At 40.2% G+C, this 114583-nt stretch overlaps 1 protein-coding gene and 1 long non-coding RNA gene across 2 annotated transcripts; one reads left to right on the top strand and one right to left on the bottom strand.

Annotated features, from left to right (window-relative positions):
- Nucleotides 1–10826: 10826 nt before the first annotated feature.
- On the top strand, nt 10827–101481 carry GXYLT2 (glucoside xylosyltransferase 2). The gene is given in 8 exon segments (XM_025456583.3): nt 10827–11060; nt 11063–11121; nt 32508–32700; nt 40380–40511; nt 80567–80818; nt 82189–82312; nt 91831–92003; nt 97237–101481. Coding segments are annotated over 8 exon segments (1350 nt in total). The 3' UTR covers nt 97420–101481.
- Nucleotides 85072–89894, bottom strand: LOC112666084 (uncharacterized). The gene is made up of 4 exons (XR_004807451.2): nt 89650–89894; nt 88941–89037; nt 88291–88842; nt 85072–88108 (listed from the first exon to the last, which is right to left on the bottom strand). It is a non-coding gene; the product is annotated as an uncharacterized LOC112666084 (long non-coding RNA).
- Nucleotides 101482–114583: the final 13102 nt, after the last annotated feature.

Below are 114583 nucleotides of genomic sequence, written 5' to 3'. Positions count from 1 at the left end.
AGATCCATTGAGGGGACTGGGTTTTATTCCAGTAACTCCATGCTAACCTCACACCTTGCTTAGGTTCTAAGCTTTATTTGCTATCCAAAGAAAAGTTTAACTGCGATCCTGAATAACCACTCTAGTCTCTTACTTTCTTATAGTTTCATGGCCTCCGAGATTGTCCTCACTTTCCCACCAGCTCAGCTCTGCATATCAAAAATTTGTGCATCATTGAAGGATACCAAGTAAGATGTGAGCGAATAAAAGATGTGTAATCATGTTAAACTAGAAAAACATCAGGAAGATGTTAATTCTTCAGAAGTTAACTCATAAATTTATTTCAAGACCAGTAAAGTGGTTTTTCTTTTTTTAATTTCGGAATGAGACAAACCAGTTCTGAGTTCATATGGAAAAATAAATAAAAATAGTTTGCAAAGCTCTAAAACAATAGGACCCCCTAGTAGATATTTAAACACATTATAATGCTAAGTAAATGAAAGTGCACTTTCACATGGAAGACAGACGGAATAGAAAGCCCAGAAATATTCCAAAATACACACAGAAATGTAGTACATGACAAAAGTGACATTTCCAATTGATATGGGAAAGATGGGCTGTGTAGTATTGATGTTAAGACAATTGAGTAACCATCTGAAAAAAATAAAGTTGGGCCTGTACTTTAATCAGAATAAACTCCAAGGGAATCAAAGATTTCAATTTTAAAATGAACCTATATATATTTGTAAGAGTTCTTTAAGCATATATTGGATAATCCTACAAATTGATAAAAGATAGGCAATTTGATTTTTAAAAAATGGGCAAAAGACCTGAGCAGATGCTTCATAAAATAAAATGCCTAACTGGCGTGATGCCTGAGTGGTTCAGCGGTTGAGTGCCTTCAGCTCAGGCCATAATCCTGGAGTTGAGGATTGAGTCCCATATGGGGCTCCCTGCGGAGAGCCTGCTTCTACCTCTGCTTGTGCCTCTGCCTCTCTCTGTGTGTCTTCCAAGAATAAATAAATACAATCTTTAAGAAAACCAAAACCAAAAAAAGATGCCTACCTGGCCAGTAAATACATGGAAAAATGCTGAACTTCATTAGTCCTCAGGGGAAGGAAAATTATATCCACAATGAAACACCACTATACATCCTCTAGAAAGGTTAAAATGAAAAAGGTTACTAATATGAAAAGCTGGAGGTGATGTGGGGGCACCTGGGTGGCTCAATGGCTGAGCATCTGCCTTTGGCTAAGATTATGATCCCGGAGTCCTAGGATCGAGTCCCATATCAGGCTCCCAGCAAGGAGCCTGCTTCCCCCTCTGCCTATGTCTCTGCCTCTCTCTCTGTGTGTCTCTCATGAATAAATAAATAAAATCTTAAAAAAAAAAAAAAATGGGCCAAAGACCTTAACAGACACCTCACCAAAGATGGCAAATAAGCATATGAGAAGGTACTTGTGAGAAGATACTTCCCAGGAATCATGCCCTGAGCCAAAGGCAGATGCTCAACCACTGAGCAAATCCCTGGCCTATTTTTAAATAGAATTTTTTAAATTGTTGAGTGTTAAGTGTTCTTTATATATTTCGGATAACAGTCCATGATCTAATTTATATATTGTGAGTATTTTCTTCCAGTCTATAGCTTGTCTTCTAATTCTCTTGAGGTTGTCTTTCACAGAGTGTAAATTTTTCATTATAATGAAGTCCAGTTTATCAATCATTTCTTTCATGAATTATGCCTTTGGTACTGTATCCAAAAAGTCATTTTCATATACAAGGTAATATCAGTTTTCTCCTATATTATCTTCTAGGAGTTTCATACTTTTTGCATTTTACATTTAAGTCTATGAACCATTTTGGGTTAACTTTTGTGAAGGTTGTAAGGTTTAGGTATGGATGAATTTTTTATTTAAATTTTTTTTTTTTTTTTTTTTTTTTTTTTTGCCTGCAGATGTCCTATGCCTGCAGATGCCTGCAGGTTCCAGCATTGTTTGTTAAAGAGACTATGTTTGCTCCATTGTATTGCCTTTGCTCCCTTTCCAAATATCAGTTGACTATACTTAACTGGGTCTATTTCTGGGCTCTCTATTCTGTTCCATTGATTTATTGTTTATTCTTTTACCAATTCCACAATGCATTGATTATTGTAACTTTAGAGTAAGTCTTAAAGCCAAGTAGCATCAGTCTTCCAATTCTATTCTTTTTCCTTCAATGTTATACTAGCTGTTCTGAATCTTTTGCCACTCCATATAAACTAGATAATCAGTTTGCCAATATCTACAAAATAACTTGCTGATATTCTGATTGGAATTGCTTTTAATCTATAGATCAAATTGGGAAGAATTGACATCTTGAGAATATTGAGTCTTCCTATATATGAACATGGAATCTCTCCTTTTTTTAGTTCTCTTTTTCATCAAATTCTGTAGTTTTCCTAATATAGATCTTGCACATGTTTTGTTAGATTTATACTTAAGTATTTTAGTTTGGGGGTCTTATTATAAATAGTATTGTGTTTATAGATTTAAAATTCCAGTTGTTCAATGCTGGCATATAGGAAAATGATTGCCTTTTTTATATTAACCTGGTATCTTGCAACCTTGCTATAATCACTTTTAGATCCAGGAATTTTTCATCTGTTCTTTTGAATTTTCTACATAGACAGTTTTGTTATCTTTAAACAAAGTACTTTCATTTCTTCCTTCCAAATCTGTATACCAGTATTTTCTCTTCTTATTTTATTGAAATAGTTAGGACTTCCAGTAAGATATTGAAAGAATGTTAAGAGGGAATATCTTACCTTGTTCCTGATCTTAGTAGGAAAATTTCTCATCATTAAATATGATGTTACCTGTAATTACTATTGATGTTCTCTATCAAGTTGAGGAAGTTAACTTTATTTCTAGTTTTCTGAGTTTTTCTCATGAATGGGTGTTGAATTTTGTCAAGTACTTTTTCCACATCTCTTGACACACTCGTGTGATTTTTCTTTTATATCCTGTTGATGTGATGGATTACATTAGCTGATTTTTTAATGTTGAACCAGCCATGGAATAAATCTCATTTGTTCATAATATATAAATCTTTCTATACATTGTTGGATTTGATTTGCTAATTTTTGGAGGATTTTTTAAATCTATGTTCATAAGAGATATTGGACTATAGTTTTCTTGTATGTGTTTGTCTGATTCTGGTATTAGGGTAATGCTAGCCTCATAGAATAAGGAAGCTTTTCCTTTGCTTCTGTTTTCTGAAAGAATTTATTGGCAAATGGTATAATTTCTTCCTTCAGTGTTGGTTAGAAATCATCCATGTACCCATTTGGGCCTGGTGGTTTCTATTTTAGAAGTTTATTAATTATTGATTCAATTTCTTTAATAGCTGTAGGCCTATTCAGACCATTTATTTCTTCTTGTGTGAGTTGTGACAGATTTGTGTATTCCAAGGAATTGGTTCATCAAATTGTGGACATAGAATTGTTCATAGTATTCTTTTATTATCTTTTAAATTATCTGTGGAAACTGTAGTGTTGCCCTCTCTTTTATTTTTGATATGAGTCATTTGTGTCTTCTCTTTGTCCTAGTGTTGCTAGCAGTCTGTTTTATTGGTCTTTCCAAAGTTCCAGCTTTTGGTTTTGTTGATTTTCTCTGTTGATTTTCTGTTTTCAATTTCATTGATTTCTGCTCTAATTTTTATTATTTCTTTTCTTTAGCTTACTTTGGATATAACTTGGTCTTCTTTTTCTAGTTTCCTAAGGTTGAAGCTTAGGTTTTTGGTTTTAAGACTTTCTCTTTTCTAATATATATACAAGCAGCATAAATTTGCCTCTAAGCAAGATTTCCCTGAATCCCACAAATTTTGATAAGTTGTATTTCCATTTTCATTTAGTTCAAAAAATTTAAAATTTTCTCTTGTGATTTCTTCTTTCACCTCACTGCTTTGTAAAAGTGTGTTGTTTAATTTCCAAGAATCTTGGAATTTTTCATCTATCTTTCGTTATTGATATTTAGTTTAATTCCATTGCGTCTGGAGACTATGTGTTAAACAATTTATATTCTTTTAATGTTGTTAAGACACATTTTACAGTTCAGACTGTGGTCTATCTTGGTGAATGTCCCATGTGAGCTTGAAAAGAACATGTATTCTATATTTGTTGGATGAAGTGGTCTATGGATGTCAGTTATATTCAGTGGGTCAAAAGTGCTATGTTTTTAATGATTTTTTGCCTGATGAATCTCTCCATTGCTGATAGACTGCTGATAAAGTCTCCAACTATAATAATGAATTCACTTATTTCTTGTGGCAGTGCTATCAGTTTTTGCCTCACATATTTTGATGCTCTTTGTGAGATGCATATACATTGAGGATTGTTACATCTTCTTGGAAAATTGTCCCCTTTATCAATATGTAATTCCCTCTTTCCTCCCTGAAAATTTTCTTCCCTTGAAGTCTGCTTTTTTTTTTTTTTAAATTAAAGTAGCTACTCCAGCTTTCTTTTGATTAGCCTTAGCATGGTATAACTTTCTCCACCACTTTGCTTTCTGATTCTTTACTTTTAATCTATAGATGTCTTTATACTTGAAGTGGATTTCTTACATAGGACATATAGTTAGGTCTTGTTTTTTGATTCACACTGAAAGTATCTCTTATTTGGTATATTTAGGCAATTGATATTTAAAGCACTTATTGATAGATTAAAGTTTATTCTGTTACTGATTTTGATTCACTGCCTTTCTTCTTTGTTCCTATTTTTTCTCTTCCACTCTTTCTGTTTCTTGTGGTTTTAATTAAGCATATTACATATGCTTTCTTGTATAGCAATTATACTTCTTTAAAAAATATTATTAGTGGTTGCCCTATAATTTGCAATATATATTTACCACTAATCCAAGTTCACTCTTAAATAACAGTACATGGCTTCACAGGTAAGTGCAAGTACCTTATAATAATAAAATATTCCTAATGTCCTCCTCTCATCCCTTCTATTATTGCTGTCATTCATTTCACTTATACATACCTCTAAGCATTTGATATATTATTGCTACTGTTATTTTAACCAAACTTTTTTAGATCAATTAAGAATAAGAAAAGTATTTCTTTTACATTATTCCTTCTCCAGTGGTTCTCTTTTCTTTATGTAGATATAATTTTTTTTCTTACCTATATCATTTTCCTTCTCCTTGAAGAAACTCTTTTAACATTTCTTGCAGGGCAGATCTACTGGCAACAAATTCTCCCAATTTTTGTTTTTCTGAGCAAGTCTATTTCTTCTTCACCTTTGAAAGATAATTTATGAGGTCATAGAATGCTAGGTTGATGTATTTGTTCTCTCAAACCTTTATGTATTACACTTACTCTTTTCTTGCCTGCATGGTTTTGGAGAGGTTGGATATAATTCTTATCTTTGTTCTTCTATAGTTAAAGTACTGGCCTCCCTCAAGATTTTTGCTTTATCTTTGATTTTATGCACCTTGAATATGATATTCCTAGGTGTAGTCTTTTGGAACCTTATCTTACTTGATGTTCTCTGAGCTTCCTCTTTCTGTGGTTTGCTTTCTGACATTAAGGAGAAAATTCTCAGTCAGTATTGCTTCAAAAATTTCTTCTGCTTCTTTCTTTTTTCTCCTTCTGGTATTCCCCCTATAGGCATGTTACACCTTTTGTAGATGTCCCACATGTTTTGGTTTTTCCGTTCCTTTTCTTCAATCTTTTTTTCTCTTTTTCAGTTTTAGAATGCTCCATTGACATGTTTGTAAACTCAGAGATTCTTTCCATAGCTGTGTCTAGTCTATAATGGACTTATCAAAGGTAGTCTTCATTTCTGTTACAGAATGGTCACCTGATTTATAACAACATCATTGGGAACTAACTGGGGAAAATATGGATTTTTAAACAAATGGGTCAACTAAATATCCATATAGAAAAATATAATCCTGATCTTTACTTTATATTTTATATACACACAAACACATAACATAATCCACAATAGGTTGTAAACCTGCATGTGGAAACTAAAACAATAAAGTGTCTAGAACTGTACTATTCAATATAGCAGCCACTAGCCTTATATGGCCATCTAAATAAAATTTTTAAAAATTCAGTTCCTCAATCATATTATCCACATTTTAAGTGCTTAATGGCCACATGGGCCTAATGGCTACTATATTGGGCAATGTAGACCTAAAACATTTCCATCATCACATAAAGTTGTATCACACAGCTATATTCTAGAAGAAAATAAAAAAACTTTGTGAGCAAAGATTTGTTAGACGAAACACCAAGTATACTAGCCATAAAAGATTGAAAAGTTGGACTTCATTAAACTGAGAACTTCTACATATCAAAAGATACCATTAAAAGAGTGAAAAGCCACACACTGAGTGAAGTTATTTGAAAATGTGTGTCTGATAATAGACTCATATTAATGATACATAAAGGACTCCCACAAATCAATAAGAAAAAGACAGATGCCCTACCCCTTAAATAGGCAGAAGAGGCACTTCACAAAAGAAGTTATCCAAATGGTCAATAAATATATCAAAGGTGCTCAAGGGAAATGAAAATTCTAACTGTAACATAATACTCTACACACTCACCAGCACAGCTAAAATTAAATTAACACACAAGATCAAGTATAGGTGGGGATATGGAGTAAGTTGGAGTGCTGTTGGGAGTACAAATTGGTACAACCATTTTCAGAAACCATTTGGCAGCATCTAAAATAAATATATGCCAATTGTATCACCCAGAAATTCCACTTTTGGATGTATACCCAAGAGATGTGTATTTATGTCCAGCAAAAGATTTGTGTAAGCATGTTAATAATAGCTGCAAATAATTTCATTACCTCAATAGTAAAATAGATAAATAATAATAAGCTATTATATATTCATACAATGGAATATTATCAAGCAAACAGATATACAAACAAATGTACTGATACCTGGAATGATAGGAATTGACTTCACAGACAATATGTTGAATGGGAGTACATATCACGTGGTTCTATTTACATAAACTTTCAAAAAGCAGACAAAAATTAATCTATGATTTAGAAATTAGAGGAGTTATTATCCTTGAGTATATCCACTGAAAGTATATATACTCTTTCAGTATATCACTGAAAGAGGGCATAAGGAGTCTTCTGAGATGTTAGAAATGTTGTACATGTTGGTTTTTGTGGTATATCTAGCTATACAATTAAGATTTATATAGCTACTCTTCATAAGTAATTCTAAACATATAGACATATATATGAATGTGTATATATATGTGTGTGTGTATGTGTGTATATACATATATGTGTATGTGTGTGTATACAATTTGTAGAGAGGGTTGTGCAGGAAACAAAATGGGCAAATAATAATGGGAAGGACAATATCTCCTTAAAGAGGCTGGCCAGAAAAGGTTCTAAGGAGGTGGCTTTAAGCAAGATGTAAATCTTGAAGTAGATTCCAGAGCTTAGAATCAGCAAAAGGAACCACAAGTGCAAGGACACTGAAGCAAGTAAGATCCAGAAATGGTAGAGGCCCTGATGGAAAGCCTGTGGGGCTAGAGCAAGCCCCAGGATGGATGCAGTCAGAGCTGCAATCAGAGGCCACATCATCCTAGGGTCAGATGCTAAGGTAAGGAGTTAAGATTTAATGAACCATGAAGAAAGGACACCTGAGTAGCTCAGTCAGTTAAGCCTCTGACTCTTGACCTCAGCTTGAGCTCAAGCCTTGTGTTGGGCTCCGTGCTGGATATGGAGCCCACTTAAAATAAAAAAAAAAAAATAAAGAAAAAGAACCATGAAAAATCACTGAAGAGTTTTAAGTAGGGGAGATATAAGATTCAATTTATGTTTGTTTGTTTGTTTGTTTGTTTGTTTAAATCATCCTGGCTTAAAAATTGCAAGAAGGCCTGGGAAGATGTAAGGAGATTAATTAGAAGGTAATTTCTATTGCCTGTAGGCCATAGAACAGCCACATCATATAACAGGGGCTGGGGGTGGGTGGTGAGGTTGGCACAATTTACATGGAATATGATAGGAATGAGGCTATTAAGAATTTGGCAAGGTTTGGACTTGTCAAGAAATCATGATTAGCAATTCAGAAGGAGAGAACTGGACAGATCCCAATCATGTTTTGGAAGTACTGTGACATAATTTGCTAATTTACTGGATATGGGAGGTGAGAAAGGTAGCCTTCCAAAGTGGATCTCAATAATCCTGGCCCCCTGGTATTCCAGCCCTTGCATAATCCTCTCCTCAAGTATGAATGAGATGTAATAACTTGCTTCTAACAAGAAGAACAAGATAAAGTGATACAATGTCACTTCTGAAATTAGGTTATAAAAGACTGTGACTTTTGTATTGCTGCATCCTCTCTCTGACTCTTCTTACAGGCTCATTCTGATAGAAAGGGCCACCTGGCAAGGAACTGGAGGCATCCTCTGGCCAACGGGCAGCGAGGAACAGAGACTCTCAGTCCAATGATCTGAAAGAAACTGCATTCTTCCAGCAGCCATGTAAGTGAGCTTGGAAGTGGATCCTTCCCCAGTTGAGCCTTCAGATGAGATCCCAGTTCTGAGCTGACAGTTTATTGCAGCCCTGTGAGAGCCTGAGAAGCAGAGGACCCAGCTAAGCTGTTCTGAATTCTTGCCCCACAGAAATGATGAGATTGTATGTGCATTTTCTTAGACCAAATTTTGGAGTAGTTTGTTATGCATAACAGATAATAATAACTAAGAATATATAATAGATCACTAATGCAGGAGGTGAGGGAAATAGAGAAATCCAGGATAATTCCCACCTAAATTCTGCCTTAAGCAACTGAGTGTCTAGAGATACCAAGACTCCAGGAGTCAGTTCAGGGGTGATGGGGACAAACAAACAAGCATTTTGTGTATTACACATCCAAGTGAGCAATTGGGTGAGCCATCATGGAACCCTTCAACAAGATGTCAGAAGTTCTACTTTTCCACCAAGCCGAACAGTGAAATCCAAAAAGTGGGTTTGGACTCAGGGGAAGGAGCTAAGTCAGTGGAGTTTAAGAAAATGCAGTCCTCTCTTTGGTCAAGCCTAATTGTCCCAAGTTCCATTTGGGTGTTTGAGGCTAAAACCCCAGGCACTAAATCAGTGTGACATTGCCTTATTTTACCCTTGTTGCACTGTCCTCCTTGAGGAAGAGGAGAGGCAGCAAGACAGAGTTTGGCATTTCTGTTTCACAGGGCCACAGAGCAACATGATGGTGGCCATTTCTGAACCTGAAAGGCCTAAGCACCAAGCCTTAGCTCAGTGTTTCTCAACAGGACCCCTCTGTTGGCACTCGGCCCAGGACAATTCTTGTCATGCTAGAATGTCCTGAGCATTCTAAGAGGGTCAGTGTATATCTATAGAATCTGCTGGTAATGGTGACTATCCAAAACATCCTTCTCACAATTCCAGATGCCTCCTACTGGGATGGCACCTTATCCTCCTTGAGAACCAATGGACTATTTGTGCTCACTCCACTGCAACATCTCAGCCCACGCTTTGACCTTGCAAGGGGTTCCAGGTTATTAAACATTCTCATTCCTAGAATTTTAAATACAATGGGTTCCCAAATAATCAAAATATAATGTTAATATAAGAATGATTTCTTATAATAATTGAATTTTAGGTGATTTATAAGTCAACATGGAATCTGGTAGAAACTCTGAGACGTTGTTATAACTGGTCTTGTGTGTGCTGTGGCCATGCTGAAAAGAGAGTTGATAGAACGCTGGCTGTCAGTTCCTAGTGAATAAAAACTGCATGTGTCCCAATGCTTTAGATTTGTGACTAGAGATGCCCTGAAAGAATAGTTTGAAAATTCAGAACCTTGATCTGGTGATTATAGCTGTTAGGGTCCCAGCGGACTCTATTCCTACACTGGGCCATAAAGTTGTTACTCTAGCTCAAATCTACATTAGAGAGAAAAAAAATTGCGTTTATGTATTTGTGATAAGCTACATTTTATTGTACTGATTACCACACAGCTTTTATTTGGACACCTATTGTGAGCCAGGCACCGCGCTAGTTTCTTTGAATGCATTTTTAAATTTAATGCCCACAAAATGCCTCTGTGGAGAGCAGTATTACCATTCCCATTTTGCACAAAAGGACACTCAGGCTCAAATTGTGCAACGTGCTCAGGATCACTAAGCCTGTAGGGGGGACAAAGTCAGATTTTAAGCCCAGACTGTGAAATTCATTCTATAACTTCTTTAGGCGACATGGATCTGGAGCGATTCTGTCTAACAGATAATCCACCAAGTGCCCAGGCCCGGCCCCGGAAAAACACAACAGAGATGCCCTCGCCTGGCTGGCTGGATGCACCGGTGCGTGGAAAGATGGGTACAAACAGGTGAGGGGGGACATGCATAGAACAAGGGGATGAAGAGTGGACGGAACGGGAAGGTAAGCGAATGAGCGCTCCGAATGAACAAGCAGCCGAGGAAACGGGGAACGGGATGGGAGGGAGTGAATGGATGAACAGGTGGACGGAAGGCTGAATGCCTGGATGAGCAAGAGGTGTTGAGGCTGCACTCCGCGAAGCCTAAGCGCCGGGCTCGGGGCGGCTGGCGGGTGGGCGGAAGGGCGGCTACTCCACACAGTACGGTAGGCGCGAGCCGCTCCTCCCGGAGCCCCGCTCGCGCCTCCTCCCCTCCTCCCTCCTCCCCCTCCTCCTCCTCCACCGTCGCCCGCCCGCTGGCCGCCCGGACCCCAGTCCCCGGCGGGCGGGCGGGCGGAGCAGGCGGCCGCCCGCGCAGTTGCGCTCGCCCCGCCGCCCGGCGCGCCGCGATGCGCAGAGGGGCCGCCGCCGCCGCCGCCGCGCCGCACCATGAAGCTCCGCAGCAAGGCGGCGGCGCTGCTCCTGCTGGCGCTGGCCGCCCTGCTCCTGGCGCTGCTGTCCCTGCGCGCCCGCCGCGCCCAGCCCCCCGCGCCGCCCGCGCGCCCCGCGCGCCCCGCGCCCGCCCCGCAGCGCCGCCCCGCGCCGGCCCCCGCGCGCCCCCCCGGCCCGGGCGCCCTCCCCGGGGCCGCCCCGCGCGCTCGGCGGCGCCGGCCCCCGCGCCCGCGCCCCGCCCCCGCCCCCGAGCCGGCCGCCGGGGCGCCGCGAGCCTGGAGAAGTTGGCGAGGTGAGTCGTGGCGGCCCCGACACCCTTCTGGGGCTCCCGCGCCCCGCCGCCTCCGCCCGCGCCAAGTCCAGGGGAGGCTCGGGGCTGCCCAGCCGCGGGCCCCCCCCGCTGTCGCTGCGCCCCGCCGGGGCCCCGGAGCCACCCTCGCGGAGTCCCGCTGACAGCGCAGCGCTGGGATCACGCACATTTTCGAAAGAGAAGTGCCTGGGAGGGTGGCTTATCTCTTACTTTTTTCTTTTTCTTTTATTTTAACAGTCAGGGCAAGACGTGTTTGCGTCCTTGCAGACACGCGCCCTTTGTTTGATCTTTCCAAAGCCATCACGATGCAAGAATGCTGTATCTAATTCTCATGTTTCGCAGGGTTTTTTTTTTTCTTTTCTTTCTTTTTTTTTTTTTTTTTAACCAAAACCTTAGATGTGATTGAGTCGGAAAAGTTAGCTGTTTACCAAAGACTAGCCCTCCTCTCATCGACTCTTGAAACGCCCTGCAGAGAACAGAAGGGGCACTCGACCTAGGTTTACCAAAAAGAAAGTTTTCCTTCCTGGAAGGAGCGATGCGTGGCACGCGGAAGAGTGACAGTGCCCCTGCGGTCTCGTCCCGTTGCAGGCTCGAGCGCGGTCCAAGTGTCTTACAAGGAAAGCATCTTAACCTTTGACATGGTGTCTGGTATCCTCCTGCTCCGCGCAGACCTTAGCCCGCCCTCCAGGCTTTTTTCCCTCGGAGCGTTTTATCTTTGTCCTTAGGGTTGCTGGACCGCCCCCAGGTTAGGGATTTGCGTTCATTTCCTTTGTTGTGGAGAGCTTTTTTAACAATCCCCTTGTCCCGTAGCGAGTGTGCTTCCTCTGCCCTTTGGAGGCTGGTGGTGTTTGTAAGTGCTGTTGCTCCGTCTGCGTGTGCTGGCTTCCTTCATTACTCGAAACGCGTTGAAGAATTCTTCTTTGGCCCTGCTGACTAAATCTGTTTTGGCGCTTTTACTGTAACTAAGAGAAAAGACACGAAACCTCAAGAAGTAGCTGTGTCAGCCTTTGTTTCTCTTCTGCCTCACAATAAATGTACAGATTTATTTACTGACAAGTTTTAGAGGGGGGGAAAAAAACCCCAATGATTTATAGAGTCACTTTTAAGTGTTTAGAAACGTTTACAAGCTCTTATGAATGTATACATACTTTAAGGATGTTTCTGTTAGGGGCTGGGGTTTCTCATAATGTGTTATACTGAGGCACAATTACAAGTTTACTGTGACTGGCAAGTGGAAGGGACAACTCGTAAGACAGTGACAACTGACACCATTTAACATCGTTCACCTTTTGCAAGGCACCATGCTAACAGCAGTACACAAATGTAGTCATTGTTAACACTTACTGGATATGTATTGACCATGTCATCTGCACCGCAGCCCTATGATAGTGGCTTTCAAAGTGTAGTCTTTTTATTTTTTTTTAAGATTTTATTTATTTATTTATTTATTCATGAGAGACACAGAGAGGCAGAGAGGCAGGCTCCCTGCAGGGAGCCTGACGTGGGACTCGATCCCAGGACCCCAGGATCACACCCTGAGCCAAAGGCAGAGGCTCAACTGCTGAGCCACTCAGGCATCCCTGAGGTGTAGCCTGAATGAGCAGCAACAGTGTCAACTGAGGCCTTGTCAGCAATGCAGATTCTCGGGCCTCACCCCAGCCCCATGAAATCAGAATCTGTGGGGCTGAGGTCAGTCATGTGTTCTAGCAAGCCCTCCCATCGTTTCTAACACACATCAGTGTTTGAGAGCCTGCTCCATGAAATAAGTGCTAATTACTATTATCCCCATTTTACAGTTAAGCAAAGTAATGCTCACGGTTTAGCCATTCGTCCAAGGTCCACAGATCGCTTGTGGTGGGTGAGCTTTAGGAGGACTGGGCCTGGTTAACTCTTACGTGCTATGTGATGTCCTACACTAATTAGCCTTGCCTACATTTCATAGTTTTTTGGAGATTTTTCTAAAGAAACGTCATAGATTTTTTACAACAGTCTCATTCTTCAAGGTGTTGGGAACATGGGGCGGCATCTTCTTGTCTCTATCTGAACAAATTGGCTCTGACTAGGAAGAGATCATGAGCGGAATCCAAATGGACGTTTTAGGGAAAGACTATTTCCATGAGCAACAGTACCTCCTGAAGCCATTTTTCTTTTGAACATATCTCTTATATTATCATGGAAGTCATGGCCAACACCATAGGAATATAGAACAAAATTTTAAAACTCAGGAAAGAGCGAACAACAAAAAAGCCACAGGAAGTCCTCAAGCTCAGCTGCATAAAGATGAAAGTCTAGTGTCCCCTGGAGAAGTTGACATTTTTCTGGGACTTAATAATTTTTTTTTTTAAACTACCTGGACAGAAATGGTGGCAGAAGATTCTGAGACAATAAGGGAGTGGAAGGAGAGATCTTTGCATGGACTCCTTTATTGCTCTTCTAATCCTGCTTGGGTTAAATTTTTGTGGTTTAGGAGGAATTTCATTTTAGGGAGGGAAAAGAAAGCCTCGTGTATTCAGAAATCGGGTGCTTTAATCTCGTTACGTGGCTAGAATCCAGAAGAAATGAAGGTTACATGATCTCATTTCTCGGGCCTGGGGAGTAGTCAGCAGCAAGCGTGGAGTTGATGGGCTCCAGGCCACCACCTGCTGACCATCCGTGGCCCAGGCTGCCTTGCCTCCCCCAGGGTACTGCTGTAAGTGAAGTCCTGCCACGTCAGCGCAGGAAACATAGCCCTCTCCTTCCACATCTTGTTTTCATTTCAGAGAAGTTTCCAGGGACTTGCCTAGTTAGCAGACAGACCCTACAATTTTATAACTAGTCATTTGTATGCAATCTGTCCTGTGGTGGCCTCTCCTCCCTATAAATATAAAGCCCAGAGGTAAGGTCTGAGCTTTTAGGTCAGGGGTGGGATCTGAAAACGGACACCACAATCTAAGTAGCAGTTCCAAGTGCACACGAGAAATGAAATCTTCCTTTTATTTTGGTTTATTGGTGATTTTTACCTGGCTGACTTCCAAAGAGAATTTGAGATGACTCTCAGTAAAAAACGTATATAATAAGGCCATTGAAATCGGCATAAAAAATGAAAAGTCATAAAGAGGAGTAGGAAATAAGCACTGTTTGTCAAAAACTGAGCCACTATTGTTATGAGGATTAAGTATTAAATTTAGCTCTAAGTTTCCTGGCAGCCATGTCAAAAAGGGAATCATGATAGGCTGCCTCATTTTCCCTGAATGATAAGAGGAAAAGTTGATCAAGAGGGATGATTCGGTTTTCATGGAAATGAATTCTAAAAAGAATTTTACTGGAGAGTAAACTCTCGAAGCCTGTCTCTCCAGCTTGCTTCTGGAAACTCCTCTTTGAGCCCATGTATGGAAAAGGCTGTTGAATATACCTGCGAATCAGTGCGACATAGAAAAGAACTTGGCATGTGGAGGCCAAAAAATTGGGTTCTAATCCCAAGCCATTTCACCTTAATTTCCTCATCTGTAAACTGAGCAAATCAATCCCAAAATTTTCCAAGATCTCTTCCAGCTCTGACATTTGATGATCCTGTGATGAGATCATCCAGTTTAGCTGTAAAATCCCAACAATGACTATTGCTTAGGCCTTTGTGCTGTCTCTTGCAAAATCAGTTTCTCATTTATTGGCTCTAGCCTAGAGTCTTACTGATTACTCAATCTCAACCCTCCCCTGAACTTTATTCTTTTTCTTCTTGCATTAGCCTGGATATTTCTGTTTTCTCTTAAAATATGGTTTCTGAGAGAGACTTAGGTTACCTCTGAGCTCTGTGGAAGTCCTCTGCCATTTTATTCCAGAGTCATCGAGCAGATGTTTATTGCACATATATTCTGGACCAGGCACTCATTGTACAGTGGTGAAAGGAATTGCTGGCCTACCAGAATTTGGGAGAGGTGGGGGCGGGGAGACAATAGAGAAACACGTTACACTTGGCAGCCTCCCCAGCTGTCCCAATGAGAGGAAGCGTGTTTACTTGCTCATCAAGAGACACCATTTCCTGCAGTTCCCTTTGGTATCTGAGATAAGTCTTCTCAGAGGGTTCAAGTCTGAATAAAGGTCTCACTTAAAAGGCACAATGTTATATAGCAAAATGCCAACTCTGTGGCAATCTTATAATTAGCTAGTGGCCCAGGACATATTAAAGGTCACCAGATCTTAGGTGCCATCTGTGATGTTATGCACTGGGAGTCTTGATTCTCTTCACATTCATTTTTCTTGGTTGGTCTGTAATTCCATCTTTTATTGATCAGCAAGCCATATTGTTTATTGCAAAATATATCCCTAGGGCATCTGGGTGGCACAGGTGGATAAGCATCTGACTCTTGGTTTCAGCTCAGGTCATGATCTCAGGGTCCTGGGATAGAGAGCCCTGTGTTGGGTTCTGCTCAGAATGGAGTCAGCTTGAGGTTTTCTCTCCCTCTCCCCCTTCTGCTCATGCTGTCTCTCTCTGTGTCTCTTTTTTTTTTCTCTCTCTCTCAAATAAATAAATAAATCTTTAAAAAATATATCTCCCCACTCCCATGCTTACCACTGACTCCTAAACACCATCTTGTACCTGTGGACCCTACAGTAGCAAGAGATCTGGTTTGCATGCTTCCACTCTAGCACCCTCTACAGTCCATTTCCCATACAGCTGCTGGAATCAAGTGAAATATGTGGACCACATTGGGTCTTTGCTGGTTAAAGCCTCCAGTGACAGACTTCCCACAATGAGAAGAAAATTCAGTTTCTTAGTCTGGCCTTCAAGCCTTGTTTGATCTCAGCCCCGTTTAGGTCTCTGACCTCATCTCCTACTACTGTGCTTCAGCTACACTATCCTTCAAGTGTGCTGAACTCCTTCCTACCTCAGCACTTTTTACTTGTTCCCTGTGTTAGTATGTTCTTTGCTCACATCCTTGCATAGCTAGTTCCCTTACTTCTTTCAGGACTCTGCTTTCAGATTTATTTACTTATTCATTCATTCATTCATTCATTCATTCATCTATTCATTCATCCATTCATTCACTCATTTATTTATTTATTTATAGCACCCAGTATTATATATGAACATTGTATTTTGTTTGCTCCTCTCCTCCAATGTATACTTCATGTCTTGTTCATCACTGTACAACTGGCACCTAGAACAGATATGATCTCATAGTAGGTTCTCAATACACATTTGTCAAATCACCTAATGAATGAACACAGCACCCATGTTGTACCAGCACTATGCTAAGATTTTACTTACATGATTAAATTACATATTACATATTATTACATATTATTAAATAATATGTAAATAATCTCATAGTGAAGAACAATGAGAAGAATAGAGAGGATCTTTAATTGTTAACATCCTCAAAAGAGAGGGTATATATTTTTTCTTTTTAATAGATGTTACTTTTAGAATAGTTTGGGATTTTTAGAAAAACTGAGAAAGTAGTACAGTTTCCCTATACCCTGCACCCGGTTTCCTCCATTATTAAAATCTTACATTATTTTGATACATTTGTTATAATTAATGAACTAATAGTATAATCACTAATGTGCAGTTTATTTACATTTCCTTAGTTTTTACAGAAAATCCCTTTTCTGTTCTAGGATCCTGGCCATGTGAGCACATACATTTAGATGTCACATCTTCTTAGGCTTCTTTTGATCGTGGCAGTTTCTAAACAAACTTTCCTTGCTTTTGATGACCTTGAGAGTTTTGAAGAGCACTGGTCAGATGTGTTGTAGGATGCCCTACCATTGGAATGTGTTTGATGCTTTACTCTTGATAGTACTAAGTTATGGGTTATTGAGAGGAAAGCTGGTGAGATAAAGTGCCATTTTCATCATATCATATCAAATATATATGCTATTGACATGATTTACGACTACTTTGGTCACCTGGATAAGGTAGTGTGTGTTTGGATTTTTCTATTGGCAACTTGCTCTTTCTCTCCCCTTCCTTTCCATGTTTTATGCTTTTTTAAAAAAGACTTATTTTTATTTATTTTAGAGGGGAGGGAGGGGCAAAGGGAGAAGAAGAGAGAGTCTCAAGCAGACTCCACGCTAAGCACAGAGCCTGATACAGGGCTCAGTCTCACGACCCTGAGATCACGACCTGAGCAGAAACCAAGGGTCAGATGCTTAATCAACTGTGCCACCCAGATGCCTCCATACTGTAAACTTTAAAAGGAAGTCATTGCACAGCCCACACCTGAGGAGTGAGCAGTGATACTCTCCCTCCTTGACAGTGGAGTATCTATATAAATTATTTGAAATATTTGAAAATATTTGAAAATATCCCTGCATGGGAGATTTGATTCTTCCCCTCCATTTATTAATGCATTTAGTCATTATATCAGTATGGACCTATGGGCATATGTTTAGTTTATACTTTGAGTTACAATTTAATATGACTACTGTGTTGCTGGAATTGGTTCTTTATTGGTCATTAGGAGCTCTTACAGTTGGCTTTTATTCTTCTTTGACATACTCCAATCAATGCATTTTTATTTTTTGTTTTCTCATTTTTTGAGCACTTCCTTACCCTCTGGCCCTACAGGATGCTCCAGGCTCAACTTGTATATTTTCTGCTTCAAGGAGCCCTGATTCCCCTTACTGGAGAATGGTATTAGAAACCAAGATTTGGGCATGAGGCATGCTTGTAGGGATGTCATTTTTCTTAGATCCTCACAGCTGACAGAGCAAAACATGTATGTATTTGTACTACTTGCATATTTACGCATATAAATATTTCCATATGTAACTGTCTCTATGTTAAGCTAAATATTACTACATCGACCATTACCTTCCCTTACTTATTGGGGAGAGAGAATGTTTTTGCTTTCCCAAACCCCAGTTTTCTCCCATTTCATTGGCTTTCATTGGTTGAAATGCCTGTGGTATGGGGGAGGAGCTGGGAAAAGAGTGGGGAGGTAGGAGAGAATGGACTAATTGTGTTAAACCAAGCAAGGTTTAGTTAGAGATGAGGCCTGGACCACTCAAACCACGGGAGGGGGGGGGAATGGGTGAGAGATGTTGTGATTGGCTCCCTTGGCTCCTCACCTTTGTTCCTCCCACCCCCCTGCCATTTGTGGGTGGACCGCACCTCCAGGAGGTGGTGTCAGCCAGGCATGGTAATCCCACCCCTCCACGGGGTGAGCTGTTTGCATACAGTACTAAAACATTCAATACATTCATTTCTCTGTAAATGGTCAGGTAACACCTGACCCAACTTACTGAATCAGCCAGAAAGGGAGACATATTTTATGTTTGGAGCAAAAGACTCCCTATGCTATATATGGACAAGAAAATAAATAGTCCCAGTTACTACCATGATTCTTAGAGGACCGGTTTTAGGATGAAGCCATCCCTGTGAGCAGTAGAACAGAGAAAAAGGAGAATATGGATCCTTGAGGACATTCCTGAGCCCAAGAATCAACAAATCCTGACACCTGTCCTATATTGGGCCCTCTAGTTACATGCATTGGAGTTGAGGTTTCTGGTATTTTTCTCCAAAATTGTCTTACCCAAACTAGATGGTTCTTTAAGTCAGAATATCACTGGGGTGCCTGGGTGGCTCAGTGGTTGAGTGTCTGCCTTTTGGCTCAGGTCGTGATCCCAGGGTTCTGGGATCAAGTCCCGCATCAGGCTTCCTGCAGGGAGCCTCCTTCTCCCTCTGCCTCTGTGTCTGCCTCTCTCTAGGTCTCTCATGAATAAATAAATAAAATCTTTACCAGAAAAAAAAAAAAATATCACTGCTGTCATTGGAGAGAAAGGGGCATGATTACAGGGGCACATAGGAAATGCACATCCCACACCCTGGAGCACTCATCTTGTGCCCTTAACCTTGTCCCAGGTGGCGGGTGGTTCAGGGATATGTTCTTGGGCCAAATAAGACCCTTTCTTAGGGATGTAAAAATTGGATGAGAGACAGTTTAAGGGGAAGCTGTTTCTAGTGGCTAAAATTAAGGTATGAAATTCAGGATTGACTGCCATGTTTCTGCCCCGTGGATGAAGCTGGTTTGAAATGAGAGTATATGAACCCAGTGTGAAAAGCAACCCAGAGCAACTAGGTGGTGAGGGGCGGTGGGGCGGGGATGGGAGTGGGGGTGGGGAAGGCAGGTCCTAACATTGTTCCCAAGGCCAGCTTCTGCCTTTTGCTGACCGTGCTGTTTCATCCCTATCCTAAAATCCATGAGTTTCTGTCATCACCAAGGATTTCTGACTAAATTGGATATATGGCCCCTGGTTTTAACACCTTCACTGAGTTCGGTAAATAGTAGCCATACTGACACTAATCCCCATACTAACAGGGAGGTTCTTTGGAAAAAAATTTGAAAATAAATTTGTTTTCCTTGGAAATACTTCTCTTCATGTTATCTCACTGTGAGAAAATAAAAGACAACATTGTATGTTATATATATTTTACCACCATTTAAAATATTTTTTTAAAAAGGAAAATAAGAGACTTTTGGGAAGGTGGAATTCATTTTGTGTTCTTTTCCAAATCTTCCTCAGTATTTGATTTATTTCAGATTCTGAAAGTTGCCCCTAGAAAGAGGAATTTCTTAACTTGATGCCTTTAGTGGGACTCCGTGATCTTGTGCCAGCAGGGAGTGACTTTGATATATTTGAAGGTGATATTTTGATATTTGCACATGTCCCCTCCCCTTGACCTCTTTTAGCAACACAACAGACTGAAATAGTCTGGCAGAAATTCATTATGGTACAATTTAGAATCCGAGCTTTTATGTAAGAGACATGAACACATAATCCAAAATGTGACCCCTTTTCATGGGGGAGGAAACTGAGGTTCAAAGAGATAAAATGATAGTGCTGCTTATAAAGCACTTAGCATAGGACTAGCTCATGGTGGTTACTCAACAAAATGGCTCACTGTTCTGAGTACTGTTATTGTCCACTGTTGTTTATTAGTTAGGAACTGAGTCATAACTAGACCCAGCTAACTAGCTGTGTGGTTTTGAATTAGTCCTCCTCAGCAAATCACGGCTTTCTCATAAGCTCAGTGATAAAATGAAATAACAGGTAAAATGTAAAATGGTGGCACAGTATGTAGCATTTGAGAAACTTGGCAATGTGAGCTGGGACTCGGAGGTAGATTAGGGCAGACTTTTCTTGGATTATGGCGTGAGGAAACCAAAACTCAGCTTCCATATATGATAAATAATACACCAACCCCAGTTTTCTGATCCTTAGTAAAAGCTGAAGGAGTAGATGAGGGAGAACCATTATGACTGCCTCTTGGGGAGTTGGACTGTTGTTCTGGAGAGTATCAAACCTGGAATTGTGGCTCTCTGTAGCTCTGATGTCTGTTCAAGGGTAGAGAGCTACTGTTTCCCAGCTCAGAAAAGTAGAGGGTGGGCAAAGAGTTCACAGGAATTAGGAAGTGTTCTCAGGAACCCAAATGCAGAATTTTGTCCACAGACACTGCCATTTCGGGGTCTGCCTCTCTAGTTGAGCTTGAAGATGCTCTGGATTTGCCTCCTCCAAGTTTTGGGAGAATTACAAGGACCTCAGTTGTCTGGCCGCCAGTCTTAAAGTAAAAAGCTGTTGTGTTTGGGTATCAGATTTTACCCCATGGGGAGAATGCATTGTTAGAAATTTCATTTTAGAAGAAACACGAAAGAAGTCAGAAACACGTTGGAAATTGGCATTTTAGAAGAAACATTTAGTTTAAAAGATGTACAAAACTTCAAATCTGGTTTGCAATAAGATAGAATACTGATACCTAAAGTATGCTTTTTGCTGCTCTACCTGCCTGTTTTTGTCATGGAATTAAAATATTTAGAGAAAAATGAAGGTTTCTGATGCATTTCAAGTTAGTATTTAATAATAATGATGATGGTAACGACTAATATTTAATGATGACTTAAAATATGCCACAATATGAGGCACCTGTGTGGCTCAGTTGGTTAAGTGTCTGCCTTTGGCTCAGGTCGCGATCCTGGGGTCCAGGGATCCAGCCAGCATTCGCTGCTCCGTGGGGAATCTGCTTTTCCCTCTCCCTCTGCCCCCCTCCACTTGTACTCTTTCTCTCAAATAAATAAATAAAATCTTTAAAAAAATATATGTCATGATACTATATGAAGCACTTCCCTATATCATTTCATTTCATTTCATTTCATTTCATTTCATTTCATTTCATTTCATTTCATTTCATTTCCCTAACAACCTAAGAGGTAGGTACTATCATTGGATAGTTGAGAACTCTTTCAGTTACAAGAGATAAGCTTATACCACTTAGTCATAAAAGGAGATTTGGTGGCTCATAAAGCTGTAAAGTGCAAAGGAGATAAGGATTCCATCACAGGTGTATCCTGGATTTCTAGGTATCTTGCCTCCACCTTACAACTCTGCTGTCTTCTGTGTGGGCCACACCCTTGTGTGGGTGTTCTCCACGTGAGAGTTCCAACAGATCTGAGCTTGTCTTCTCCTCCTTCAGTCACTGTTAAGGCAGAAACTTCATCCAGCAAGAGTCCCAGGGCTGCCTCTGTTGACCTGACGTAGATCACGTACATATCCGATTGCTGATGTCTGTGCTTGGAGAGAGGATGATTCAGCCCTTCCAAACCTCATGGTCTGAGAACAGAAGAGGAATGGTTTCCCCAAAGGGAAATTGAGGTGCTCTTACCAAAAACTCTTAGAAATGGATGCTGGTAAGAAACACCAAAACCAAAAGCAGATGTCCACTGTAATCAGTATACCCATTTTACAGATGGGGAAACTGAGGATTAGAAGTGGTTAAAGTATTTGCCCAAGGTGGGGCAGTGTGCTCTATGTGCTTCAAGAATCAAATTGCTTACCATCATGCTGTACTTGGAAACAAATATTGAAATTTGAACTATTTGATTGCTCTCTAGAATCCCTCTGAAGATCCTTTAATAAAATCTCTTTTTTATCTTCAAAGATTTCTCTTTGTAAGAGAAAAATAGGTTATAAAAGTTCCCTTCTAAGAAAGTTTTTATATATTTTTATATATTTATATTTTTGTATATATGGAGATATATCACATATATTGGGTGTAACTCTGGAAGATTATACCTTATACCAAAATGTTAACAGTGGTTATGGAATTGGAATTATGGTGTCCGCCTTTAGCTTGTCTGTATTTTAAATTTTTTCTATGATGAACGTGTATATTGTATAATTTATAAAATAAGTTAAAGTATATAAATTATAAGAATTAAAAGTCTCTTATTGCCTGAGGCCTTAGAGGATGGAAATTAGTTCGAGAGGCCATTTTTCCTCCTGTGAAGTTGGTCTTTCATGCTCTTTTTTGGTAAATGAGCTAGAAGTGTCCATTTGCAGAATATGAAATCCTCATTCTTTTCCCTTGTATGTCACCAGCCATTTATTTCAAACTAGCATTGCTTTTTCATATTTTACAATCTCAATAACATCTTAATTTGAAAAGAAGAGGGAGATGGAGAAATAGAATCTCCTGTGTGTCAGGAACAATCATGAGGGGAACAAATGAAATGAGAATTAGTCCAGGCAGCATCACAGAGTTAGAGGGAGAGGAATATATATAAATACACTTGTTCACGGTGTCAGCTAATGGTGAATGCATGGATTATGTAGGTGGAGTTGGTAAAAGTGTGCACTGAGAGTCCTTCCCAGGAAGGCTGGGCCAGGGAGGCTAAAATCCAGTCCAGGCTCAGATCACTGAACTGTGAGCCCTCAGTACAGATAAACGGTTTATCTGCCCAGAGCAGGCTCCTTTTCTGCATCACTTGTGTGTGGCCCCAAATAGAGCATAATGATTAAAAACATGGGCTCTTAAGTCCAGCTCCCTGCATTTGAATCCTTGCACTGCCACTTACTAATCATAAAGCAGGTGTGTATGTCCAGTAATTTCTAAAAGCAGACACGCATCCAGATAGGTACATAAACAAGATTGACAACTTCAGACATTGAGCACCTACTACGTAGTAAACCTAGACTTTATTTAGGAACACAGCCATGTTTTAAATGTGATCCAGACTAAAAATATGTTATTCACAATTGAATGCGCTTATCAAATAATTGTATTATGCACTCCCCCCCCCTGCAAATTTTTGGCACTACGTTGACACTGTTCATATAATACCATGGCTTCAAGGCAAATGTCAGCTTCTCTGCCTATCTCAGAAGATTAATGATACTTGATTTAACTCCAAACCATGGGTCATTAAAAATGATTTAACTGTTAGCACAGCCCTTAGCGTCATGTCTAGGTTTCTAAGTGAAGCCTCTACTCAGCTCCAGCAGGGAAATTTTTTGTCAGGGGACAAATGTGTTCCCAGACCTGTGGTTTGCAGGGAACTTTATGAGTGCCTTTCACTGCCAACGTGTAGTGTGGATATAATTACCCATTACCAGACTCTCCCTTCTAGAGGCTGAATCGAGGTGTTTCTGCTTCTCAACTGCCACTCTGGCCTCATCTGCAGCCTTCTGCAGGTTCCAACAGCTATGGTTTCATCTGGTAGGATTCCACTCGGGAGGTAATCTATTCTTCCCCTAGATGAGCGGATTTGATTTCTTAAAATTCATCTTCAACCATCCCCCCCGCCCCCACCAAATATTGCTATGTTGCTTTCCCTATTACCAGTTGTTACCAGCAACACTATATTTGGATGATATTTTCAAGAACTGGGATTTCCTGTTAAGCTTCCACTGCCTGCCTGTATCCCAACATCAGGTTTACCTGAGTTCATTTAGCTTGTCGGTTCAGGAGAAGCCCTAGGAAGAGGTAGCAGGAGATAGAAAAAAGGGTCTGAGAAGAACCAATTACTCGCTTTAATAATTCAATGTGTTTTGCAGTAATGGGCTACAGAGTAAATAGTGCTACACATAAGTGCCGTATTTCATTATTTATACACTCCAGAAATTGAAGTTTAATTAAGTAACCCTCTTGAGACTTTTAAGCGATTAAGGAGATGCCTCGTCTCGGACAGTGTGGAGCTGGTAAAGCTGCTTCTCCCTCTGAGCCTCCTCTGAATATCATTTTTTGTTTGCACATGGAGGGCTTGTGCAAGACAATTGAGACAACGTTTTCCAAATTACAGTCAATCCCACATTGGAGCCATCATTCTTAGAATATGGCCACACTACCACTGCTAACATGAAACATTAAAACAAAAATCGTTGTTAAAGATACATGCACTTATTTATTTAATTGTAGCTCAATTGCAATACAATCCAAATACCCTTTCAAAGTGTACAATACAGTGGTTTTTAAATTTATTTGCAGAGTTGTATGACCATTACCACACCGAATTTCAGTATATTTTCATTGTAAAGAAAAAGCAACCTTGTGCCCATTAAGCCATCACCCCACATTTGTTTCTCCCCCTAGTCTCTGGTAGCCACTAATCTGCTTTTTGTCTCTCTGGATTTTCCTATTGTGGACTTTTCCTGTATGTGGAATCATAAAATATGTGGTCTTCTGTATTTTCACCAGGTTTGCAGTTCACTGAATTTAAGGTTCATACATGCAAAATACATCAGTGTTTCATTCCTTTAATGGACAGATGATATTTCATTTTATGGATGTGCCACCTTTTATTTAACCATCTATCAGTTGATGGACATTTGGGTTAGACTCTTTGGCTATTGTGAATAATGCTGCTATGAATATTTGCTTACAAGTTTATGTGTGGACATATGTTTTCATTTCTCTTGGGTAGATACTTAGGAGCAGAATTGCCGGGTCACGTGGTAGTTCTGTGTTTAACCAGAACTGTGGACCTTTTTTCCAAAGTTGCTGTACCATTTTATAGTCCCACCAGCAGTGTGTGAGGGTTCTAATTTCTCCACATCCTGAGTATATTTATTTTAAGGGAAACTTTCTGTCACTGCCACGAATTCTTGGCAGTAACATAAACAGAAGGTAATCATCAAATGAGACCCTGAGAAGATGAAACAATGTTGGTCATTTCTAACTTGGCTGTTGAAAGTTCTGTATCTGAGATCTGCTGTCTTGAAACAGAGTTGAAAGGGAAGATTAGGCAGCATTAGAAGGTGTTCAAGACATGTTAGCACCAAGCTGAGAGTTTCTCACTGACATTGTTGAAAAAGAACTGGGAAGGGAATAACTTTCTCACTCAGAGACTCAAAGTGATTTGATGCGGTGTCTTAATGATAATTGCAACTGACACATCACCCTCTGGAACACACAGAATTTGGAGGCACGAATGCCATATGCAAGCCCGTTTCATCCTGTTTCAGCAGTCAGTTCCATGGTTACGTCATGCAAGTAACTCAGAGGTGGGAGAGGTCATGTTTGTTATGTTTTTTGGGTTTTTTTCTCATGGTATGTGTTTTCTAATAACTCTTGGGTAAATTTGAGAAACTGTGAAGGTTACTACATTCTTAGGAGGATAATAGCTATTCACTCAGTACTGTCATCTCTGGGAATATACTGAAGGCCATAATGAAAAGAAGAAAAGATATCTGTTGGCTCACAATGTTTAGTACCAGACCTTTTTTTTTTAATATGACAGAGTAGTTGAAAACAAGCAACAATAGGGCAATGCTGATAAGGTCTGGTATTTTCATTGGATGAACTAGTAGATAGCCGTTACAATGATATAGCTGTGAAGGCTTAAAAAGTAACAAGAAAAATAAAAGAATTGGATGAAAAATGTGGCATATAAAGTTATAGGTACACTATTAGTACAGCTGTAAAAATATATATTCAATGGAATAAAGACCAGGATATAACATGCAAAGTAAGTTTTATAGGGCAAGATTTTTTTTCCATTTACCAACATTAATATTCTAATACGTATGTTTCATACATATATATATATATATATATGTTGGAGTGCATGCATGCACGTGTGTGTGCACGCCTGAGTGGCTCGGTAAGAAGGAGAGGGAGAGAGAGAATCCCCAGCAGAGAGCCCAAGGCGGCTCCATCTTACAACTCTGAGATCATGACCTCAGCTGAAAATAAAGTCAGATAGTTAAACAACTGAGTCCTCCAGGTGTCCCTGTTTTTAATTGGAAGTGTACATTGAATATTTTATTCTGACCTTTTTCTAAAGATTGTTTGTTTATATTGCCTTAGATTGATGGTATTTAATTTTGTCTTTGATATAAATTACAATGAAAGAATTACAATCACCAGCTGAGGTAAGTTTGGGGAAGGAAATAAGCAAAGACCATGATAGAGAATAAAAGGAAGGTGCTCCTTCATTGAGGTGGCCAGGAAATCTCATTCTGCTGTTTAAAAGAGGAGGTATCAATGCAAAGGGGAGAATATTCCAGGTGGAGGACACAGTTTTTGTATAAAGGTCCAGGAGGACACAGTTTTTGTATAAAGGTCCAGGATGTGAGCATAGCACTGAGTATCTCAGGTAGAAAGAAGGAAAGGTGGTGGGTGCAGAGGTCCCCATAGTGAAGGGTCAAGAGGCAGGGAGCATCTTCTAAACTGGCTGAAGTCCTGGAGAATCCTGGGAGGGATTAGGCTGGGAGGAATTCCGTGAGCAAGGAGCTAAGCTCTTCATTGAGTTAAGAGCAGTGTCAGGAAAAAGCTGTGAGATGACACCAACAAAGATAGAAGGTAGAATATTTTTCATCTACAGACTTCACTATGAAGACATGTTCCATGTCTAGGTGTGGCAGTGAGGTGGGCAAGGAGGACTCCAGCCCATCGACTGCCCTGAGGCTCCTGGGGCAGGGGAGGAGGAGCAGCCTCCATATGGGGGTCTGTCTGCTGGGGAGGTGGCGTCCTCACAAGGCATCCCCCTGTTTTCATTAAAGCAATATGTGAAGAGAATACCCTGAGGAAAAGGCTGAGCATAGAGTGGGCTTCCCTGAGGGCATGGGGGAAGAACTGGGGAGGAAAGAGAGGTGAGAGGTCAGCTCAGATCAATAGTTCTTGGCTGTAGCTGAACTATGGGTGGTTGTGGTACAAGCTTGTTAATAAGCAAACTCCAGGACCTCCCCCAAGACCCACTGATTCAGGATCTCCTGTGTGGTTTTCATATTAACAAGCACCTCTAATGATTGATATGCAGCTGAGTAGGGAAGCCCTTGCACTAGATGGTATCTGGCATCTCTTCCAGCTGTGAAACTACAAGAATGATGGGGATTTGGATCAGGGCCCCCAGCAGTTAGCAACAAGGAAGAGATGGATTCGGTGAGCAAATCAAAGGCTGACTCAAGAAGAGAATATGAGAGAGGCAGACCTAGACAAAGGTGATTGGAAACATTTTTAAGCCCTACAGTAGGACTCTTTATTGACTGCTAAGCTATAAGTTTGTTTCTTTGTGCCTTACAAAAAGGAAACGCATTGGCTTAAAAAATGGAACTGTCTGGGGGCACCTGGTGGCTCAGTTGGTTAAGGATCTGACTCTTAATTTCAGCTCAGGTCATGATCTCCGGGTTGTGAGATTGAACCCCACATTGGGTTCCATGTTGAGCTTAGTGCTGGGCATGGCGCATCCTTAAAATTTTCTCTCTCTCTCTCTCTGCCCCTCCCCTGCTCCTGTACTTGCACTCGCTCTCTCTCCCTCTCTCTCTCTCTCTCTCAAAAAAAAAAAAAAAATTGAACTGTCTTCAGTTATGGTCAGGTGCACCTGGATCCAGGTGCTCAGGTAGTGCCAACGAAGATGTGACCTGCCACCTTTAGGCTCTGCTTTCTACTGTGCTGACTCCCATTCAGGCTCTACCAGTGTGGTGGCCAAGATGGTTATCATCAGTTCCAGCTTTAGTTGGAAGTTTCTCAAAATTCACTCCAGTCCTCTTTTATAAAGTATAAACAAAAACTTAGCCGTCTGTCAGAGCAGGGCTACAACTCCCCACTGCCCATTCCCTTCCCAAACAAGGGGTTAAGGAGTTTAAGGTTCATAGTCTGTACTTTCCTTGATCCTCGAAGGCTCTCAGGTGACATCTGAGAGGTGCTGAGTGTGCCTTTGGTAGGAGTGAGTGAAAGGTACACCCTTTCAGTGGCCTTAAACTTGATTATACATTGTGATCAACACAAATGCTTACTACCCGAAACCCGAGATTTTTAATGTAATATGAGAGGCAATAAGGTGGGGAAAGCAAAGGTCTCATTAAATCCCAACCACTGATACTTGAACTGCCACCAGAAGAGGCCTTTAGTTTTCTTTTTTAATACCTGTCATCAGACACCAAGAAAGATTGCACTCCCTAGCCCCTGCTTTTTAAACTGTGCAGTCCCAAATCACGGAAGCCTCTGCTAGGCTGCAGAGGAGTGCAAGTTTTCTTTAATTTAAAAAAAAAAAAAAAATAAAAAAAAAAAAAATAAAAAAAAAAAAATAAAAAAAAAAAAAGTTGGGGGCAGCCCGGGTGGCTCAGTGGTTTAGCACTGCCTTTGGTCCAGGGCGTGATCCTGGAGGCCAGGGATTGAGTCCCACATCGGGCTCCCTGCATGGAGCCTGCTTCTCCCTCTGCCTGTGTCTCTGCCTCTCTCTCTCTCTCATGAGTAAATAAATAAAATCTTAAAAAAAAAAAGTTGTTGGGGTGCCTAAATGGCTCGGTCAGTTAAGCACCCAACTCTGGGTTTCAGCTCAGGTCATGATTTCAGGGTCATAAGATGGAGCCCCATGTCAGTGCCACTTTGCACAGAATCTACTTGAGATTCTTTCTATCCCTCTCCCTCCCCCTTGCTTGGTCATACACACATGCACATGTGCGTTCTCTCTCTTTCTCTCAAATAAAACCTTTTTAAAAAGTTGTCAAATATTTTGGGCATACAAAATGGCACAAATAATAACATAATGAATTTCTGTGTGCCTGGCACTCATCTTAAGAAATAAAAATTTAAATCCCCCAAGATAACCACCATCCTGCATTTGATGTTTATCACCCTCATGCACATTTACTACATAAGTCTGAGAACAATAGACAGTGCTATTTGGCTTATTTTTAAGCTTCATCTAAATGCTATCATTCTATTGCTATCTTTCTGCAGGTTGCTTTTTTCCTCTTTGACCTTATATTGATATGTGATATTCTGGTTTGTTAATTTTCACTGCTATGTAGTATTCCTCTTAAACATACTGCAAATGGGGATCCCTGGGTGGCACAGCGGTTTGGCGCCTGCCTTTGGCCTAGGGCGCGATCCTGGAGACCCGGGATCGAATCCCACATCGGGCTCCCGGTGCATGGAGCCTGCTTCTCCCTCTGCCTGTGTCTCTGCCTCTCTCTCTCTCTGTGTGACTATCATGAATAAATAAATTAAAAAAAAAAACATACTGCAAATGTTCATGGTTCACCTATGTATAGACAGCAAAGTTATTTCCTTTTCTTCACTATTATAAAAGGGCTGCTGTGAGCATTCTTGAATGGGTCTTGTACAAATGTGCAAGAATTTCTTCAGGTTATATATATAGGCATAGAACTAGAGGGCTAGAGGGTGTATGAGCCTCTTTATTCCTGCTAGCTGTTACCAAATGGTTGTGCAAAATGTTTGGGTCAACTTACACTGTCAGTGGCTATTTCTTTTTTTTTGTAAGGGGTGGGGGCAGAAGGAGACAGGAAGAGAGAGGATCTTAAGCAGACTCCATGCCCAGTGCAGAGATCTCACCACCTCAAGATCATGACCTGAGTCAAAATCAAGAGTCAGACACTTAACCAACTGAGCCCCCCAGGTGCCCCTCCCCAGCTATTTCTGAGCTGTTGCTCACCTCCATATCTACTCTGGAGTGTGGATTGTTTAACTTTTATATTACTCCTTAAGTTGTGCCAATCTGAAAATAAAATGGAATCCCTTTACTATTTAAATTAGTATTTTCCTGATTACTAAGGTTAAAGCTTTTTGCTCATGCACAAGCCCAATAGGTGAAGCTAAACTGGGCAGGGTTATTTGGAAGGAGCAGTGGTTCATATTTAAGATCCCTGTGCTATTGCATTGATTGTTTTAGAACTTTTGGATGATACCTGTGCTCCTAAATATTGAGCATAATTTCAGGCAAACAAGTTTGTATTAGATCTCTTTTGTAGCATGTTTTGAATAATCTTTTGCCTTTAAAAAAAAAAAAAAAAGCCCTGCTGCCTCCAGAGCTCTGGATCCACTTGGCTCTGGTGGCCTGTGGCCTGTGGCAATCGGACTGTGATTTTAGCATCATCTATGGCACATCCTTCCCATCCTTTTACATAAGTTAATTGAGCGCTGACTTTCATAGTTGGTATGAAAACTGGCCCACAGAGCAGAGGAAGAGATGACATCGGAGTCCACACGGCAGGAGTCCTTCCGTTCACTAGGCATGATCCTGATCAAGCACCTTTAGTCTGTCTCCTCTGCCTGGAATGCTCCTCACCCAGAAATGCACATGACTCATCTCCCCACTTCCAAGTTGTTGTCAGATTTCACCATCTCCGTGAGGACTTTCCCAGCTTTGCACAGTATAAAAGTACCTACCAGCCTATCAGCCACTCTTGTATTGCCTCCTGCTTAGGATGTATTTCCTACATAGCCCTGATCACTGGATAACTTTCTGTGTCAGTTACTTGGTTGCAGCTACTTCCTTCTTTGTCTTTCCTCTACCACAGTTTCTGCAAGGACAAGCATCTTGGTCTGTTTTGCTCTCTTCCTGGTACGTAGAGCAGTTCTTTGCACATAGTCCTTAGTATAGATTTGTTGATTAATAAATGGTCTGAAGTTAGCAGGAAATAGCAGAGGAGAGCATTTCTGAGAAAGAAAGACACACACACAAACACACACACACACACACACACACACACACACACACACAAGACAGCAAGACAGAATGCATGTGCCAAGACCTGGAGACAACCCAGCAGTCTACTGACCAGAAACGAAAATGGATGGAAAGTATGAGTATGTGTGACTATGGCTACGAATATGAATGGTTCTCCGCCGAGGCTGGGGGTGTTGGAGGCAGTTGCAAGAGATGTAACTAGAAGCCATGATGATCAGTTTGGACTCAATCTGGAGGGCAGCCAGGAGCCCTTACATTATTTTAATCAAAAGAATAACATTCCTATTCACATTGTAGAAGAACATCACTCTGGTGCCAACAAGAAGAAATGATAGGGTGAGAATTAAAGGATAAGACTGGAGGCAGGTGGGCCATCTAGGGAAACGGCACAGTGGCCGAGATGAGAAAAGCTGGTGGTCTCACCAGGTCGCAGCAGGTGGATGAAGAGAAGCAGACAACTTCGGGTGGTACTTAGGATATGTCTAGTGTCTTTCTGCGATCTGTGCAATCAGTGGAATCTGTATCTCGGCATCTGAGCTTAGTTGAGCCTCCAATAAGCTCCTCTTAAGTGAGCAAATTGGAAAGCCTTCCAATGTGCTCCACCCACATCTTCACTTCCCCTCCCAGTGAAAGAAATCTGGAGCAAGACTGCCATGATTCAACAAAGCAGTGGCTAATGGAGCAGTGCACGGATTGGACTAGGAGGTTTTGGAAGGAAGGTAGCATTCCATGTCCAAGTTTCCCCGGCCTCCAACTCTTTTGTGCAAGTAAATTAGTTTCATTTGTCTCAGGGCACCTTTTCCAGGCCAACTCCTTCCAACTTGCCTGCAAATGTCTCTCAGTGGTGTGTTTGAGGCTTGGCTGCATCTCCTTGTCTGGAACAAATCTTTTATTACGAGGAAATAGCTGGATGATGATTCTGGACTCTTGGACCTTATTCCCCTCTCAGCTGTTGACTCAGGATTTGATACCTTGGTAATTTGCAGCTTAACCTGCCTCCTTGCCTGCCTGTTTCTCATTAATATGACTTACATACTGGAAGCTGAATTTCAAACCTGCCACCTCAGCAATTTTGAGCGAGACAGTTAGGATTAACACCTGTTTCTCAAGACTCTCCAAAGATGTGATGGAGGGACATATGTTATTTTCTTTGCTCACCTCCCAGACTTGCATGATTTTCCTTTGGTGCGGTGGTCATGCATTCCACTGCAACCTAAAACCATCCAGATGATGGGGATATCATGTTGCTGGTTTCACATGGGAAAGCCACAACCCACCCTCATTTTGTTCATGTTGCATTCAAATCTAATTTGCGTGGCCCGTGTGAGTGTGAGCACCACAGCCCCAGTGTCAGCTGTTGGAAGTTTAGCAACTTACTATTTCCAAACATGGGCCATTCGGCAGCCAGCAAGCACTCTCGACAGCTGAGTGGGGCAGAAAAAGTCTCAGACACCTATGACAGTCCAAACAGTGACTCATCCTGCTATTGCCAGGATAAATACAGGAATAAATGGTATTTTTCTGTAAGCAGGAAGAATTGTCAAAATGCTTATCACTTTATAAAATATAGCAGATTGTAGCTGTTCATGTCTTGAAATGTTCCAACCATTCACTAGCTGGGCTTTTTTTTTAAATTTTGTTAGTTTATTAATAGCCTTAAATTGTTTTTCTTCTTCCTAGGAGGCCTGGAGAACTCAGGAGTTTTCAGGCTGTGCTGCCTCCAGAGCTCTGGATCCACTTGGCTGTGGTGGCCTGTGGCAATCGGCTGGAGGAGACACTGGTCATGCTCAAGTCAGCTGTACTCTTTAGCCACCGGAAGATCCAATTCCACATCTTCACAGAAGACTCTCTGAAGCCCGAGTTTGATAAGCAGGTGAATTTGTAGACATGGTGGCGCAGTAGTTACTGAGTGCAGCCAGACTGCATTTTGGGACATGCATATCCCGTTCACTAATGTGATTCTCTAATTTTTGCTGTGTACTCAGCGTGGGACCACGAACTCTTGACTCTGAGCCTTACTGTTCTCATATATAATTTGGGGATAGTCATACCTACCTTACAGAGCTATTGTAAGGGTTCTGTGAGATGATGAACTTGAAGCACTTGACCCCAGGGCCTAAGCCCTCTGGTGTAGTTAACATTGTTCTCATTTAGGGGGCAGGTACCTTTCTACAAATTATATGTGTTTTTTGAATGACAAGTAATAAATGTTCATTAAAATAAATTCAAATGATACAGATGTTATAGATTAAAAGGCAGGAGTCCTTGGTACCCCCAGTCCCACACAAAAAACTATCAGTTATCAATTTTGAGTTATTCCATATTTTTTTCATGTACAAGTGTGTGTGTGTGTTTATCTGTGATGTATGTATGTATGTGTGTATACATGTATATTTATAGATATAATCATATACCCGAATAACACATATAATTGTATGTGCCCAGATTAAAATATATTTCTTTTATAAAAGCAAGGTTATTCTCTATGTGTTTTACCGGAACTTGCTTTTCCTCCTTGAAAACCATATCATCAGCATCATTCCAGATCAGGACTCAAACATTCTTACCTCATCTTTTCTGGTGACTGTGTAATGTTTTATCATGTGCCCAGATCCTTGTTTACTTGGCTATTCTGATACTGAAGAACAGGTGATGATTTTTTACCACTGCACAAGGAGAGCTTTGGAAACACCTCTTCTCCCCAGTCTAGGTACGTGTGTGACTTTACAGACCACACTTGGCTTTGTCCTAGATGTTTTCTCTTGCGGTAAGGCCTTGAGTGCTGGTAGAGAAAGAAGCGGTTTTGTTTTGCATCTACTCACTTGGGGTCAGCAGGGCCTCCTCCTGTCACCAGCCTGGCTGCACTAATGAGAAATGCCAAAGAAGCATGTTAGGCAGAGTAAGGCTAATGACAGAAGGCTAGAAAATGTGTTATGTTTTCTAAAGAAAAATATCACCTTGACATCATCACCAAGAGAAGCCAAAGAGTCTCAAAGCTTTGAAATTAATTAGAAAATGCCTTGAAAAAAAAAAAAGAAAGAAAATGCCTTGAAGGGCAGCCCGGTGGCTCAGGGGTTTAGCGCCGCCTTCAGCCAGGGCCTGATCCTGGAGACTGGGGGTCTAGTCCCGTATCAGGCTTCCGGCATGGAGCCTGCTTCTCCCTCTGCCTGTGTCTCTGCCTCTCTCTTTCCCTCTCTGTGTCTCTCATGAATAATAAATAAAATCTTAAAAAAAAAAAAGAAAATGCCTTGAAAAAGATCGGAGTCAAAGGAAGGGGAAGGGGTTGGAACACACATGGTTTGCTGCTCTGCAGCTGTGGTGAAAAGAGATGGTGATGATAATTACCATTTATCAAGGGCTTCTGATTTATGATTTACTCCTACTTAACCCTCACCGGAAGGTAGCAATCATGTCCCTCTTTTGCAAAGAGTTTTAGTGATTTACTCATCAGGTGTTGGTTCAAGGTCACAGCTTCAGACCTCCATGAGCTTAACTCTTGTACCCAACTACCTCTCCAACTAGTAGACGGAAGACTCATCTGCAAAACTCAGCTCCCTGTGTGCTTGCTGCCAGATCTCAGGCAAGCCTTGTGGCCTTCCCTGTCTGTAACCTGAAGCTATCAGCATTGATAAAAGAGCTAAGGTGTCTAGAATTAGGATAGGTTAGGTCAGGCTGCCATAACACCTCCCGAAAAGCTCGGAGATTTTCCATGTTCCTGCTGTTTTTCTCACACGGGCACTTAGGTCTGGGACAAAGATGACAGAGATTGTGCCTTTTTTGTTTATTTTATTTTATTTATTTATTTATTTAGGTAATTTCTACACCCACAGTAGGGTTCAAACTCGCGACCCTGAGGTCAAGAGTCACATGCTCTTTTGACTAAGCCATCCAGGCGCCCCACGACTATTCACGCTTTGAGTTGCACCTGCTGGAACACTTGGTCTCTAAGTTCTTGGGATGCCATGCAGGAAAGAGAGTGACAAGTGGATCACGACTGAGCCTTTTGCTCCCCCAGCTTGGCAGTGACATGAGTCTTTTCCACTCACATTGAACTGTCCAGAAGCAGTCAGAAGGCTCAACAGCAAGGGGCTGAGAAGTGCTTAGTGTGCAAGAAGTGAGGAAAGTGGGCTGTGGGAAAACTCTAGCAATGTCTTGCACAGTATCCATCTAACAAGTATTTGTTGAGTACCTACTGTGTGCTAGAGGCTGGAACATGAGGATAGAGTAGAACAAAATAGATTTGAACTTGAAGAAGGCAAGGGCAAGGAAGATGTGTGTAACTATGTATATGGGGCAGATTATATTTCCCAAAGAAGCTCCCAGTGGCCCCACCTTCTGTTATTTGCACCCTAGGGTGCTCTCCTCTTTCACCGTCCCAAGGTTTGGTCTGTGTGACTGGCAGCATAGGGAAGATGCCATGCTCTGTCACTTCTGAGATTACATTTCAAAAGGCACCATGCTTTCTATCTTGGTTGCAATCACTTTCTCTCCTGAGTCACTTGCTATGGGGTAAGCCACTTTCATGTCAGAGCAGCCCTTGTCCAGGCCTACGTGGTGAGGAATCAGGGCTTCTTGTGACACTCATGTGAGTGAGCTTGGAGACAGAACGTCCCACTGCATCAAGCCTTCGGATGACTGTAGCCCCAGCCAGGAGTTGGACTATCCCCTCATGAGGGGCCCTGAGCCAGAAAAACCCAGCTTACAGATTTTTGACTCTGAGAAACTGCATGAGAGAATACATTTTCGTGGTTTTTGAGCCACTAAATTTTTTATAAGGTAATAGCTAATTCATATGCGTCCATATGCATCATATGTATATATATGAAAAATAGAGTATGCTACATGTAATGTTTGTGTGACATATAAGGCTTGGACATAGAAAGAATCTAGCGTCTGCCTGGCTTTCTTGGGATGCCTGCCCCAGGAACCTGGCCGACATGTGGTGAGAGAGCCCAAACTAGCCCATATGGAGAGATCATGTGGAGAAGCCCACTCAGAGAGGAGCTGAGATCCCCAGCCCATAGCTGGCCTCAGTGGCCAGACACATGAATGGACTAGCATTCAGATGATTCCAGCCTCCAGTCTTCAGAGCTTCTAGCCTAGGCCCCAGATATGTAGCAGTGTAAGACGCCCCTTCTCTACCTCATCCGAATTCCTAATCCATGGAATCTGTGAACATAACAGATAGTCATTTTATACTACTAAGTGTGGAGATAATTCACTATGAGCCATGGTAATGGGCACATTATAAATTAGGAACTAAATTGTATGGGAAAATCATTGAATTTGAAAAATAATTTGAATTGCTCTGACGACTTTATCCTTGTGATGGCTCCTTTCCTCGGGTCTTTGTTAGACCAGTGAAGCTCAACTAACAAAGGAAATTGAAATAGGGTATTAAAAGACAAGCAGGGATCATGGTGCCAGTTTAGATATACAATCTTGACTCTTATGGAAGTCACAGAACTTTTCTCAGTCTCAGTTGTTTCATCTGCATGGAAGGGCAAATGATCCTTGCTCTGTTATTGCAGAGCATACTTGTGAGGCTGAATCAGATGATCTGTTTATTCTTTCGTTCCCACAAAGATTCTTTGGAACATCTCCTGAACCTTGCTAGCCCTAAGTAGTAGGGCTTTGTGGGCAGTTGGTTTGTGTGTAGCCACAGGAGATGCTGGTATGGAGGGGCAGCATCTGCCACCCTTCACAAGGGTCTCATTTCCAACCCTGAGGCATTGTGGGAGTATCCAGTTTCTTGTGATAACTTCCTGTAAAGCTCAGGGCAGTGTGTCTGAGGGTAAAAACAAAACAAAGTGCCGGTTGACATTATGATTCCTCTGGAAGCTGCTTTAGGGGTGAATTCTATTATATATAAGCAGAATGTTCTTTAAAATTTCTAAGCTGTATAAGTACAATAAGTTTAGTGGTACTTACCAGGTATAATGTAGATACTTAATACTTTGGCGTTTCATTTATTTTTGTCATCTCTCAATATAGAAACTGAAAATGCCAGCTGGTTGATTTCCTAGCCTTTCCAGGCAGCTCAGGAATCAGACATGTGTTTTAGGTTTGGCTCATCTGTCAGGAAAAAATGGGACACAGAAGGGGGGATAACCACCAATCCATTCTGGTGATAGGTGGTGCCAGCGGGATGGAAACATGCTGTGTGTGCGTGTGTGTGTGTGTCTCTAACACAGGAAGAGGTGTCAACAGGAACTTCCAGTGGCTGGAGTTGGTATACTATTCAAATACATGTACTGAAACAAATGTAAATGGGCTGAACATTCCAGTTGAAAGACATAGATTGGCAAAGGTAAATAAACCCTTCTAGAAGATAGGATACTAAAGATCGAAGAGTCAAGGAAACCCACAGACCATGGGACCTTCCCATTCTCCTTCTGGGGCCGATTTTGGACTATTGTGCTCAGTTTTACTGAGTATTTTTCCCTAGTGTCCATGGACTTGGTCAATATTGTCACACTGAGTGTTTATGACCAGTGTTAGTTCTAACGTGTCAGGACAGTTGTGCCGGGTTTTGTGCCTGGTGTGGGTTCTAATTGGTCAGTGCCCTTCATAAATCAGTGATCAAATACTTTATCACTCCTTTCTCACTCTGAGATTTCTCTCTCATATATCCATCTCTAAACTTCAAGTCTAAAGCATTATCAATGGTATGTTTCTTCAAACATTTTTATGTGACCATATAAGCAACATGTGTACATTGTAAAAAAAAAATCATAAAATTATAAATAAAAAAATCAACCATCCTAATGGCCAGGAAAAGCAATTTTAACCTATTTACTTATATTTCTTTTTTTATGTATCAACATCCAAAATGGGATCATACTCTATATTTCTTCTCACATCACTGAGTCTTATATTACTGAGTTTCTTCTAAATCTGGGGTTGTCTAACTTTTCTCTGTAAAAGACCAGACAAAAGCTTTTTTAAGCTTTGCAGGCTGTGTGGTCTTGTAGCTACTCAAGTCTGATAATCAGTGAAAAAGCAGCCACAGAAATATGTAAACATACTTAGGTGTGACAGTGTTCCAATAAAGCTTTTATTTATGGACTCTAAAATTCAAATCTCATGTGATTTTCACATGTCACAGAATATTACTCTTGTTTTTACTTTTTAAAGCTATTTATAAGTGTCTAATCATTCTTGGCTTGTGTGCTTTTTGTAGCAGGCTGGATTTGGTGTTTGCACTGCCAGTGGCTTGCTAACCCTTATTGTACTGTGTTGTCACTAGTAGGTGCATGATATTCTGTTATGTAGACATACCCCAGAGCTTTTTAGCCAAATTGTTATTTAGGTTGTTTCCAGCTTTGCACTGTTACAGATAGCGTTATGATATTATTGTTATAAATATGAATGCACTTTTAAATTTTTCCTTAGAAAATTCTTAGAAGTAGGGCATCCCTGGTGGCTCAGCGGTTTAGTGCCGCCTTCACCCCGGGCATGATCCTGGAGACCTGGGATCGAGTCCCACATCGGGCTCCTGCATGGAGCCTGCTTCTCCCTCTGCCTGTGTCTCTGCCTCTCTCTCTCTCTCTCTCTCTCTCTCTCTCTCTTTCTCTCTGTGTGTGTCTCATGAATAAATAAATAGATCTTTAAAAAAAAAGAAAATTCTTAGAACTATTGAGTCAATGGGGAAGCATTAACTCAAAAAATTAAGAAGATACACAGATGGCAGATAATCATACGAAAGAATGCTCAACATCATATCATTGGGGAACTGCAAAGGAAAACAATGAGATACCATTGCACACTTATTAGAATGGCTAAATCTGCAACATTGACAACACAAAATGCTGCTAAGGATGTGCAGCAACAGGGATCCCTGGGTGGCGCAGCGGTTAAGCGCCTGCCTTTGGCCCAGGGCGCGATCCTGGAGACCCAGGATCGAATCCCACATCGGGCTCCCAGTGCATGGAGCCTGCTTCTCCCTCTGCCTGTGTCTCTGCGCCTCTCTCTCTCTCTGTGACTATCATAAATAAATAAAAATTAAAAAAAAATCTTTAAAAAAAAAAAGAAAGGAGGTACTTGAACTGTCCTTTAAAAAAAAAAAAAAAAAAAAGGATGTGCAGCAACAGAAACTCTCCTTCATTGCTGGTGGGGATGCAAGATGGTACAGCTACTTTGGAAAACAATTTGACACTTTTTTAGAAAGCTAAATGTAGACTATACAGTCCAGCAATCACACTCTGCGATTTACCTTGATGAACTGAAAAATTGTCTAAAAACCTGCACGTACGTGAATGTTTACAGCAGCTTTATTTATAATCGCCCAATCTGGAAGCAACCAAGATACCCTTCTGCAGGTAAATGCATAAACAAATCATTGTATATCCACACAAGGGAGGAACCTTAAGTGAATTTTGTATAAGAAGGCCAATCTGAACAGGTTATATACTGTATGATTCCTATTATATCACATTCTGGAAAAGGCAAAATTAAGAGACAGAAAAATAATTAGTGGTTGTAGGAATTCAGTGGGAGGGAAGGTGGAAGGGGTAAATAGGTGGAAAAGAGGAGATTTTTAGGGTGCTGAAACTATTCTGTAATGGTGGATACTCAATATTATGCATTTGTCAAAGCCTATAGAATGTACAACACAAAGAGGGAACCCTAAGGTAAGCTATGGACTCTACTTACTAACATAATGGATATTGGTTCATCAGTTGTAAGAAATACACGACACTACTGGAAGATGTAGGTAACGGGGAAAGTGTGGGGATGGGGGAAGAGGGGGATGGTAGATGGAATTCTGTGCTTCCTTTTCAGTTTTCCCGTAAACATAAAAGTCCTCTAAAAAATAAAGCCCATTAAATAGTTTTGTTATGATATTAACATATGCAAAGAAAATAATAATATATACTCACTGTGAAAGTTCTAAAGAACACAGAAATATAAACTTAAAAAATGAAACCACCACCTCCACAGGTGTCCACTTTTAACAGTTTTGTGTCTGTCTAGATTTTTCTCTTCGTATAAAATACACATGCATATATTTTCCCTTTAAGACAGAAACATAAATTTTTTTTGCAGTTTGCTTTTTCTAAAGTCTATATATAATAAATATTTTTCCTTAGCACATATAGATCTACTTTAATTGTTACAATAGTCTATTGTATAGTTCTATCATAATTTTCCCAATTCCCAATTATAGGGCATTTAGTTTGTTTTCATGGTTTTTTTTGTTGTTGTTGTTTTGTTTGTTTGTTTTTATTACAAACTAGCCTGTGTTGAAAGTCCTGTGCCTTTATCTTTTAGGATTGGTTGTTCCCAATTTCCAAATTGTCCTCTTGGAAGTTTATTCAAATTTATATTCCCCTTGTGGTGTTTATGTACCAGTCTCCTAACATCCTTGACAACTCTGGATGTTATATTTTTTTTAATGCTAGCTATGGTCTTTCATTCATTGAGCATTAATCATTGTGGTGAAGTTGGGTAAATTATCTGAATAATTTCCACTTGAACATCCAGAAGCTTCAGGTGTTTTCCATATTTCTGGGGCCTATTCACCCTCCCCTTGTCTTCCTTATTTTTCAGTTACGACAGTGGCCTGACTCATATACAAAGAAATTTGAGCACAGAATCTACCCCATCACGTTTTCAGTTGGAAACCCTCAGGAATGGAAGAAATTATTCAAACCATGTGCTGCTCAGAGACTCTTTCTTCCGGTAGGAACAAGAGCTTTTAATCAAATGATGCTTGTGAGATAATTACTCTTGGAAACATGGTGGAATTAACTGGTGTGTGTTTAGAGACATTTTACTTAGAGCTGAAATGTATTTCTCTTGGATTCTGTAATTGATTCTCTTAATTTTGGGGTATAGAGGGTTCCTGTGTTCAAGCAGTTGTTTCTCAAAGATTAAGGAACTGAGAGCATCCAATGCATGTGTTGGAGTATGGGTCTTTGTGACTTTGGCTCCACCTTAATAGCTTCGTGAACCTCTGTTAAGTCCCCCATCTTCACTAGGCCTCATGTTCCTCCACAGGTTTTGCACATAGTTGACCCTCAATAAATGTTAGCTTTGATAACTTTTACTTCTCTTAAAACAACGATTGCCAGATGTAGCCATGCTAGGGAACAATTCAAAAAAGGTCCAGAATTTTTGATTCAGCCTGTTGGTTTTTAATTTTTGGATTAAATATTTTTTGTTCCTTTTTAAAAGTCCTAAATAGAAAAATCACTGAGGATGTATCAAACTCCCTTGGAGTTTGAGCCTGACAGTGCACTGAACAGGCAATTGGAAGTATGATCTGTGCTGAAGTCTCATGAATATATGTAACCTGGGGTTTCACACTGGTCGGTGAGAGGTCATAGAACATTCTTTGGGGCATGGCATTTATGGTGAGGCATGACCAGCATAAAAAGCAGGAATCACTGAGTGACAAGGGCCTGGCTGGTAATGAGAGAGAAGAGGGTACCAAGCAGATGGAATAATATATTCAAAGGCCCCAAGTTGGGAAAGGAGCATGGTAAGGAAAATAAAAGAAGGTAGAGTCACCAGAAAATAGGGTGACTTGCGATTGAAGAGGTCAGCAGGGTTGTTTAGTCTTTGTGTTAAGGGCATTGAGAAGCCATTGACTGATTTCTAGCATGTAAATGGGATGATCTGGCTTGTGTCTTAAAGAGGACACACTAGTTCATTGCAGTGGAATCGCTAGGCCAGTTACTGCTGATTTGGGCATGTTGGGTACCTTCAAGATGGATTCAGAACCTGCCTGACAAGTAGAATTTACCATTGGCTTGTTGTAAGAGTTGCAGGGGAGGGAGGTGAAAAGGATTTCACCCAGGTCTCTGAGCTGAACAACTATTAAGGCTGATCTGTTTGAATTGCCAATATTCAGCTTTTTATGAGCTACAAAAAAAAGGCAGTTTGTTCCGGTTCATCCTACTGGTGGATGGTGATCTTTGGAGAGATGGAAAAGACAGGAGGATAACCAGTTTTCATGGGTGTGATGAGTTTAATTTGGGTCATATTGGTTTTGAGGTGCTCAGGAGATGGCCATGTAGAAAAGTCTTACCATCTGTTGGTTTGAAACTCTATACAGCAAGTGGCCTTTTTAGCATTTCCTACCCAGAACCTGTGAGAAGAACGAGGCCTGGCTGTACTCTGGGTGCCTATTTGCACATGCTTACTCACTCATTAAATGACCTGTTTGTCACACGCCACAGACCTTCATGTGAGATGGGATTAATTGCATAAAAGTGTGGGTAAGGAAAGACTACCTCAAACTGGAACTAAAATCTGTAGGTTGCTGATATAAAAACGAATTACTATTTCAGAAGATGAGAAAAAAATGTCAGGTTTCTTCTTATCTCTGTTTTAGGGGAGAAAATGTACTCAAAAACCAAGGTTACTATTGGAAGATTGTCTTTCCAAACTATCCAAAAAATACAAGCAACCCAGTGAAACCACATTTGAATTTCCCCTGACCTTGTGTGGTGACTTTATTGCCACTATTAAAAAAACAAACCTACCACATGATGATTTTCATTAATTCCCAGCTAAGTAAGTATTGCATTTTGAATGACAAATGAGTGCTGGCATTCCTTATCTGCTTTTGATAATGGAAACTAGCCCTCCTTAAAAATAATAAAGAGAGATTGTGGTTGACAGGACATTTACCTTCTCCAGGTTGTACATCATAACAGCAGATTATGAACGTAGCTTTTTTGGGCATCAGTAGAATGTATTGATCCTCAGGGTAATTTGAAATAAAGTCTAGGTGATGTTTTCCTTGAAATTCATCTCTGTAAAACCAAATCAAATGTACTGCTGAGGCAACAGAGAGAAGATGGAGATCCCAAAATGCAAACATTCTAGCAAGCAGTAGGTCAATCAACTGAGAACCACAATCACCCATATTCCAAGGGGGTATAATCTACCCTAAGCCTGTAGAAAAAAAAAAAACCAACAACCTTCTCACATAAGATTTTACTATCAGAATAAGATCAGAGAACAGGTCTGCAGCTCAAGCTTATTAGATTCACAAGTACAATTAGTAGAACTCAGATCCCCCCAATTCATGATTTATGAAGTCCTGGAAACAGTGGACATTTAATTTTCTATTTCTTTGAATAATAGTCCTAAGAGCAAGACCATTATTAGTGCAAAGTAAACTGCAGATGGCTTCTACTAGTAAGCTCTCAAAGATGCATACTGTTCTCGGGTAACTCAGAAGCTTAAAGTATTTAAAACAATCTGCCAATTATAAATAAATTATATCTGTTCATTAAAATTTATTCTGGAGTACTTTTCCCTTTTTCTTTAGTAATAGCTGTAAAACTTTCACTATTGTAAAAATAATTGAGTGTCATGAATTCAGATCACCTCTCTCCCATTTAATTGGAATCGGTGAGATTTTCTGATGGATCTATACATTTTGTTACACACTCTGCCTCCTTGCTTCCAAGATTTCATTTATTTATTTGAGAAAGAGAGACAGAGAGAGACAAAGAGAGAGAGAGCATGAGCAGGTGGGAGGGGCAGGAGAGAGAGACAAGACACTCTGCTGAGCAGAGAGGCAGATACAGATGCAGATGCAGCGGCGTGGATGCAGGGCCAATGTGGGGCCAATCCCAGGACCCTGATCATGACCTGAGCCAAAGGCAGATGCTTAACCGACTGAGCCACCCAGGTGCCCCTGCCTCTTCTATTCCAAAAACCACTAATTATGGTCTTCTGGGGATCCTAGATATACTCCAAACATTACAGAGACACTGAATTGCAGAGTCTTCAGAGACTTTATTGACAAGTGGCACCCAGTATGGAAATATACATTAGACTAAGGTGCTATGTAGGCCTAACCCAGGGAAAAAGGCCTTTTTAATCCAGGTTTTAATAAATTCCAAGATTATAGTAATGTTTGATGTCTTTCCTGCTTCCACACTTGCCATAGGCATTCATCTCAGAGGAAGGAGTTAGAGAAGAATATTGGCATGAGACATAAGATAAAATTGCTTACAGCCTTGACCTATAAATTCTTCCTGAATTCTCTGGATATTTCTATATTTCTAATAAACTCAACCCATCCTTTAATATTTCAAAGGAATATCATGCCAAATAAATAAAAATCTTAGATTACCTAGATTTGCTACATCATATCAAGAATAACAATATATAGGGGCACCTGCTTGGAACAGTTGGTTAAGCATCCAGCTTTTGGTTTTGGTCCAGGTCATGATCTCAGGGTTGTGGGATTGAGCCCTGGCATCAGGCTCTGTGCTCAGCACAGAGTTTGCTTGGGACTATCTCTCCCTCTCTCTCTGCCCCTCCCCTCTTCAAATAAATAAAATAAATCTTTAAAAAATAGAGTAACAATATATCATCTTCCCTTTCCACTTATAGTTTGTTAAGGAGGTTTGTAACTAGTTCCAATATTTGGAAAATTATATACTTACAAGTGATATTCTAATGAGTCAGCTGTAGGCTATTCATTAAGGCTACTCGAAAGGTTGCCTGACTTACAAGAACTTCCTATAATTAAAGTCAGACTTCTGTAATATTATTAATATTATAAGTAAGCATTAGCAGTCAACATTGAGTTTTCCTTGGAACCAACCCTTTGGATGTCAACAAACATTGACAAATATGTGGGAACATGTTAAAAATCTATTAGAATCACCATAAATGATGTCTCTATAGTTCATTAAGCATCAAGAGACCATAAATTATTGGGATGAGATAAGCTATCAAAAAGGTCACATAAAAATGATGCTAGATGCCTATTTCATTGAACAAACAAGCTTTCCACAATCCTTATCATTAGCTCATACACTACTAAAGGTTTGACATTCAGGATATTAGTTACAACTCTTAGTTACATGTAAAAAACTCAACTTCAACTAGCTAAGGAAAGAAGGAAATTTTTTGGCTTATCTTACCATGAAGTCCAGATGATCCCAAGTGTAGGGCTGATCCAGGGGCTCCCATGATGTCACCCAGGCTCTGTGTGTCTCTTCCTCAGTTCCTTGCAAAGCTCACTCCAGGAGTATAATGACTGCTTGAAGCCCCCTGACATCAAATTCTAAAGGCTTAGCTTAGAAAAAAGAGCAAGAAGGGTGGCTACTTCCAAAATGGTGGCAGAAGAGCTCTGTGGAAATGTTCCCCAGTGAGACGGGCATAACTGGTGAAAATTGTTTTTTTTTATTTATTTGTTTGATTTAGAGAGAGAGAGAGAGAGAGAGAGAGAGAGAGAACAAGAGTGGGGGAGGAGCAGAGGGAGAGGGAAAAGGAGAGGGAAAGAATCTCAAGCAGACTCCACACTGAGCTTGAGCCTGACATAGGACTCAATCTCACAACCCTGAGACCATGACCTGAGTTGAAACCAAGAGTTGAATGCTTAACCAGCTGAGCCACCCAGGTGCCTCTGGCAAAAATTATTTTTAAAGCAACTATCTAGTATCTTTGGGTATTGTGCTAAGGGTCTAAGCAAATGAGGAAACAGAGTATTCAAGAAAATCTACTGATGTAACAAGTCCAGGCTTGTTCTGCTCACTGCATGACAGGCCCACGGGTCTAGATGTTAGGGTAAGGAAAGTAACTTTACCAGCAAGCCAAGGAGATACAGACTGTTCTCGTAAACAACCATCTCCCCTAGGCATGAAATTCAAGCTTCTTTTATGTTAGCCAAGGTAGGGAGGGGTGGTGAGGAGGTTGCAGTCAGGAGGTAACTGATGTCTGTAGATATCTAAGGAAGGTCATAAAACTTCTTTGTCCTTGGTCAGTTGATCTTTGTGTGCAGGAATTTGGTCATGTCATTCCTGTAAATGTTAAGCATAGCATAGTCATTTCTGTATGTGCTTCCTTATGTTCTTGGGTGAGGTAGGTTTTGGGAAGAAAGAAGTTTCTGCAAATCTTACCTGTAAGCAAAATTTCTTTAATGATTAACATATCTACGTACGTGCAGGACTAAGGCAGAAGTTTCCAAGCTATAGGTCACAGCAGCAAAGGGAATAGAAGTGATATGGAGTCAAGCATGCTGGTTTTTTCCCCCGTTACACTAAAACTTGTTAAGAAAGAGGGAGAATCCGTGACATTTGAACTATGACCTACTCCCTCCATCTCCCCTTCCAACTCAGTATGATGGAAAGTCAACTATAGACAATTCAATCAGGAATACAAGGATCCTTTTCTCCCCAGCCCCCAGTAGACAGATATGGTATTGCCTTAGGAGGCGCAAGTCATCAGCAGTTCTCATCTCTACCAGGTATGAATCATGGAGTTTAAGTTCCAGGCAAATGTGGCCAATGTTCTGGGGCTTCCTTAATTAAGAGTAAGCTAACAGCTTCATGAGAGCAACAAACTAAAATATAGGCCAGTTAGTTTATAAGAGAAGCAGGGAAAGAGACAGAAAGTGCCCTCTTGTTGGCAGAACAATGTTCAAAGACTGGCCTCAGAAACTATCCCTGCAAATGAGCCTAAATTTAATTGTATCAAAAGGAGGAGCAATTTGAGCCTCAAAGACAATAGAACAATCGGCTGGCAATTAGTGGAGGCTAATAGCTGGGTATAATACCAACAGTCAGTTTAACAGAAAGATTAGAGAAAGGGTCAGTCAAAGATAGGTGATAAACCACTGTCATTTCAGGGTTACTGTGTGCATGCCTAAGGCTGCACCCACTGAGGAACATCATAGGCTGCATGCAGTGGGTGAAATGGACTTCACTAAAATAGTCCAGGCAAGATGCTAAACAAATAAATAAGTAAACAACATCTATAAGCCCTGTAGGTTGGAGGTGCTAAAATATATTACCTAACATATCTTAAATTATATTAGCATGCTATAACATATTAGCATGCTAAATGTATTATCCAAAATTTTTTCATCAAAAAATATGATGCATTCAAAGAAATAGGAAAGTATGACTCATTCACAGGAAAAAATGCAAGCAATAGAAAATGCCTATGATAGGACACAGATGTCAGATTTAATAGAAAAAGACTTAACCCTTTTGGGGGCCAGGCCTCACCCTGCTCACTTGCTGGGGTCTCATCCCTGAGGGACACAGTACAGCCCTCAGGCTTTGCTGGTATGGGCTCAGGACCTGTGGGCACCCATAGGGCCTGACTAGGAGCGTATGGGCACCATCACCACCATATAGGCCCCCAGCCATCCCCAGCTGTCAGTAATTAAAAGCAATCTAATACACACACACCAAAAAAAAAAAAAAAAAAAAAAAAACAACAAAAAGAAAAAGACTTTAAAGCAGCCATTATAAACATGTTCAAGCAATAAAAGGGAACCATGCTTAAAGGAGTAAAGTAAGTTATGATGACAGTGTTTCATGAAATTAAGAATATAAATAAAGACATGAAAATTATTTTTTTTAAAGAGCTGAATGGAAATTCTGGAGTTAAAAGGTACAATGATTGAAATGAAAAGGCATTAAAGGAGCTCACAGCAGATTTGAAATTTAAGTAGAAAAAATTGGTAAATTTGAAGGTAAATCAATAAAATTCATGCAGTCCAAGGGATAGAGAAAAATAATAAAATTGAACAGAAACTAAGAGAAATGAGCAACACATCAAGTACACCTGCATATGCAATACAGGAGCCCCAGAAGGAGAGGAGAGAGAGAGAAAGGAATAGGAAAAAAACTATTTGAAGAAATAATGGTTGAAAAGTTGCAAACTTGGATTACATGGGTGGCAGAGAGGTTGAGTGTCAGACTCTTGGTTTCAGCTCAGGTCATGATCTCAGAGTGAGTCATGAGATCAAGCCCCACGTACAGCTCTGCACTCAGTGCAGAGTCTGCTTAGGGTTTTCTTTGCCTTTGCCCTTCCCTCAGTCTCTAAAATAAATAAATCTTTATTTAAAAAAAAGAGAAAATTTGCAAATTTGATGAAAAACAATATATACATAAAAGTTAAAAGAACTCTAAGTAAGATAAATTCAAAGAGATCCACACGCAGATAAATCATAATTTAAAAACCTGAAGACAGGGATCCCTGGGTGGCGCAGTGGTTTGGCACCTGCCTTTGGCCCAGGGCGCGATCCTGGAGACCCGGGATCGAATCCCACGTCAGGCTCCCGGTGCATGGAGCCTGCTTCTCCCTCTGCCTGTGTCTCTGCCTATCTCTCTCTCTCTCTCTCTCTGTGTGACTATCATAAATAAATAAAAATTTAAAAAAAAATAAATAAATAAAAAATAAAAACCTGAAGACAGAGTGCCTGGGTGGCTCAGTCAGTTAAGCATCTGCCTTCAGCTCAGGTTATAATCCCAGGGTCCTGGGATTGAGTCCCTCATCAGGCTCCCTTCTCCATGGAGATCCTGCTTCTCCCTCTCTCTATCACTCCTCCTGCTTGCACCCTCTCTTTCTCTCTGTGTGTCAGACAAATAGATAAAATCTTTTTTTAAAAATCCTGACAAAGTCTTAAAAGCAGCAAGAGAAAAACAACTTGTTACATACATCCTTGTTACTTACATCCATTAAGATTAACAGCATATTTTTCATTAGAAATTGTGAAGCCAGAAGGCCATGGCATGATATATTTAAAGCACCAAAAAGTGGGGGTGGGGGAAGTTATCAACTAAAAATCTTGTATCTAGCAAAACTATTTTAAAAATGAAGGTGGAGGGGATCCCTGGGTGGCTCAGTGGTTTGGTGCCTGCCTTCAGCCCAGGGTGTGATCCTGGAGTCCCGGGATCGAGTCCCACATCGGGCTCCCTGCATGGAGCCTGCTTCTCCCTCTGCCTGTGTCTCTGCCTCTCTCTCTGTGTCTCTCATGAATAAATAAATAAAGTCTTAAAAAAAAGAAGGTGGAATACACATTGCACCTAGCAGTCCTGCAGATCTGTCTCTTGCTTTAACGGTGTTTGGACGGAACAGACACAGGGTTGCCCCTTCTACCAACTTCCAACCACCCTCCATCCTTTTTTCTAGTCACAACCTTCAGAGCCACCTTCTCTGCCACCCCCTGCCTCTGGAACCAGCCAACACCCTGTTTTGAGCTTAGCTCCTTATTACCAATCAACCATGAGCTCCCAGATTTGCCAGAATTATTCCACAGAGGTATTGGCTGCCATCAGCTGCCTGGTCTGCATGCATCTGCTGGCCTCCTACACCTACCTCTCTCTGGGCTGCTTTTTCCACTGTGAAGATGTGGCTCTGGAGGGTATGGGCCACATCTTCCAAAGTTGGCTAAGGAGAAACAAGGGTACTGGCCATCTCTTAATGATGCAAAACCAGTGTGGCAGCTGTGCCCTCCTCCAGGACATGCAGAAGCCATCCCAAGATGGATGGCATAAAACCCTGGATGCCATGGGATTGCCCCTGGATCTCTGTGACTTCCTGGAGAACCACTTCCTAGTTGAGGTGAAGTTCATCAAGAGGATGAGAAACCACCTGTCTGACTTCCCCAGGCTGGCCCCCCATGCTGGCGTGGGCAAGTATCTATTCAAAAGCCTCACCCTCAAGCATGACTAAGAGCCTCTGAAGCCCAGCTGCCTTTGAGGAGGCCCTGCTGCTATCCCCCTGGTGCAGGGCTTATGCCTAAGCCTCTTACTACAGCGAGTAGGCAGCTTTTTAACTACCTTGGAGCCCTCTCCCATGGACCGAGTGGAAACAATAAAGCTTTCTGTAGGAGAAAAAAGGGGGAATGAGAGAAATCAAGTTATTCCCGGGAAAAGAAAACTGAAATAATTCGTTGCTAGCAGAACTGCCTTACAGACAATACTAAAGGAAGTTTTTTAGGCCAAAAGCAAATGACTCCAGATAATAATTCAAAATCACATTTTAAAAAAAGAGCATGAATAAAGGCAATTACATAGAAAGAATTTTATGAATATTTCATTTTTAAGAGATTTTATTAATTAATTTATAGAGCACAAGCTCGGGGAGGGAGAAGAATCTCAGGCAGACTCCACACTAAGCATGGAGTCTGATGAGGGGCTCAGTTCCACAACCCTGAGATCACAGCCTGAGCTGAAATCAAGAATTGGACACTAAACTGACTGAGCTACCCTGGTGCACCTTAAGATTTTATTTTTAAGTAATCCCTACATTCAGCATGGGGCTTGAACTCACAACCCTAAGTCCCATGCTCTACTGACTGAACCAGCTAGGCACTCCTGTAATGAATATTTCTTATCCTTTACTTTCTTAATTGATTTTAAAAACAATTATATAAGACAATATGTATATAAGTATGTTGTTGGCAGTATAACAGAAATGTAATATATTTAACATTAATAGCACAAAGGAGGGTGGAGTGGAGGAAAGTTGTGTGGGATAAGAGAATGATACTGGGGGCACTTGGGTGGCTCAGTGATTGAGTGTCTGCTTTTGGCTCAGGTTGTGATCCTGGAGTCCTGGGATTGGGTTCTGCATAAGGCTTCCCGCAGGAGCCTGCTTCTCCCTCTGCCTTTGTCTCTGCCTCTCTCTGTGTGTATCTCTCATGAACAAATAAATAAAATCCTTTAAAAAATAAGTTTTAAAAATTAAAAAGAAAAGAAAATGATACTGGATAGTAACTTAAATCCACAGGAACAAATGAAGAAAATCAGAAATGGTAGAAGGTTAATATGACAAACTCCATAAATATATCCTTGCTCTCCTTCATTTCTCAGCTTCTTTAAAAGACAATTGCATGAAGTAGCAATTATAACAATACATTACTGGGTTTGTAACATGTATAGATGTAATATATACAACAGTGACATCACAAAATGAGACAAGAGAGTAGAGCTATATAGGACTAACATTTGTGTGTCTCACTGGAATTAAGTTAGTATAATTCTGAAGTATATATTGATAAGGTATATATGATAAGCTTAGGAACAACTGCCCAGGAGAAATATGGTGAAAACAAATCACTGAATTAAAATGCTATGTTAGAAAATATACACTTGATGCAATAGAAAGCAGTAAAAGAAGAGTAGAAGAACAAAAAAGACATGAGACATACTGAAGACAGAAAGGAAAGGGACAGACATAAATTCAACTACATCAATAAAATTAAATGAGAATTGGTAAGACAGTCCAGTCAAAAGGCAGGAATTGCCAGAAATGGTTGTTTAAAATGATATGATTCAACTATATACTATCTACAGGAGACGTACCTTAGGTTCAAAGGTATTCCAAAAAGACGAAAAAAGACGTCAATCCAACAGCAACCCCAAGAAAGCTGGAGTGGCTGTAGTAATATCAGACAAAATAGAACTGAAAAAAATTATTAGAGAAAAATAAGCACATTAAATGCTAAAAATGTTAATCTACAAAAAGACATAAGAATTATAAATATATATGCACCTTACAACAGAGCCTCCAAGTACATGAAGCCCAAACTGACAGAATTGGAGGGAGAAATAGGCAGTCCACCAATAATAATGGGAGGATTTAATGCCCCACATTCAATACTGGATTAAATAATGTATATCATCAACAAAGAAATAGACTTGAACAACACTTTAAACCAACTCGACCAACAGGCATATGTAGAAAACTCCACTCAATACCAGTAGAACACATTCTTCTGAATGCATATGGAACATTCCTGGGATAGACCATATGTTAGGCCATAAAACAAGCTCAATGAATTTAAAAGGTGGAAGTCATGCAAAGTATGTTCTCTGATCATAGTGGAATGAAATTAGAAGTCAACAACAGAAAGAAAATTGTGCAGCTCACAAATATGTGGAAGTTAAACAACACACTTCTAGATAACCAATGGAGCAAAGAAGAAATTAGAAAATATTTTGAGATATGGGGCGCCTGGATGGCTCAGTTGGGTTGAGTGTCCAACTCTAGATATCATCTCAGGTCTTGATCCCAGGGTCGTGAGTTCAAGCCCCATGTTGGGCTCCATGCTGGGCATGGATCTAATTTAAAAACAAATAAACCAATAAACAAAAACAAGAAAATACTTTGAGATAAATTAAAATGAAAATATACATACCAAAACTTATGAGAGCAGCTAAGGCAGTACATAGATTGAAATTTATAGTTATAAACTGCTACCTTACAAATGAGGAAAGATTTTAAATCAGTAACTTAAACTTCTACCTGAGACACCTTAGAAAGAACAAACAATCCAACCAAGAACAAGGAAGGAAATAGTAACAATAAGAGTAAAAAATAACGAAGTAGAGAATAGAAAAAGAATAGAGAATATCCACAGACCTGAAAGTTGATTCTTTGAAAAGATCAACAAAATGGACAAACCTCTAGTTAGACTGAGCAAGGAGAAAAAGAAGACTCAAATTACGAAAGTCAGGAATGAAAGAGGAGAGATGAATACCAACATTACTGATATAAAAAGAATTATAAAGCAATACTGTAAATATCTGTGTGATAATTAGATTATTTGAATTAGTAATTTTATTTTTTTTTAAAGATTTCATTTATTTATGCATGAGAGACAGAGAGAGGCAGAGACACAGGCAGAGGGAGAAGCAGGCTCCATGCAGGGAGCCTGACATGGGACTTGATCCCAGGTCTCCAGGATCACACCTTGAGCAGCAGGCGGCGCTAAACTGCTGCACCACCAGGCCACCCCAGTAATTTTGTTTTAAATCCATGAAGAAAAGCTCAGGACGAGATGGCTTTATTGGTGAATTCCACCAAATGTTTGAAGAATTAATACTGATTCTTTCTAATCTTTAAAAAAAAAAAAAAAACCAGAGGGGTGCCTGGGTGGCTTAGTCATTAAGCATTTGACTCTTAATTTCAGCTCAGGTTATGATCTCAGGGTCATAAGATGAGGCCCTGTGTCAGGCTCTGTGCTAGGTGTGGGGCCTACCTAAGATTCTTTCTCTCCCAATCTCTCTCTGACCCTCCACCCACCTCTCTCCCCTCTCTAAAAAATAAAAAATAAAATAATTATTTAAAAAAAAACAAAAGAAGTGAATATTTCCCAATTATTATATTAGGCCATATGTTAACCTGTTACCAAAACCATACAGTGGCATTACAAGAAAAGAAAACTATTTCTGAAAAGAAAACTATCAGACCAATTATTCATAAATGTAGATGGAAAAATCCTCAACAAATATTACCGTATAGAATCCAGTAACTCAAAAAAGGTTTTTGCACCATTACCAGTTGGGATTTTTTTCCCCAGGAGTACAAAGTTGGTTTAACATGTTAAAATCAACTAATGTAATATAATAAATAAACAGATTCAAGATGTCATGAGCATTTCAATAGATGCAGAAAAAAATTTGACAAAATCTAATACGGTTTCAAGATAAAAACATTCAACCCTGGGAATAGAAGAGAACGTTCTCGACCTGATGAAGGGCATCTACAAAAGCCTTAAAATTAGCATCATTCTTAGTGGTAAAAGACTGCATAATTTACCTCTAAAATCAAGGGGAAAAAAGTTATAAAATTTCTATTCATTGTAGTGGAAGTTCTACAGGGCATTCAGGCAAGAAAATGAAATAGAATGAAAAAAAAAAAAAAAGAAAATGAAATAGAATGAACTCTGATTTGAAAGAAAGAAGTAAAACTATCTCTATTTTCGAATGACATCATATCATATATAGAAAATCTGAGGAGGGCAGCCCTGGTGGCCCAGTGGTTTAGTGCTGCCTTCAGCCCAGGGTGTGATCCTGGAGACCTGGGATCAAGTCCCGCGTTGAGCTTCCTGCATGGAGCCTGCTTCTCCCTCTGCCTATGTCTCTGCTTCTCTCTCTCTGTGTGTCTGTTATGAATAAATAAATAAAATCTTTTTTTAAAAAAAAAGGAAAATCTGAGGAAATCCATTCTAAAAATGATTAGAACTAATAAAATTTAATAAGGTTGCAAGATACAAGACCCAGACACAAAACAATTGTATTTCTAAACACTTGCAATGAGCAATCCATAAATAAAATTGAAAAAACAATTGCGTTTATAATAACAAAAGCAATAAAATACTTAAAAATAAATTTAGCAAAATGAATATAAAACTTGTACTCTGAAAATTTTGAGTTGAAAGAAATTAAAGAAGAGTTAAGTAAATGGAAAGAAGACTCATGTTCATAGATCAAAAGACTTAAGAATGTTAAGATGGCATTAGTCCTGAATACTGTCTACATATTCAATACAGTCTTTAGCAAAATCTCATTTGGCTTCCCTCTAGAAAGTGCCAAGCTGATCCTAAAATTCATATAAAAATTTGAGGGACTATAATCAGTAAGCTCCTAGTCAGACAAACTAAATAAAAGCCCAGAGAGGACACAAATTACTAATATTAGAAATTATAAAGGGGACATCATTACTACAGTTTCCTTTTCATGGGCATTAGAAGTATAATAAAGGACTAACATGTTTATGATCACAAATTTGATAAGTTAAATGAAATGGGTCAGTTCCTTGAAAACACAAACAAGAAAAAATACATACTCTGAACAGGTTTATGTCTATTAAAGAAATTGAATCAGGGGTGCCTGGGTGGCTCAGTCAGTTGAGCATCTCGACTCTTGGTTTCAAGTCAGGTCATGATCTCATGTGTCTCGGAAATGAGCCTGCACTGGACTATGCACTCAGTGGGGAATCTGCTTGAAGATTCTCTCCCTCTACCACTCCCTCAATGTACATTCTCTCTTTCTCTCTCTCTCTCCCTCCCTCCCTCTTTGAAATAAATAAATCTTAAAAAAAAAAGAAATTTAAAAAATCGACCTTACAAACAAAAGGCAAAGGGCCAGGTGAGTTGGTGAATTCTGTCAAACATTTAAGGATGAAGTTATACCTATTTCTCTAGTCTCTTTCAGAAGATAGAAGAGGAAATACTTCCTACTCATCTGTGAGGCCACCATTTCTCTAATGCAGAACCAGACAAAGACATATTAAGAAAAGAAAACTACAGACTAATATCTCTTATTGATATAGACGTAAAAATCCTCAATAAAACATTGGCAAATCAAATCCAAAAAAGCATACAAAAAATTATACACCATCCCCAAATGGAATTTATCCCAGTATGCAAGGCTGGTTCACCATTAAAAAGTCAGTTGATGTAGCCCATCACATCAACACGTTACAAAAAGAAAATCATGTGATCTTATCAATAGATGTAGAAAAAAACATTTGACAAAATCCAACATTTATTTGTGATAAAAACTGTCAGTAAACTAGAAATTAAAGATAACTTTATCAACTTGATAAAAACTATCTACAAGAAACCCTACAGCTAATATCATACTTAAAGGACCTTTGAAGGTAAGCTTTAGGACCTATTAGGAATACTCAATATTGTCAAGATATCACTCCTTCTCAGGTTGATTTGTAGATTCAACTCAGTCCCAATCAAAATCCCACCAAGTTATCTTACAGATGTCAACAAACTGATTTTAAAGTTCATATGGACAGGCCAAAGACTCAGAGTAGCTAATGCAATATTGAAGGAGAAGAACAACGTTGCGTGATTGATGCTACCCAACCTCAAGACTTCCTGTAAAGCTATAGTGATCAAAATAGAATGATATAGACAAAAGAATAGACAAATAGTCAATGGAACATAACAGAGAGCCTATAAATAGACCCCCATAAATTTAGTCAATTGATCTTTGACAAAGGAGCAATATAGTGGAACAAAGATAGTTTCTTCAACAAATGGTGCTGAGAACAACTGGATATCCATATACAAAATAATAAATATATATTCAAGGGCACCAGGGTGGCTCAGTTAGTTGGATGTCTGCCTTCAGTTCGGGTTATGATCCCCAGGGTCCTAGGATCAAGCCCCACATTGGGCTGTCTGCTCCACCGGGAGCCTGCTTCTCCCTCTCCCTCTGCCTGCTGCTCTCCTTGTTTGTACTCTCTCTTTCTGTCAAATGAATACATCTTTAAAATATATGTATATAGATAGATAGGTAGGTAGATACAGATCTTACACACATCACAAAAATGAACTAAAAATGGATCAGATACTGAAATATAAAATGCGAAACTATAAAACTCCTGGAAGATAACATAGGAGAAGACCTAGATTACCTTGGGTATGGTGAGGACTTTTTAGATATAATACCAAAGACACAGCCCATGAAAAAAATAGTTGATAAGCTGGACTTCATTAAATTTTAAAACTTCTCTCTGAAAGACAATATCAAGAGAATGGGATGACAAACTGTAGACTGGAAGAAAATATTTGCAAAAGACATTTCTGATAAAGGACTATTATCCAAAATATACAAAGAACTCTTAGAACTCAACAATAAGACCAACAACCTAATTTTAAAATGGACCAAAGAGGGCAACCTGGGTGGCTCAGTGGTTTAGTGCCGCCTTCACCCCAGGGTGTGATCCTGGAGACCTGGGATCAAGTCCCACGTCAGGCTCCTTGCATGAAGCCTGCTTCTCCCTCTGCCTGTGTCTCTGCCTCTCTCTCTCTCTCTCTCATGAATAAATAAATAAAATCTTTAAAAAATTTTTAAAAAATGAAATGTGCCCTTACCATTGGACTCAGCAGTTGCACTTCTTGGTTTTACCCAAAGTAGATAAAAACTTATGTCCACACAGTAATCTGCATTTGGATGTTTATGGCAGTTTTATTCATAATTGTGAAAACTTGGAAGCAACCAAGATGTCCCACAGCAGGTAAATGGATAAAAAAACTGTGGCACATCAGGTAATGGGATGTTATTTAGTGCTGAAAAAGAATTGAGCTATCAAGTCATGAAAAGTCATGGGGGAACCTTAAATGCATATTACTAAGTGAAAGAAGCCAATCTGAGAAAGCTACACACTGTTTGATTTCAATGATACAACATTCTGGAAAAGGCAAAGCTATGGAGCAGTAAAAATGTTTGCCTGGTTGGAGGGCAGCCAGGGGCAATGGATGAACAGGCAGTCTACCAGGACTTTTAGGGCAGTGATAATTCTCTATATAATATCATAATGATAAATATATGTAACTATACATTTGTCCAAATCAACACCAAAAGTGAACCATAATGTAAAGTATGGACTTTGGGTGATTATGATTAATGCAGATTCATCCTTGGTAACAAATATATTATTCTGGTGAGTGATGTTGATAATAGGGGAAACAGGACATGTTTAGGGTGGCTCAGCGGTTTAGCGCTGCCTTCAGCCCAGGGCATGATCCTGGAGACTAGGGATCGAGTACCACATCGGGCTCCCTGCATGGAGCCTGCTTCTCCCTCTGCCTGTGTCTCTGCCTCTCTCTCTCTCTCTCTCTCTCTCTCTCTCTCTCTCTGTCTCTCTCATGAATAAATAAAATATTTTTAAAAATAGGGGAAACTATGCTTGTGTGTAGAGACAGGAGGTATAGGAGAAATCTCTGTGCCTTCTCTTAATTTTGTTGTATACCTGAAACTTCTCTTAAAAAAGAAAATCTTTATTGAGATGCCTGGGTGGCTCAGTGGTTGAGCATCTGCCTTTGGCTCAAATTGTGATCCCGGGGTTCTGGGATTGAGCCCCGCATCAGGCTCCCCTCAGGGAGCCTGCTTCTCCCTTTGCTTGTGTCTCTACCTCTCTGTGTCTCTCATGAATAAATAAATAAAATCTTTTTTAAAAAATCTTTATTAAAAAGAAGGAAGGAAGGAAGGAAGGAAGGAAGGAAGGAAGGAAGAAAGAAAGAAAGAAAGAAAGAAAGAAAGAAAGAAAGAAAGAAAGAAAGAAAGAAAGAAAGATAGATTGATTCAAGGAACCCTGAATATCCAAAACAATCTTGGGAAAGGTGAACAAGTTTGGAAGACTCTAGGTGAACAAGTTTGGCTTCCTGATTTCAAAATTTATTACAAAGGTAACCAAGCCACTGCAGTACTGGCATAAGGTTAGACATATAGACCAATGGAAGAGAATTGAATCCACAAATAAACACTCATAGTGACAGAGTAATTCAATGGGGAGAGAGTAATCTTTTCAACAAAGGGTACCAGGGAAACTGGATATCCACATGCAAGAGAATGAAGTTGTATTCCCTACCTCATACCATATGAAAAATTAATTCAAATGGATCAAAGAACTAAATATAAGTGTTAAAAAATATAAAGGTTTTAGAAGAAAACGTAGGAGTAAATCTTCATGATCTTCGATAAGACAGTGTTTTTTTTTTTTATATGATACTGAAAACACAAACAACAAAAGAAAAACTGGATAATTTGGACCACATCAAAATTGAAAGCTTTTGTGCTTTAAATAATACCATCAAGAAAGTATACAGACATCCACAGAATAGGAGAAAATATTTTCATATCACATATAACAGACTTGTATCTAGGATATATAAATAACTCTTACAACTCAATAACAAAAAGATAAATAGTCCAATTTAAAAATGGGCAAAGGATCTGAATAGATGTGTCTGCAAAAAATATATAAAAGGGGAAATATACAGATGAAAAGATGCTCAACATCATTAGTCATCCATCAGGGGAATGAAATCAAAACCACGTTGAGATACCACTTCACACCACGAAGATGGCTGTAATCAAAAAGACATTATAACAAATGTTGGCAAGGATGTGGACAAACTGGAAGCCTTGTGCACTGCTGGTGAGACTGTAAACTGGTGCAGCTGCTTTGGAGAACAGTCTTACATTTCTCAAAAAAATTAAACGTAGTGTTACCATATGACTCAACAACTCCACTTCTAGATAATGGAGAGAAATAAAAACATATGTACACAAATATTCATAGCAGCATTATACTTAAGATCTAAAAGATGGATACAACCCAAACATCCATCAAGTGTTGACTGGGTAAATAAAATGTAGTATGTTCATGAAATGGAATGGTACTTGGCAGTAAATGGAAACGAGGTACTGAAACATACTACAGTATGGGTGTGCTTTGAAAATGTGCTAAGTGAAAGGAGCCATTCAAAAACATCACATATTATATGATTCCATTTATATGAAATGTCCTGAATAGGCAAATCTATTTATAGAGATAGAAAGTAGATTAGTGCTTGCCTAGGGCTAATCAGGTTGGGGAGAATAGGGAGTGACTGCTAATGTGTACAGAATTTCTTTTTGAGATGCTGAAAATGTTCTAAAATTAGATTGTGATGATGTTGCACAACTCTGTGATGTACTAAAAACCATTGAATCATTTACTTTAAATGGGTGAATTGATATGTAAATTATATCTCAGTAAAGCTGTTATAGGAGAAAACAAAAGCATGGTACTTAAGGACTATCATAAAAATCTGGGGTATATTATGATTGCCCCTGTATGGCTCCTGTTCTCATTCCTAAACAATTGTTATGGCTAGAAAAATAAGATACTCTGATTAGCCTCAGTTAAATCACATTCCCATCCATGGGCAACATCCATCCACCTGCATCTGAACCACAGGGATTTGGTTTCTTCATAGGGGAGAGGGTTGCTCTTGTCAGAAGATGGAGGAAGATATGCTGGAAAAGACAAACAATAGATAACTACCTGAGTTAAGAATGACTGGTTCTGAGGCGCCTGGGTGGCTCAGTTGGTTGAGTGTCCAGCTCTTGATTTCGGCTCAGGTCATGATCTCAGGGTCATGGGATTGAGTCTGGCTCTGCACTCAGGGTGGAGTCTGCTTGGGGTTCTCTCCCTCTACTCCTCCTGGAGCTTGTGCTCTCTCTAAAATAAAACAAAATATTTAAAAAAAATGACTCGTTCTGTAACACTTCTTCTCAAGCCTTCAAAGAAGTCCTTTTGCTTTGTTAAGATGAGAAATACACACACACACACACACACACACACACACACACACACACCATGGAGTCTTAGAGAAACTTAATAGCCACAGTAGTAGGAAGCATTTAATGGAGATAGAAATTAATTTGAAATGTATAGAGACAGTATAGTGTGGTTGTTAAGACCACAGACTCTGGGGTACCTGGGTGGCTCAGTTGGTTAAGTATCTGACTCTTGATTTCAGCTCTGAGACATAAGATCTCACAATCTGAATCATGAGATCAAGCCCCATGTTTGGCTCCACCCAAGTGTGGAACTTCTCTCTCCCTCTGCCCCTCGCTCACCACCTCATGCTCATTCTCTCTCTCTCTCTCTCTCTCTCTCTCTCTCTCTCAAAAAACAAAACAAACAAAAAATGACTACAGACTCTGGAACAGTCCAAATATGTTCAGATCTTGCTTTTTGCTTTTACCATTTGCCATTTTGTAACTTGGGGAAATGACTTTTCTTTGCCTTAATTTGTTCATTTGTAAAATGGCAATAAGAACACTATCAACTCACAACAATAGTGTTGGGAAAACTTAAATTAGTTAATATATTTACCACTCTTAAGAACTGTGCTTGGCACAAAGTAAGGGTGTTCTGCTATTTTTGTTATAATTGTTATTATTATGAGAACTGATATGTGTCATGAAACTACTAAGATTAACTTTTTTCCCAAAGGGGCCTTGTCTTGGTTAATAGCAACAAAAATGTTTTTGGTCTAGTTGGCTAAGCCATAACCAACACAGAACCATTATAACATGCCCCAGCAGAGAACACAACATTACAATATCATCAGACATATTGTAGCAAATTATCTTTTTGTCCCCAACATGATTACCATCCTAGCAGTTCTGAAATCACCATGTTTGTTATGAAACATAGTGTAAGAATTATCACTAATATTTGTTGATTACCACTATAACATGATTCTTTGGTTGCAAGCAATCATAAGTTACTCACGCTAAGTTAATCAGAAGAGGACTGTAGGATAAATATAACTTCTAAAGGAATTGTTGTTAGTATCCTCAGAAAAATAAAAGAAACTATTACATGAAGAAGTATTGGATTCTACGAAAAATGAAACATTTAGAAACTAAAACCAGAATGTTTATAAATTCAAAATGTGGTAGCAGAAATTAGCACTCAATGGAAAAACTGCAGAAAAAGCCAAGGAAATTGTTCCCAGCAATAATCAATAAAAACCAATGAGATGGAGAATAGCAGTGAAATGAATAGACAGTGGACAGATCCAACAGCTGAACAATTGTAGTTCTAGAAAGAGAGAACAGAGAACACAAAGGTTCAGAATCAACCTTGAAATTAATTCAAGAAAATTTCTCAGAATGAGAAAACATACATGTCCAGATTAAGGGAACCCATCAAAAGACTATTGCATTAAGTGAAAAAAAAAAAAAGACACATAACATTAGATAGATTGGCTTCAACTTTCAGGGTCCCAGTCTGAGACGGTACATAGGAGCCTCCAGAACTCATGTCTTCTCATGGACACAATGAGTCTACAACTACCATGGAACAATGACCTCTGAAAGAAATTTAAAAACTATCTGAGTGATTTCTACGTATTTGGCAAGCAAGAAAATACCCATACCACCCACACTGGAATGGGTCTTAGCACACTGTCAACTACTGGGAGCCACTAGGAACAAAGAATGTGACCAGAATCATCACAAAGGTCTGAGAGACAGCCTAGAGCTTGGGTGAGGTTGATTGAAAAGGTTCATCTCCTATGCAAGACCACTCTATCAAGACTAGGAGAGGTAGCTGTTTCATCTAACGCATAAGAAACCAACACAGAGAGGCAAGGAAAATGAAGGAACAGAGGAATATGTTCCAAATAAAAGAACAGGATAAAACCCCAGAAACAGATCCTAATGAAACAGAGATAAGCAATTTAGCTGATTAAAAAGATACTTGTAATAAAGATGCTCACCAAAGTCAGAGAACAATGCATTGAGAAATTAAGAATTTCAGCAAAGAGAAAATATGAGAAAGTACCAAACAGACATCACAGAGCTGAAGAGTACAATAACTGCACTGAAGAATTCAAGAGATTCAGCAGCAGACTAGATTGGATGGAAGAAAGGACTTGAACTTTGAGAACAATGGGGAGAAAAGATCATATTTGGTGCCATTAAGGGGGGGGGGTGTTATATCCAAAGGATCAGAAATCAGAAGGGCTCTAGATTTCTCAACAGCAGTAGCGGAATTGCTAAATTATTGGAGCAATGCCTTCAAAATTCAGAGCAATATCATTTCCAACCCAGAATTCCACACCCAGCCAAACTATAAATCAAGCATATGGGTAGAATCAAGACATTTTCAGATGTCCCCACTTTTAAAATATTTACCTCCTCTAAATCTTCTCTCAGGAAGCTACTGATATACTGCCCACCAGAATGAAGGAGTATATGAAGAAAGAGAAGACATGGGACCCTGGAAGCAAGGAATCCCACAAGAGACATAAAATAAGTCTTAGGGTGGGATTCCTGGGTTGGCTCAGTGATTGAGCATCTGCCTTTGGCTCCAATTGTGATCTCAGGGTCCTGGGATGGAGTCTGACATCAGACTCCCTGTATGGAGCCTGCTTCTTCCTCTGCCTATGTCTCTGCCTCTCTCTGTGTGTCTCTCATGAATAAATAAATAAATATATTTAATAAAAAAAAGAAGTAGTCTCAGGGCAAAGAATGTGACAGCTGCGCAGTATCCTGATTGAAGCAGATCAGGAGGTTGTGGAATAAACTTTGCTAAATACGTATAAAACTAAGCAAAATGCTAACGGCAAAAAAGACAAGTGTTAATTCTAGGGAAAACAGAATTGTGCAGAAAAGTATTGTGGTTTGCTCGATGGCTTGATTGGAAATAGTGTTTTTATAGTCTTCATAACATAATACTGTATATTGATCTAAACAGTATTTTGATATGGTCTGTTGAAGGATGAGAAGTATGTATGTGAGAAGCATGGTGGGGTTGGGAGTTTGTGTGAAATGGAGCTAAATTATATTCCAGGGTAGAATGTTAACAGAGAAGGCATGTGTGACATAGTAAGAAATACTTATTTGGACTCTGCCCCTAGTTTTTGACATATAGCTCCTAAAACTCTTGTGATTTTCTGAGTCATAGGGGTGCTAAGAATATATTTTATTCTAGTATTTGGTGTTTGACTTTCTTCCTGACACAGCTCCTAAAAAATCTTGGAATTTCCTGATAGGAGCATCTTATACAGAATTTCTAAATCCCATGGAATTCCCTGGGTGATAGGAATGATTTTTATTCCAATGAGGTAACTCCTGATAGGCTCCTGGATGGGGACTGGTCATCCAGAAGACATAGGCATGATTAGAAGCTTGGAACTTGGGCAGCTCTGGTGGCTTGGCGGTTTAGCGCCACCTTCAGCCTAGGGAGTGATCCTGGAGACCCAGGATCAAGTCCCACATCAGGCTCCCTGTGTGGAGCCTGCTTCTCCCTCTGCCTGTGTCTCTGCCTCTTCTCTCTGTGTGTCTCTCATGGATAAATAAATAAAATCTTTTAAAAAAAAAAAAAAAAGAAGCTTGGAAATTTCAACCTTCTTCCCTGTCCTCCAGGGCATGAGTTAATGACTATCATGCTCATGTGATGAAGCCTTCATAAAAATCTGTAAAGTATGGGGTTTGAAGAGATTCCAGGTTGGTGAACACATCCATGTGCCAAGATGGCAGCACACCCCATGCTTTGTGAGGATGGAAGCTCCTGTGCTTGGGACCCCTCTGAACCTCATCCTTCTACCTCTTCATCTATATCCTTTATTATACCCTTTATAATAAACCCATAAAGATAAGTGTTTCTCTGTGTGCTCTGAGCTGTTATAGCAAATCATCTAACTTGAGAAGTAGATCATGGGAGCTCTTATGTACTTGTAGCCAAATTAGTTAGAAGTGTGGGTACCTAGGAACCAAGTACTATGATTGGCATCTAAAGTGAAGAACAGTCTGGGCAGACTGGGCCCTTAACCTATGGGGTCTGCACTAATTCAGGCAGTTGTTGTCATAATTGAATTGTGGGACACCCAGTTGATGTACAGTGTTGGAGAATGAACACGTTTGATGTCAGAAGTCCTATAAATTCAGAGAAAAAGTCATTATTTTAGCATATTATTTAGCAAATTGAAGGTACATATCCACAAAAGCAATTTAAAGAATCAGAATTGGTTATTAACTATGAAAATAGGAAATGCAGTGGGAGATGTGGAAATTTGTCCACCTATCTCTGTTTATTTGTCTACGTTTAATTATTTTCCAACTCTTTGTTAACCTCAACCCCTATATTTCTCAAATTGTGGAAAAGTATCTACTGGCAACCCTTCAAATCAATTCAGTGGATTCTGATCAGATTTTGAAAAAAAATTAAATAAAGTAGAATAGAATAATGAGCATGCATTGCATATAGTAAGGGCAAATATTATTTTCAAATTTTTTGTTTTATGTATTTATGTATGCATGTACTAGAATCACAATGTAAATGCATTTCTTATTGTGACATATAGTGGAAAACAGTTTGAGAAATGGGCTTTAAGATATATCTTCAGGACATACCGCTGAAAGAAGAATATATGGTAGGTGGCCAAAGACCACGCAACGTCTGCTGCATTGAACACATGCTCTTGAGGTTTATGATCTCACTAACTTCACAACTCTGAGGACTGTATTGATTTGTATCCTTTTTACAAATAAGGAACCTGAAATTAGCCCAAGTTTCTTCTATAGTATAATTACTCTGCTCTACTTCTTGCAGTTTCAGAGTGCCTGAGTTTTCCCTTGTAGCTTACCAAAACATTACCAAAGTGTTCCAGAATGCCTCCTTTGGAAGATTCCCCTATACCTTCCATTCTTCCACTGTTCAATGGCTATAACAAAGGTACCTACCTATGTCTTTACTTTGCTGTTTAGTAAGGCTGTTGTATTTGAAATTGTTACTCCCTCACTTTGCTTTTCCCCTTACTGTCTTCAGACTTAGAATACTACATGATGTACTTATTTGTTTCATTTTTTGACTTCTCTCACTAGCATGTGCGCCCTATCAGGAGAAGGATCTTTGATCTCTAACACCTAGTGTAGTGCGTGGCACACGTTAACAGAAGATACTCTGTAAAGCTATTTAGATGAGTGCATGGGTGGAAGGAAGGAGGAAAGTAGTGAAGGAAAGAAGGAGGAAGGGAAAACACATATACTTATAACCAGGGCTTTAACACGTGCTTCAAAGGGCAGCAGAGAGGATTTGAAGATCCAACGTTTATGAAAATGTCCAGCCTTGCACTCAGTAAATACTCAGTAAATGCTGCTTGGATTTGATTCTCAAATATAAGGAAAGGGAAAACGTTCTTAGAAAACTTCCAATTCCTGTGAGGAGCCACGGTTCCTGGTGACCTAATGATCCTGTTTCCAGCGACTCCCTAATAGAGAACGCATCCTCTGGGAAGTCACCTTCTGACTTAGACTGTTGTTTCTTTCTTTCTTTCTTTCTTTCTTTCTTTCTTTCTTTCTTTCTTTCTTTCTTTCTTTCTTTCTTTCTCCTTCCTTCCTTCTTTCTTTCTTTCTTTCTCTTTCTTTCTTTCTTTCTTTTTTTAAGATTTTCTTTCTTTCTTTTTCTTTCTTTCTTTCTTTCTTTCTTTCTTTCTTTCTTTCTTTCTTTCTTTCTCCTTCCTTCCTTCCTTCCTTCCTTCCTTCCTTCCTTCTTTCTTTCTTTCTTTCTCTTTCTTTCTTTCTTTCTTTCTTTCTTTCTTTCTTTCTTTCTTTCTTTCGAGAGACAGAGAGGCAAAGACGTAGGCAGAGGGAGAAGTAGGCTCTCCATGGGGAGCCTGATGTGGGACACAATCCCAGGACCCTGGGATCACAACCTGGAGCCAAAGGCAGATGCTCAACCACGGAGCCACCCAGGCGTCCCAAGACTATTTTAAATGACAGTTGCCATGGCTAACAGGATGTCTACAGCCAACAGGGAAAGATAGTGTGTACTTGCTGGCTGGGATTGCAACACCTGATAACAGGAGGAAAAAAGCCAAAGGGATGGAAGCAGATGGAAGATCTGAGAGAGCCATTATCTCAGAATGCAGCAGAGAAAGCAGATACCTTTGGTAATGCAAGGCCTGTGGAAAATGTCCTGCATGCAGATACAACAGTTGGCCACACAGCTGAGATGATGAAATCAAAGATCAAATACGAGTTTGATGAGCCAGAATTTTAGGAGAACTGTCCTAAACAAAGCTATCATTTATTTGCTCAGTTCAGAGGCAGTCTGAAACTTGTTTGCATAGAGATCAAAGATTAAACTGATCAGGAGAGTCTAGGTTGTTAGTGGGGACATGTGTGAATGCAGTCATGACATTGATGCATTCTGCTCTTTTTTAAAACTTCACAAAAATGAGTATGTAAGTTACATGTAATTCCACAAGAGGGCACAATAGAAGCAAAAATAAAAATTGATACACTAATTGTCTCCAATGCCACCCTATTTTAAGCTGGTAATTTAATTAACGACCTTAAAATCTCAAAACTGTTAAAACAGTAGATCACTATTTAATAAGAAATGGGTATTTATTTTTGTACAAATTCCCAGTATATTTTTTAAAATACAGGGGAAAAGTAAAAGAGAGGAACACTACTTTCCAATGGTTCATGATTCTTTCTCCTATCTTAAACTATTTTACCATTATCAAATAGGATGTTTGAGAATTAAGCATTGAACAGAAAGCCCTTTGTTCTCTGCACATCCAAAATGAGAGGGTAATATCTCAAAGTAGACAATTAGCAAGTATTTGTAGCATGATTCCACTGCTATTTTTAAAAATCCAAAAGCACATATGTTTATGTGTGTATATATGTGCACATGTTTATACATGCATTCATTCAACGGTGTTTATTTAGCCCCAACTATGTATAGGCTGTCCCTGGAAATATGATTGTGAGCAAGATACACAGATTTCCTGCTCTTACAGAGTTTATATCGAAATCAAGGAAAAATGAATAAGAAAAACTGATTATACATTAATTTCAGGTAGTAATAAGAATTACATGAAAAAAATTATGAGTTTTTTTTTTAAGATTTTATTTATTAATTCATGAGAGACATACAGATAGAGGCAGAGACATAGGCAGAGGGAGAATTAGGCTCTCTCTGGGGAGCCCGATGCAGGACACAATCCCAGGATCCTGGGATCACGACCTGAGCCGAAGGCAGACGCTCCACCACTGAGCCACCCAGGTGCCCCAAATTATGAATTTAAAGAGTGTTGGGGAGGGAGATGTCTGAAGAGGTAACAACCGACTTGAGATCTGAATGCCAAGCTATACTACAGTCACACTTGCATATAGTTAAATGTATAGAAACAGTCCAGGTAATATTCACTGAAGTGTTAATATTAGTTCATTCTAATGAAAAGAGAGAAGGTGTGGGGGCTTGGAGTAGTGAGTGCAGGAGGAGAGAAAGGAAAAGAGCAACTTGAATTTCTGACACCACAGATTGCTGCCTTGTCTGTGTTTTTATAACACTCAAGCATGCATTCGTGTATTGTGTAATTTGGAGAGATTTTTTAAGTGGCAAACCAGAAAGAAAGAAGAAAACAAGAACATCAAAGCTTTTTGTAATGTACAGAAGCTGTCTGCTCACATTTGCAAGGACATAGAGATACACCATGAAAGTACAGGCTTCTTTCTGACCAGGTGTTCTGGCTCTGGCTGTATTTACATTAATACAAAAAATAAACACAGCAGTGATAATAGAGAACAGGATGATTGTATCACCCTGTTTACTCATCTTCCTGCCATCTGTGTCCCTTCCCTTCTGCATGCTACTCCTGGAGTTTCGGTTTTTGAATGCTACCCTCAGCGTGTGAATTCAGAGCTCAGAATCTTCCCAGGGTCTCTGTTCCCATGTAGGATCAAGTCAAGACTCTCAAACTTTTGTTCAGGGCCCTACACATTCACACTGAGTTCACCTGTTCATTCTTCAGCATTATTCCAAATCATGATTTACCTCTCCAGCCAGGCTGTTCGGCCCCTGTCCTGAGATGCTCAACATATTTTCCTCCTCCATACTGCTGCCACTTCACTCCCCCACCTCTAGCCTCACTAATTTTTTTTTTTTTTAAGATTTTATGTATTCGTGAGAGACACACAGAGAGAGGCAGAATCATAGGCAGAGGGAGAAGCAGGCTCCCTGCAGGAATACAGGGACTCAATCTCAGGACCCCAGGATCATTACCTGAGCCGAAGAGAGACACTCAACCACTGAGCCACCCAGGTGCCTCTCTAGCCTCACTTACTAAAATCATACCCAATTCTTTAAATCTCAGCCCAACACCCTAATAATCTAAGCTCAGAATTCCCTTTACCTTTAATAAATTATTTCTCAAAGTCACACACTCATATGCACAGGCTCCTGAGATCAGGTATTCATAGGAACTAGTTTTTAAAATAGATAGGTAGATAGGTAGGTAGAATAGATAGATAGATAGATAGATAGATAGATAGATAGATAGATAGATCGTTATAGATATGTGTGTATGCATTGATTAGTATACATACATGTATTTCGAAGCTCTATCCACTGAAAGAGACTAGAAGCAGAATGAATACATTCTGATACACAATAGTGGTGCTGGAAATTAACAATGTGCAAAAATTTTTAAATGAGTGAATGAATGGATGGATGGATGAATGGAATGATGGAGAGGGATCAAATTGAAAGGGTATGGGAACCAATCTTACAGAGACCCATATGATCAGAGTTGGAAGAGCTTGGGCAACAAAATAAACTATGATAGTATTGAATTATAATTTCTCAAATAAAATAATTTCCCTAAGCCCATACTAATAGAAATAAGTAACTGAATGGATAAATGCATAGGTAGAAAAGACAACTCTTCCCTACAAAAGATTTCCAATGAATACTTGGAGAAAGTATGAGGAAAATAGAGAAAATAACCATTAGAACACCACTGTACTAATGACTGCTGATAAGATCTACCAGATGCCAAATTGAGGGACTCTTACCTAGTAACTGACCAATACTTTTCAAAGGTGTCAAGATCATGAAAAGACAAGAAAAGACTGAGGAGTTGTCACCTGTTGGAGAACACTAGGAAGACATAACAACTCAGTGCAATGTGGGATCCTCGATTGGATCTTTGACCAGAAAAGTGACATTCATGAAAAAGCTGCTAAAATCAGAGACACTTGTATGGTTTAGTTAATAGAATTGTATGAGGCTAATTTTTTAGTTTTGACAAATGCTCGGTGGTTATGTCAGATGTTAACACAAGGGGAAGCTCAGTGCAGAGTACCTGGGAACTCTCTGGACTCTTTTTGCAACTCTTCTAAAAGTCTAAAATGGTCTTAAAACATTTATTTTTTTTATTTATTTATGATAGGCACACAGTGAGAGAGACAGAGGCAGAGACACAGGCAGAGGGAGAAGCAGGCTCCATGCACCGGGAGCCCGACGTGGGATTAGATCCCGGATCTCCAGGATCGCGCCCTGGGCCAAAGGCAGGCGCCAAACCGCTGCGCCACCTAGGGGTCCCCGGTCTTAAAACATTTAAAAACACACACATACATACATATATGCAGGTTCTGGAGGCCTGTGTCAGACCTAATAATTCAGAATCTGGGGAGGTAGGGCCTGCGATTCTTTTTAAACAAACTTCTGAGATGATTGTCAGGTACACAGAGGTTTAAGTACAACTACTCTGTGACGGACCACATCCATCATTCACATTGTGAACATGTCTGGTTAGCATTAAGTGAAAATCAGCATGAGCCTTGGTGCCACAGAGCCCTGGTTTCACCCTGCTGCTGCCATTTTTTCGTGGTGACATTAGGTACTCCATTTAAACTCATCTGTTTAATTGGGGTTAATGTTACCACCTTAGCAAGGTTGTTGAGGCTCTAGCATGAGTGTATATGAAATGCCCAGAATGATGATTAACATAGAACAGGTACTGAGTAAACAAGGGGATTATTATTATTCCTTTACATTTGTAAATTATTTTATTGACAAAAATATCTGCTGATTGAATATTTTGTATATTTCTGTGACCTTGGGCATGTAACTTAACCTCTGTATCTCAGTTTCCTCATCTGTAAAATGGGGATACTAATACTAGCTCATTAGGATGTTGTAAGGATTAAATTATTTCATGTGAGAGAGCTAACGGAACAGTACCTCGCATATAGTAAGTGCTATATGAGTGACTATAATTATCATAATTATTTAGTCAGAATAGTGTCTTATCTACCTAGCTATTTTATGGGGTTAAAATAATCCCATAAAATAATCACAGTTTTGCATTTTTTCAGATTTCTACCTCTGTTTACTAGAGGATGTCTCAGATTGCCTAGACATTGGTATTGGTATAAATGTTCATTATTATTCAGCTTTCTCTCCTTCCTCAATAATCATTGTCTCTGTAATAGCCTGTTTCAAAATAGGTCCAGTGTGCATTTTTTCAAAAGGAGTGTAATAGAATGGTGGAGGAAAAGGTATTTATTTTCACCAGATGGCAGATTTATGTTGACATGTAGGATTTCCTTTCCTTTCTGCTTTTGCTTTGGAGACTTTGGAATTTTGGTCCCAGCACAGAAAGTCCAGATAGCCATAGACGCTCTATTCCATCCAACTGATATTTCTGTAGAATGAGAAGGGGCAGGGGTCATCAAGTATTTTCCCAGAGTCTGTGCCCCAGGAGGAGGCTCTCTGTCAGAGAAGGAGGCAGCTAGCCAAGGGGAGTCTCTCCTGCTCTTTTCTAGGGCTGTGTTGTTCTTGTGGTCAGCTTTGATGGACATCTTGCCTGGAGAAGAGTGTGCTGTAGGACTGATATTTCAAACAAGAAAAGAAAACAAGAAAGGACAGAATGAAAGATGATCTTGGGAAAACTCCAATTATTTGGCTTAGGAAAGTGAAAATTCACAAAGGTAGAAATAGGTTAAGTGATACCTCAGAGCGTATTGGGTAAAGCAAACTTTAACTGGAAAGATATAATAATGCTGCCTGTGTTTCCTTTTTCTCTATTTTTATTATAAAATGTATATAGTGTAAAATATCTTAAACCATTTGAACCATGTTTAAGTGTATGGTGCTTTGGCACTGAGTATGTTCACACTGTTGTACAACCAAAAGCACCATCCATCTCCAGAGCTCTTCATCTCCCCATACTAAAATAGTGTCTGCATTTTTGGTGCCATTCCATGAGAACACCATTTCTTTACTCATAATTCAATTTAGTGGAACACCTGGGTGGCTCAGTGGTTGAGCGTCTGCCTTCGGCTCAGGGCATGATCTTAAGTTCTGGGATCAAGTCCCGCATTGGGCTCCCTGTAGGGAGCCTACTTCTCCCTCTGCCTATGTCTCTGCCTCTCTCTCTGTGTCTCTCATGAATAAATAAATAAACCTTTTTAAAAAAATAATTCGATTTAGTATATATGGGGACGGTGCCTCACTGATTCTGTGTAGATGGATTGTGGCTATTTTAGTTATAAGCAAGTCTCTTTGTTTTTCCCATATACATAGATGGCTTTACTTGGCAAGAAAGAAAGTGTTTCTTCTTTTCTTCTTCTTGAAACCTTGTCTTTTCCTCATCTCTGTTCCTACCTCCTGCTTTTTACCCTCTTTAAATATTTCTGCCTTCTTCTGATTATCATCAATGGCATTTTCCAAAGGTTCCCTCTCTGGAGTTCAATTCTACTGGCATCTGAATGGCTTCTTTATCTTTGCTTCTGTTCTGTCATTCCTCCTCTGGTTCCCTTTCTTTTCTTTCAGTTTCCAGGGCCTTTTAGAGATGCTTGAGAGGTAAGGAAATGGAATTATATATTTAGCACCTAGGGGAATAGAGGCTCAACACCTGTCAATAGAGGCTCAGCATATATTGGATATGCAAACGAAAAGACATTCACTGGTGCTGAAGGTGTTTTGTTGATTTCCTCTTCAGGAACTTGAGTCTTCTAGTCTTCATTTGTTCACAGACCATCTCATTTCCCAGGGCCTGTCTTCATCTATCATCAGTCTTGAAGCATATTTAAAGCTTTATAGTGGTTCAGAGACAGATCAGCAGTTGAATTCCTTAGTTTACATATTTATCGGATGCCTAGTCTCTGTGCCAGTCATTGGCTAGGCGCATGGACTTCAGAAGTGAACTATACACAGAGGGTCTCTGCCCCACAGAGCTTCTATTCTAATCAAAGAAGCAAGCAGCAAATGAGAAGATAATTCAACAAAGGCCATTGGTATAAGAAGTGGTGGAAAGAAGAAAGTAAGGTTTGATGAGGAGACTGGGAAGGGGGAGGGGACGGCTCTCTCCAGGAAGCCTTACTGAGGAGGTAACATCTGAGCTCAGATCTAAGGGATAAATCAGAGCTGGGTGTTCCAGAACAGTGGGTGGAAAGCTCTGCTTACATGGGTGAAGCCTTTGGGAGCAATTCACTAATAGGACAGGGAAGGTGCTTATCATAAATTACAGGAGCTCCATGGAGCTTAATGAACAGACTCATAAAGAGGGGAGAAGCATCAAATTACTGCTAAGTCATTTACATCAGCAGGTATGATTTGGGAACATCATCCATTTTCACACTAATCATAGTTTTGATTCTTTAGGCAATTATCTAAAACAATACCTGGCAGGGGTGCCTGCAAGTGGCTCAGTTAGTTAAGTGTCCAACTCTTAATTTTGGCTCAGGTTGTGATCTCAGGGTACTGAAATAGTGCTAAGCACATGGCCGGCTCTGTGCTTAGCAGGGAGTCTACCGGAGACTCTTTCTCCCTCTCCCTCTACCCCTTTCTCTCTCCTTCTCTCTCTTTCCCTCTCTCTGTCTAATAAATAAATGAATCTTTAAAGAAATAAAAATAAAGCAATAGCTTACAAACCTTGAAACTGACTAAAGCATCAGAGGTTGTGCATATATTTCATAGTCAATAAAGATGCTCCTTTTTTTGAAGATTTTATTTATTCGTGAGAAACAGAGAGAGAGAGGCAGAGACACAGGCAGAGGGAGAAGCAGGTTCCATACAGGGACCCCAACACAGGACTCCATCCCGGGTCTCCAGGATCACGCCCTGGACGGAAGGCGGCGCTAAACCACTGAGCCACCCAGGTAGCCCAATAAAGATGCTCTTTTTAAGCACATTTGCAGACCTTTTCTTCACTTCAGATGTCATGAACTTAGGAAGTAAAGTGAGAAAACATTCCAAAAACTGATTCCTTGGTAAATAAGAAATTCATAGTTTCAATTTATTTTCCTTTCTTATCCCACAAATGAGTGACACCATATGGCATGGCACTCTAACATATTTCTCTTAGCATAGTACTCTCTAGCTCCATCCACCTCATTACAAATGGCAAGATTCTATTCTTTTTATGGCTGAGTAATATTCCATTATATAAATATACCATGTCTTTATCCATTCATTGATGTTGATGGACATTTGAACTGTTTCCATAATTTGCCTCTTGTAAATAATGCTGCTACAAACATATATCCCTTTGAATTAGTATTTTTGCATTTTTCAGTAGATACATAGTAGTGCAATTTCTGGACTGTAGTGTGGAACTAGATCACCTTCTTACACCATACATAAAAATAAATTCAAAATGGGCTAAAGACCTATATGTGAGGCCTGAAACCATAAAAATCCTAGAGAAGAAACAGGCAGTAACTACTTTGATATCAGCCAGAGCAACTTCTTACTAGATGTGTCTCCCAAGACAAGGGAAACAGAAGCAAAATAAACCATTGGAACTTACCATATCTGTTGATATAAGTGAATTTGCAGTAATTTCATCCCCCTGCTTTATTTAGCGTTTAGGGATAAAACTCTGCAGAGCTCTTGTGTTTATAATAAACAGAAAATCAGTAGAGATGGAAGTCCTTGACAACATTATCAGCCACGTGACCTAATTGACAGCTATACAATTTATAGAATACTGTGCACAACAACTGCAGAACATTCTTTTCATATGCATGGGAGACATTCATCAAGATAGACCATGTGCTGGACCATAAATTTGAGAGGATTGAAATCATGTAGAGTATGCTCCCTGACTACAAGGGGATTAAATTAGAAATGAACAACAAAAAGAAATCTGGAAAATCCCAAATATTTGGAAATCATACCACATACTTGTAAATAATCCATGGTCAAAGATTAAACATCCCTTTGGCTGCTCTGTGAGGAATAGATTGGAGAGGAGTAAATATGGACACAGTGAGACCAGTAAACAGGCTTGTCCAGACTTCTGGGGAGCTGTAATCATGCCTTGGACTCTGGGAAGGTGGTGGAAAGGGAGAGAAAAGGGAAGATCCACATGTATTTGGAGGAAAAGCTGATAGGACTCTCTATGGTTGGATGTAGGCAATGTGAGTAAGAGAGGAAGAGTCTGACCTTGGGCTTTCTGGGTCACACTGTTTGACATCTCCCCTTTGCTCTCAGGACCCAGTCCAAATGCATCAGCATCCCTTCTGTTTGGGCCCTGTCTGTTCTGCCCCCTAATCCCCAGCAGCCTGGCTCTCCTCCTCTCAGCTCCAGCCCCCCCAGGCACCTTGCCATTTGGTTCTATGCCACGTTCTCTCAGTTGTGGACCTTCCCACATGCTGTTCCAGTTGCCTTCAGTACGCTTTGCCCTGTTGTTCGCTCTTCACTCAGTAGATGGTGCTTCTTCTGGGAGGCCTTCTCTGCTTTCACTGCAGACTGGTTGAGGGGCCCTGATATGTGCTTCCCTCCCACCCCTGTCACCCCCTACACCTCACTTCGCCTAGCTACCTCCCCCAGTAGACCTCTCGAGACCAGAGAATATGCCTCATTCTTTCACTACTACTACTACAATGGCCACTGCTGCTATGGCCAGGACCTTACTCCCCAGGCTGTGAATCAAGGACCCCGGCCCTTGTGGAGACAGGATGATACTATCTTACTAAGACTGTGGCACATCAACTGAGTGCTTCTCTGTGTTTGTCAGAGGCTTCACACGCACTGTGCCATTTCATCATCCCAGCAGCACTGTGAATGGGTTGCCTACGCCACTTAAAGGATGATAAACTGAGGCATAGAAGGCATCAGTAACTCGCCCAACACCATATAGTTAGTAGCAGAAATGGAATTTGAGTTCAGACACAGTCATCCCCCCACCCCCCCTTATCCACGTTTCACTTTGCACAGTTTCAGTTACTCGTAGTCAACCTCAGCTGGAAGCAGATGATCCTCCTTCTGACACATGGTCAGAAGATTATTGGTAGCCTGACGTCACATCACCATGCCTACATCACTCACCTCACTGCACGCCATCACCTAGGCATTTTACCATCTCAAATCATCACAAGAAAGGCGAGGCCAACACAACATTTTGAGAGAGACATCAGTCACATAACTTTCATTACAGTGTATTGTAGGGCTTGTTCCATTTTATTATTGTTGTTAATCTCTTACTGTGCCTAATTTATAAATTAGACTTTATCATAGGCACACATGTGTAGGACAAAATAGTATGTGTAAGGGGTTCGGTACTTTCCACCATTCCAGGCATCTGCTGCTCTGGGAACATACCCCTCGTGGATTTAGGAGGGCTACTGAAATTAGACTTCAAACCGAAAGCTTTTAACCACTAAGTTGTACCGTCAAAGAACAGTTGAAGCAAAAACAGTGAGTCCCTGATAATCTTGTTGCCTGTGACCAGCCTCTGGTCCTCACTAAGCACAAAGAGCCAGCAGGCTTCACGGAGGACAGCCACTCAGGTTGGGGCAGTGAATGGGGCAGGGACAGGAACACCCGTTAGCCAGCATGATCACGTACAACTGGCTATTGTATGCTGCCTTTCTGCCCCCTCCTTCCCTAAGAAAACAAAGGCCTCATTTCTAGTGCTGACTGATTTCCATAAGGGAATTAGAATGGCTAATTTTATATCCTTTTGGTAAATATTCCTCTTCCCATTATAACATGGCCAAATGATCCTCTTCAAATTAATACCAGCAATAATTGCTGCAGAATTAGCCTCCAGAGACACAATGTTATAGAGAGAGTGAGTTCCCTCCCTCCCTGGTCCTTTGTTTTTTCAGATAAAGAGTAAAAAAGCCTTATGTACTTGTTTTCAGTTAAGGTAATAAGTAGATTGTGTTGTCAGAAGGTTCAAAAACTGCTTGACTATGACTCTATAAAAGGCTTTTTGTGGTTGACATGTTTTGAAGTGCTGTGAGCATTGATGGGAATGGTAACTAATTACACTTGATACTTTACAAGGGAAAACATAGAGACTTCTTACAGTAACAACACTGTTACTTGTTGAGTACTGACTATGGACCCGCCACTGTACCAAGTACCTTGTGGGTGTTATTTCACTACATCATTATGACAACCTGGGGAGAAGGGTGGTGGTGGTGATATGGCTTTCCACTTTTTACAAATGGGGAGCTGAGGCCTGGAAAGACAGAGGAACTTGTCCAATGTCACAGAGCGAGGGGTCATCCTGCCTGGAATTGAACTCACGAATACTGGACTCAAGATGTTAAGAACTATCATGTCTCTGAGATGTACCATTAGGTATCGTGTGTCTGCTTGAGAAACATGAGCTACCTACGAAACTGGATACACTTAGTTTAACAAGCTCACACCTGCAAAAGCACCATTGTGGTCTAGAGCTAGATGATTTGATCAGTGCCCCCAGAAACCTTTGATGTACCCCCTCCCAGGAGCACCCAATGGGCTTCTTTACATCTGAGGGAGAACAGGTGCCGAGGTAGGTAGGAGGGAGCTAGGCTTCAGCAGTTACAAATACCGGTAGGTACCCACGAGGGCCAGACAGGTAACTCAGGATTGACACATCAGGTGCCATCTCAGATAAAGATGACTCTGTCGTAACTTGCACTTGACTTTTTTCTTTGTCTCACATGATGCCCACAGCCCATCAGAAAATCCTTTTGGCCATATCTTGAAACTCTATTTAGGATTTGACTTCTCACTCTCTGAGCTGTAACCCCCTGATCCAGGCCACCGTCACAACTCACCCTAATTACTAAAATGCTGTTCTAACGGGGCTCCCTACTTCCCCTGTCCACTTTAATCGTCTGTTCTCAGTGTGGCCCACAGTAACCATTTCTCTAAGTCATATCATGTTGCCCCTCTGTTAAAGCTCCCCAGTGGTGCCATCTCACTCAGTAAAATCCTAAGTTCTTCCAAGGGCAAGCAAAGCCCCAAATGGCCCCCGTCCCTCTCTATCCTCCTCCCAGTTCTTCTTCCTTGTGTTGGCCCTGGTCGAGCCACACTGGTCCCCTGCTCTTCTGGAAATGTGCCAGCCTGCTTTATTCTCATTTGCTCACCTCCTTCTGAGTGATGCTTTCTCTACAGCCCTATTTACAATTACAAACTCCTCTGTACCCGAGACCCCTGGTTCCTTTCCCTACTTTATTCTTCTTCTGCTTATATACTATATAATCAATATATTTGTCTTATTTATTATGTGACTCCCTCATGAGGCCAGAAATTTTTGTCTGTCTCAGTCACTGCTGGTCACAACCTGGCACCTAGTGGACCCTCCATAAATGTTTATTGTATGAATCAACTGAGAATGTCGAGAGTACCTGTAAATAAGTGCCACCTGATTTTTCCCTTGTAGAATGCAAGCCATTCATTCTTGCTGGAGCTGTCAATTTTTTTAAAAGACAGAAATGCAGAAATTTGGGGCACCTGGGTGGCTCAGTTAGCTAAGCGTCTGCCTTTGGCTCAGATCATGATCTCAGGGTCCTAGGATTGAGCCCTGCATCAGGCTCCCTGCTCAATGGGAAGTCTGCTTCTCCCTCTCCCTCTTCCCTGCACCCCCACACTCATGTGCATTCTTTCTCTCTTTCTTAGTCTTGCTCTCTCATGTAAATAAAACTTTTTAAAAAACCTATAGGAAGAAATGAAAAGCACTATAAATATTACACATATGAGCAAAAAAATAATAAAAGACTAGATTTGTTCTCATTTCCATAAATAAAATAAAATAAATTGATAGGCTAAGACCATTTAAGGTGTGCTCCTTGTAGGCCAAAGTCTTAAAACATGACCAAACATTATGCTGGTGAAAGTAATAAGGGGCAAGAGGCATCCTCTTACATTTCTGGCCAAAATCTAAATTGGTCCATTTCTAGAGAAGTAGTTTGGCAATATGTATCAAGCTTACAAATGCATGTATTCTTTGACTAAGGAATTACATTTTAATGAATTTATCCTTACTAATACACTCCTGTGTGTTTGAAATGAATTAAGATAAGGAGGTTTCTCATTGTGACACAGTTTGTAATAACAAAAGCTTGAAAATAACCTAAATGTCCTACAATATGTAGCTAGATAAATTATGGTAGAGCCACACAATGAAATGCTACACGGGCATCAAAAATAAGTAAAATCTGGATCCCTGGGTGGCGCAGCGGTTTAGTGCCTGCCTTTAGCCCAGGGCGCGATCCTGGAGACCCGGGATCGAATCCCACATCGGGCTCCCGGTGCATGGAGCCTGCTTCTCCCTCTGCTTCTCTCTCTGTGTGTGTGTGACTATCATAAATAAATAAAAAATAAAAATAAAAAAATAAAAACCTAAAAAAAAAAATAAGTAAAATCTTTATGCACTGATATGTAAAGTCCTCCTACATGATTTTTTTTAAAGCAGGCTGATAACATTGTGTACACTACACTACCATTTGTAGCATAGTAAAAGAGAGGAAGGTACGTATTTATTTAGCTATTTATTCTTACATTATAATAAACTTCTGGCACAACATGGAGCAGTCCAGTATCATCAGTTCCCTCAACGAATGGGACTCGGTGACAAAATCACAAGGAAGAATAAATTGTCAACACATTACCTTAATATATTTTTATTTTTAACCACGTAAATATTTACTACATTAAAAAGAAAAGAAATCCATATTACATGCTTAGAAATCTCCCCCAAAAAGATACCCATTATAGTATTATTTCTAATAAAAAGGGGAGCAATCTTGTGTGTCAAATAATAGAATATTGGTTAAATAAAAATTTTACCCTATTTAAGTTTATTCTGGTTTTATAGATTTCCAGTACCACTTTTTTGCTTTTTTTCTCTCTTAATTAAACATATGGCCTCTAACATCATGTTGGAATATCTCCATTCTTCAGATCTTTATAGTTTTTTTTTTCTAGACCTTCTCCAGTAGAGTCTTTTTGTTTTGATGAGGAGTAGTAACATTTTGTCAAAGAAAGTAATGATAGCTTTAATAAAATGATGACTTAGGGCCAAGAAAAAAACTAGGGTAATCAAGTCAGCAAGGTTCTTTTGAGTGAATGTCTACATAACCTTTAATTGATTAAAGCATTAATGTTGTAGGCTTTTATTCAAGCCTTATTAGATAATCAGCCATAAAGAGAAATTTGTACTATTTCACGTGGGTTCAAATAGCTTTCTCTTCCTCTCTGATTCTGTAATTCTGAATTAGCTTTTTATTGGAACACCACACAGTCTCTTTTCCCTGAAAACACATTCTAGAAAGTGACTTAATCTTGCTATAACCTTATTAGCTAAAATCCAGCAATCATTAGCATTATATCTGAAATCTCTTTGAATTTTTGATACCTATATCAAACAGTGTGCATGTTCATCAATTTTAAATATTGGGGATCCCAATGGAATATTGTCTTAGCTTGCCAAAACAAAATACAAAACAAAATACAAAATACCATAGATTGTTTGGCTTAAACCATAGAGATTTATTTTCTCACACTTCTGCAGGCTGGAAGTCAGAGATCAGGGTCCCAGCATGGTTGGGTTCTGGTGAAGTACCTCTTCCAGGCTTGAGATAGCTGCTTCTCATCGTTTTCTCACATGATAGAGACAGACAGCAAGTTCTCTGGCATCTCTTCTTATAAGGGCACAAATCTGTTCAGGAAAGCCCCACTCTCATGATCTAATTGAACCTTAATTGCCTTCCACAGGCCTCGTCTACAAATACTATCACACTGGGAATTAGGGTTTCAACATATGAATTTTGAAAGGACAAAGACATTCAGCCCATTGCAAGTGTTGTTATGGTATTAGGATGATGTTAGGCCAGGGATCCAGGAAAATTCAAATCCTTCCTTAATTAAGCTACCACTAAATTTGGGGAATAACAGCAAAACAAGGCAGATAACACTATCACTAAGACTTTGAGGTCTCAAACCCCAAGGCAAAACTCTGGTAAACTAAGCAGTTAGAGAAGGAGAACTCAATTGCTTTAGGCAGCTGGCTTGAATGAACTGCAGCAGGGTTAAAAATCATAGCCCATGAACCGGAATGGTTTTTACACTTCATATGGTGAAAAGAAATCAGAAGATTTTGTAGCATCTGAAAAATTACATGAAATGCAAATTTTAGTGTCCATGAATACAGTTTTATTGAAACACAGCCATGCCCATTCTTTTCACATTGTTGTCACTTTTGTACTACAGTGGCAGACTTGTACTGTGGCAACAGAGTGTTGCATTTACTCTCTGACCCTTTAGAGAAAAAGTTTGCCAATTCCGATCTACAAACAAAGCTGACCAGTGGCTTGTTTCGCCTATTCCCAAGACTAAATCTTAGCTGAAAATGTTATTTCAAAAAGATGTAGTCATACCCATCAACATAGAAGAAACAGTCCAGAGTCAGAATATTTACTCCAAGCCTGGCATGAACTGGTCTAGAGACTGTCCAATTCATGTTACCTAATGCCAGACCCACCTGTTCCAAGAAAAAACTAAGGGAGGACAGATGGCTTCATTGAAGGATGAAAGTAGAAGAGAGGGCCTCCGTCCATGTGCCGATGTTGGCATTCCTTTGAGAGTTCAAACCTTAACAAATATAGTCTAGGATCCTAGAATTAAACCAGTCTGAATTAAGATTTATTTTCCTTTGAGTCTCTACCCCTTGATTAAGATTTATCCTTGAAGTCAAAGGTGACAGGAGGAATGGAAACTAAGAAGGGTACCCTTTCTAGAATTCAACATTGACCAATGAAATTGGTGGCGCTGTTGATATATCAGACCACTTCCTTTGTTTCTGATTTTTGTTTTGTTTTCACCCTCTTCCCCGCAAACTCCCAAAGGTGATTTTAAAGGATGTGGATTCTCTTCTTTACGTGGACACTGATGTTCTCTTTCTGAGACCTGTTGATGACATCTGGAAGCTTCTGAGGCAATTTAACGCCACACAGCTTGCAGCCATGGCTCCTGAACATGAAATCCCCAAGATTGGCTGGTACAGCCGCTTCGCTCGGCACCCTTTCTATGGCTCTGCTGGAGTTAATTCAGGAGTCATGCTGATGAATTTAACTCGCATACGAAATGCTCAGTTTAAGGTAAGGAAATACTGTATATTTCATGTTTAAAAATTGGGATTTCTTTAGGTATTTCACCAGTGATTTTCCTAGATTGTCAGTGTATTGATTCTGGAAGTAGGTGGCTTGTAGTGGGATGGAAGGAGCCAGGGAAGAGGAAAATATTTGGGAAGCTATGAAATATTGTTCAGGAAAAGTCCAGGTGGTTATGGAATTTAAAGCTTCAGCAGAATTGTTATTCAGGAATGTTATGTTGCATTTCTAAATTCTATAATGTTTGAACTATGTTTATACCCAAAGCTTCAAAAACCATGAAAAAGTCTGTGGAATTATCCTAGGGATATATATAAGTATACAGAGATATTTGTACAAGGCTGCTCATGGCTCATCTTTTATCCTAGTAAAGAACTGGAAAGAATCTAAATGAACATCATTGGAGAACTAGTCTAAAATTTTTTTTTAAATGCATCATCCTATTAAGAATTAGATCAACCTGGGATCCCTGGTGGCGCAGCGGTTTGGCGCCTGCCTTTGGCCCAGGGCGCGATCCTGGAGACCCGGGATCGAATCCCACATCGGGCTCCCGGTGCATGGAGCCTGCTTCTCCCTCTGCCTGTGTCTCTGCCTCTCTCTCTCTCTGTAACTATCATAAATAAATAAAAAAAAATTAAAAAAAAAAGAATTAGATCAACCTAAAAAAAGAGAGAGAGAGAGAGAGAGAGAGAGAGAGAGAATTAGATCTATAAGTAAGGTAAATAAGATCTCTAAAAAGTATCAAGGAGAGGAAGTTAAAATGCAACAGAAATCATAGTACCATAAAGTATGATCTCTTTTATGGCTTAGAAATTTCCAGAAGAATACCTAAGAGAATACCTAATTCTCAACTGTGGATATTTCTGGGAAAAGTGGGGGTGGAAATGGTAGGAGGATGGAGGAAGAGTTTTTTACTTTTTAATTTTATCTTTGTATGCTGTTTGAATATTTATTCTATGAATGTGTTGCTTCTATTTCAAAAGCAAATTATGTTAAGACAAGGAAAAGGTGTTTTCCCTTACTTTAATTCTGCTATTTGTATTTTGTTCCTTCATTTCTGAGGCAAGAATTAAGCATAAGAAAAAAAGGTTCAATTTGGGCATGATTTTCTGAGTAGAAACTACAGCCCCAACTACTGGTTCCTAGTCCATCAAGTATCCATGTGTTATCATCCATCTGGCAAAACTCTAAAATCCAGCTCTAGTTTTGCATTGTCCTGTGTCTTGAGGCAAGCAGGACTCCTTGTTTGTTTGCTTCATTCCTGGGGGTTTAGGGGAACCAATTCCTCAACACCATTTCTTGGTCGACAAGATGTATTTGCTTTGCCTCAGCCGCTCTGATGGTTTTCTCTTTTCCAGAACAGCATGATTCCAACAGGCTTGGCTTGGGAGGACATGTTGTACCCTCTGTACCAGAAGTACAAGAATGCCATCACGTGGGGAGACCAGGATTTATTAAATATTATTTTTTATTTCAATCCAGGTAGGCTCCCTTGCAAGAATGCCATTTGTGTAGGAGTCCACCCACCTCTTCTCACAGAGCACATTCCAGTCTGGTCTACCATTGACTGAGCCTGAATTGTGTCTGGTGTTCCCCTATGAAGTGCGCTCTTTCATTCACCCCCTGCCCCCCAGGCTTCTGCCCGGGGGCGGCCCTCATGCTGCTGACACAAAAGGCCAAATGTTGAAACCTCCAACACTGGACTCCATTTTTGGAGAATATCTTTTAGATTTTGCCACACCATTCTTCTAAGAAGTGTGGTCAAAATTAGTGGCAGGGCACAGAACTGAATGAGAACATTATAAACTAGACATGAGGCCCTCCATGGCTAAACAATTGCTAGATTGAAAGGAATGGATTCTTGGGATCCCTACAGCTAAGTATCTTGTTCATGGTTAAATGAGCCTAGAATAAGGGCCTAGATTCCCCAATTCATTTTTCTTTTCATGTGAGGCAAAAGAAATCTTTCTTACGTGGTTGTATCACTGATTTGGTGGAGTTGGGGGAGGGAAGGAGATGAAAATTTCTGATCTGTGTTTTTTGTTGTTGACACCTAAAACAAATAAAATTTTTTTCTTTCCTCTTTCTTTTTCTTTCTTCTTATTTAGTATTGTTAAAATCAAAACCATATTTTCTCCTCAAGAAAGATTTTTTTGGGGGGAGAAAAAGCACTCGTTACCCAGACTATTCAGCTCATTTCTTTGCTTTACAAAATCCTAAAATAGAGACTATTTTATAGTCAGTCTATAAAGACTTCGGCCTGTGATAACCTGTCACCCTGGAAGCACCTACTAAGTAATTAGATTTTTTTTTAAACAAAACTCTGAGATAGAACCTAATCTCATATGTCTTCAGATCTAGAAGGAGCAAGTCCTAGAAAAGAAAAAAAAAAGCAGATTGAAACAGTTTCTGGGGGAAATCCCCAACTGCAAATTCATTAGATGAAGGGAATATCTTGGCTGTTCACTGGGGGCATGTTTTATTCCATTTCCCTCTGATAATAATAGGGACGTTATGGTCTCTACCTCCTCTTTTCTCCTCCTAAGCAGATTTTGTCTTTTTTTCTAGGTGGAGATGGATTGGTTAGGACTCTTGGCTGCATGTGAAAGACCCCCAGAGTTAGCCCAAGCACAAAGGATACTTTTTTTTTTTTTAAGATTTTACTTATCTATTCATGAGACACAGAGAGAGAGAGAGAGAGGCTGAGACACAGGCAGAGGGAGATACAGGCTCCCCGTGGGGAGCCCGATGCAGGACTGGATCCCAGGACCCCAGGATCAAGGCCTGAGCCAAAAGCAGATGCTTAACCACTGAACCACCAGGTGTCCTCACAAGGGATACTTTTTTATTAGCAAACTGGTGTCTGCTAGAAACTGAGGCAGGAAGGCCAGCAGGCTCAGCCCATGACCTGAAGCAGGAAAGGGTAAATGATAAGGAGGCCAGGGTAGACTTGTTGTCTTCCACTGACATTGTTTCTTCTTCTCTTTGTGCCCCTCATTCTCTGCTCCTCAGGCCTCAAAGCCAAGTACCAAGGTTTCATAGTCCAGGTGCAGCCACATGGAGAGATTAACTCTATCCTCTTTCCAAATTCCCAGGGGGTGAAACCAGATGGTTCCAGCACGGGTCAGCTAGGCCAGGAGCATAAGGTGAAGAAAGAATGGCTGACATTTATTATTTACTAAGTGCCAGGTGCTGTTCTAAGCATTATCTTCTTTAATCCTTGCAACCACCCTGAGAATATAATCCCCTATAATTTTTATAGACAAAGGTACCAAGGAAAAGAGAGTTTGGTAATTTGCAGCACTGCTAATGAGTGACAGGGCAGGGGTACAAATGCAGGCCTCTCTGACTTCCACCCTCTGGGTTTTGGGGAGAGGGGAAATTTTAAGAGAGAGAATCCTAGAGAGCTGGTGCACATCCCAAGATGTAAATCTGTACTGAATTATTTGTCCTTTAAATATTGCCTTTTCCTCTCTGTTATGTGGCTAAAGCTATCTTGTATAAGCCCATCTGGACATATTCCCAAATAGGAATTCTAAAGATTCGCAGTTTCCTCCCCAGAAATCCTCTTAGCCTGTTGCAGATTATTTGAGGACGTGATCAGTGAGTAAAGAATACTTGAAGGCAGTTGTAAGCAGCTTTGCAATTAGACAGGAGCCCTTGTATTTAATTGGAGCTGAATACCAGCTGAGTTTGATGGCTTCTGTACTCCCCATCTTAAATCCATTGAGTCTTCAAATATTATCCGAGTTTTGAAGTTGTTATAAACCCTGGTTCTGAGCAGTCCCAATAACCCAAGTTTTCTAGCTTTCGATTGGCAAGTTCTTAGGTTACTCCTTGATTGTTCTTTGTGTGACCTACATCTGATTGCCCCTTTTCATACTTTCTCCAGATACTTTATTAAACACAAAATCCTTGAACTGAAACCTATTCAATATCCTCCACATGATAAGCTTTTTATTTGTTTATATTGTGATCATTTTCTATAAGCCAGAAAACTATTTTGAAAAAAGATTGTTCACCTTTATCCCTAGAAAGGAGAGAGGGAGTGGAGGAGGAGGAGATTGGCTCTGACATGGGACTAATATGCTTGTTGTTATGGTCCTTTCGGTTACCATGGACGAAGAAGCAATAAACAAAAAACCTGAGCACATGTCTGGAATGGTATTATTATAGCCTCATGTAGTTAATAACACCACTTTTGAAAATGTGTTTAAAAGTCATTAGTTTAAGGGCACCTGAGTGGCTCAGTTGGTTAAGCATCTGCTTTCTGCTCAGGTCATGGTCTCAAGGTCCTGAGATTGAGCCCCTTATCATGCTTTCTGCTCAGTGGGGAGTTGGCCTCTCCCTCTCCATATGCTTCTCCCCCAATTCCTCTCTCTCTCTCTTTTTCTCACTCTCTCTCAAATAAATAAAATATTTTTCAAAGAAGTCATTAGTTTAAAAATATTTTACAACTCTTGCCATAATTAGATAGTCCATTTCTGTGGGTGTGTAATTGCAGGACTGGGTACTAGACAAGAGGAGAGAGCTGGAGCTCAGGAGGGACATGCAGGTTGCTCAGCCCACAGGACATTTCCTGGCAGGTGAGCCAAGGTAGCTTCTTCAAGGGGTGGAGGACTGAGCTCACAATTCTACATATGAGTTCGAGTAGAGAGCAGAGTTCTGTAGGAAGGGTTGATTTGACCAGAGCCAGAAAAGCACCCTACACAGATTGCTTGGATTAATATGTTTATGTTCCAGGGAACAAAACTCAGGCCAGCTAAGGGACCAGGGGGTGGCCCTGGGAACACATGGGTCACATCGTGCTAGACCTCTTGGGAACTTGCTCTGGGAAACTGCTAAGGACCAGAGCTGATTTCTCCATCCCTCAGAGGCTCCATGGCCCCTGCCATCCTTGCTTCTCTCCACGTCCTTCCTCTTCTCATCCTTCCTTCTCTTCTCTCCTACCTGATTCCATTCTGTCTCTCAGCATTCTGTTTTACATGAGGCCCAGCCCTGAGCCAACACAACCTTACAAGCCCACAGCCAATGACGATGCATGTTCAGCAACAGCCCCCTTTGCTTCCTAATTCACATTCTTGAAGAGATAGAGAGATTTGCCTGGCCCTGTTTATGAAGTGATTCCAAACCCAGCTATAAATTAGTTCTCTTTGGATGGGAAGACTACCCATGATCTGGTCGTCAGGAGCCAGAAGAGCAAGGCCATGCAGCATCTTCCTCTCTCAGACAGGAACACCTATGTCTCTTCCTTCTTCAGGAACAATTTCCAAAAAGGTGGGCTTTGGGCAGGGAAGGAAATGAAACCAGCCAAGTATGGGTAACCAGGCAGGGCGTCCAGCCAGATAGCAACAGTAGGATTCTGCTTACAGAGAGAGAGAAGAGCTGAAACGCTCATGGAATACACATAGATTGTCATGGGTTATACAAAGAGTGTGATGGCAGGGAGTTGTGAGGGGTTTGGTGGGGCCACAGGGAGCAGGACACACAGTCACATGGGACAGCCTCTTTGGTGGCCCCCTTAGGGCCTCGTTCTCATCCTGCCAGGGTCACTAGAGCCCTATATTCTGAGTGTGTAACCACACCGGATCTTCACCCTACCCAAAGCTCCCAGCATCTGGCAGCGGTGAGTGTGTTGTGGGCTTCACAGGCCCAGCTACCTAGTGTTAGGATTGTTCCCAGAAACTGGTAACATCTTCTTGTTCAGGGAGCCTGGGAGTTTCATGAGCTCTGATAGCAAAGTCAAGAGTGAAGACTGTGGGATATTTGTGGGAAGGGGTTGTATCTACTTTTTGTCTCTAGTGTGCAAGGCTTAGTACCTAGAACAGAGTTGGTCTTCGGAAGTGTTGGTTGGTTGAATGAATGGATTTGAGAGGATAGAGTGACAGAGGGAAGTGAATGGAAGAGAAAGTCCACACCAGGGAAAGCGAGGAGAGGAAGGAGAGGGAGAAAGCAAGAGCAAGGAGGACACATGTGGTAGAGGAACGTTTAAGTTCCATTTACTCATTCATTCAGCAGATACTGTTTGACTGTCTACTGTGTGCCAGCCACAGTGGTGGGCACTGGGGATAATGCAGCGGACAGAACGGACAAGTGCCTATTTTCATGAAACCCACCTTCCAAATAACAGCAACTAGTTGTTACAAATCATGGGTTATAATAAATGCTATAAAGGGAATAAATGGGGGCACCTGGGTGGCTCAGTCAGTTAAGTGTCTGCCTTTGGCTCAGGTCATGATCTCAGGTTCTGGGGATGGAGCCCCACCTTGGGCTTCCCACTCAGCAGGAAGCCTGCTTCTCCCACTCCCTCTGCCCTTCCCCTCACTGCTTGTGCTCACTCGTTCTCACATGCTGTCTCTTTATTTCTCAGATAAATAAAATCTCTTTTTTTAAAAAAAAGGAATAAGGCATCGAGAGAGATTATCAAGGCTGGAGGGAGAGAATTGCTTCCTTAGATTGTGTTATCAGGGTAGTCTTCCTGGAAGAAGTAATTGTCCTTTTGTGGGACAAGGTGCATTCCGGAAGAAGGAAGAAGAGGTTGCTGGGAAACCTCAGGTCCAGAATGACACATTAGAGAAACAGAACTAACAAACAAAAATTAATGATGCGTCCAACAGCCTCCATTCTGTTGGTAGTGTATCAAGCGAGTAGCAAGCCTGTCTCACCAGGAAGTGAAAACAATCAGGCATGAGCTGCTCCATGATCTTAGAGAACCCGAGAGTATGAAATAATCAGAAATGTAAGGAGCAATCAATTCACATGGTACTTTGGAAATAGTTAGGAGACTCTGGAAATAAATGTAGACTCCTGAAGCAATCGCTAAGGGATTTCAGAGCCTGAGATAATCAGTTAATGAGCTTCTTTATCTATGTAAAATGGAGAGGAAAATAGCAAAGACTCAGGATTTGAAGAGGGGTTAGCCTCAAAAAATATTTTAAAATAAATTGCAGTAGTTGGAGGCCTGGGGATTTGGAATTTTAAAACCACTCACCGTATTATTTCCTGAGCAGTGGAAAGTACCCTGAACATTTCCCCATGCTGTCATTTTTCACCATCAGATTTTGACAGCCCTGATAATCTTGCTTAAAATAGATCCATTTCAGAATGGTTATTGATCAGGTACCAAAATAGCCATCATTAGTCCACTCTGCATGTTCATCAGCGGACCTCCATAGATGTCCCCTCTTTAGTCCGCCCCATGATGCTAGTGTGACCCCTCTTCTCCTTCCCCTGATTAACCAAATGGAAATTTCAAAATGTAACCCATGTAGAATTTATCTGTGAATAAAAAGACACAACTGTTATTTTTAACTGCCCACTCTTGATTTCCCTTTCTTTGGGTAACAGGGTTCCAGTTTTCTCAGGGGAATTTTTCTCTTCCTCCCCCCTTTTAGTCCTCCCCCCCCCACCTGCTTTTGCATGCAGTCCTAGAGCCCCGTGGGCTCCTAACTCCCACTCACCCAGTCAGACCATATCCTCAGAACCTGAGTGTGGGGGGATCCAGGAGCAGAAAGTAGCCAAGGGTGCAGCATCAGCAGCAGCGCTGAAAAGCTGACATTAATTAGTGCCCACCCCTCAGAATCCAGGAGCTGTCCCACTTCCTGACCCAGTTCAACTCTACCCCCAATTTTTTGAGCTACTCTCTCTCTTTCCAAAGGAAATTTTTTTCCTTCTTTTTTTTCTCCTTCCAAGCTAGAATCCAAGTTAATAACCTGCAATCCAACATAGATTTATCTTTCTTGAATATTTTAGATCAAAGCAATCTATTTATACGACAACTTTGCTACCATTATCTTACCCCTTTGAAGAGACTGAATTTATCCCAGCAAAATTGAATAGCTTATCTTTTGTAAAGCACACTCTGATTTCCAAACTCTTCACCATGATCCGGCCATTCTCTCCTCCTTGAATCCTCTTCCAGGCCTCCATTTTTGACTGTCAAAATCCCATCCTTAGTCTGTAAGTCTGAGTTTAAATGAAACTTTACTGAAATATCCTCCTTTCTATGAACCCTGATTTAAAAAAAAAAAAAAAAAACATGTTCATCTTGACTATACTGTATACTGTCTCCCTTACAAGAGTATGAATTCCCCAAGGGCAGCAGCCAAACCTTATCATCCAGTGACACCAATGTCTTGCATTGTGTGAATGAATACTTCTTGCAATTACATGCTCAATGTATTTTGCGTTTCTTCCTCTGAAAAATTCTGAAGGGGATTGTAAAGATGTGAATTGAATTCCATCTGGAATCCAGTTTCATATTTGAGATTCAACAGCTGGGTTTTAGCTGGTCTTCAGGAAATCGATAAACCCTGAAACTTATGAGCAAATGTTCTTAGATATACCCAGTTGTACCTTTTCAATGATAAGGTCTAAAGCTTTCATTAGATTCTGAGAAAGATCTGTGATCCATAAAAGGTTAAGAATAACTGGCCACCTGCATATCTAGAAACAACTGTGGTAAAACATTTATTACCAATGTACTAGGTGTCAAGAACTATGCTAGGCTCATATTTACCTTTACTTTGTTTTATTCTTCCAGTGACTTAATGCAATAGTTCTTATAACAGTAACTGGTAATTATTACAACTTACAGTTATCATATGCTTTCTATATGTCATGTACTGTTCCAAATAGTTGTATTTATAAAAAAAAAAAAAACAAATAGTTGTATTTATAAGCTCACTTAATACTCCCCAGAATCCTACCGGACAAGATATTTACAGCCCTCTGCCCCTTACAGATGGTGAAACTCAGGCTCAGAAAAATTATGCAATTTGGCTGAGTTCATGCAAGTAGTGACAGTCCTGTATACAAACCTGGTGAGTTGACTCCAGAGCTTGCTCCCTTAGCCATTTCACTATTAGCATAATAAACCTGGAGTTCAACCCCAGATGATGTAGCTTCCTTTTACTGCTTCTAAATTAAGGTCCAGATAACCCACCAAGCGTATACTGCAATGAGGCAGTAGAAACAAACTTTGAAAATACATTCGTCTGATTTCAAAGCCTTTCTATCTCACCTTCTGTCTTAGAGTACCCTCACTGGGCATGGAGGCTGCAAAGAAAAGAAAAGGTTTCCTTTGTAATGGGGTGCTAGACAACCTGGGAAGAGGCAAAACCACTCCCCCTCCATCACTGATCTCAAATGCCACAAAGGCAGGAAGCAGACTTTCCTCTGTCCACTGTGTACATAGCAGGCACTCAATAAATATTTGTTGATTCAATCAGTGTAGTTACAAAAACAGAGATGGATTCTAGGGCAATTCACTCAGCAGGGAACATTAGCAGGTGCTTAAGCAGGGATTACAATTGCAAATACCCAGATATCATAAATGAGCAATGTGATTCACCGAGTTTCAAAAGGCCACAATTTGTCTGAGGTCAGACACAGTTTAAAAGCACACAAGCACTTTTAGATATTTTCACTCACAGAGTCCTCATGCCTATACAGTGCAGAAAAGTCACACAACTAGAAGAGGAGTTTAAATCTAGATAATGTGACTTCAGGATGAGCACTACTCTCCCCCAGCTGTGGATTATATGTGGGCAAGTGTGGAAGTGAATGCAAGTGAGGGCAGCATCATGGTTGAGAGGGGTTCTCCCAAGAAAAGGAAAATCTCACAAGGTGTTTGTGATTAGGAATTGGGGGGTGACTCGGTGTCACCATGGCCCATAAAGACTGAGTGATAGAATTATTATATATATTATTTATTATTATGTATATTATATATATTACATATATATTATATATGTGTGATGAACCCTTCATTGTTTGCTTTCCATCTCGAAGCTCTCTGGAAGTAGTCTCTAAGCAGTGGTCCTTTCCATGAGAAGGGATGGCCATCAGCCCAACCAATGAGCACATCGTTATATTTTTCTGATCGTTATATATTTTCTGACAGCAGTAATTGATTTGGCCTTTCCCATGAACAATGACACACACTCGCCAAGAGCTTTGATCCATACTGCTCTTGCCCTGGCTTTTAAACACACCAAGCTGAGGAGCCAGGAAGCTCATAAGGGTCATGAATTTATTGCTAATTTTATAATCCTAGCCACCAAGAGGAAATTTTCTGAGTCCAACAGGATTAAAGCCAAGTTTCTCAACCTTGGCACTACTACTCTTATGGGGGTTGTCCTGTTCACTGTGGAATGTTTAGAGTATCTCTGGTCTCACCCACTATGACCAGTGGTGGTCTCCTCCATGTATAACAACCGTGACCTCCCTCTAAACATTGCCAAATGGCTCCAGGGGAGGGCCCTGGCAAAAAACCACCAGATTAACACTACACATACAAGTACACCAATGTGCACGTGCTCACCCACAATGTATACAGTCACCTTGGCACAGGAACTTTTTTTTTCTTTGATCTTTTGGGGGAAGTTCTCCCCTTTACTGTTGTCATTTTTTGTTTTTTCCTTCATTTTGATTTTGTTGGTTGGTTGGTTTTTTAATACAAAGAGGAAGCTCTGCTTCTACCTTGATTCCAATTTTCCAGGTCTGTCTGTTTCATATAAACCTTTCCAAAGAGTGAATTGTATGTGCCTACACTGTTGACCACCACTGTGCGCTTGACATTTGGCTGAGCGTGTCACGTGTGCTTTATAAACATAATCATCACGCTAGGAGGGAGTTCCTGTCCTACCCATTTTACAGATGAGGAAAGCGAAGTACAGGGAGGCTGAATTACTGGACATAAGCTGCACTGTCTTTGAATGAGGGAGCTGGATTTGGACCCAGGCTGTCTGCTGACCTTTGTTGCCTTCTTGTCCCTGATCCGTTGTCTTCCTTCTTTGGGTGAAACCTACAACATCCCTCGTATGTGCCCCTTCAATTCCTGATCTCAAAATATGGACAAAATGTGGTAAAGCTTGGGCTGTGAGTTCCCATCACACTCGCGTGTGGTATGCGGGTTATAGAAACATTGGTTTAACCACCAGGCACACAGAGGAGAGCAGGCACTGACTGTGGACATGTCTCTCTCTTGTCACCGCCAGAATATCTCTATGTGTTCCCCTGCCAGTGGAACTACCGTCCCGATCACTGCATGTACGGAAGCAACTGCAAAGAGGCTGAGCGGGAAGGTGTGTCTGTCCTGCACGGAAACCGAGGCGTCTACCATGACGATAAGCAGCCAACTTTCAAAGCGCTCTATGAAGCAATACGGGATGTAAGTGTGTTCCTGCCCCCAGTCAGCAGACACATGCTTATTCGACATGAAGCAGGACAGGCGCTTTGGTCACCAGTACCTTGGAAGGCCAAAGAATTCCCCAGAAGCATTGAGTTCTGCCCCTTTGCCCAATCTCAGTCACTGCTTCACTCTACCCACTGGCTCCCTCATCCCATATCCATTCTGAATCTTTACCAGCAAGCCACTCATTTTCTCTTGGTTCTTAAATAAGTTCACTTAAGAGGGAATTAAATACCAGAAAGAAACCCTGTGCCACTTGCCGTAACAGAGGGGAACGTGTTAGGGTAAAGGATGTAAGAACAAAATGATTTTGATTCTGAGTCCAGCCGAGTGTGTTGCCCAGTTGTCAGCATCCTGTTGAACAGTCAGCTGTGGAGGTGGTTGATGAGGATCACGGGACAAACTGAAAGTACAAATCGAGTCTTTATTTACAAACTGCAGAGGTGCAAGCCAGAGGAAAAAGAGGTCCCAACCCCCCTGTCCCCCCCCCCATATTGTGTTTGTATCCAGCAGAGAGTACTATACTAACTGGTCCAGAAGATGCAGCCTAGAAGCAGAGATCATCTCAAGGCTCCTGCATCCTTATGGACCTGTAGGCAGGGGGAGGAGGAAGAAGAAGGGAAGGAGGGAGGAGTGGAAAGAGACCTCCTCCTTCCCTGGAGGCCTCCAAATGGAGGTGTCTGGGATAGGAATGCAGATATGCATCTGCGTGTGGCCTGCCCAGGGCAGGGGCCTGAGTTCTTGACCACAACCCCTTCAAGTAAACTACAGGCATTGCCTGCACCGAGTCTGGTGTCAGGAGGGCAGCTCCTCCCACCTTCCACAGGCCTGCCAGTAGCCCTGTCCTTCCCCAGGGTTGAGTCTGAAAGGCCACATGGAGGAGCTGGACTTCTCACAGCCTCAGGTCCTCTCTTACAACCTTGGAGAGATTGGTTAGCAAGTGTTGAGACATTAAAGATGCCCAGGAACTATCTTCTTGCAGTAAATGGGAAGGTTGAAAGAATCTTACTTTGGGGCTCACTACCTAAAATGCCAAATGTTGCCTGCTTTAACCTTTTTTTTTTTCTAAAGATTTTATTTATTCATGAGAGACACAGAGAGAGGAAGAGACCTAGACAGAGAGAAAAGCAGGCTCCCTGCGGGGGAGCCTGATGCGGGACTCTATCCCAGGACCCGGGATCACGCCCTGAGCCAAAGGCAGATGCTTAACCACTGAGCCACCCAGGTGCCCCTGCTTTTGCCTTTCACCCACACTTGGGGAAACACTGCTTTCCACATTGCTTTTTACCTTGAGATGGCTAGGGAAAACCAGCAATAGAGATTCGGCGATGTCCCTTTTGAAACGGTCATTGCAAGACATAGATAGAGTAGGGGTCAGCAAACTTGGGCCAGACCTTCCTTGCTGCCTGTGTTTGTAAGATGTGTGGGCTCTGAACAGTTTTGTAAATCACTGGGGGAAAAGGAAGACTATTTCACGACACGAGAAAATTATATACAATACAAATTTCAGCGTTCATAAATAAAGTGGTATCGGGACGCAGTGACAACCCATTCATTTCTGTGTTTGTCTGTGGCTGCTATCAAGCCACAATGCCAGAGATGTGCATTTATAACAAACTGTGTGACCCACAAAGTCTAAAATATTTACTGTCTAGCCCTTTATCGAAAAAATTTGCTGACCCCAGACATAAAGTATGTAGACTTAGAGGAGTTTTTCTTAAGAATCAAGGAGCCCTCGTGGTCTTACAAATGGGCTTTGGTGGGAGCAGATCCCGAGACACAGGAACACATTTTTGCATGTGTGAGAATTGTGCATCTTGCTAAAGAAAGTCTTTGGAATTCCCAGAATTTTCTCTGCAGGGAATGAGTTTAGCCGCATGTAAGCTAACACCAGCTTTCTTCTCCTGCATCTCCTGTTGTTGGTTTTCAAAGACCAGGTGATTTAATTACACAGAAAATTTGTCCTGCACTTAGTGATATCATCACTTTAGATATTCAAACACTGACCCCAGGGGCTGAGCCACTGAGGAGTACAAACACAAGTTAAATGAGTTTGCAGCAGTACATCAGAGCCGCTCTTGGGTTTCCTTTGTGATCTGTCAGCCCTAGTTTGGAATTGAGCAACTGTGATTCTTGAGTTACCATGTGTCTTGTTTGCTTCTGGAGGAGCAGAAAGAAAGCCAAATAACTGGGCCGTAAATGATCCTGCCAAACATACTCAGCGATCACCCTCACGTGAGCTTAAAAGGACATTTGTACCAAGCATTTCAATCAAGAATATTACTAACCCCGTCCTGAAACAGGAACAAACACAGGCTCGCTCTTGGAAGACATGTGTCCCTTCTCTCTACAGGACTGCGCACTGCGTGTGGGGTCAGGGCTTGGCTCCGGGATTGACAGACCCCTCAATGCCAACATCCAATTTTTGTCCCTTTCCAGGGATTCATCATTCCTGGGCTTCAGTTTCCTCATCTGTGAAATGGAGATAATAATATTATCTACCTCATAAAATTGTTGTGAGGATTCCACAAAATGATGGGTTTAGGTTTTATTTACTTACTTACTTACTTACTTATTTAATTATTTATTTATTTATGTGTGAAAAAGAGCATGCCAGCTGGGGAGGAACAGAGGAGGAGGGAGGTGGAGGGGAAAGAATCTTCGGGAGACTCCACACTAAGCCAGCCCCAAGGTCTCATGACCTTGAGAGCATTGAGATCACGACCCTGAGATCATGACCTGAATGGAAATCAAGAGTCAGACACTCAACCAACTTCATGACCCAGCACCCCAAAATGATGTTTTTCTTAAACTTGGAGCACAGTGCCTACATAGGGTTGTGCTTAATAGTTAGAAGTTGTTTTGATGCTGGTAGTTTCACACTTACGTCCTTCCCTACCTTGCTCACATGGTCTCACTCCGTCTTGCTCTTCCTCTCTGACTATAAATACAACTTCTCTCACACACACTGTATTTCTTTCTCCCTTCATCTCTCTCTAAAAGTATTCTTCCCATCTGTCCCCATTCTCCCTCCATCTATCCCTCCATCTCTTCCCTCCTCTGTCTTTCACTTGTACGCACAAACCCTAAGCCTGTGTGTTTGTGTTTGTGCGAAGGAGAAGTGAGTCTTCTCCCTTTGGGACCGAAGGAAGTCATCTATCAAGTAGACATTCTGTCAGTAATTCTTGCAACCATCATCTATGACGAGCCTATTTTATGCAGGTACAAGTCTAGGTTCTAGGAATTGAGAAGTTAACAAGGCCAACAAAGCCTGGTCTTCATGAAGCATATACTGTGGGTGGAGGAAGCCAGGCAATACTCGTATAGACAAAGAAAGAAAGAAAAATTGTACCAGGCAGTGAAAGGTGTTAAAAGGGAACCAGAGCAGGGTGATAGGCTTCCCCTGTCACAGACAGGGAAGAGTGTTCGTGAGCTGGGGGCCTCCTCAAGCCTGATATGTGATTGGTAGAGGCAGCCATGGTGCAGTCTGGGGGGAGGTCCTGCTAAGAAGAAGAAGGAATAACCCAGGGAAAGTCCCAGAGGCAGGGAAGAGTTTGGTGTGCCCAAAGAGCAGGGAAGAGGCCAGGGTGACCAAAAGTACAGAGAAAGACACCAAGGAGAGTTCCAGATCACATGGAACCTTGAGGACAAAAGGGGAGTTAGGAATCTTATTTTAATTGCAGTGGGAAACACCTGCAGGAAAATAATACATTCTGATTTATGCTTTAAAAATATCACCCTGGTCACTCAGTGCAAGGAGGCAAGAGTGAGCACACAAGGGCTATTTATGAAGAGTCACTACAGTCTTCCAGGTGAGAGCTGGGGCTGGCATGCACTGCGGGCAGAGGGAAGGTAGGCAGTGGTGGCCACATGCAGACATTGTTGTAAAGACAAATTTTACAGTGCTTATTGATAGACTGGATGAAGGATATGGGGGAAAGAATGAACCAAGGATGACTCCCAGGTTTTGACCTATTCATTTCCTGTCACTAGGGAGAGTGTGATGATAAAGAAGGTGATCAGTGGTCTAAACTTGTGCTGAGAAAGAAAACAGTTGTCCCAAACATGGCCCTTCTTGTGTTACATAATGCATAATCTCCTTCTGGGAAGAAATTCACATTTCTGATAAACACGCTTAAGCAATATTTCTGATGAACTTTAAAGGGATTAAAACTTGTTCTAGGAAACCAGACACCCACCCACTCTGTTGCCAGGCAAGCGTATACTGACCTTTCACCCTTCTTTTCTTTCTTTTTTTCCTAGTCTTTTTGTATAAAATTTCCTCGCCAACAATGAATCTTTGACTTGACCTACTAGAGGCCTTTTCCATTTCAACCGGATTGTAATAAAAATTTGAACATGCTCATAACCAAGTGGTCTGAAAGATTTATTTTGGAAAAATTCTGCTTATAAAGACTTTCCTTGGGAAAACAAGAGAAAAATCACATCATGTCAAATCAAAAGCCCAGTATTAAGTGGGCAGAAACCACCAACCAATATTTGGTACCTGAATTATTAAAAATGAAGTTCAGTAATGATAAATTTTACTAGTATCACCTAAACTCTTAACTTCATGAGATTACTATAGACGTAACCTAAAGTTTCTTCACTAAGATTCCAACAAATGGGCCCCTGGGTGGTTCAGTCGGTTAAGTGTCGGACTCTTGGTTTTGGCTCAGGTCGTGATCTCAGGGTCATGAATGGAGTCACACATCTGGCTCCCTGCTCAGAGGAGAGTCCCCTCTCCCCTTGAGATTCTCTCTCTCTTCCTTTGTCCCTCCTCACCTTGTGCTCTCTGTCTCTAAAATAAATCTTAAATAAGTTGTGACAAATGCAAAAAATATGAAGAATTCAATGTTATCTCGCAGTAGATTTCAAGTCTCTACTTGCCCCTTGCTTCTCCTCAGCAAGAGCATAAAATAGAGAATATCCTGTCCTTGAAGATATATTTTGGTCATAGATTTTAAGAGCTTTAAGGACCCAAGTAAATCTTTTTTTTTTTTTTGAAGTAAAGAAACTGAGGAAAATAAGTAATTGCCCAGGGTTGCACAGGGTTGAATCAGGTTTTGAATCTCCATCAAATGCCCAAGAACATCCAAACCTATGCTTGCATGTTTAATTCCCTGTCTCATTTTTTACTAAATGTAGTTTGTATTTAAAATGGCATTTCAGTCACTAAACATTTTGTTTCATTTTTTTAATCCTTTTTCAGTTTCCCTTTCAAGACAATCTCTTTCAATCCATGTATTACCCTCTCCAGCTGAAGTTTTTGGAGACTGTGCACACTTTATGTGGACGAATCCCACAAGTGTTTTTGAAGCAAATCGAGAAAACAATGAAAAGGGCTTATGAGAAACACGTCATCATCCATGTGGGCCCCAACCAGATGCACTGAATATTTTTCATATTGTCGCAAGTGGATTAGGCCTCTCGAGAATAAGGAAATGTTCATCTTTAAGCTGCCTGGATCTCTTTTGTGTGAATATTTAATGGTGCTCTCTGACAGTTGAGTTTAAAAGGCCTCGTTACATGTTGCTAAATTAGTTGCCCTTAAAAGGAAATATGCTTTAATTTTTAAAAAAATGCTATTTATCTCTGTTTTTTTGTTTTAAATTGTATTATTATTCACTTAACATTGTTCAAGCAGGTGGAGCTAGCTGTGAAAAGGAACTTTTGTGAGCCTTCCAATTCCTGTTAAATATCTGAGACAACGTCAGTGACATCTCATGTGGTGTATTAATCTAATATTCTTGAGACTCTCTCTATGCAATTGACTCCCCCATACCCCTCTTATAAAAGTAATACATGCTTGTTGTAGAACAGAAAAATGTTAAAAACCTGTAGGGAATACAGGTGGACCAAAATCAAAATTAGATTAAGCATGACCCTCCCAACCAGTGAAAAGATCGTTATGTTAATGGGTAGTTTCTTCTAGCCTTTTCTCCTTACTGCTTTATTTATTTGCTGTCTGTCTTTCCCATTGTGACACATATCTGAAACAGGTCATTGAACCATTTGAGTAAAAGCTGGCCCCTCAGTAAAAGCTGAGATTTTTCTGTAGAGACAAAAATTTAGAGAAAATGATTATGGTTACAGGGCTTTATTTAAAACACGTGTGGCAGAGGTATTCAGATTTCAGCTGATTGGGCAGTGTTAAAGGATGAAGCAGATCTGGGAGTGTTTTTAAAGAAAAACTGTTTAGATTTGTGGATGATTAAATTATAAGAAATATTTATGCAACCATACCTTCTGGAAGGAAATTCAATAGTTGTGTTAGACCCAAGGGGTCAATTTAGCAAAGATGTGATTTTGTGTTTACACACAGACAAGACTATTTTCTCTCTTAACTTACTTAGTAGGTGTGACCTTCTCTCTTCTTTAAACTCTTGGTCAATAGGTGGAAATTAAAGGCCAACTCCAAACTTATGTGTACAGAATAGATGGTTCAGCTGATTCTATTGACAAGAAAATTCACTTCCTACCAGCCTTAGGAAGGTCTCTTTAAATTTTTTTCCTTCTCTAGGGTTACCTAGCTGTTAGCCAAGGAACCAGGCAGGTTTTATCACCTAGCTACAGTAGAGGAAATTCTATATTCCCCCAAGGGATCTGACTTAATCCCTAGTTGCTCCTGTAGCTGATATCAGGGTAAAGCATTTTGCATAATGCTTTATCGCAAAAACTTGTGCAGAAATAATCTTTGATGTTAGCAAGAGCCTAATGAACTTAGTAGGGGCCTGTATCATCTCTGTTGAGCAAATAAGGAAATTGTAACACAAAGAAACAAGCACACCCAATGCAATTGCTGTTCTGTAAGACATAGAGATATGTATAAGATGCATCCTGTTTTACAGAGAATTTTTTGAAAATAAAAATATTAAATCTTCTCATCATATATAGACAATTATGTAAAAAGTATAAAATGAAAAATAATATTTTGTTAATGCAGATGTGGTGTTCTAAATAGTGGAACCCAGTAGGATATCATAGGTACTATATTCACAGAAAAAGTCTTACCCGCCAAAAATATATGAAGATCTCTGTGCTCCAAAGAAATATATAGATATCAATTAATATGAGTATACAGCACCATTATGGTAGTAACAAATTCTAAAATGTTAGAGGAATAGCCTGTACTTTCCTTTTGGTCAGTTGGGCGGTCTGTGATTTGTTATTTCTGTTAAGGAAATTACCATTATGATGTGGAACTCTTCACTGTTATATTTTATGTTTCCTCAATTCACCATTAAAGGTGATGTCATTCGTTATTTTATATCTAAAGGCCATGGGGCAATTTTTGGATTGTCTTTTGGATGGGAGGAAAACACATCCTACATACCCACAAATGGAATTTTAGTGAAAGAGCCAGAATGTAAACATGATTCCCTGACTTCCATTTCAGTCTTTCAACTTGTTCAGCATGGCCAGTAAACCCTTACAAATGTCACTCAGATTTGTTAGTGACTTACGGACCTAAAGAAGTTCCTTTCATCCTTTGGTGAGTCCCACAAAAAAATCTGCTGTAAAGACTACAAATACAGGAACGCCTTTTCTTTTATGAGAGTCTGGTTTACCCACAACTCTTTAACTATTGGTTCTGGTCTAAATACACAGAACTGGATTCCAGCAAAGGGCTATGATAGAATTCTAGAACATTCTAGAATGATGCAGTATGAAAACGTGAAACCTTAGAATTTGGTGTGGTTTTTTTCCCTTGGAATTTCTTCATGATATCCTGAAATTCTAGTTGAGTTTGTGGAGAATTTGGAGAAAATTTGCTCTTCCAATCCCTGCTGCCTAAAAGTGCTAATTATTTTCTATTTAGAATGTTACCATGAGGCAATATTTTCTTTGCCTTTGGTAATTTCCAGACAAATATTACATTAGCACCTTTGAAATCTGGGAACTGTAGATTTTAATTCAGTGGACTCCTAAATCATGCAGTCTGTGGTCTGAAGTTTGCCAAAGGTTGTGCTGCTCCATATGGCACATTGAATCTCTATGAGAAGAGCATGAGACTGGTTCATCTCCTCTTCTTGTTTCCTTCAGAATTCCGGTCAATGAATACAACTACAGAGTTCACTGGAGAATGAAAGAACACTTTCCAGTAGTAAAATATAACTATTTTTGTATGTATTGAGATTGAAACTTTCTGTAGTAGGATGACTAGAGATAAAATATTTTTCCTCTGAATTTTTTTCCAATACAAATCTCAGAAATTGTGACTTAGATTGAAAATTTCAACATTAAAAAAAAAATTAACTGCCTAGAAAATCTGTTTTAATTTTCCTTCAACTTCCTGAATGTCAGTTTAGCATTTAAGGGCGTAACACTCCTATGCTATTTATTTGAAATCTCTATGACAGACTGAGTGCTTCCATTGCAAATTGTTGTGACTCTGATGGATTTACTATTTGAATGGATATTTATATGGACTCGCCAAAGTTTGAGAGTATTTATCTTATTACACTTATGGTATTCATAAAACAAGCAAGCCATATAAGACCTTACTTATTGACAGTCACAAAATAGTGCTCCAGTAATAATAATCATTCCAACCCACCAAGAAGAAAGGACAACATTCATACCAATTTAAGTTTGAGTATAAATATTGCCTGATATTTATACAAAAAAAAAAAGATGGATGCCTGTGTTGGATGAGCCAACATGAACGTGACTTCATGATGGAAAAATGTTGGGTGCCATGGAGGTACAAATTGTTATATCCTCATTGAATAGTATGGTAAGCAAGCTTCCTTAGGTTTTTCTGTTTCTTGGATCTACCCTTTCATCTTCCTTTTTTTTTTTTTTCATTTTTACCTTTCCCTTCCTGTCTTTGATGTAAGCTACTGAGTAGTACCAAGAGACTTGGTGTTATTGACGGAGTGACAGAACTTGGAGACCCTTGTGTAGACAGAAGGAAGTTCTAATCCTTAGATGGAATCTATAAGAACTTTTCAAAAATTTTTAAAAATCACACAACACGTACAAAGGCATAGACACGCACCCACATGCCTTTTAAAGAAAGAGCCTCGTGAATCTGTCATGCTCTGTGAATTGAAGAATTATAGATAGCGACAGCTTAGTTCAACTCATTTCACAGTGGCTGTGCTGGTGTTTGAAGCTGATGAGATTTCTCTGCCAAACAGAGAAAGTTATCCTAGTTTCTATTCTTCACAGGTCAAAACTGGAAATACTCTCTTGAGTCCTCAAAATAAAACACTTATGTGTGTGTGTGTCACCATCTGCATCAACATGTAAGAATCAGGTGTAGTTTCTGCATCATTAATTTTACACATTTGTATTGTCACTGAAAAGTGCACTCTTGATTATAGCTCCCAAGGAGACCCTGCATGGATTTTTTGTTTTATGTTGGAAGACTTATTTTTTAGTAATTTTTTGGGGGGGAAGAAATGAGCTTTTTTTTTAAAAGAAAAAAAAAGCAATACTCAAAGGAAAATGAATTGTTATAGCAAACTAAAAGAAACGGAAATATTATGATTTAATTACTTGTCTTTTTGAATGCCATCTCCTGTTTTACCTTTTTTTTTTTAATTAAAAGCTTTAAAAAAAGATATGTCTTTCGGTGTTATTTTGGAAGTGTGTTTCTTTTCTTTCACAAGATTTCAAGTTTAAAGTTTTTTAATACTGAGTAGTAATATTTAAGTCCTTGCTTTTAAGAACTGGTAAAGAAATATTTGGTTTAGTGATGTTTTGTGTTTGAGATACAATGAGGAGAATTTGGAGGACGTGAAATCAGTTATCCCCATTCCTACATTTTATTTGGCAAAATTGAACTTGACTTGTTAAGCTAGTAACACAAATCAAAAATGACTGAATTGCACAAAGAGTTTTTGAGTCTATATAAAGGTTTTTCCCCCAATCCATAGTCTCTTTTTCAGATCAGCACAAGGTACTCCATGCATCTACTGAGTTCCCATCTTATATTTTCAAACATTTTAAAATGCTAAGATACCTGGATATGGTTTTCTGGAATAACTGGGAACCCACATCCAATTATTATGTGACATATAAGCTTTAGGAACTACATGTAGACAACACTGAATCTGAGTCCTAGCCCCACCATTCTCAACCCTTACTGGCCTTTCTGCTTCAGACTTCCCATCTACTACAACAGGGCCAGGGATGACTCTCCTCCCAGACTGTGGTAAAGAATAAACATAGAAACAGGGAATTTCAGGTATGCCTGGGTGGCTCAGTGATTGAGTGTCTGCCTTTGGCTCAGGGCGTGATCCCGGGGTCCTGGGGTCGAGTCCTGCATCAGGCTCCCCACAGGGAGTGTGCTTCTCCTTCTGCCTATGTCTCTGCCTCTCTCCCTGTGTCTCTCATGAATAAATAAATAAAATCTCTCTAAAAAAAAAAGAAGAAGAAACATGGAATTTCAAAATTTTAAAAATTCTTGTCTGTGGTCCTCTAAACTCCTCTAAGTAAATGGCTAACTGATTTTAAGGAGTATCGATTGAAGGAGTATCAAATTGAAGGAGTGGCAACCAATTTGTCTGCCCTGGTGTCAGAGGCGTACTTACCAGAGCATCCACATGCTGAAGTTCTGCTCGCCTCGTCTCTTTCCAGGAGCATAGGGGAACATGTTTGAAACTCACTGGCTTCTATAGTTTTACCTTTCCCAAAGCCATCCTATTTCGGTTGGGTACCTTATCGACTCCTTATGCTGAAGCACAGTTCAAAAGTAGCCTTCCGGTCATTCATCACAATCCCATGATATTCCCCTTCCTTCTCTTCCTCTGTTTTTTTTTTTTTTTAATATTTTTTATTTATTTATTTATGATAGTCACACACACAGAGAGAGAGAGAGAGAGGCAGAGGGAGAAGCAGGCTCCATGCACCGGGAGCCTGACGTGGGATTCGATCCCGGGTCTCCAGGATCGCGCCCTGGGCCAAAGGCAGGCGCCAAACCGCTGCGCCACCCAGGGATCCCTCTTCCTCTGTTTTATAAGCTGGTAAATGTCACCAACGTCCACCCGATGCCTCATCACAGAAACTGGCCACTACTCTTGTCTGCACCTTCTCCCTCCTTGCACACCACCCTTCTCAATGACTCATCACTTCCCTACTAAAATAGCCCACTCCACATACCCGTGGTGGCAGCAGCAAAAGGTCTTCACATTGTAAGTGACCATACAAAACTTGAACTAGTACAGGAAGTGCAGGGGGTGTCTTGCTTATACTTCCAGAATATTAACTGAGTCAGTTTCCTGTATTTCTCTGCACTGTTGCCTCCATTCAAACCATTACTCTCTGGGGTCTTGTGATCTCTAGCCTGGATTGTTGTTCTAATGCCTGTCTCCTCTCTGCATTCACTTTGGCCCCCACCAAACTATAACCTACCCCACTTGTGTGAAGCTCTTCAGTGGTTCCCCTTTGCTCCTATGATAATATCCAAACTTCTTTCCAAACTGCTCAGAAAGGCCCTGTGTGGTCTACCTCCTGCCTATTTCTTGGCCTTGTTTGAGTTATTCTTCCCCATTCTCCTAATTGTCACTTTTGCTGGTTTGTTTTCTTTTAAGAAGCCAAGCCCGGGATCCCTGGGTGGCGCAGCGTTTTGGCGCCTGCCTTTGGCCCAGGGCGCGATCCTGGAGACCCGGGATCGAATCCCACATCGGGCTCCCGGTGCATGGAGCCTGCTTCTCCCTCTGCCTGTGTCTCTGCCTCTCTCTCTCTCTGTGTGACTATCATAAATAAATTAAAAAAAAAAAAAAAAAAAAAAAGAAGCCAAGCCCTTACTCATCAAGGGGCTCTGCATGCGCTTGGAATCCTCCAACCTGCAAATTCACCTGACAAATTTCTAGTATCCTTCGGGTCTTGATTTAAATACCACTTTCTCGTAGAAGCCTCCTTAGATCCCCCCATAAGGGCAGGTCCTCCTCTTACACTCACATCAACCTGTACTTTCTCTTTTCAGTATGTATTGTAATAGTAACAATACTTACTGGGGTGAAACTTTTGGTTTATTGACTGCCTTTCCCACTAGACACAACGTTCCTAGAGAATATGTAATCTTTTCTGATCTTGTTCCCTGTTCTATGCATATCACCTAAACTCAATGACTAACACATTTCTGGTGCTCAAAATATATTTATTGAGAATGAAGTGATTCTGCTGTATCATGAACTGAGACCAGTTTATCCACAAAGCTTCATGACATACTGTATTGACTTGGAGTATTGTTCTCAAAACCTATTTTTCTTATAAATGTTCATTGTTCTGGGTTATAATATTTACCCTCTAAAGTCTCATTCATTAAAAGTATATAGATTCATTGAATTTCTTGGAGATTTACTTACTTGTCCAAAAAATGACATGGTGGGTTACATAATGTTTAAGTTCCTTCCTACTTAAATGTTCTGTGTTTCCATAATCTGTTTTTGATGGCTCTGTTGTGGACATTTGTGGGATTTTGGCTGCCTAGAAACCACACCACACCTGGTACCAATTTCTGCCTTAGTTAAAACTCTTTAAATTGCAAGTGACAGCAAATACAACTCAAATTAATACAGAGAAAGAGACACAGGGAGAGGGAGACCGAAAATATTGGCTCATGTAAGTGAAAAGTCCAGAAATAGCTCTGAATTCAAGGCTTCAATGATGCCAAGGGAAATGTATCATCTTAACAATGCTTTTTTTCATTAATATTTTATTGAAAACCACACATCTTTCTAGGATTCCAGCCATAAAATTTTCATGTCATTCCAATAGAATCATTCCATCTTTGGAAAAACACGTTGTCTTTATGTCCAGATGAAAAATGGTATTGTCAACCTGGGTCAAGACATCATGAAAATTGTTCTCCTGGTGTATGTTTTAAAACAACAATATATCTTTTTCCCCTCATTGAGAACTACTATTATCCAAATAAAGCTCTCCTACTAGAAACAATTCACCAACTAATAGGAATGGATGATGGGGTGGGGGAGGTGCATTCTCATAAACTGTTGGATAAGAGTGTTTTATCACCATCCCTCTGCTCCATAGTCCACATAGACTCTCAGAGGTGACAGTCAGAATCATGAGTGTAGAGTATCTTCTTAGGCTATGACTATAAAGAGACTCCTGGGAATGCCTGTGCCTGTCTCTTTACTGAGTACTTGATCTTATCAAAGTAATAGCACTTTTTTTTTTTTTTTTTTTTTTTTTAGAATTGCTACTTTGGGTCTAGTGACAAAGTGAGTCTAAATGTCATATTAGGAAATTGTTCTCCTGCATCTAAGTTATTATTATTAGAAATGATTGCAAGCATACAAAGTTAAAGGAAAAATAAAAGGGCTGATACTGGCTTTGGTATATTAAATGTTTAAAACTTGATAATTGTTTATAAGGGTTCCCCTGATACTTTGCTAGTGTTTGCATGTGCGTGGTGGTGCAGCAGAGAGTTAACATACAACTAAGAGGCTATGTTCAAGTGAGAGGAAATTAAACTTCTCAAGGTTGCCATCTGTCTGTTTAGATCCCACAGTATCTGGCATGTAATGGATGACCAGTACAGCATGCCCCCCGCCCCCATTCCCTTAACACACATTATTTCCACACATGCCAGCTCAAAATCTAATTTCCAGCCCCTGTGACTCTGCACGAAGGCTCTTTTTCCACTGCAGTCTGCCCTGCTTACCCATGGGCAGGCAGGAAGTGTTGGAAAATTAACACATCTGAGAGTAGCCCTCAACCATTGATTGGTGGGAATTGGTGGATACATATCCCAGTTCCCTCTCCTCTCATGTTGGGTAACTCTTGATTATCTGTCCCAGAATTCTCCACTGAAAGCTCAAACCACTTACAGAGTAGTAACTTCTTGATAATATATTATTTATTGGCTTCCCTCCCTTGTCTCACTTTCCACTCTTCTACCAGTGTTTCCTTAGATTTGGCCCCAAATAAACCACTTGTACTCAAATCTTTGTTTCATCATCTGCAGCTGAAAAATTTTTCATGTCAGTAAAAAATAAAATATCTATGATCTTATTATTAAAATAATTCTTCTCCTTCCTCCATTCTCCCCCCTTCCCTCTATCTTCCCCTTTTCCCTGTTCCTCCTCCTCTTCTTTTTCTTCTTCTTCCCCTTTGTCTTCTTCATCTCTGCTTCCATTTGGGGAAATTTGAATTCACCCCCCAGCCCCTGCACAAAATATTTGGAAATTAGCATTCTTAAATATCCTCCTATTGACTTTTCTCCCCTCACTGGATTTTATTAGTTATTATTATTTTATATGTTCAAGCTTTATAACATTTATGCTCTGGTCTATAGCATGGCTATTATCTCAATTATATTAAAAATGAACATAGTTGGGTGACTGATTTTATTCATCTCTAAAGATTCCCAAATACTTTGAGTTCTAGCCCTTATTTCCTTTTTATAAGGTATTCATTTTAAATACACTGTATTTTGGACTTGAGTTTTTATTTTGTTTGTTGTGTTTATGACATATTTAGCTACTCATTAATATTTTTGTACAACCTTGTTACAGTAATAATGGAAATACCATAAACTACTCATATTAAAAGGTACAATTTGATTGGTTGTAACTTATGTATGTTGAAATCAACGTAACAAATATTTTCATCACCTCTAACATTTTGTAATAGTCTAATTGTCTCTTTTTAAAAGATTTTATATATTTATTCATGAGAGACACAGAGAGAGAGTCAGAGACATACATAGGCAGAGGGAGAAGTAGGCTTTCCGCAGGGGGCCTGACACAGGACTCAATCCCAGGACCCTGGGATAGTGACCTGAACTGAGGCAGACGCTCAACCACTGAGCCACCCAGGTATCTCATCTCTTCCCCTTTTGATCTATCTCTTCCTCCATCCCTGTCCCTGGCTAACCACTGATCTCTTTCCTATTACTGTACATGAGTTTGCAGGTTCCAGGATTTTATATAAATGAAGTCATACAGTATGTGTTCTTTTTGTTTGACTTCTTTCACTCAGCATAATTGAGATTAACCCACATTGTTGCAGGTATCAATAGTTCATTCCTTTCCATTGTGGAGTAATATTTCTTTCTATGGATTAACCATCGTATGTTTGTTCATTCTCCTGTTGATGGATTTGATTATCTTCAGTTTTGGACTTTACAAATAAAGCTGTTATGGACGTTGATGAACAAGTTTTTGGACTTTTAAAATTATTTCTCTTGGGCAAAAATTAGGAGTGATGGAAGGTGAGTAGTACAGTAGGTATATGTTTAACTTTTCAAGGAACTGCTCAACTGTTTCCCAAATTGGTTGTACCATTTACATTCCCACTAGCAGTTCCAGTTGCTCCACATCCTTGCCAAGATTGTGTGGACACTCTGTTAATTTTACCCAATCTAGTGAGTATAAAGTGATGCCTTATTATGATTTTAAGTTGCCTTTTCCTAGTGACTAATGATAGTATCAGCTCCTTTATTCATTTGACATTCATATGTCTTCATGGGTAAAATGTTCAAACCTCTTGCCCATTTTTTTTTAATTGGGTTGTTAATGTCTTACTACTAAATTTGGGTGGCCTTTACATGGTCTCATTATAAGTCCTTTAATATATGTGTTGGAAGCACTTTTTCTTAGTCTATGGTTGCCCTTTTGTTTTCTTAATGGTGCTCCATTAATGCATTTCCCAAGAGCAAAAATTTTTATGTTGGTAAAGCCCAATTTGTCAATTTTTTTCTTTTTCTGTTTTATGCTTTGTGTTTTAAGAAGTGATGGCCTATCCCAACTTGCAAAGATTTTCTCCTGTGTTTTCATCAGGACATTTTATAGTTTTAGGTTGTATACTGTAGGGTCTGAATGTTCATGTCCCTCCAAAATCCATATGTTGCAATCCTAACCCCCATGTGAGGGTATTAGAAGGTGTGTCCTTTGATAGGTCATTAAGTCATGAGAGTAGATTAATGCCCTTATAAAAAAGAAACATGAGAGACATTATTTCTCTCACAGCCATGTAAAGAATATATAATCCATTTTTAGTTAATTTTTATGTATATGGCAAGAGATAAGGGTTGACATTCATTGATTCTTGTATGGTATTCTGGTGTTTCAACAATTGATCCTACTAACTTGTGTTTAGCTAGACATTAATATAAGATCAATATTGGATAAAGACACAATCAAAGGCAATAGGCTTTTGCATTCATTCATTCATTTAATTAACATTTATTGTGATCTATTAAGTACTAAAGTCACCAGAAGGCTTTGGAGACACATGATAAATAAAATACAACCCCAAACTTCAAATAGATTACTTTTTTTTTTTTTTTTTAAGTTGGCTCCATGCCCAGTGTGGAGCCCAATGCAGGGCCTGAACTTATGACTCTGCAATCAAGACCTGACCATGGGGTGCCTGGGTGGCTCAGTCAGTAAAGGGTATGCTTTGGCTCGGGTCATGATCCCAGAGTTCTGGAATGGAGCAGGGAACCTGCTTCTCCCTCTCCCCCTTGCTTGTGCTCTCTCTCTCTCTTTCTCTCTTGCTATCTCTCCCTCTCAAACAAATAAATAATAAAAAAAAAAACAAGAACAAAAACCTGAGCTTAAGACCTGAGCTGAGACCAAGAGTCAGATGCTCAACCGAGCTACCCACATGGTCCCCCAAATAGACTACATTTTAATTGAAGAAATAAATATAAAATTACAATGTGATAGGAGAAAAATATACTGGAGCTGTGTATTCATATCAATTTAAAAAGTCACAGCTAGCTAACATTTTTAAAAAATGAAATAGAATATCAGAGTGCATATTAATGGCACATGTGAAGGCCTGAATAGTTACAGCAAATTCCGGGAATGGTTAGAAGTTTTCTGTGCCAAAAGAAAAGAGCCAGATGGATGTCCCAGGGTAGAGAGTGGGTGGAACAAGATAAGACCGAAAAGATAGGCTGGGGAGATACTACAAAGGACTTTTACAACATAGTAATAAGATTAGCTTGAGTCCCTGGCCTTTGTTTCTCAAAGTGTGGTCCCAAGAGATTACTTTATTAGAATCTACTTGGGCAGTGGCTCTGAGGGTGTTGTTCCTGAACAAGTAGCATCAGCATTACCTGGGAAGTTGTTAGAAATATCAAACTTGGGCCCCATTCCAGATCTGCATCAGAAGTTTTGGGAGGGAGGCCCAGACATCTGTGTTTTAATAAGCCCTCCAGGAAGTTCTGCAGACTGACGTTTGAGAACCACTGACTTAGGAGTTTGCTAAAATGGGGATTCCTGGCTCTCACTCCAGGCCTGCTAAATCAGAATCTCTGGGATAAGGACCCAGAATACCTATTTTTATCAAGCTTTCCTAGTAATTCTAACTCATTCTAAGTTTTGAGAATAATGGGTCTATGTGGCATGTCATCAGTCATAGATTTTAAGTTGGTAGAGGAAACGACAGGAACTAGGACACTGGTAAAAGAAGAGTATGCCACTTGAGGCTCCTAAGAAAGACGACTAGACAAGAAAACATTGTGACTTTGACAAAGATAAATTGAATCATGCCATCACCTTACTCAAAACATTGCACGATAGATGAGAACCAAACTGTGTAGGATGTCTCCACAGGACCCACAGTGCCTGTCCTTCCCTTTGCTGCCCCGGCTCTCTTCTCCATTCACCCATGGTGCTCCAGCCCTCTACCAATTTCCTACAACATACTATGTCCTTTCCTTTCTCAAAGCCTTTGTCTCTCATTTCCCCAACTCTTCCCCAACATGGCTTAGATCTCAACGTAAATGTCACGTCTCCAGAGACACTTACTCTGATCACCCAAACAGATTGGCCTGCCCACATGGCCCTCATACCATACTATCTGTTTATTTCCTTCACACTGCTTACTATGATCTGCAACACCTGGGTTTTTATGCAATTGTCTACTTCCTTTATATTTGTCCTACTAGACTGTAAGATTCATGAGGACAAGGATCCTGTCTGCCTTGTTCACGGCTATCTCCACAGATGAGTTCCTGGTGTAAAAGTACACACTAAGGAAATATTCAGGCCTGAGAATTTCCTTGGGTCAGCTTTGGGTTCCAAGTTTGTGACTTTGCTGGTAGAGGCTGATCCCTTCCCTACCCAATATACTCCACACCCTCCCACCTCCACGATACAATCCACATGTGATCAGGCAATTGCAAATGTGGCATACCTGTGACAAGCCAGAAAATAGTCAAATCCGAGAAAAGCAAGGGCTTCATCCTAAGTGGGGAGTGTTCCCATAGGTTGAGGGTATATCCTGGATGCCAGTGAGGTTGGAACAGCTTGAAGAAGTACTTTGAAAGCAGGGATAGGAGATGAAGTTGGAGGGATGTGGAATGGCCAAGTAGCCCACTGCAAGGACTGTGGCTTTTACTCTGAATGAAATGAGGAGTGACTGCAGGGTTACTTTGAGCAGAGGCATGACATGATCTGATCTTGTTAAAAGGACCCTTGCTGCCATGTTGAAATCAAGGATGGAAGGAGGAGAGCTGTTGGAGGCTGTTGTAATAATATAGGTGAGACATGTAAACACCTAATAAACATCTGGAAAGACTTACAGAGAGCTCACTACACTTCCAACAGCTGTGATGGGTATTGGGTCGGGGGGAGGGTCATAAGAGACTTTTGCTTGTCCTGTATTCTTTGAATTGCTTTATGAAATGTTATTTATGAACTATTGGAGAAGTTAGAAGTTACCAGTATTATTTTTATTATAAATACTAATAATTTTTACTCTTTCCTCCTGAATAATTCAGTCTCAGGGCAGTCAAGTGTGGCCAAGAAAAGTAGGAATCTGCAAAAGAGTGGGAGAAGGTAGTCTGGTGCAGGGTGTCAGAGCCCAAGAGAGGTAAGAAAGGCCACTGTTAAAGGGATTGGCAATGGTAACAGGTTGGTCGCGTACCAGGAAGATTGATCCAATAAATAAATATATTGTGGATAATGGCAGCAGGATTTTTACTGTTGGAGTCTGATACATATGGAGAGGGAGAAAACTAGAATGAATCCCCCAGTGTTGGATTAGAATTGGAAGCTGTGAATTTTTGGTTCCAAATATATGTTCATATAGATAGATATAGAAATAAATGTATTTGTGGATGTGTGTGTATGTGCATGAATACATGTGTATACTCTGTAGCTCTGTCTGCCAATAGGGTCTGAGAGCAATAACATATTAATGGCAATGAACACCCTACCAGTCTTGTCTAGACTCCTAAATAGCATTCTCCACTAAAAGGAATCAGGACTTGAAGAAATGTCTAATTCCAGGGCTGCAGAAGGGAAGATGCAAGATGAGCCTGAAATAGTGATTTATACCAGAAAATGAAGATGTACTCTAAGAATGATGGGGCCATGTCAAAAAGATGCAGAAGCCAGCTGGATGAAGGTCCTACTGGCCAAGTCTAGAACAATTTGGGTATCAAAATAAATAATGATAGTAATGAATTATGACCCACTGAATAGGAATCCATGAGTCCAAATTAATATAAATTTTAAAAATGAATAAATGTGAGATAATGCTTTCCTTATGTTATATTGCCAACTTACAACTGTAAAAGGAATGATGGAATTAGAAAACCACCATTTGGCAATCATCATAGTAAAACTTAATTCAACGAAGAAACATCAAGGGATATGAAAACTGAAGAGTGAAAGTTTAATGATATGTGGAGTATTTACAAAGTTGCAAGGTCCATCACCACAAAGCACTTTTAATTACTATTGCGGGCTGAATGGTAGCCCCCCAAATAATATGTCCATGTCCTAGAACCTGGAAGCTGTGATTGTTACCTTATTGGGAAAAAGGGTCTTTGCAGATGTCATTTAAGAATCTTGAGCTGAAAAAAAAAAAAAAAAAAAAATCTTGAGCTGAGGGCAGCCCCGGGGGCTCAGCGGTTTAGCGCCACCTTCATCCCAGGGCGTGATCCTGGAGATCCGGATCGAGTTCCACGTCAGGCTCCTTGCATGGAGCTTGCTTCTCCCTCTGCCTGTGTCTCTGCCTCTCTTTCTCTGTCTCTCTGTCTCTCTCTCTCTCTGTCTCTCATAAATAAATAAATAAAATATCTTTAAAAAAAGAATCTTGAGCTGAGGAGATCATTCTGGATTATCCAGGTGGCCTCTAAATCCAATAACTAGTGTCCATTTAAGAGTAGGGTCAAGGGAGATTTGACAGATGAAGAGGCAAGTGACCATGGAGGCAAAGTTTGTACTGATGCAGGCAGCCACATGTCAGGGAGTGCCAGCAGTCAGCAGAGGCCAGAAGCAGTAAAGAATGGATTCTCCTGGACGCCTGGTTGGCTCAGAAGTTGAGCATCTGCCTTTGGCTCAGATTGTGATCCCAAGTTCTGCATCAGGCTCCCTGCACGGAGCCTACTTCTCCCTCTGCCTGTGTCTCTGCCTCTCTCTGTGTCTCTCATGAATAGATAAATAAAATCTTAAAAAAAAAAAAAAAAAAGAATGGATTCTCCACTAGAGCCTCCAGAGGGGGTGCAATCCCACAGATACTGTGACTTTGGATTCCTGGCCTCCAGAAATGTGAGGAAATACATTTCTGCTGTTATAAGCTACCCAGTTTGGGGTAACTTGTTGCAGCAACTTCAGTAAACTAACACAATGACAAAGAGGAAAAAAGCAATATCACAGAAGAGAAATCTGCAGGTACTACCTTAATCGCATGATCCAAGTGAACGTCTCGATAATGAGACAAATTGAAATTGTGGGCCACCTGCTAGGATGGAAGCAGAAGAATACGGCATCCCTTCTGTGACATGCCTGCCAGAGATGTGTCACCTGAATCTAATGAGGAAATATCGCACAAACCCCAAATGAGAGGCAGTCTACAATTCTGGTCTTCAACATGGTCAAGGTAATGGAAATCCAGGAAAGACTGTGGCTTCCTCACGCTGAAGGAGACCAAAGAGACCGAACAACTGAATGTAACATGTACTTCAGGACTGGATCCTTCTCTTAGAAAGGATGTAGTAAGTCAATTAGTACAACTTAAATAAAGTCTGGGGATCAAATGGAGATAATCTATCAATGGTAACTCCTTGATCTTTTTAAAAAATATTTTATTTATTTATTCATGAGAGACAAAGAGAGAGAGGCAGAGACATAGGCAGAGGGAGAAGCAGGCTCCCTGTGGGGAGCCTGATGGGGGACTTGATCCCAGGACCCCAGGATCATGACCTAAGCCAAAGGCAGATGCCCAACCACTGAGCCACCCAGATGCTCCTCAAGTGTTTTTTTTTAATTATTTGTGTTGTATTTGCAACTTATTTGTGAGTTTGAAATTATTTTTTTAAAAAGGAAACAGAATCACAAAGATTATTTTTGTAATTCGTAACCTAAGTAACAACGATAGCTACTGTTGACTGAATCAGATCACCTGCTTAATTCTCACAGCAAAGCTATGAGTTAGGTACTAATACCGTCTCCAATTTGCAGTTGAGGAAGTTGGGGCATTTTGATATTAATCATTTACCAATGTTCACACAGCTAGGAGGTGATAAGCCAGAAATTAAACCCAGATCTGTTTGATGTTAGACCCTTTTCTTTTAAGCAGTACACCATTCCATTTTATCATATTCAATTATTGGATATTGTATGTGTATACGCATTAGTCAAGGTTCTGTGGAGAAACAGAAACAATATGGTTGTGTGTGTGTGTGTGTGTGTGTGTGTGTGTGTGTGTTCATTTAATATAATGAATTGGTTTGCAATAATTGGTGATTATGGAGGCGAAAGGCCCCAAAATCTGCAGGGTCAATCTGCAAGCTGGAGACCCAGGAAAGCCAATAGTTTAATTCCAGTCTGAGTCTGAAGGCCCAGGAGAGCCAGTGTTGTAATTCTAGTTCAAAGGCCAGTAGACCTGAGACCCGGAAAGAGTCAGTGTTTCAGCTTGAATCCAAAGGCAGGAAAAAAAGCCAATGACCCAGTTAAAAAACCATAGGGGCAGGAAGAATTTTCTTTTACTTGGTGGGGTAGGAGGGAGGGAGGGAGGTGTTAGCTTTTTGTTCTATTCAGGCTCTCAACTGATTGGATGAGGCCCACTTACATTAGGGAGGGCAGTCTGCTTTACAGTCTACTGGTTTAAATCCAAAAACACTCAGAAGGGCAGCCCGGGTAGTTCAGCAGTTTAGCGCCGCCTTCAGCCCAGGGCCTGATCCTGGAGACCCAGGATTGAGTCCTGTGTCAGGCTTCCTGCATGGAGCCTGCTTCTCCCTCTGTCTGTGTCTCTGCCTCTCTCTATGTATCTCATGAATGAATAAATAAATTTTTAAAAAATCTTAAAAAAGACTCTTCTAAAACAAAACAAAACACAAAACGGAATAACATTGACTGAATATCTGGGCACTCTGTGGCCCAGACAAGGTTGACATGCAAAATGAATGATCACAGCGTATATACATATATGAGAGAAAGAGAAAGAGAGGAAGAGCCTAGGCTAAAAAAAAAGTGGACTTTGATAGCAAGAATTGATTGGAACCTATCTAGCCCTGCCTGAGGGAGAGAGGGACATGCAATTTCTTGCCTGTACTGGAAGACTGTACCCTCACATAGGATGATGGGATTGTGTTTCTAAACAACACCCACAGTCAG

Source organism: Canis lupus, chromosome 20 (assembly GCF_003254725.2).
Source record: "Canis lupus dingo isolate Sandy chromosome 20, ASM325472v2, whole genome shotgun sequence".
NCBI classification, from domain to species: domain Eukaryota; kingdom Metazoa; phylum Chordata; class Mammalia; order Carnivora; family Canidae; genus Canis; species Canis lupus.
This window is presented reverse-complemented; position numbering and strand designations above follow the sequence as displayed.